Source organism: Symphalangus syndactylus, chromosome 8 (assembly GCF_028878055.3).
Source record: "Symphalangus syndactylus isolate Jambi chromosome 8, NHGRI_mSymSyn1-v2.1_pri, whole genome shotgun sequence".
Taxonomy (NCBI): domain Eukaryota; kingdom Metazoa; phylum Chordata; class Mammalia; order Primates; family Hylobatidae; genus Symphalangus; species Symphalangus syndactylus.
In genome coordinates this window covers 142,032,469-142,156,559 of record NC_072430.2, presented here as the reverse complement: position 1 = coordinate 142,156,559, position 124,091 = coordinate 142,032,469, and the positions used below count along the sequence as shown (strand labels likewise).

General features: G+C 51.5%; 3 protein-coding genes and 1 non-coding gene across 8 annotated transcripts; 1 reads left to right on the top strand and 3 right to left on the bottom strand.

Moving 5' to 3' along the window:
• The first annotated feature begins 10,080 nt into the window (after positions 1 to 10,080).
• Positions 10,081 to 36,129, top strand: RAB17 (RAB17, member RAS oncogene family). The gene is made up of 7 exons (XM_055291116.2): positions 10,081 to 11,544; positions 18,517 to 19,946; positions 24,283 to 24,442; positions 32,288 to 32,439; positions 33,058 to 33,183; positions 34,988 to 35,081; positions 35,340 to 36,129. Exons 3-7 carry the CDS (start codon positions 24,286 to 24,288, stop codon positions 35,447 to 35,449), a joined length of 639 nt encoding a protein of 212 aa, XP_055147091.1. The 5' UTR covers positions 10,081 to 11,544; positions 18,517 to 19,946; positions 24,283 to 24,285; the 3' UTR covers positions 35,450 to 36,129.
• Positions 36,130 to 43,670: 7,541 nt separating this feature from the next.
• PRLH (prolactin releasing hormone) lies at positions 43,671 to 44,274 on the bottom strand. Its single transcript, XM_055291122.1, has 2 exons — positions 44,175 to 44,274; positions 43,671 to 43,834 (listed from the first exon to the last, which is right to left on the bottom strand). The coding sequence occupies exons 1-2, from the start codon at positions 44,272 to 44,274 to the stop codon at positions 43,671 to 43,673; spliced, it is 264 nt and encodes an 87-aa protein (XP_055147097.1).
• A 1,535-nt stretch (positions 44,275 to 45,809) lies between these two features.
• LOC129488954 (U6 spliceosomal RNA) lies at positions 45,810 to 45,912 on the bottom strand. Its single transcript, XR_008659789.1, has one exon. It is a non-coding gene; the product is annotated as a U6 spliceosomal RNA (small nuclear RNA).
• A 9,139-nt stretch (positions 45,913 to 55,051) lies between these two features.
• On the bottom strand, positions 55,052 to 120,538 carry MLPH (melanophilin). 5 transcript variants are annotated; one of them, XM_055291098.1, is made up of 16 exons: positions 120,342 to 120,538; positions 114,320 to 114,453; positions 97,166 to 97,387; positions 96,864 to 96,976; positions 89,565 to 89,668; positions 88,181 to 88,300; positions 83,298 to 83,502; positions 81,573 to 81,712; positions 74,525 to 74,608; positions 68,638 to 68,823; positions 68,210 to 68,365; positions 66,658 to 66,750; positions 61,951 to 62,028; positions 59,871 to 59,928; positions 56,648 to 56,748; positions 55,052 to 55,461 (listed from the first exon to the last, which is right to left on the bottom strand). In XM_055291098.1, the coding sequence occupies exons 2-16, from the start codon at positions 114,427 to 114,429 to the stop codon at positions 55,435 to 55,437; spliced, it is 1,797 nt and encodes a 598-aa protein (XP_055147073.1). In that variant the 5' UTR covers positions 114,430 to 114,453; positions 120,342 to 120,538; the 3' UTR covers positions 55,052 to 55,434. The 5 variants fall into 5 exon arrangements, with proteins under 5 accessions (XP_055147073.1, XP_055147074.1, XP_055147075.1 ...); XM_055291099.1 differs by lacking the exon at positions 74,525 to 74,608; XM_055291100.2 differs by lacking the exon at positions 88,181 to 88,300 and having other exon boundaries at positions 120,342 to 120,494.
• Positions 120,539 to 124,091: the final 3,553 nt, after the last annotated feature.

Below are 124,091 nucleotides of genomic sequence, written 5' to 3'. Positions count from 1 at the left end.
AAAACTTGCTTTAGTCTTTTCCTGCTGGTTGATGAACGGATTTTGGGAAAAGCCATTGAAACAGTATACTCGGATTGTTTCATTTCCTAAAGGGATGTGGCAGTTCCTGCATTCACATAGCCATTGAGTACTGTGCTGGTCCCTGTGTGCTCCAGGTGGGAAGCCTGACCTTTTTGTTTTTGTATTTTTCATTTACCCATTCATTCACTCACTCACTCACAAATTCAACCAATAGTCACGAAGTGACCCTTGGGAATAAGAGAAGTGGTGCCTTCTACTTTGGCTGAACTCAAGGTGAAGGCACGTCGCCTCCATGATACTTGAAAGATCCTCTTTTCTCTTGCCCCATTGTAGCATATCTTGTGGTTATCAGGGCTCCCACAATTGTCATCCTTGGAATAAAAAACCTTCCTCTGTGCGGTCTCACTCCAGCTTGTCCCCCAGTTCTGCCTCCTTGGAAAATGTCTTCTTCTGGACTCTGCTATGTTCTGGGAGCATAATTTTCTACTCAGGCCTCAGTATTTAGGGAGAAGAATCCTCCCCAGTGAACCTGGACAGGAAAAAAGATAAATGGAAGCAGACCAGGTTTCTGCTTCCACTTGCCTGGTTTCTAAATGGATATTTTCTTCCAATGCATCCACAGCATTCCTGGGGGTTGGGGTTGGGTGCTGAGCATTTCCGATGATTCTAGCGGCCCCTTATGTCTTAGGGGCTTACCATATACTGTTATTACAACACTTCTAGTGGCGATGTGAATAATTTAATTTTTATATTGTTATTTAACTTGCGAAGCTCTCTTTGGGTTCCTTGATAGACAAGAAGCTCTCTGAGGACAGGGATTGTTTTCTATTTCTGTGTGGCCCCACAGTTTCTGGCACAGTTCTGGGAGCTTGGGAAGGTTTCTGATAAGTACTTAATGAAGGACGAGATCTCCTATGCAAGAGAAACGGTGCGTTGACTCCATCCTGTGCTGGTCACTTTGCTCCTGGGAGTTTGGTTTAGTCCTGGGAATAAATTTAAATGGGAAATTCAGAGTGTACAGAAGAGCAACTGGGGGTTAGATGCTGTGATGAAGCTGAGCAGAGTGGACTGTCGGGATTACCAAGGGCAGAGGGGGAGGCCCGGGTGAGGTTCCCAATGTAACGGGAGGAGGGCTGCTCTCAGAACACAGCCTGAGGGCGGAATGGGGTTTCTTGGCGGCACAGGGTCTCAGGACAGGAGATGCTGTCAGAGACTGCCCAGAAGAGGTGCTAGTGTCAGGCAGCGCTAGTTCCAGGGCATGATAACAGGTGTTTTATGAAAAATGCATTTCAGCTCCAGTACATTTGGGGAATGCTGCAGTTAACAAAGGTAAACAGGTCTCAGCACTGTGAGACTGCTGGAGGTCTTTGATATGCAATTGTGCATTGACTCTCTAGGAAGGAATGCCAGGAATGGTCATTCCAAACCCACTTGACCCCTTATCTTGGAAACACATCATACAGGTTGAGCATTCACAGAGGCCAGTTTTGGAGATAACGGAATACAGGGTCTGTCTGACAACACGTGGGCCCAGGGCCTTTCCCGTTGTAAGCCTGCAACAGAGTGACCCAACCACTGAGCCGGGCCCCCTCTTTGGTGCTTCCTGTGGCTTTCTGAACAGCCACTGATGTCTTTCCTTCCCCCCTGGAATCAGAATGCATATTGGGTACATTTGTTCTGATAACTTGAAACAGTATATGACCAGGTCAGTCATCATGCTTTGGAGTTTGCGGACAATGCATGGTTTAATGATGATTATTAAAGCGACAGCCATCACGTTGTGGGGTCTCTGTCCTGCTCATGAGAACTCCCCTTTGCTCAGAGCTTCCTCCTTCCACCATGTTTGTTCATGTGCTTCCCGCTCCTCCCCCCACCTCCCCAAGCTTCCCAGCCCTTGATGACCCCATGTGAATTTGGGATGGGGTGGAGTGACTGACAGCCTGGTAGGGCTGGTCCCCTCTCAACACCTGAGCTGTGGACTGCTGTGAGCACAGAGAGGCAGAGCAGCCAGACAAAAGGCACAGAGATTATCCCCATTACAGGGATGACGGCTCTGCCCTTACTGATTCCAGGCCCAGCTGTCCCCAGTTTCCATGATCAACCTCAGCAGACATCTAATAAAATCTCCTTTACTCCAGTTACCTGGAGTTGGTTTGGTAAATTGCAACCAAAGAACTTTTTAAAATACACTGTTGAGACTGGCCACAATGGCTCACACCTATAACCCCAGCACTTTGGGAGGCTGAGGCATGAGGATTGCTTGAGTCCAGGAGTTCAAGACCAGCCTGGGCAACAAAGTGAGACCCCTGTCTTAAAAAAAAAAAAAAAAGTACCCCGTTGAGTTACCATTGCCAAGCTCTGTGCATACCTCATCTCAGGAGGTTCATTTTCATACCCTCCCACAGGTTAGGCCCAGATTTATCTGACTTTTACAGATAGATGAACTGAGCCTCTGAGAGGTTGAGTAAACTGCACCCAGCAGCTTATTCCAGCAAGGAGTGCAGTGAGCTCCAAACCCAAGACCATCAGGACAAGTCTGATGCCTCTCTCTGTGCTTGCCAAACCTACCTCGCTATCTGCAGGTTGGAATGCCAGGTCAGGCTCTACTAGGAGCAGATGCTGGGGGTTCCATCTGCAGAGAGGAGAGGAGAGGGCTCTGTTGTTCTGAGAGCTACCCGGGAGCCCATCCTGTCCACAGGGCTGGGAGACCACGTGGTGGTTGGGGAGTGATCCCCAGGCAAGGGCCCCTGCTTGGAGTCCAAAGCCCACCCATGGGGCTTTGCAGCGTCAGCTCAGCCCCCTTCTGCCCAGCTGCAGCTTCCTCAGCCCCTGCCTTTCTTCAGCTGCAAGGAGTGATGGGGACTTTCATGTTGGGGAATTCCAGCCATAGCCTAGGTCTCATGGGAGCCAGCATGAAGCAATTCAGTTCTAGGTACCAAATTATAATCCACTTCCTCTCTAGAGTGTCACTGCTGTCACAACCCCACTGTCCTGTTCCTTTTCTCTGTCTGTCTTATTGATTTCTGCCGTCATGGCCAAATGCTTAGGCGGAAAATAACGGTGTCTAGTTGGTCACTTGGAGCATAACACCCAACACACAGTGAGCGTGCATTTGTGCTGTGATCATTATCGATGTTGGTTACACTTGGTGCCAGGTACTCTTCAGCTGTGGCTGGTTTCATGAGTGTCCCTGTGAAAAGACCACCAAACAGCCTTTGTGTGAGCAATAAAGCTGTTTATTTCACCTGGGTGCAGGTGGGCTGAGTCTGAAAAAAGAGTCAGCGACGGGAGATAGGGGTGGGGCCGTTTTATAGGATTTGGGTAGGTAAAGGAAAATTACAGTCAAAGGGGGGTTGTTCTCTGGTGGGCAGCAGTGGGGGGGTCACAAGGTGCTCAGTAGGGGAGCTTTTGAGCCAGGATGAGCCAGGAGAAGGAATTTCACAAGACAATGTCATCAGTTAAGGCAGGAACAGGCCATTTTCACTTCTTTTGTGGTGGAATGTCATCAGTTAAGGCAGGAACCGGCCATCTGGATGTGTACGTGGAGGTCACAGGGGATATGATGGCTTAGCTTGGGCTCAGAGGCCTGACAGCTGGGGTGGGGAAGCCTAATGCAGGGCCGGCGGCACAGGCATGTCACCCCTGCATTCCCTCGGGGCCTGTGCACAGAAGGACCCAGGCTGGGTCAGATGCTCTGTGTTAGGCTAATAACCTCCCAAAGGGAGTTAGTTACATTACATTCTGTGTTAGTTTCCTGGGCTGCCATAAGACCTTACCACAAGCTGTGTGGCATAAAACCGAAATGTATTGGCTCAAGTCTTGCAGGCCAGAAGCCTGAATCAAGGTGTCAGCAGATGTGGCTCCTTCTGGAGGCTCTGAGGGTGAATTCATTCCTGGCCTCTCTCTGGCCTCTGGTGCTCCTGGTGGTCCTGGGCGCTGCTTGGCCTGTGGACCATCACCCAATTTCTGCCTCTGCCTTCCCATGGCCTCTTCCGTCTGTGTGCATTTCTCTGTCCAAATCTCCCTTTTTTCATGAGGAAGCCAGTCATTGGATTTAGGGCTCACCTGAATCCAGGATGATCTCATCTTAAGACACATTCTAAGGTGCCAGGTGGACATTAATTTTGCGGGGACACTCTTCAATCCAGCACAAGCTCCTGGAGTATAAAAGCTTCCTATATGGCTTGGGAACTCCCAAAGGACAGGGCCTGGCATAAATGCCCAATTTGCTTCTTTTTTTTTTTTGAGACAGAGTCTCGCCCTGTCGCCCAGGCTGGAGTACAATGGCGTGATCTTGGCTCACTGCAAACTCCACTTCCTGAGTTCAAGTGATTCTCCTGCCTCTGCCTCCCGAGTAGCTGGGATTACAGGCATGTGCCACCACGCCCGGCTAATTTTTGCATTTTTAGTAGAGACGGGGTTTTATCCATGTTGGGAAGGCTGGTCTCAAACCCCTGACCTCGTGATCCACCTGCCTCAGACTCCCAAAGTGCTGGGATTACAGGCCTGAGTCACCGCACCTGGCCCATTTGCTTTTCTTTTAAGAGACAGGGTCTTGCACTAGCACCCAGGCTGGAGTGCAGTGGCATGATCTCGGTTCACTGCAGCCTCGACCTCCCAGGCATAAACAATCTTCCCACCTCAGCCTCCCAAGTAGCTGGGACTACAGGCACACACTACTAATCCCAGCTAATTTTTTTTTTTTTTTTTTTTTTGTAGAGACAAGATCTCTCTCTGTTTCCCAGGCTGGTTTCAAACTCCTGGGCTCATGTGATCTTTCCCCTTGGCCTCCCAAAGTCCTGTGATTACAGACCTGAGCTACTGTGTCTGGCCAACAAATTTGCTTTTCACAGAGACAAATCTCCACAAAAGGCTGACCCTGTCATGAATATTTATGACATCTAAGGCATTATGGGTTGAACTGTCTCTCCCTAGAATTCATATGTCCAAGTCCTAACCTCCGTACCTCAGAATGTAATCTTACCTGGGGAGAAGGTCTCTATGGTGAGGTCACCAGGATAGGCCCTAAACCAATATGACCGTGTCCTTATGAAAAGGGTAAATTTAGACACACAGACACACACACGCCATGTGACATGAAGGCGGCGATAGTGATGCTTCCATAAGCCAAGGAACACCGAGAATTCCCAGCAAAGCACCCGGAGTGTGGAACAGATTCTCCCCAGAGCTTCCAGGAGGAGCTGCCCTGCCGCCCTCTGGCCTCTTCTCGGGCTTCTGGCCTCCAGGACTGCAAGACAATCAATTCCTATTGTTTAGGCCACTCAGGTTGTGGTAGGTGGTTACAGTAGCCCTGGCGAAGTCACACACAGGGCTGGGGGCAGCACTGTTTCTCTGCTTTCTTTCTTTCTTTTTTTCTTTTGAGACGGAGTCTCACTGTCACCCAGGCTGGAGTGCAGTGGCATGATCTTGGCTCACTGCAACCTCTGCCTCCTGGGTTCAAGCGATTCTTCTGCCTCAGCCTCCTGAGTAGCTGGGATTACAGGCACGTGCCACCACGCCCGGCTAATTTTTGTATTTTTAGTAGAGACGGGGTTTCGCCATATTGGCCAGGCTGGTCTCGAACTCCTGACCTCAGGTGATCCACCCGCCTCGGCCTCCCAAAGCTGGGATTACAGGCGTGAGCCACCACACCCGGCTGTTTCTCCATTTTCTATGGGAGATGGGTTTTCCACATGTTTGGACCTTCCTTTGGGGATAACTGTGAGCATCTCACTTGAGAACCTCCCTCACATCCCCCATGTACTTTGCCCATGGTGGGGAGGTGGGGAGGTGGGCCCAGTAGCCTGTGGCCTCGGTGTGCTTGCTCCACATGGAGTGGCCCATGTGGCCCCCTCCAATGAGCCTCCAGGCTTGGGATGGGCCAGGTGCTGGAGCAAGTCCATTCCAGAGCTTGGTTCTTTTTAAAATTACCATAATATATATACATATATTTTATAGACAGAGTCTTGCTCTGTTGCCCAGGCTGGAGTGCAGTGGCATGATCATAGGTCACTGCAACCTTGAACTCCTGGGCTTAAAGGATCCTCCTCCCTTAGCCTGCCAAGTAGCTGGCAGCTAATTTAAAAAAAAAAAAAAAAAGGGTATTTAAAAAAAAAATTGATTGGGGGGATCTCACTATGTTGCCCAGGCTGGTCTCGAGCCCCTGGCCTCAAGCCATCCTCCTGCCTGAGGCTCCCAAAGTGCTGGGCTTACAGACTGAGCCACCATGCTGGCCAGAGCCTGGTTCTTAGTGGGCCAGTCAGGGAATTTCAATGAAAAGTGAGGAGCCAAAGAAAGAGGAAAAGGAAGTTGAAATAGGTCGGGGCTGAGATAATCCTTAGAGATCAACATCTAGGGTCTCAGGTGTTTATCTAAAGCGAGCTGAATTCCAGCCCCCACCTGCACCTCCTGCATCTTCCTGGGGCTCTCAGCTTTGCTTTTTCAGAACGGTTTTCATTGTGTGTGTTGCTGCTGGCTGGATGTGAGGGTGAGTGATTTTACTGTCGCATCAAGTGTAGCCCAGAACGACAGATGAACTCCAGAACACAGTCATTTCCTGGATTCTGCCCTCTAGGTTCTAGATGCTTCCTGAAAGTTCCGTTTCTTGACGTGCAGTTGCCGAGTCGAAGGCCATGTTGTTGAATTCATTGCTACACATCCCAGGTTTGCCCTCCCAGAAAACTGCACTGCCGGACAGTCTCAGCAGTGGTTGGTGGACGGTCTCCACTGTTTTGCCAAAGCCTGGATGTGATGAGGCTTTGCCGATCTGACCTCCGTGCTGACTGGCGCCCGCACGAGCGCTGGTGAGGCTGAACGCTTCTGATAGCACTCCCTGCACACCTGGGACTCACTTTCAGCGAATTGTCCGGCTGTGCCTTTGTCCATTTTTTGCTGATTTATAAAGCAAGGATTTTAAAGCCACATGTTTGTGGCAGTTATTGTCCCAGCATTTTGTTTTATCCATATGCTTTTCTTGATATACAGGTAGCTTTCATTTGCAGTGGTCATTATTTCCTCCCTCTTACTGTTTGGTTTTTGCATTTGCCTCTGTGGGGTAGGTTAAGAAAGATGTGGATTTGAATCCTTGTTCAATAGCTACGTAACTCTGGGGAAGGTACTTAATCTCTCTGAGCCTCAATTTTCTCATCCATAAAATGGGGATAACAATATCCACCTCCCTGGTTTGTTGGTGTGTATGGAAAAACTCTCTCAAACCGCGTTTTTCCTCTTTCACTCCACCACCACCACCGCAATCATCAACACAGAAGACGTCTGTGACCAAAGGCGTGGGGGGGGTTCCCCACACATTAAGCAGTGGGCCCCAGCTGGGTGTTCAATTCTGACACTGTCTACCTGGAGATAGCACCAGATGCCACTGGTTGGGGGGCTCAATCCCCATGACTGCCACCCACCCCAGACACCAGTCATAAGCCTGGGCCTCTCGAACTTCTGACGGATGGCCTTCAAGCTGGGGTTCCCATGACCCCTTCTCTGTGTTGATCAATTTGCTGGAGCAGCTCACTGAACTCAGGGAAATAACTGTGTTTGCTGGCTCATTGTAAAGGATGTTACAAAGGACACAGATGAAGAGATGCGTAGTGCGAAGTATGGGGGAAGGGGCAGGGAGCTTCCAAGCCCTCCTGGGACACATCATCCTCTGGGAACCTCCACAAAGTCAGCTCTCCACAGCTCCCTGAACCCAGTCCTCTTGGGTTTTTATGGAAGCTTCATGTTGACGGCATTCCTTCCCCCATGGTATGAGGCGGGACCCTCCCAGGGGAGGGTGTTAAGACCCACAGTCAGAAAAGTGAGGGAAGGTTAGAGTCCTGCCTTGTGGCAGGAAAAAGGAAGGCACAAGAGGGTCAGAGAGGTTCTGTTATCTGAAGGTGGCCCCCAGGACTAGCAGGCCCAACATTATAACAGAAAACTGTAACAAGGGCTATGGGAGTTATGAGCCAGAAACTGTGGATGAAACATATATGTGAACATCACAGTTGGTCATTTTATAATTTACATAAACACTGGGCAGGGAGTGTAATAAGCACTTAATAAATGATACCTTTCCATATTCCTTGATTTTAAGTCAACAAATGTGATGTGGTTCATCAGCTACTATTTAGGTATCTTGAGAAAGACAGAAGACCTCAAGACGCAGATCCTGTTCTTGAAGGAAAGGAGAAGAGAACCCTTGTCTGGGGAGCGTGCTCTGCACTTAGGCGACCGGCAGGATTGGAGGGGACCGTCAGTGTGGCCCTGGAGGAATCCATCAGTGGAGGCCCGGAGGGGCCGTGAAGGACTTGCCCGTGTAAACTGCAGGGCCTGGTCCGCGCTCCCACCCCCATGCACCTCACCTCCGGTTAAGCCCTGCAGCTTATCACCTCAGTGGAGAGACAAAGCAGTGCTTTGGAATGTGACCCCTTTGATAGCTTGAATGTTCCAGGTTCCGCAGTGGCTTTCATGCTAGTCAGGGGGCAGTGGAGAGTGGCAGCACGTCAGCTGAATGTGGGGCTACCAAGTCTTGGGCCAGGCAGGACTTGAGCAGCTTGGGGAGTGGCCCAGAGGAGGGATCCTGGGGGTAGCTGGCCAAAGCCAAGCTGCTTAAGATAGGTGGCCAGTGATAGCTGCCAAGGCTAGGAGGAACAGGACTGCGCTATGTATTAAGCAAAGGAAGTTATGTCCAGAGTCCAGAAGGGCAGGAAATAGGAACGCGGATTAGAGGACGGTAGTCAGGCCTCAGTCGGTCGGGGAAGGTGAGCCCCAGGTCCAGGGCTCCAGCAACCACGGAGCCCTGTGCAGACTGAAGGTCCTCTGAAATGCTCACTCATTAAACGATGACGATCAACAGTGACTGCAAAAGTTAGGAACACAGTTTATCACACACTCACCTGTCACATGCCAGGCTCTAGCCTCCACGATAACCTTAAAAACCAAGGAATATTATTTCCTCTCTGAAAGGGGGAGACTGAGGTTTAGAGATGAGCTAACATGACCACACTCACTGCCAGTCAGCACTGGACCTTGGGTTTGAACCCAGGACTGCCCGACCTCTTTCCTGGCTCTTTACCATAGACCCGGCGACCTCTGTGCAGCGCGAGAGGATGGCTGGGGGATAGTCTTCAAGGGATAAAAGACAAGCACAAAGCTTGGCTGGATTGGGGGATGAAGAGGCAGAGCAGAGAACAATTCCCGCAAAACATGTTTTTACCTTCTTTTATTTCCAAACTCTTTCCTGGGGCCGGAACCGGTCATGAACTGAAGCCAGAGGGAGGCCATTGGCAATGTGACTCTCTTCTAAATGCTGGTGGTGGAAGAGATGGAGAGAAAAAGACGGTTTCGAGAAATCTTTCAGAGGTACAATTGGGAGGACTCGATAATGGGTTGGATGCAAGGATTGTAGACTAAGATGACTCCAGGTTTTCTGGCCTAAATCACTGGACAGTTCTTTTTCCTGGAAGGAGGGAGCTTAGGGGATGAGCACATTTGGCCGGGAAGAACCAGCGTGTTGTTTGGAGCACACTGAGTTTGGGGCATCTGTGAGATGACCTGGTGGAGATGCTGTGCCCTGGCTGATCTTGGCAAGTTCATGTTATTATTCCACCTGCCTGGAGTCCCCAGGCCTGCCCATGGGCCATGGATTTTCCCACCTCTGCTCATGCTGGGGTTAAACAGAGCCACCAGTACTGCCATCTCTGTCGCCTTTTGTAGGATGAGCTCCAGCCGGCCGACACCCCACGGGACTGTGTTGACTGTCTGCCCAAGGCGGTGAGGCTGAGCTCAGAGCAGAAGGGGACCTGCCCCACAGTCAGCAATCTGTTCTGTTCGCTAGGAGGGCTCCAGAGCTCTGGCTGCCTGCCTTTCAGAGAAAAGGGATCATTCACAGAACTGCAGCTCCTGCTAGAGGCACAGACTAGTCTGCAGCTCAGAGGGCAGTCACTGATTTCCAAAATGGAAGTGAATGTAAGCCCAGTACTTATTTTAGGAGATTTACTAATCAGAGCAGCTGAGTGCATGTGTAAAACGTGCTGTGAAGGAGTCTGCGTATGGAGGCAATCTCCCAACTTCTAAGTCGGCATTTAACCTGGATAAATCCCAGGGCCCCACATGGCCCAGTGGCAGCGTGGTTTCACTTTTAAAGAAGCACGAGCCAACCACTAAAGGTAATGTTAAAAAAACAGGAGAGTTCCAGTTCTAGGAGGAACTGCAGGAGCATGGATTGAACTAATCTCCCACAAAGAACAATGATCAACTCTGGATAAGATGTAAAGCACTGTTGAAGGACACTGGACAGTGGCCAAAGAAGCAAACTGACCAAAGCAGCAAAGAATGGAGAGGACTCGACCTTGAAAGAAAGGAACTGCTCTGGATGAAATTCACACTAAGATGACCTTCCTCTGAGGCCCCTCTCCAGGCTGCTTGGGGCAGGGCGGCTGGAACGCAAGGCCCAGGAAGTCAGGGAACGGCGTTCAGGCTGCCGGAGTGGCTGGAAACTGAGGGTGAAGTCTTAGAAAGAAGGGAGCTTGAAGGAGACAGCCCCAAAATATTGCACATTAATTCTATTTTATTATTTTTGTAGAAACAAGGGCTTGCTGTGTTGCTCAGTCTGGTCTTGAACTCCTGGACTCAAGCGATCCTCCCGCCTTGGCCTCCCAAAGTGCTGGGATTACAGGAGTGAGCTACTGTGCCCGGCCCACATTAATTCTCAAATCATTAGCCTACCCCGCGATACCCAAGTGAGACTCCAAGAAGCCCAGTGGGAAGCAACGCCTGTAAGGCTGAAGGCTGAGCAGAGATTTCAGCTGCTGCCCACTGCAGGGAAGCAGAATTTGGGGTCTAACTCCTGCCAAGTAGGCCCCTCAGGTTTTCCATTAAAACCCCAGAAAGGCCTCCGCTTAGGCTCAAAGACTGTTTACCAGGACTAAGATTCATCCTAGGACTCGGGGTTATAACAGTAAACAGAACACCCCGGCATGACAACAGTAAACAAACAGTTAAAGGCTCTAGTTGGGAAATTTATATTCTAGTTGGGAAAACTGCAGTAAACCAGTAAGTGTTATGCAGAAAAATCAAGCCAGGCTGTGGCTGGGTAGGTTAGTCAGAGAAGAACTTACTGGGTGTGTGTGTGGGGGTCACATTTTCAGCATGGACTTTATAGGGGGATTGAATGGCGACCTTCAAATGGTGGCTCTCAAAAAGATGCGTCTAAGCTCTAACCTCTGGTACCTGTGAATGTGACCTTATTTGAATAAAGAGTCTTTGCAGATGTAATTGATTTAAAGATCTCAAGAGGAGAGTATCCTGGATGAACCAGGTGGGCCCTAAATCCTATGACAAGTGTTTCTGTAAGTAGAGGAGACTCAAGGAAGAAGCCATGTGAAGATGGAGGCAGGGACTGGAGGGTGCATCTGTAAGCCCAGGCACCGGAAGCTCACAGGGAGGCAGGGGTGGCTCCTCCCTCAGAGCCCCAGAAGAACAGCCCTCCCAAGGCCTTGATTTTGGATCTGTGCCCTCCAAAACTGTTAGAAGGTAAGTATGCTTTCTTTTAAGCCACTAACTTGGTGGTTATATGTTCTGGCAGCCACAGGACGCAGTGACAGACCTGCAGTGGGAGACAGGGAAAGTACTTCCCAGGGACCTTCGCAGGGAGAAGGGACAGCAGGTGCAAAGGCCCAGAGTCAGGTCCAAGCATGACCTGCGTGTCGCCAGGGATGCTGGAGGGGACGGAGCAGGGAGAGAGGAGAAGAATGAGGTCAGAAGTCAGAGGTGATGAGGGTGGGGAAGGGGGCAGGTTACAGGGACTTCCAGGCTATGCTAAAAACCGAACTGCTGCTCTGAGTGAAATGGGAAATGCTAGATGCCATTGCCAGAGGAGTGGCTGCATCGGACTCTGATTGTAAACAGAATCACATAGCTGCTGTGTTGAGAAGAACGAGGCAGGCACGGGGAGGCTGATCAGAAGGCTCTGCGTCACCCAGGGAGAGACAGCAGGGGAGTGGGCCAAGATGCAGGCGATGAAGGGGAGAGGAGAGGGAACCAGGATGGGGAAGATGGAGAAGGGGAGAGGGAACCAAGGTGGGATCAATGGAGAAGAGGAGAGGGAGCCAGGATGGAGGCAATAGAGGAGAGGGAGCCAGGATGGAGGCAATAGAGGAGAGGGGACCGAGGTGGGGACAGTGGGGGAGGGGAGAGGGGACCAAGGGGGGGACAGTGGGGGAGGGGAGAGGGGACCGAGGTGGGGACAGTGGGGGAGGGGAGAGGGGACCAAGGTGGGGACAGTGGGGGAGGGGAGAGGGGACCGAGGTGGGGACAGTGGGGGAGGGGCATGGGGACCAACATGGCAGCAGTGAGAAGTGGCTGGTTATGTGTGATGTGTGAATGTAGAGTTGAAAGAACTTCCTGTGGGTTAGACGTGAGACGTGTGAGGAGGAGAGGACACAGGTGACTCTGGGATTTTGGCCTGAGCGCCTGGAAGGATCAAGTTGCCATGAAGTGAGGCAGGGCTGTAAGTGGGGCAGGTTTTGGGCATCAGGAGCGCGAGTGTGGACGTGTGCATCTGAGATGCCTCTTGTGGGAAGGAGGCGGATTTGGGCCTCTGGAGCTGGAGGGTGGCCTGGATGGAGGCCTGTGTCCAAGCATCGTCTGTCGGTCCGTGTTTTTCACCTGTGGATCTCCAAGGGAGGTGGGGAGCAAGAGGAGGGAAGAGGCACAGGCCTGAGAATTTTTGCCCCAGTGTTGAGAGGTTCTGGGAGGAGGAGGAGGGGGGCCAGTGGGACTGGGCCATCAAGACAGGCTGTCGGAAGCCTCTCGGGGTCCTGCTCAAGAGGGTGGCCAGCCAGGCTGTGTGGTGCTCACGGTTACGCCAGCGGGGACTAAGGGTTTGGTAACACAGAGGCTGCGGGTGACTGTCCAGGAGCCTTCTGGGTGAAGTGAAGGAGGCCACAGCCCCAGTGGAGTAGATTCAAGAGAGACCCAGGAGAGACGAAGTGTAGACGGAGGGCGGAGGCCACTCTAAAGGGTGAAATGGTGCTGGGGGTGTGGGGCTGGGAGCCGTGCTTTTAAATTTAATTACAAGAGAAGCTAGAGTGCAGCTGCGTGCCTGTGGGAACCCCCTAATAGAAAGGACAGCGTTGGTTGGGAGAATGTTAGAGCAGCATCCGTCCTAGGGGGCGAGTGGCTGGGGGCTGTGCAGCCCAGGGCAAGAATGGCCGAGCTTATCTGCCCCCTTTCTGGGAGAAGCGCCGAGGCCTCTGCAGGAAGAGCTAAGTTTCCTCCCCGAGGGACAGCAGCAGCGTGGAGCTGTGCACCTCCGCCCAGGCTGATCCAGGTCTGATCAGTTCCTCCCGTTCACTCCTACGGACCACAGGGTTCCTACCCTTGTCCTCCTCCTTGTGGCCTGGAGTGGGTCTGGGCTTCAGACTCCTCACTCATAAAATAGGATAAAAATAAGGGATCCCCCCTCTCACATTTGCAGGGCTTGGGACAGGAGTACAAATGGTAGTCTGTGCACCATGCGAATAAATAAAGTCATGAAAAAAGCCAAGTGAACGCCTTGTTGAACACGATGCCCCACGCGCTACTTTGCTAGAAACATCTTCCTGACAGCCGGGAAGCCTAGGGTTGCACTTTGAACCCTGGGGTTCCTTGGCCAGAATGGGATGTCCCAGCCCCAGCCAGCCTCCTTCCCCAGGTCTGTTTCACACTGGGAGGACCTCAGGATAAGCACGTGGGTGCCTGGCCCACACATCCATCCTCCAGGCATGCTTCCTATTGACAGCTGTACCTTTGCCGTGGGGCCTGCTGTGGTTTGCTCTTGGGGAGTGGACCCGGAGCAGAGGCCACTGCAGGCCTCAGAAGTGGGCCTGGGTGGGGAATTCTGCGCTCCCCGAATCTGGCAGTGTGATCTAGCAGTGTTGTCCCTTGGCCTGGAGGACTGCTCACCTGGAAGCCAGAGCATGGCCAGAGGAAGGCCAGTGTGGGGCCCTCTAGGGTGTGGTCACAGGGTGGGGCTCCTTCGAAGGGTTGCTGTGAGGACTGAATCAGATATTTTAAGCCAAGGACTTAGCACAGTGCCTGGCACATAGTAGGTGCTCAATAAAAGCAGTATCTCTTTTTTTTTTTTTGAGACAAGATCTTGCTATGTTGCCCAGGCTGGAGTGCAGTGGTATGATCATGGCCCACTGCAGTCTCAACCTCCCAGGCTCAAGCAATCCTCGTGCCTCAGCCTCCTTAGTAGCTGGGACCACAGGCATGCACCACAATGCCCAGCTAATTTTTAAATTTTTTTTTGTAGACATGAGGGTCTCATTATGTTGCCCTGGCTGGTCTCAAACTCCTGAGTGTAAGTGATCCTCCCACCTTGGCCTCCCAAAGTGCTGAGATTACAGGTGTGAGCCACTGCACCCGGCCCTTCATTTTTGTTATTTTATTTTATTTTTCAGACAGAGACTTGCTCTGTCGCCCAGGCTGGAGTGCAGTGGCATGGTCTGGGCTCACTGCAACCTCTGCCCCCTGGGTTGAAGCAATTCTCCTGCCTCAACCTCCTTAGTACCTGGGATTAATAGGTGTGTGCCACCATGCCCGGCTAATTTTTGTATTTTTAGTAGAGACGGGGTTTCACCACGTTGGCCAGGTTGGTCTTGAACTCCCAACCTCAGATGATCCACCAGCCTCAGCCTCCCAAAGTGGATTACAGGTGTGAGCCACCGTGCCTAGCCCATTTTTGTTATGTTTCTAATCCTAGTCTTTACAGAATTAGGCAGGGCCTCCCACAACCTGGCTTGGCTGCCTCTCCGCCCTCACCTCTCCCACAGCCTACCCAGACCCTGTGCTCACTGATGGTGTCCCCGGCCCCGTGCCTCCCAGTGCACGTCTGCCCATAGCATTGTGCCTCCGGGGCCTGGGATGCTCTCCCTCCTCTTGGCTGCCACGTGAGCTTCTCGTGCCTCTTCCGGGAGAGGTCCTCTGGATTCTTCCCCTGCCTCTGGGCAGGTAGGTCAGCTTCTCTGGCCTGTGTGAAACTGGGTGGCAGACTCTTGCTCTGCAGGCAACTGTCCCATCCCTGCCAGGCTCTGGGCACCTGGGGGCAGGACTTGGGTTTATTCCCTTGGCTCCCCTCTGCTCTGCCCAGACTGGCGGGCAGTCACGTGCCAAACTGATTGTTGAGTGGAGGAATTTAACTTGGTGTTCAGAAATCCCTGCTGGAATTTTCCACTGAGATAAGCAAGGATAAAGATTTGGAGGCAAGGCAGACACCACAATTCCTGCTTATCTCAAAGGCCTGAGGAGATAAGGACATTCTGGAAGAGCTGACCTCAGATCATTATCACAGCTGAGTTTGAGTCTTCACAGCAGCTCTGCAAGAAAACCCCAAGGAGGAGGGGGGCACGCTTCCCCACAAATCCCCTGAGGACTTCGGCCCATCATTCCCTGGCCAGAGGGGCATCACCTGGTCACTTCTGCAAGAAAGAAGATACGGATACATTAACAACCGGAACCACAGTGGGGATCTCCTCATAAGGAACAAGGGGGGCATGGATCTGGGGCAAGCCGTTAGCAATGCCTGCTTCAAGCCCCGAGAGCTGCTTCAACATCTCTGAAATGTTTATGCAGCAGTAGGCCGGGCTCTCCACGTAATCCCAGGGCAGTAAAGAGTGGAAAGTTACAAAGGACTGACTTGGCTAGAAAGGAACCCACATGCGATAAACTGTCTCAGAGAAAATCCCATCCCTGTTGATATTTGAGCAGAACCCGAGACATCAGGTGGCAGGAAAGTTGCAGAGATTCTTCAGCCACTGGGCAGGCACTCAGGCCACATCCTCCCCAGGGGGCCCTTCCAGCTCCACAATGATATAATTTTACGTGTTTTGGAAGGAGAATGTGTGCATGCCTGCATACCTGGCCTGTGTAAGTGGCATTGTGAATATTCTCCCTGTCAATGGTAACACAGAAAAGTTGATAAAATGCCTAGAGAAAAACTTTAAAATTGGTATGTGTTAAAATAATATTAATTCTGGTCGTGTACGTAAATTGCTTATGTTCCATTTTGTCTAATTTCCACTACAAGCAATGATGATTGTGCATGATAACACATCTATGTGGCATTATGGATACTGTCTGGGTGGTGAGTCCTGACCCACCTTCCACGAGAGGTTTGTGTCTGAGCTTGACATCCCACGTCCCCATGGGAATGCACCTTCTGATTTACACGAGCGCACCACAGGCTTCCTGCTCATGCAGGATGGCCCTTGCTGCATAGAGTGATCCATCACAGAGGCTGGAAGCGGAGGGAGGTTTAGAACCATCCGGCCCAGCCCCCTTACTTTGGAGATGAGTAAACTGGTGTTGGGACAAGGTGACTGGTTCCTGAGGGAGGATCTGGCAGATTGCTCCCAGATGACCTCTGTGCAGGAGGGGAAGCTGTGAGCCCCCAGACCCTCTTGAGTATCTGAGTTCTGGCCTTTCACTGTACCCTTGGGCCTTCATGAGGAGGGTGTCAGGTTGCTTGAGACCAGCACGAGCACCAGGCCCTGCCACACTGGCCAAGCAGGAGGCGGGCTTCGGCAGTGGTTCCCCTGCCACCCACCAGCAGTGTGCCAGTGGGCTGCAAAGTCACCTGGGCTGGGAGGGCCTCCCTTGTGTGAGCTTTGGCTCAGGCACTGTGGACAACGGACCATAGGATGGGCCCCAAGATTCCAAGCCCCTGGTGGACATGTCTCTCCCCTTGAGTGTGTGCAGGGCTGTGACTGTGATGGTGTCACTCCTGAGGTCAGGTTATATTATATGGTAAAGTGAAGGGATTTTGCAGAGGTAATTAGGGTCCCTTGTCAGTTGACTGTGAGTTGAGCAAAAGGGAGATTGTGCTGGGGGTGCCTGCCCCAATCAGGTGAGCCCTTTAAAAGAGGATCTAGAAGTCATACAGCATCTCTTGCTGGCCTTGAGAAAGCAAGCTGCCCTGTGTGAGGGGCCTTGAAGAGCTGAGAGCAGCTGCCCGCTGATGCCAGCAGGAATGGGGACCTCAGCCTACTGAAGGAACTGAATTCTGCCAACAAACATGTGGGCTCAGAAGAGGACCCTGAACTCTAGAAAGACCCCAGCTTGGCCAGTGCCTTGACTGCAGCCTGTGGGAACCTGAGCAGAAGACCCAGCTAGGCTGTGCCCTGACTCCTGGCCGTAGGAGCTGTGAGGCCATAAATGCGTGTTATTGTAAGCCGCCGAGTCAGTGGGTGTGTGTTACACATCCACAGATAACTACACAGGCATTGACCCTGTCCACCCAGGGATGCTAGAGGGGCTCTGCTGGTTTTACCCCAGGCCATGCTGAGAGCGACCGTGAACACAGGGCTCTCTCCTCTGAGCTGCAGAAGCTCCATGCCCTGTCCCCTGCCACAAGTCACAGACTTTCTTCATGTGTTTTACCTCACGTTAATGAAGGAGATCTTCTCCACGGGCTTGATCTAGTGGGAAACAGAGGAGAGGGGGGATTTTAAATTTCAGTCCATCCAACCCTGTAGATTTGCTGTCCTACAGTAACATAAAGGATCACCAGGTAAAACGCTGCTTCTCCCGGACGCCGCCACCTTGCCCCTCTCTCACATGAACGCTGGTGCCTGGGTTGGGAGTATGGCCCGTGACTTTGTGGCAGTGTGGGGAGGGGATATGTGGTCCTTGGATCTGTGAGAAGTCCTCGCTTCCCCGTGGTCTCCGCTGGAAATGTCTGCCTGGACCGCCGGCCTCTGAGGCACCTTGGCCCTGCCTGCACCAGCTCCTGAGCCTGCCTATCTTGGCGTCTCCTTCTGCTGTCCCGTGCCTGGCCCTCAGGGCCTCTCTGCACCCTCACCAGTCACTTCTGAGATCTTACGCATGTGCATTGCTCAAGGGGTGGCTGGGGTGCCACGTGGCACAGCTCTGTGCTGTTTGGGGACTGGCCTGAGGTCTTCGAGGGGTTTTCTCCTTCTAGGGAGTCGGGACCCTCTCTAACATGAGCGATGGGCTGTGACATAATCACAGTTGAGCTTAGCAGATTCCAAAACTCCCTTCTCCACACAAGGCCTGGCTTTCAAACCTGTTGTCTGACTGTAGGCACAAACCTCCCATTTTGGGTGTAAAAAGCTGGTTCTTAACCACTTTGTCTTTTTAATTTTTTTTTTTATTTTTACTTTTGGAGATAGTTTCACTCTGTTGCCCAGGCTGGCATGCAGTGGCACGATCTCAGCTCACTGCGACCTCTGCCTCCCAGGTTCAAGCAATTCTGCCTCAGCTAGGATTATAGGTGCATGCCACCACGCCTGGCTAATTTTTTTGTATTTTTAATAGAGATGAGGTTTCTCCGTGTTGGTCAGGCTGGTCTCGAACTCCTGACCTCAAGTGATCCGCCCAGCTCGGCCTTCCAAAGCACTGGGATTCCAGGCTCGAGCCACTGCGCTGGCCTTTTTTGGCATTCTTGCTATAAAATTGGTATTTATATTTTCCTCCTATTCTGTGCTCCCCCCAACCCTACAGGAAGGTGGATTCTTCAAGGGAATTGGGGAGAAGAGAAGCACATTCATGTATTTCCACATTCTGCCTCCATCTCACGAGTTACACAATTCCCGGCACGTCACCACCCCCAGACCTTTGGTTACCAGACTGGGGGCAGAGGATAAGGACGTCATTGAAAAATAGAGAGATTCTCAAGTCTCCAGAGTGCCAGGGCCCAGCCGAGCATGCTGGCAGCTTCCAGGGAGATGGCCATGCCCCAGAGGAAGTGGTTGCATGGAGGAAGAATCTCAGAGGAGGCTTGGACGTGGCAGAGCAACGCTGGTCCCGTGTTAGGACTGGCTAGTCCATCCTGCAGGGATGAGGGGCAGAGCCTCAGCAGAAGCCCAGGCCAGTGTCCCCCCTCCAGCATAAGAGCCCCCCACTCCCACAGGACGGAGGAACCACTGTGATGGCGGAGTTTATTTCCCAGCAGCCCCATGGGATGGGACCCAGACTAGAAGTTAGGGTGAGTTTGGAGGACATAAAGTGAGCTGGCTTCCCATATACTGGCTGTGTGGAGTGATGTTCACGGCAACAGATTTCCGTCTCAGCCTCAGGCCCAACCCTGCTACCCCAGCCGTACTCAGAGGCTCTGGAACTCTTACCTGGAGGAGACTCTTCTGTTACCACCAAGCCAGGACATTTCGTGACTAGAGTCTCCTGAGGAATTTGGGAAGACGAAGAGGAAGTCCACCTCCCTCTCTCCTGCACCTGGAGTCTCCTATGTCCACGGAGGCCACGCCCACCCCGCCCTCAGGTGGCGTCAGCCCGGGATCTGACCCCGGACTGGCTCACACCGAGTTGCCTCTGGCCAGTGCAGGGCTCAGCCAGGGTTGGCTTCCAGCTGACAGTGGGAGGAATTAATTCATCTGACGGAAATATTCTTTTCTCTTCTGGGCTGTTGGTTTTTCAAGTGCAACAAAGATTCAATACAGCTCCAAGGAAAGAGCCAAGAAAAACATTCCGTGCCAAAGTGAGACCCTGGAAGTGAAACCCCGGAACAAAGCTGAAAAACGGGTTCCAGTTGGGTGCCAGCAAACGCAGGACTGGAATGTAACTTCCGGCAGCACGCAGGTGCTCCCGGGTCACCTGCTTTGTGGTCCAGCCTCCTGCCCTGCCCCAGGTGACCACATGACCACTGTGGACTTTACCCTGACACCTTCTGGGAGGAGAAGAGGCCTGACCTTGGGGCTGGGGTCCAGTGGGCATTGCCCTGGTCCAAGGCTGCTGCTCTTGACCTCTGCTCTGCGGCTGTTTTCCATTGGAGCAGAGGCTCCTCCTGTCCTGCCTGTGGAGGGAAGCAAACCTTCCCCTGGACCAGAGAGAGGAGAGAGTGGAGACAGGTAGCAACGCTGTGGACTGGTGATGGCAGGCTCTTCAGCTCCCTGCAAGTGACCGGGCCTGGGGAACAGGTGAGTCATTGTTTAAACCTCCGTGCACTTTGCGGAGTGTCTGCCTCTGTGTGTGTGTGTCTGCTTCTCTGTGTGTCTCTGTGTGTCTGTGTGTGTGCTTACGTGTTTGTACCCATGTCTGTATTTGTTTGTGTCTGTGCATGTGCCCATGTGTGTATAATCAAAGGACAAAGCTGGGGCGGAGACTTCCTAGTTCAGATTTCTGATGGCTCACCAAGTCGGATTCCCAGAAGGAGATTCTTATTTGAATTTTTCTTCGGGAAAGTTCCAGTTTTAAGGTCTTGGAAAAAAGAAAAAAAAAAACTTCTGGTAATAAGAAGAACTCTTCAAGGAATCCATTTCAAATGACATCAGAATTTCCAATTTAATACCCAGTGATATCTAGGAAGCTTGTCAGGTTTTCTTGTAAACTCCTTTTTACAATCTACGTTGTGTTTTCTGTATCAGATGGCTGCATTCTGGATGCAGTGTACTGGTGTACCTCTCATAATCTCAATATTCTTCACAGGCCCAGGCAAGGGTGACACAGGAGCACAGTTGGCAATAGGTTCATCAACCAGACCCTTCCCTGGAATGGCCCCTTCCCCACAAAAAAAACTAATGTGGGATTTGCTCTCCGTTTTTTTCCTTTAGTGGAAGGGAGGTGCAAGAGATTAAAAAGCCCCAAGTTAAGATTACTGGAGAAGCTCCAATCTTGAATATGGTGTTCCTGAAAACATCTTTGTCTTTAATAACCTAATAACGTCTTTGACTACTAATAACCCCATCTTGATTAAATTCTGGAGGTGGGGGTCAGGTGCCACACTTTTAATTTTCTCTTTGGACAGAAGGCTCCAACCTTTCATTATTGAAAGCTTACAACACTCAATCACACAAAAAGTTATATAAGAAAATGTTTACTGCAGTCTTATTACAGAGAAAAAATTAAAACTAAGTAAAAATCCAGTATTAGGAAAATGGTTCAGCAAGTTGAGACAGTTGTAGAAATGTTATATGTCCATTAAGCATGATTTTGAAGCAATGTGTGAGACTGCCTTTGGTATTATTTTTTACACATAGGATAATAATTTTATGTTAAAACTATGGGTTTTGGTTTGTTTTTAGGAGTCATAGAAAAAAACTAGAAGTAGGCAAAAATACCATTTGTGGTTGTATTGGGGGGTGGAGTTATGGGTAGCTTCTTCTTTTGTATTGACACTTGTACGTTTATAGTAAAATAACTTTTGTTTCATTTTGTTTTTTGGAGACAGAGTCTCGCTCTGTCACCCAGGCTGGAGTGCAATGGTGGGATTTTGATTCACTGCAACCTCTGCCTCCTGGGTTCAAGTGATTTTCCTGCCTCAGCCTCCCGAGTAGCTGGGATTACAAGCGTGCGCCACCACACCCAGCTAATTTTTGTATTTTTAGTAGAGATGGGGTTTCACCGTGTTGGACAGGCTGGTCTCCAACTCCTGACCTCAAGTGATCCACCCGCCTTGGCTTCTCAAAGTGCCTTTACAGGCATGAGCCACTGTGACCAGCCCAAAAATAAAATAACTTTATTAAACAAAGAGACATATCATTGTCAAAGGAATGAGACACTGGCATCCCAGTAGTCACAGTGTATTCCTTCAGAGTCCACCTGTTTCAGTTAATTCAGACATGTTTCAGGCCACAGATTTTTTGACTTAGGAAAGGTTTTATTAACCTGTGCAAATAAATAGCAAAGAGAACTTGAAGGGTTATCTCTGTTTATTTTTAATTATTTTTTATTTCAATAGATTTTAGGGGAACAGGTGGTATTTGGTTACAGGGATATGTTCTTTAGTGATTTCTGAGATTTTGTTGCACCCCTATACCAGAGCAGTGTACACTGTAGCCATTGAGTAGTCTTTTTTCCCTCACCCCGCCCCCGCTACCCTTTCCCCTTCCGCCAAAGAGTGGAAAGTCTGGGCTGTGCCTTGACCTCTGAGAGCCTGTCCCCAGCTGACTTGAGTGGATCATCTGCTGGACTAAGTTCCCACCCCAGGCACTCTCACTTTGCCTCAGATGCTGTCTTAGTCTGTTTGTGCTGCTTTAACAGAATTCCTGAGACAGAAATGTATAAAGAACAAAGATTTGTTTCTTATGGTTCTGGAGGCTGAGAAGTCCAAGGCCAAGGGGTCTACATCTGTTGAGGGCCTTCTTGCTGTGTCATCCCACAGCGGAAGGTGAAAGGGCAAGAGAACACGCAGGCTCGTGGACGTGCAAGACTGCAGCAGTGTTAATCTGTGCTGGGTGTGGATTAACGAGGGCAGAGTCCTCAGGACCCAACCACCTTCCATTAGGCCCCACCTCCCAGCACAGTTGCACTGGGGACTAAGTTTCCAAATCTGCTTTTTGGAGGATCCATGCAAACCATAGCTGGCCCCAAGAAATCATCCTCAATCCAGGTGGAAATTTCAAAGCACAGGTGCTGTGTTATGTGCTCTTCATGCTTGGCCTCATTCATTCATTTCTTAGGAATCTATTGAGTACTTACTACGTGCTAGACACTGTTCCCAGCTCTAAGGAAAACAAAATTCTAGCAGTGATTCCTAGTCTTGGCTGCATACTGAAATCACCTGGAGAGCTTTTCTTTCTTTCTTTCTTTCTTTCTTTCTTTCTTTCTTTCTTTCTTTCTTTCTTTCTTTCTTTCTTTCTAAGAAACACAGATGGAAAACTTAATGTTATGTTTTTTATCCGTCTCTGAAGCCAGCATCATACTTGATGGTGAAACTTGAGTATTTCCATCTAAGATGGGGTTCCAGGCATGTTTGGGATAACCACCCAAGACTACTATGTGGAACCCTTCTTCTCTGACAGGTAGAGAGCCCTAAACCCTCCTGTTCTGGACTCCATGATTCTCAGTCACTTTCTGTCTGGAATGATCTTCTTGGTATCTAGGACTCAGTCCTATTTGTTTCGAGATTGATTCCAAACTTGATTCCCTCCCCTCTTATCCCTGCAGGGCAGACCAGACCAGTCTATGGCCGTGGCTCCTTACTGGGGGCAGTGAGGGCATGTGGGCTGCTTCCAACCACTCCTGCTTTTCTTCTTTCGTTTTCAAAATTCCTCCCCTTCCCCGTTTAGGGAGCCTCCCTCTTGCCCACTGTGGTGAGGAAGGGAGATGAGACTCTGATCCCAGGACCAGCTACCCCTGATGGGTTTCATATTGATTGTGGGGAGCTTCTCTTCCTAGATAATAAACACAAAGTGATAACATTAGAACATTATTAGAATGTTACCATTTTGCAACCCCCTAGTGAAATAGTGGGTCGAAGTAATAGTCTTCAATGACTGCCAACATCACAGAGACAACTGGACATTATTTGCCTTCTGCGGGAAGTGCACACACACTCTCATGGCAATCTTGCCAAAAAATAGCCTGTGTCTAATCAGGTTTATGCCCTGAACCACTGCGGTATCAAAAATACAGAGTTCACAGGACTCTATTCAATAACATAGAGGTGCAATCAGCAACATCCGTACTGGAAATCTACAAGACAACCTGATTTCTTCAACACATGAACCGCAAAGAAAAAAAAAAAATCCTGTATCTATACTGAGATTTGCAGATGATAGGATGCCTGGGATCTGCTTTACACAATACCCTGCTGGGGGGAGGTTTGGGAGTGTGAGTGATACAAATGGCTGAGCTGATTACCGGGTAAGTGGGAGGTGGGTCCATCGGCCCATCAGACCATTCTCTCTATTGTGGTGTGTACATGAAAGTTTCTATGATGAAAAGATACATAGGGGTCACCCACATTTATTTTGATCACAAAGTTGGTTTTCTCTGGGGCATACTACTGTGGGTTCTGAGGCTTTAGACACAATGGGAATGTGTCTACGATGTTTTGAGATCATTGAGACACCAACTTTTTTTAGGTAGATTTTTTCTGAAACACAAACTTTAATCCATGAACAACCACCCAAGAAATGCTCAGATGCTTTTTACCTCTCCTTGCATTAGATACTTTGGGGACAAGTAATAGATTTGTAAAAATTGAAAGTGATGGAAGGAGGACAATAAGCCCTGAGACCGTCACATGTAATCATTGCTTTTCAGGGTCTGCAATGACCTGTGCCTGGAGCTTTCCAAGCAAAGCTCCTTTTGTTCCTTACCCCAGACCTAAAAATGGACCTAAAAATTGCAGATGGGGAGATGGGGCATGGGGTGCAGAGGGGAGCAGGAGTGTGGACCCAGGTGGCCTCTGAGTTGGGAGCTCTGTATCGGGCCATCTGCTCCTGACTGAGAAGCAGCCCCGGGTTGAGCTTGCTGAGATGATGTGGCTCAGATGTTCCACTTGCTTCAGACGGTTGTGATTCTTTGCAGGGCATGGCGCAGGCACACAGGACCCCCCAGCCCAGGGCTGCCCCCAGCCAGCCCCGTGCGTTCAAGCTGGTTCTCCTGGGAAGTGGCTCCGTGGGTAAGTCCAGCTTGGCTCTTCGGTACGTGAAGAATGACTTCAAGAGTATCCTGCCTACAGTGGGCTGTAAGTGAGGGCAGAGCACCCCTTTGTTGGTCTTCGGTGCAGAAGTCTGGGCTGCTGACCCACACCTGGGGCAGATGGGGACGAGGCCCGCCTAGGAATCCCCATGCTGGGACCTTGAGCTGCCTGTGTCCAGTGCGTGAGGGGAGGGGGTGAGGTCCGTGAGGGGAGCCACAGAATCTACAAAGACAGGAAGTGCCCTTGGCTCTGGGTCAGGTTTCAGCTCAGCTGGAGTCTGCAGGGGGTGGGGATTCTGGGGTAGGACCTCTGGCCCCGAAGGGTTGGGCTGGGTGCGAGGGATTGTGCTGGTGGCAGGGAGAGCCCGGAAGAAGCCTCCTGGGCCCTGGGCACTCAGCGGCCTAACCCAGCTGTCCTCTCCCAGCACCCAGGCCGCCCTCCTGCTAACACTGCTCCCTGCTTTACCTACCCCACCAGCATCTTCCTTCCTGCCTGGACTTGGTTTACCAGCCTGGCCTGATTGGGGGTGGGAGGACATTGTTGGGGGTGGGCAGGGAGGGAGACCTTCTCGCTGTGTTTCTTAAAAAGGCTGACCTGTCATGAAGCTCAGGAGTAAATGTATGGGGCATCTGCAGGCTGCTGGCCTCCTTCCCATCCTGCTGTGGGCACAGCCTGCCTAGGCAGCGAAACCCAGTTTTCACCTGACGTAGGGAAAGCCAGCGTGTTCTTTATGCCCATCCGCCCTGGGGGAGCACATGTAGAATCAGGGCCTCGGTTTCAAATTTGGACTCTGACATGGATAAGCTGCGCATCTCCAAATCCACTCATTCATTTACTCATGTAACAGGCATCTGTTGAGCATGAACCCTTTTGCAGGCCTGCGTTAGGTGGGATGGATTCTATAACCGGCTAAACAGATGCACCAAACACAGAAACACAATTGCAAGATGTGGCGCATGACGTTAGCTATTAGGGAGCTCTTCCATTTTCTCAGGGGGGTGGTTCCTGAAGGATCCCCAGGGGATACAGGGGAATTGGCAGGAGTCTGCCTGGCCCGACTCCCAGAGCTAGTGGTGAGAAGGGCCAGAGTGATGGTGAGAGGCTGTCTGCAGAGGGGGATCCTGGGGAGACAGTCAAGGTTAGCCTGGGGTGAGCAGCACAATCCTCTTCTCCATTAGCAAGGAGATCTGTACCCCTCACGCCCCAAGTCCTGATATTGGACTTGGCTCCCTTTACAAATACATCAAAGTGCCAAGGCTGGCCTGAGGGTGGCCTCAGTTGAGAATAGAGAACACAGATGGGGGCCTCACCAGGCCTAGAGGTCGAGAGCTTTGTACCTGGGTGGCTGGTATTCAAGATGCAGAGAGAGGCAGCCGGTGTCAGGCCAGGTGAGCTGGACTGGGGATGGATCTCACTCTGAGATGGAGGTCTGCACACTGTGGCTCTCTGGCTGTTCTGGTTGTTTTGTGAGTAAGGTTCTGTGGAGACACAACTCTACCTTACATTACAGGTTCTTACCCTCTGTAAATGATATTCTTGCTGTTCCTCCTCCTCTATTCACTCTAAAACGGCAGCAGGGTTGAGTGGTTGCAGCAGTGACCCCACGGCCAGTAAAACCTAAAGTATTTGCTACAGGGCCTTTTACAGAAGGACTCAGTGACGCTGCCCTAGCAGAGCCTTCAGGTGCCAGCGCCCAAAGGCACTCACTGGGTGAGCGCAAGCAGGGCTGAGAGATTCCGAGATGCCCGGTTGGAGTGTAGGAGGGTGCTTTGGATTCATTGAGACGTGCTTGGATGTGTTCAGCCCACAGGCAACTGTACCCACAGAGCACCCACCTTCCTTGGGTGGGGGTTGGGGGGGTGATGTGTAGGGTCCGTGGAGCTTCAAGGTGGTGCTGGGCATTCTGTATTTTACAGGTGAGGGGGATGGAGGCCCCGACAGTGAGGGGCGAGGCCCTAGTTCCTCTCATTCCAGCAAGCCAGGGTCCAAGCGTCCCCCTCACACCTGCCCTGCCTGTCCCAATTGCCCGCCCTCTCTTCAGGGGGCCTACCAGAATCAGCGGGGTGAACAAAGCTGGGCTTGCTGGGGAGTCCTAGGCCAGGTTGGGGGTCTTTGCTTGGGGGGCAGGCCTGTATGTCTCACTCTACTCCTGGTCCTCTGCCTGGCCCCTGAGGGGCCATCCCCCTGCCGGCAGCTTTCACATGAAAGCCAGGGCCTCCCTTCCTCCAAGCCCCTCTCTTCCAGGCCCGAGTTTATCTCCTCTCTCCGAGGGGAAGGACCGTTCTACAGGCTGGGCTCTGCCTTTCACCCAGAACTGGTGTGTGGAGTCTTTGTTCCCACTTTGGGTCTCTGTGATGGGGCAGGGGTGGGAGGCTGTGGGCTGTGGCCCATGGCACAATGGGGAGAGGAGGAGAACAGCCGGATTAGGTTAGCCTGTGGCTCACAAGCTGCTTTCATCCCATCAGCCTCCAACCCTGGGGTCCGCACTTTTGTGTTGAGCACCTCTGTGTGTGGGCAGCCGTGCCGGGTTGCGGGGGCAGAAATGTGGAAGCTCCTTCCTTTGCTGTTGGCTGAGTCCCCTGTGGGAATGACGGTCTCCTCTGCTTCCATCCGAGTGTCTGCGTCACACCTTGGGATAATATTACAGCTTTTGGAGGTAGATATTACTATAACTATGGATAGATGTCATGCAATTTATTATTAAAATTATGTTAATTTTTTTGAGACAGAGTCTTGCTCTGTCACCCAGGCTGGAGTGCAGTGGCTCACTGGAACCTCTGCCTCCTGGGCTCAAACCATCCTCCCACCTTAGCCTCCAGAGTAGCTGCGATCACAGGTGCACACCACCATAGCCGGCTAATTTTTATATTTTTTGTAGAGATAGGGTTTTGCCATGGTGTGCATCACCGCACCCAGCGTATGTTAATTATTTTATTTTATTTTATTTTGAGACAGAGTCTCACTCTGTCGCCCAGGCTGGAGTGCAGTGGTGCGACCTTGGCTCACTGCAACCTCCGCCTCTTGGGTTCAAGTGATTCTCCTGCCTCAGCCTCCTGAGTGGCTGGGATTACAGTTGCGTACCACCATGCTGAATTTTGTATTTTTAGTAAAGATGGGGTTTCACCATGTTGGTCAGGCTGGTTTCGAACTCCTGACCTCAAGCAATCCACCAGCCTTGGCCTCCCAAAGTGTATGTTAATTATTAATCATCATCATAATCATTACATGATCATATATTATAAATGTGGGTATCGCCACTTTTAGGATGAAGAGATGGGATGTGCTCATTCCTTTAACTTACGTGCTTTGGGGGAAGAGTGATCTGTGTTGCACGAAAACCCTTTGAGAGCAGACACTCCTGCTTCTTTTGTCACGTGTGGCTTCAGCTTTTATCAAGAACACTGGGCTCCTGCCCAGGGGAGAGGGTGGGCCAGGAGCAGAGCCTCAGAGGAGAATGGGAGTGTTGTCCTCACAGGCAGCCTGGAAATGCAGGAGGCAGCGCGCCCAGTGCTTGGCTGCAGGAACCCCGAGGGAGGGACAGGATGGATGGCCATAGGCATGCCACTCCTTCCCTCCCTCTGGATTTTTTCCCTGTGAAATGGGAGTGTAAACGCCTCCCTGGAGTGGGCTCTCCATGAAAGGTTGCTGTTACCCTGGGTGGCTTAAGGTCACCAAGGCTGGCCCTGTCCGAGGGGTCAGCCTTCAGGAGGACTGCTTCAGGTCCCTGGGGCCCTCCCGAGGGTCTGGTTCAGTTGACAGGTGCGTGGGGTAGGGCCCACAGCAGGACATGACACAGGCGGTGGGCTCAGCTCCTGGCAAGACACCATCCATCCAGAGGAAGCAGGAAGCAGAACCAGAAAGGGACACGGACTCAAGCCCTGAAACTGGAAAACCAACGTGCTGGCTGGTGCCACAAGAGCAGGCAGGAGCAGAGGCAGAGGGGATGGGAGTCCAAGTGAGCGCAGCCTCCCGTCCACCCCCGCCAGGGCCTGTTGCGGAGGTGGCAGCTTCAGGAGCCCCTGCTGTGTCAGGGATGGGGGCTGGCGCTCCCCATGGACTGCCCCCACCGTCCTAACGGGCCACAGCAGGGGAGATTCTGTGTGCTGCTGACTTTCTGCATGACATCTTTTGGAAGGATGGTGACATCTAGTGCTTGCGTGCACATTTGCCAGCTGAAGCCACGACTAACCCCAGACTTGTTGGGCTTTTTGTAGGAAGGGGACGGTGACAAACTGGTACCGAGCACATTCAACTTGGCACCAGCTGACTTCCCTTCTAAACTAAGAACGTGGCTGACGTCCTAGATCCCCTAGAAAATAAGTTTCCATTTCATGTTCCTTTCAATTTGTCATCAGCTCACTATCTTTACAAAAAAACCAAGTGCTACAGAGAGGGCTTCAATGAGCAGAATCGGCTGTTTATTTAAATTAAAAGGTAAAAAAACAAAACCACTTATATGATGTTAACATTTAGTAGAGCAGCTGGGTGCAGTGGCTCATGCCTGTAATCTCAGCACTTCGGGAGGCCGAGGTGGGCAGATTGCCCGAGCTCAGCAGTTTGATACCAGCCTGGGCAACGTAGTGAAACTGCGTCTCTATTAAAAAAAAGATTAAAATTAAAAAAAAATAATTAGTAGAGGAACTTTTTTTTTTTAAAAGATGGGGTGTCATTCTGTTGCCCAGGCTGGAGTGCAGTGGTATGATCACAGCTCACTGTAGCCTCAACCACCCGGGCTCAAGCAATCCTCCACCTCCGTCTCTTTGTAGCTGGGACCACAGGTGTGTGCCACCGTACCCAGCTAATTTTTGCATTTTTTGTAGAGACAAGGTTTCACTACGTTGCCCAGACTGGTCTTGAACTCCTGGGCTAGAGTGATCTTCCCTCCTTTGCCTCCCAAAATGCTGGGATTACAGGCATGAGCCACTGTACCCAGTCAAAACTTTATTTTTTAATTACATTTTGGCTTTAGCCATGGAGATATAGAAAATGTGGTTAGTGGGTTTCTGAAAAAGGATATGGCAATAAATTCATGCTGTCTTCTGGGTCAGGGCCAAGGAGTGCACGAGACTAGGTTGCCTCGGATACCTGTCCAGGGGCCCACCTGAGGGCCTTACATCTCTGCAGGGAAGGGAAGGGTCTGTGTTCTGTAAATAGCCAAACATTGACTATTATTATGTATTATCATTGCTTGGACTAAAACCCATGCCCTCCTTGGAAATTTGCTGGGATTTTACATTAGTGTAAATTCAACCACCAGCCATCATTTTCTTTTCTTTTCCTTCCCCTCCCCTCCCCTCCCCTCCCCATCTGTTCCCTTCCCTCTTCTTTCCTCTTCTTTTTTTGAGGCAGAGTCTCACTCTGTCTCCTGCTGCCCAGGCTGGAGTGCAGTGGCACAATCTCGGCTCGCTGCAACCTCCACCTCCTGGGTTCAAGTGATTCTCCTGCCTCGGCCTCCTGAGTAGCTGGGACTACAGGGGTGCACCAGCACACCTGGCTAATTTTTGTATTTTTCGTAGAGACAGGGTTTCACCATGTTGGTCAGGCTGGTCTCAAACTCGACCTCAAGTGATCCACCCACCTCGGCCTCCCAAAGTGCTGGGATTACAGGCATGAGCCACTGTGCCCGGCCTCCAGCCATCATTTTCAACATGGAAAAGGAAAATATGAGAGGCTAAGATTGGTAAATGGAGGGAGCAAACCTGAGTTTTATGCTCACGTGTCACCCTGCGCCAGCTTTTAACATAAAACCAAATTCAAACTGAGAAATGTGATCTGAAGTGATGGGAAACAGAAAGATGTTGATAAAAGGCCCACATTTTAAGACAAGTCCACAAAGAGCAAAGAGGACAGAAAGAAGAAGCAAAATTAATGTGCCCTTTCTCTCCTTGCCCAGGCGATTTAACAGCCACCCTGGGTGAAGGGCACCATTACCTCCTGCTATGATGAGGAAGCTGAGACTTAAAAGTTTAAGCAAGCTGCCATCAGATCAGCTGATGGGTCTACATTTACGGCCTGGGCACGGTCTTACTTCTGGCACCATTGTCAATCCAGTGGAGCATCTGGTGTGTTCAGAGGTTTATAGCCAGTTCAGTCCTGACAGTTGCCCCATCCAAGCCGGAAATCACTGGTCCTACTGTGTGGATGGAGACTGCAGCTTTGTTTGACCCGGGGAGTTGGTCTGACTTCAAGTTCCTGGACCTGCAGGGAACTGCAGGACGTGTGGGCAGAAGAGCCCAGGCAGTGGCTTCCGTTTCGAAAGAGGTTGTCTCATGAGAGAGAAGCACGGTCTTGCTGCATCATGCTGGAAAGCTCTGTCTAGCCTCCAGTTCTCTATCTAGTGGGTGAAATTGTGTTTTTCCCACCCGTAAAGAGGCGATTAAGTCCTAACCCCTGGAATCCGTGAGTGCGACCTTATTTGGAGCGAGGATCTTTGCAGATGTAATTAATTAAGGCCAACAAGCTGGACCTTACGATGGCCCTTAAGTCCAGTGACCGGCGTCCTTATAAGAAGAGGAGAGGACACAGCTACAGAGGGGCAGCCACATGAAGACAGAGCCAGAGATGGGGGTGATGCAGCCACCAGGAACACCAGGGTTGCCAGCAGCCCCTGAAGCTGGAGGAGGCCTGGAATGGATTCTCCTTCAGTCTCCAGAAGGAATCAACCCAGCCAACGCATCAGTTTCGGACCTCTGGCCTCCAGAACTGCAGGAAGAAATCTGCTAATTTGAGCCACCAGGCTCATGGGACTTTGTTTTGGCAGCTGCAGGACACCCATGTGCTGTCCTTGGAGTGAAATTTTTTATTTTAAACATGTGGCTCCATTTGCCAGAATCTCCCCAACAGACTCCAAACCCAACCCAGGGTCTAGGCAGGGTAGCGGCTTTGACAGGAGCCTGTTGGTGCCAGTGGCTCCTCCATGCCCCAGACACCTTGTCTTCCCCCGCCCCGTCCTCTCCAGTTCTGTGTATAACACATCCCTGGCAAGCCACACACAATGGGACAAAACATTTTGGAGATCTATAAAATAATCATTTTAAAATCATATCACTTTGGAAAGCAAAGCGTAGAAAATCTTTAAATGAACAGTGCATTGCCCAATATGTTAAAGTGCTTGGGGGTACTTTTGTGTGTGTGCATGCATGTGTGTGTTAAGCAGGTACATGCCTGAGTAAGACAAAGCCCCTGCCTTCCTGGGGGAGACAGGCGAACACAGGAGGCCTCGCCTCTGGGTGTGTATGGGGTGCAGGGAGGCTTCCGTGGAGGCAGGGACCCAGCAGCCCTTCCGGGGTTGCCACTGGAAGATCTCAGAGGACGCTGAAGAGTTTTCTAGGTGAAGAAGAGGAGGGACACCACGCAGAGGGGACAGTAGAGAAGGGGGTTGGTGGGGAGCAGCATTGGGAAAGTGGGGAGGTTAGCAGGAGGCGAGGAAGGCCCTGGAGGAGCCTGTGCAATCGTGACTGCCTCTGTGCTAGATGGGTCTGGCAGTTGAGGGGCCAGTGGGCTGGGGGTACCCAGGGCTCTAGGGGTCCCCAGAACCCAGCTGCATCGCTGGAAGCCGGCAGGGACACGTCGGACTCCCGGTAAGTGGAGATCCCTTCCACGGCATATGTAGCCCAGAGCTTTTGTGTTAGGTCCTGGAGAGATTTATCTTCCCATCCAAAGCCTCTCCAAAGGCCCCATAGCAATCACTCCCAACACTTTGCTGGATGTGGAAGGCTCCATCTCCCTGAAGAACTGTTTGCTCAACCTCCCGGCCATGCGGGCACAGGAGATGCGTGGCCAGCTGTCCATCTGAGCCCATTGCTGTGCCTGCGGCTTGCCGTGGCCCCACCTGAGCTGCACATGGCAACCTCGTCCTCTGAGTAAGCCCTCCGGGCCTCCCCGTTTCAGGTGCGTTCTTCACAAAGGTGGTGGATGTGGGCGCCACCTCTCTGAAGCTTGAGATCTGGGACACAGCTGGCCAGGAGAAGTACCACAGTGTCTGCCACCTCTACTTCAGGGGCGCCAATGCTGCGCTTCTGGTGTATGACATCACCAGGAAGGTAGGGCCCACCTTGAGGCACATCCCACCCTCCTTCCCAAGCACCTGCCTTCTGGTTTCTCCAGTGCAATCATGCCATGGCGTAATCACAAGGAACAGAGACCCCATTAGTGAGCACCAGTCACCTCCTCCAGGATGGCCTCCTGACAACCCCCATCCTCCTCCACAGTAGGGTTCTGCTCCTCCATGGTCCACAAAGAACATGCCGCTGCCATCTGCCACTCAGTAGTTCCTAGTGCCGCATTAGGGTCAGGGTTTGGGGTGGTGGCCTGTCCCCCAGACTCTCTAGCACAAAGTGGTCCTTTGAGGACATCGAGGGATGGAAGATTCAGGAGCTCAACGCCTGACCTGAAATACCCCATGGCTGGCAGTCTCTGGGCCTGGTCAGGGTGAAGCATCTGATGTGTGTCCCAGCAGTTTTCTGCCTGGCCGCACAGGTCACCCAGGACAGGACTGTGCCCTCCTCAGAGGAACGGAGCAGCCCTGCAGGTGTGTCCATGGCCAGTTGGAGTCTGTGACATTTTACACCACGTGACCAACAACACTGGCTTCCCCCCCAGAATAGCTAATGACCGCCTGTAAGTTTTGTTTGACGTGACTTTTTTTTCTTATTTTCCAGGATTCCTTCCTCAAGGCTCAGCAGTGGCTGAAGGACCTGGAGAAGGAGCTGCACCCAGGAGAAGTCCTGGTGATGCTGGTGGGCAACAAGACGGACCTCAGCGAGGAGCGGGAGGTGACCTTCCAGGTACCGCCCAGGAGACCCTGCTCTTCTCTTCCACAGGAGGAGAGAGCCCTGCCTGCCTATGTCAAGACCTTCGCACTCACACTTTCACACACGCACACCCACACCCGCACACACTTACACATGTGCACACACACCTCTACACGCCCACATGCATTTGCATACACACACACCCCCCACATTCACTCTCACTTGCACCCACACACATTTACAAGCGAATACACACAGATGCACACACACACACACAACTTTCCACCTGAGTTTCTCTTTTAGTCAAAGATTTCTGGTCTTTCCTGAAAAACTCAGGCCCAGCGCAATGGCAGTTCAAGCCCAGTGGCAGAGGAGCAGGCACAGGGTGGCCGGCAGAGGGAAGGGCAGGGCGGCGGCTGCAGGGTGGGCTCGGCTGGAATGAGAAAAGTGATCTAGTTCCTCAGCAGGGCTCCCTTCCCCACACAGTTTCCAGAAGGGGCTTCTGTGCAAATGTAGCCTCCCTCACCCGAGTTTTGTCAGTCCTCCTTCCAGGCAGAGGCAGCGGTCACCCAGGTGTCGCTGCTGTCTCTCTTCCACGGCATCCCACCTCCCCCACCACATTTAGGATGAAGACCATGTAAACAGCTGCAGACAAGTGGCCGATGGGGAGATCCCACAGACACTAGAGGCTGGCGCAGGGGAAGACCCAACTCAGGGCTTAGACCGACGGGTGCGCCTCCCAAAGAGAAAAGGCCCCAGCTTCAATGGAGCCTGTGCAGAGATGGAGAAGCGGGGTGACGATTTTGGAGAATCTCGGGGGAGAGCAAGGGGAGCAAAGGGAGACAGCGTCAGTCTGAGCCCTCGTTGCAAGCTGGGGTGGGGGAGGAGAGGGTCCTGGCAGCAGAGCTGTGCCCTCTGAGAGTGGCTAGATGGGCTGTGTGCTCAGGCAGGCACAAAAACACGGGCGCGAGGTTACTCAAAGCCTGGAGGGGCAGCGGGCGGCCAGGGTGGGTTTGGAGCTTCTGTCTGGGGAGCTGGCTGAGGAGCTCAGTGGGGACAAATGCAGGGCCGGCCGAGGGATCTCTGGACCAGGACAGGAGGAGTGCATTCATGCTGGTGGATGGTACAAGAGCTGGGGGCATGGCCGGCCACACCTGCTGCCAGCTCCATGTCCCGCTGGAGAGTCAGGAGCCTGAGCTGTGCCCTCTGGGATCCATCACAGGCTCCTTTTCCCGGGAGAGTACCGGAGGCTGGGGGAGGGGCCTGCACAGCAAGGCCCCCAATCCTCGGCCACCTCCGACTCCTGGGCAAGGCTGTGGCCTTCCATGAATGCTTCTCTCCTGGTCACCCGTTGCAAGCCTGCTGTTTTCCAGTTTGCCTTTGCTTTGGGATATCCATTTCTCCCCAGAGGAGAGCTGTGTTGGAAAATGAGGGTTCCGCAGAAGAAGGGCCCATGTGGGTGCCGTCCAGGGGCCTCCCTCTGCCTCTTATGTTTCCTGGGTTCTCAGTTGGTTCTTTGCCCATCATCAAAGCCCGCAGGTGCCAACAGGCATGGTGGGAGGGGAGCCTGGGGGTGGGGACTTGGCTTTCCCGGCCCTGCAGGAGGGGGAAGGCCGCCCCCGGCCAGCTAGAGGAAGGGCCTCTTCCAGGGAGCACACCCGCCTCTCCCCGGTCCTGGCTGCTCAGGACTGCTGAGAAACACAACTTGGACACGAAACGCGGAGGAGTGCGGGCTCCATGGCTGCGGCTTTCTCAGGTCTTACTGTTGGAAGCGAACCAGGTGTCCTTAGGAAACTGCCTTATAAACAACGCTGGATTTTGTGGCTGTTTCCTTCAGGAAGGGAAGGAGTTTGCCGACAGCCAGAAGTTGCTGTTCATGGAAACTTCAGCCAAACTGAACCAGCAGGTGCGGGAGGTGTTCAATACCGTGGGTGAGTGGCGTCCCCGTGGGCCAGACAAGGGGGAGGTGCTTGTCCCTGACCAACTTCTCTGGGTCCCTGTTGCTGGTGATGCGGGATCCCATAGAATGTGTCTAGGGACTGGATGGTGACCAGGAGGGACAGGAGGCCCTTGTTCTATGGTTCTGGGTAAACACAGGAGAGGTGGGTCCCGGGGGGGTTGGTCTGCAGGGCTGTGCTGGGCTGGGTGACTTCCCTCTCTAGCCAGCCCCCTCCTCTTGCTGTTCACAGCCCAAGAGCTACTGCAGAGAGACGACGGGGAGGGCCCAGCCCCGCGGGGGGACGCAGCTGTGGCTCTGAACGAGGGGCCCGTGAGGCAGGCCAAATGCTGTGCCCACTAGGTGCAGCCACTCCAGCGGGCTGTGGGGAGGACGCCCCCTGCCTGGGCCATGGCCAGCTCCAGGTGGATTCTGATTCACTGTCAATGCTGGGTTGCTCCCGAGCCCTAGATGTTCTTGGAAGTTGGCCCCCTTTATAAAAACCACTTCCCATAGCCAGTGGGAACCGCCAGAGGAAGATCTGGCGTCGGATGGCTCCCAGGAAAGTGCTGTGCCCCATCCCCACTGATACCATCTGATTCCCCGATGCCTGTGCCTATCCCACCTGGACGGTGGCCCCCTCAGCCAGGCAGCCTCTGGACAGAGAGGAAGGAAGGATTGCAAAAGTCCCCGGAGCACAGCGACGGTGGGAAGATGCCTTACGCCTGATCTGGGTGGGGCACTGGCCTGGAGCCTGGGCCCACCTGCTTCTGGGGGATTGGGAAGCAGGTCAAGATGGAGGTGGTGGTGCCAGGAAGAAACGGAGCCATGACTGTGGGGTGGGCCCAGGATTTCCGCATCTTGGTGAAGTTACCCCTGGGAAGGGGCAGTGGCGCCAGTTCCCTTCCATGGTTTCCCGGCTGGCAATGTGGTGAAGCTGAGTTTCTGTCCAATGAGTAGGAAGATTCTGAGACATTTCGCCTGAGATGTAAGTTGTACTGCGTATGCATTTTTTTCTCCAAAAATTAAATTGCTTTTGACAATCTGGCTTTTGGAAGTTTCTGAGGACAAGGCAGGGCACTGTGCCTGGTGGATGGTCGTAGGTATTTCTGTATAGATTCTGGGAGGGCTCCTGTTAAGTAAATAAGGAAGCAGGCCCATACGGCAGCCTGTGACTAACGTGGGCCTGGCCCAGCTCTGGATGGGATGCATTCCCAGCTGGCGACACTTCTTCATCCTGCCTGCCTCCCTTTACAGAGAAACCCATGTCTGAGTCTGTTTTTGTGTTGCTGTAAAGGGATACCCGAGGCTGGGTGATTTATGGAGAAAGAGGTTTATTGGGCTCACAGTTCTGCAGGCTGCACAAGATGCACGGGGCCACTAACTGTTTCTGGTGAGGCCCCAGGCTGCTTCCACTCATGGCAGAAGGCAGTGAGAGCTGGCGTGCAGAGGTCACACGGGGAGAGGAAGTAGGAGAGGGGAGGGGGGAGGTCCCACTCCTTTTAACAACCAGCTCTGGGGGAACTCTTACAGGAGCTATGGAGTAAGAGCCCCCTTATTACTGCTAGGATGGCACCAAGCCATTGATGAGGGACCTACCCCCATGACCCAACACCTCCCATTAGGCCCCACCTCTCACACTGGGGGTCAGATTTCTTCTTTTTTTCTTCTTTTTTTTTTTTGGAGATGGAGTGTCACTCTGTCATCCAGTCTGGAGTGCACTGGCACGACCTCAGCTCACTGCAATTTCTGCCTCCCAGGTTCGAGCGATTCTCTTGCCTCAGCCTCCTGAGTAGCTGGGACTACAGGCGTGCGCCACCACACCCATTTAATTTTTGTGTTTTTTAGTAGATATTGGGTGTCATCATGTCGGCCAGGCTGGTCTCCAACTCCTGGCCTCGGGTGATCCGCCCGCCTCCACCTCCCAAAGTGCAGGGATGACAGCCATGAGCCACTGCGTCCGGCCCTGGGGGTCAGATTTCACCATGAGGTTTGGAAGGGACAAATATCCAAACTGCAGCAACCCAGACCCTGTTTTGGGAGGTAAACCCCACGTGATGTTTTCCTGTTTGGTCTCTATCTGGACACCTGATGTGGTTATCTCAAAGGTGGCCACTTTTTGGAAGGTGATACTGGTTTTCATCCTTGGCCCTGGGACTATGATAAGCAGGTGTAAGTTTTAAATAATAAGACATTGTTATCCACCTGGAAAAGGTGGCATCGCTGTATTGGCTGCTGTAAGGATCAAGGAAGGAGAAAGCAGAGTACCTCCCGTTGGACGCTGAGCTTCTCATCACGCAAAAGGGGAAAGGTCTGTGTGCCTGGAGCTTCCCCGGCTCCTCCGGGCTTCCTTCTGCCCTCATTTGCTTTGCGTAGAGATGCCAGGCCTTGACCTTCAGTGGGGCCCAGACCATGGGAAGCCCTGGCATGGGATGGGGGAGGGGCACGGAGGCCAGCCATTGCCTAGGGCCTGTCTGGTGAGGCTGGCTGTGTCCTGGCCAGAAGCCACTGCCCCCGGCCAAGAGGCCTCTTCCTCCTGCAGGTTCTGGTGACTGCTCCCTCCCCTCATCCAGTGGGCCTAGGGTGGGCATAACCCTTCCTTGCCAGCCTGGGTTTCTCAGTGTCCCAACCACAGCTTCTTAATGGCTCCTCCCTCATGATCCCTGGATTCGTTTTCCTAACTGGAGGAGCCACCTGGGTCCACTGGTCCTGTGGCAGATCCAGCTTTCAATCTTGGGGACAAGGAAACATCCTGGATCTTCCTTGGAGTCTGGCTTTCCTGGTGCTAGTGTGACCTGAAATGAACCCCTCACGTGATCTTTACTAGAGAAACGCAGAGCAGATTTCACACACCCCTGTCATGATCTCCAAGAAAAGCTAGACAAAGAAAACAGCTTCCGAGAGGGCCTGTTCCCTTGATTTTCACGAGTACTGTCCTCGTTTCTTAGACAATTTCACTGGTGAAATCTGACACTGTATTATTGCTATGCACACTGCAGTTTCCGGCTGCGAGTAAAGTTGGACCATTTTTCATGCGATGATTCCCCTGTCGATGAAGAACATGAAGTGTGAGTCCCTAGTGTGCTAGGCTGTGTCCTCGCGCCCTGTGCCCCTGCAGCCGGCCCTGAGCCGGGGTGGGGACCCAGCTTGAGGGCGGCAGGAGGCCACCAGATGGCGCTCCAGCATTGTGTAAGGCAAGCCCCACAGTCCTGGCGTCCTGAGTGCTTGCTCTGCTGAAGGGCGAACCAGGAGGCTCTCAGAGGAGCTACAGAGGAGCGGCTTGATGACACAGAAGGGGAGGAACAGGAGGGAAGTTTGTAGGATGCCTGTATGTCTGACTGCCTGCTTCCCCCTCTGTCTTGGCGACCTACTGTGACTATGCTAGCATTTATTATTAAAATGTATCCTTTGACTCCTTCAGGCATCATTTCATGGCCTCCCCAAGAGTGGACAGATCTGTGGTGGTCCTAGAGCCCTGTGTCCCCCATCTCCCGGGACTGTGACTGCCCCTTTCCCCTCCTCCCTCACCACTAGGCAGGCAGGGCTCAACCCTGTGCTGGAGTCACCTGGGGAGCTTCGGAAAGCCCCACACCCAGGCAGGGCACGGTGGCTCATGCCTGTAATCCTGGCACTTTGGGAGGCCGAAGCGGGAGGACCACTTGAGGCCAGGAGTTTGTGACCAGCCTGGGCAACAAAGGGAGACCCTGTTTCTACAAAAAGCAAAACAAAAAATTAGCCGGGTGTGATGGTGCGCACTTGTAGTCCTGGCTACCCTGGAGGCTGAGGTGGGAGGATTGCTTAAACCTTGGGGGTTGAGGCTGCAGTGAGCCATGATCAAGCCACTGCATTCCAGCCTGGGCAACAGAATAAGACCCCATCTCAAAAAAAAAAAAAAAATGGAGCGCCACAGCTGCATATCACCCAGAGGTTCTGATCCCATCAGACTGCACAGGGATTTCTAAATCCTTCCGGGTGAGCATAGGTGAGGCTGAGAACCTCAGTGAGAGCAGGGCCTCTGTCTGCCCTGATTTCTGTGGGATTCCCAGGGTCCCCTACACTGTCTGGTACACACCAGGCACTCAACACATGTGTATCCAACAAAGGGAGGAAAGCGTGTTTTTTTTCCCCAGAGACCTAAAGAACAAGCAGGCTTTCCTGAAAACAGCCCCCGCCGCCCCGGACACCTGCATTTGGAAGGCTCACCTGTGTCAGTGCCCCACCACCTTATCTTCCTGTCCCGAAACGGGGCTGGGGTGGGGCAGCAGGCAGGAAGGCCCCATTTCTGCAGGCACACAGGGAGAGGCCCCAGCAGTGCCGGAGACATTTGTGTCACAGGTGATTCAAGATAAATGGGTCCAGGACCCCACTGGCCCCAGACCCTGGGGGAAGCTGGTCCGTGCGCCCACTGTCCAGGCTGCTGCTGGGGAAGCAGCTCCAGCCCTGCTTAGCCTGAGTTTGGACCTGGGTCTTTTCGTGCGCTGTTGTTTGCCTGTGGGGGGTGGTGGTGGAGGCCGGAGGCATGGCAATGTTGATGAGTGGCCTTGGGAGCCCCTGCCGTCCCAGCGTGTGATGCTAACCTTTTCTTCTCTCTCTCTTTGTTTTTTGTTTTGTTTTGTTTTGAGACAGAGTTTTGCTCTTGGCCCCTAGGCTGGAGTGCAGTGGTGGGATCTCAGCTCACTGCAGCCTCTGCCTCCTAGGTTCAAGTGATTCTCTTGCCTCAGTCCTGAGTAGCTGGGACTATAGGCGCCTGCCACCACGCCTGGCTAATTTTTGCATTTTTAGTAGAGATGGGGCTTCACCAGGCTGGTCTTGAACTCTTGACCTCGGGTGATCCGCCCATCTTGGCATCCCAAAGTCCTGGGATCACAGGCATGAGCCACCGTGCCCAGCCTGTCTTGTTTCCTCTTGAGTATGTTCCCATCCCATTCCTCTGGATGGATCTGCGTTTCCCAGAGGGGCTGACTCACGGAACTATTCTCTTTAATTTTTTAAAAATTTGTTCCCTTTTTAGGACTCCCACTGGCCAAATTTAGTCCAATTTGAGTGTCAAAAATTATAAAGTTCTAGAAAAAAAAGAAATATTTTCTCTGGAAGAATCCAGCTAATGACTGTGGAAGGAATTAGAGAATCACCATGTTGTGGGGGTGACTGGTGGTGCAGCAGCTGAGCCTGGCATGAGTAGTCAGGGGACACTGACATCTCAGGCTGCAAGCTGGCTGGGAAACAGGATACGGCCATGGGGCCCTGGCCCCAGCACAGATTTCACATTCATCACACAGGAAAAAAACCTCTTACAATGAAGAGATCTGTCTCTACCACAGGGTCAAATAGCACTGTGAGGGAGGGAGCCCGGGACCCCATGGTCAGATGTGATGCAGTGGGAAGGACACAGAGTGGGTCCACGGTGCGCGACCTGAATCCAGGCAAGACCCTGGATGCACCTCTCTGATGACAGGAAGTACAGGGAACGGAAGAACGTACATCACCGTGGCGGAACAAATTACAAATCACACAGGTGGAGCATTTTCCAAGACAACTCACCTGGGTGCTTGAAAAAGTCAACACCAGCACACCATAAAAAATTAACTGGTCAGAAATCAAAGAGAAACAACTGACTGTGAATGCAGATTGGAGCCCGGTGGGGGGAAAACGGAGACTGTCTTGCTACTTGTGGGGATTTTTTAGATTGGAGCCTGGTGGGGGAAAAAGGAGACCGTCTTGCTACTTGTGGGGATTTTTTAGATTGGAGCCCCGTGGGGGAAAAAGGAGACCGTCTTGCTACTTGTGGGGATTTTCTAGATTGGAGCCCGGTGGGGGAAAAAGGAGACCGTCTTGCTACTTGTGGGGATTTTTTAGATTGGAGCCCCGTGGGGGAAAAAGGAGACCGTCTTGCTACTTGTGGGGATTTTCTAGATTGGAGCCCGGTGGGGGAAAAAGGAGACCGTCTTGCTACTTGTGGGGATTTTTTACATTGGAGCCCGGTGGGGGAAAAAGGAGACTGTCTTGCTACTTGTGGAGATTTTTTAGATTGGAGCCCGGTGGGGGAAAAAGGAGACCGTCTTGCTACTTGTGGGGATTTTTTAGATTGGAGCCCGGTGGGGGGAAAAGGAGACCATTTTGCTACTTGTGGGGATTTCTGAGTACAGACTAAAAACTAGATGATATTGTGAAATTCTACAACAGTTTGTTCAGGTATGATAATTTTATGGCTATGTAGGAGACTGGCCTTATTCTTGGGAGAAGGATGCTGAAAATATGCTTTTAGTACATTCACTCTGTTCTTCAGCCACCGCCGTGGTCTAGTTCTAAGACATTTCATCACCTCCAAAAGGGAACCCCCGTATCTATTAAGCAGTCATTCCCCACACCCCTCTTCCCTATCCCCTGACAGCCATGAACTACTTCTATAGAATATGCAATGTCATACAATCTTTTTATATAAACAGAATCATACAACATTTGAATTCTTGTGCCTGGCTGCTTTCAACTTAGCATGATGCTTCCAAGGTTCATCCGTGTTGTGGCATGTATCAGTGCTCCATTCCTTTTCATGGCTGAGTAATATTCCATTGCATGGATAGATCACACTGTGTTTTTCTATTCTTCTGTTGATGGGTGTTATGAAATTGTGTCCCCGCCTCCACCGCAAATTTATGTGTTGAAATCCTCCCCCGTTGTGGTGGTATTAGGAGACGGGGTCTTTGGGAGGAGATTAGGTCATGAAGGCAGAGCCCTCATGGATGAAATTAGTGCCCTCATAAGAGGAGGCTAGAGAGCTTGCTTCCTCTTTCCGCTCTCTGCCACGTGAGGACACAACGAGAAGATGGTGTCTGTCAACCAGGAAGATGGTGTCGGATCAGCCAGCACCTTGGTCTTGGACTTCTTGCCCCCGGAACTGTGAGGAATAAGTGTTTACTGGCTAAGCCTCTGTGCCTATGCTATCTTATTAGAGCAGCCCAAACTGACTAAGGCAATGGACATTCAGATCGTGTCCACCCTTTGGCTACTGGGAAGGGTGCCGCTGTAAACGCTGCTGTGATGTGCTGAGCACCTGCCCTCAGTTCTCCAGGGTCTACACCTGGGGTGAATTGTTGGGTCATTTGATAACTCCATGTTTAACTTTTTGAGGGCTGTGGCCTCTTTAAGGCCTGACCCAGCCCCTGCTGGCCTAGTAGCAGGCCTTGCCCCCCTTCCTGTTCCCACAGGCTCACTCTACCCTGGCGAGGTGCTCAGGGCTGGAGGGGCTCCCCTGTAGCTGGGGAGGTGGAGTCACCCCAACTCAGCCCCGTGTCGGTGGTCTGGGCCTTGCCACTGGCCCCTCTGAGCACGGACGGCCAAGAGGGCTGTGGTCAGGGTGGGCTCCTGAGATCAGCATCTGCAGGCAGGGTCCAGCAGAGTCCTCTCAGCCTGTTACATGGCTGGGTGGGGGGTGGGCCTTGGGGAAGGGGCTTGTACTCACAGAGCACCCACCCTGTGCCGGCTGGCGTGCAGGTGCCACGCCCACCGAGCTCAGGAATGAGGTAAGCGTTGCTGTTCTGTGGCACGCAGATGTGGAAACTGAGGCTCAGTGATTCAAGGGATGAACTCAGTCTCCCAGTTGGTGCAAGTGTGCCCCCAATGCTAACCTAAGCTACACCTGAGGCAGGATGTGGAGACATCCCCGTGTGATTTGAAAGGGACGCACGTGGCGTGGCAGCAATCTAGGTTCAAGTCTCCCTGCCATGGGTCAGAAACAATCCATGATGCATCTTCCCTGAGTAAGAGGGAGGCAAGACAGACTGTGATAAGATGACTAGCAGTTGTAGGGGTTGCGGGGGGGCGGGGATGAGTAGGTGGAGCCCAGAGGACTTCTAGGACAGTTAAATGACTCTGCGCGATGCCACATCATGTTGTTGTACATTTGTGCAAATCCGCAGGATACACAGCGTGAAGAGTGGGCTCTGACATACACTGGTTGGGGATGGGGATGGGGATGTGTCAGCGTGGGTTCCTCGACTAGGACAAAGGCACCGTCAGTGGGGGTGTTGATCTTGGGGGAGGCTGTGCGGATGTGGGGGAAGGGGCGGATGGGAACTCTCTGTACCTTCTACTCAATTTTGCTGTGAACCTAAAGCTGCTCTGAAAAATAAAGTCTAAACAAAAAAGGACTGGGGTTGAGGGGCTGCCCAGGGCTCGGGCTGGGGGCCATGCTACCCTCCCATGGGGACAGTGTCCTGCAGAGTATGACCCGTGGCACCGCCTGGCCTTCTGCAGTGGACAGCCTGGGCAGCCACTCAGGGCAGCTTGGGTGTGGGGGTGGCTGTGGGCTGCTGGTGACCAAGGGTGGTCCCAGCTACCCAGCTCAGCGCCAGGTGCCCTCTGCCAAGTCACAGAGCCTTTTCTTCCAAAGAAGTTGCTGGGCTCCGAGGCTCTTTCTAGTCTAACGTCCCAGGAGGGAACAACTTCAGAATCACCACCACACAGTCGTGAATGTGCAACTAAACAAGACCAGAGCTTTTATTAGGATTGAAGGGAAAGGAGCCCGAAGGAGAGGGAAGGGTGGGGTGGGGGAGGTTCCAGAGTAATTTTCTTGACAAGCTGGCTGTCACCCATCCTGGGAGGACATAGCACCGCCTTCCAGGGGGAAGCAGGTCAGCCGGGGTCGCAGGCCAGGCTTGGGGACGTCCCCCAGGGCTGCCCTCCTCCGACCGAAGCGGCCCACAGGCCTGATCCCGCGACTGGCGTACCAGGCAGGATTGATGTCAGGGGCTGGAAAGGAAAGAGCTGGAGCAGACCGTGGGCACGTGTTCCCAGGGTGTGCTGTGTGCTCCCAGAGGCAGCAGGGCAGAGTGCACAGGCAGGGCCTCTCAGCCCAGTCGCCAGGCCATGCTGGGACCCGCCCGAGGAACAGGCACCCAGAGGTTCTGGCGAGGTCATTTCTGGGCGTGGGCTGGCTTTGGGAAGCAGGAGTTCAAAAAAGCACCAGGACTGACTTCCCTTTCCTCCCGCGCACCCCGTTCCTGCCAGGTTCTCGAGTGACCAGGCTGCACCAGGTTCTGGGGTGAGGCAGGGTGGGGTATGGGAGGCTGACAGGGGTCCAGGCACTCACTGCGGATCTCCATGGAGTGCCGATGGGTATGACTTGCAGCTCCCCGCAGGGCGAGGCCCAGCATCAGCAGGCACAGGAGCCAGGCCCTCAGCACCTTCATCCCTTGGCTCCTCCGAGGAGGCCCCGCTGGAGGGGAGATTCAAATGTGGAGGATGCAGCCTGGGGGAGAAGGGGCAGGAGCAGCATTACACAGGCATCAGGGTGCGTGTGCAGAGAGCCGGGACCTTGGGTAGAGTGAGCACTGTGTGTGTTAGAAGTATGTGCATGAGCATGTGAGTGAGTGCACAGGTGTGTGTGTATATGTGTACAAGAGGGTGTGACGTGTGCACATGGGTGCATGTGAGTGTATGTGTGTAGATGTGTGTGTATGTGTAGATGTGTATATGTGTGTAGATGTGTGTGTATGTGTAGATGTGTGTATGTGTGTAGATGTGTGTGTATGTGTGTAGATGTGTGTGTATGTATGTAGATGTGTGTGAGTAGATGTGTGTATGTGTGTAGATGTGTGTATGTGTGTAGATGCACGTGTATATGTGTGTAGATGTGTGTGTGAGATGTGTGTATATGTGTGTAGGTGTGTGTGAGGTGTAGGTGTGTGTGAGATGTGTGTGGGTGTGTGTATGTGTGTAGATGCGTGTGTATGTGTGTAGATGTGTGTGAGAGTGTGTATGTGTAGATGTGTGTGGGTATATGTGTAGATGTGTGTGTAGATGTGTGTGTAGTGTGTATGTGTGTAGATGAGTGTGAGTGTACGTGTGTAGATGTGTGTATGTGTGTAGATGTGGGTATATGTGTGTAGATGTGTGTACGTGTATGTATGTGTGTAGCTGTGTGTGTGTAGATGTGTCTGTAGATGTGTGCATGCATGTGTGTAGATGTGTGTGGATATGTGTAGATGTGTATGAGTGTATGCGTGTAGATGTGTGTGTATGTGTGTAGATGTGTGTGAGTGTATGTGTGTAGATGTGTGTGTATGTGTGTAGATGTGTGTGTATGTGTGTAGATGTGTGTGTATGTGTGTAGATGTGTGTGAGTGTGTAGACAGCAAGGGAAGATTTTACAAAGTAGCAAAGCAGAGGGCCCAAGCTGCAGCGCCTGGATGTGCAACTCACCGTTCTCGAGTGTGGTAGAGGCGCTGTCCTGGCTACCGGCGCAGTGGGGCTGAGGAGGCGGGAGCCTCTGTCCCCCTTTTATAGCCCCCGAGAGGACGAAGCCGGCACCCCCAGGTGCCCTCCCCCAAGCCAGCCTGTCTCCCTCATAGGGCGGCATCAGGAGCGAGCCTGTGTCTTTTCTCGTTCCTTTATTAAAAAAAAAAAAAAAAAAAAAAAAGCTCATCAGCGACGCGATTTGTTCCTTCCTGGGTTATATAATTTCATTTGGACCAAGTGGTTTTAAAACACATTAGCTTCTCTTCTTCGTGCTCGCCTTCGGGCAGATTGCAGAGTCAAGTGTCCGCTGGGGCTCACAGATGGGGCTCCCGGACTCCTTCCAGTCCTCTCTCCCTGCCTTTAAATCACCGCGTTCAAGGGAGAGGTGAGAAGGGACAGTCGCCAAAGCCCAGCACTGCGGCTTTGTATCTTTGCGATCTTCTCGGTCCTCGTTCATTCACCTGCCTGACTGTCCTACCTGCGTTTGTCGTATGCACACCATGTCTTCCTCATTCTGTAACTTCTGCGCAAGGGCCATGCTAATCTCTCTATCGGTCCAATTTTAGTATATGTGCTGCGGAAGCAAGCACTCTAAACTTACAATAGGTGGTTTCTAGACTTTTACAGTCTTTATAATTAATGTTTAACATAAACGAGTTCATTATTCTCATAAGACAAGCTTATTTTTATTATAAAAGAAACAAATACATTTTTATTATTAAAGCAGTTCATATACATTTGGAAAAATATTAGTGCATACAACAACATAGAAAAATAGCACTGATCATGTTAAAGAAGCCTCTCCGCGGCCAGGTGCGGTGGCTCCTGCCTGTAATCCCAGCACATTGGAAGGCCGAGCTGGGCGGATCATGAGGTCAGGACTTCGAGAGCAGCCTAAACAACATGGTGAAACCCCGTTTCTACTAAAAATACAAAAATTAGCTGGGCATGGTGGCGCACGCCTGTAATCCCAGCTACTCAGGAGGCTGAGGCAGCAGAATCACTTGAATCCCTGGGAGGTGGAAGTTGCAGTGAGCTGGGCTCCTGCCACTGAACTCCAGCCTGGGCGACAGAGCGATACTCTGTCTCAAAAAAAAAAAAAAAAAAAAAAGCCTCTTGCTTCTACATTTGATGCATTTTCTTCTAGTGAGCTTCCAACATATTTTCTGGGTAGATTGATCACATTTATACATGTTGAATTTCATTCTTTTCACTTAACACTATAACAATCACGTCCTCAAGTTGCTAAAAAGTCTGTAAGTTTGTGCCATTTTAAGTAACTGTGCAATGTTCTACCATTTAACGTGGATCTAAATCATTCATGTTCTGAATAATTATAGGTTATGCTCATGACCATTTATATGCAGTTGAGTACAATCTTTTTAAGGAAAATTTCTGGAGAGGAAACTTGGCATGTGCTTCCCGTGGATTGGTGGAGATGGTCAATGTGCCGCTTCCATCCTTTAGGAAAAGCTTCTGGGCAACACTTTCCCCTTCAGGGAACAGGACACAGTGGACTTCTTCCTTGCTGCATAGTTGTTTTCCCAGTGACACAGGCTTGTGGCTGGGGGGCTGCCTGGGAGCTCTGGAGCCCAGGGGTAGCTGGTGGCGGGAAGTGGGGTAAGCAGCGCGGGAAGGGTGACAGGGTGGGGTTCGCAGCTCCCAGCTTGGGCTGCTGATTAGAGTCACTTGGGAGCCTTAAGAACTTCCCAATGCCTGGGCTGTACCCGGAATGAATTCCATCAGAATTCCTGGGGGTGGCTCAGGCATCAGTGATGGCGAAAAGCCCCCCACCCATAGTTTTTACCCATAGTTTTTACAAATGTAGGTTGAGTATCCCAAATCCAAAAACCCCAGATCTGAAACGTTTTGAATGCTGAGCTGATGCTCAAAGGAAATGTTCATTGAAGCATTTTGGATTTTAAATTTGGGATGTTCAACTCATGAGTATAGTGCAATTATTTCAAAATCCTCCCCCCCAAAACCCTCAAAATCCAAAACAGTTCTGGTCCCAAGTACTTTGGATAAGGGAACTGGACCTGTAGTGGTGACAGTGATGTTAAGTATCACTGTCTTGGAGGTGGGTTTTCTGTCCAGTGCTAGGCCTGCCTGTAGCAACAGAAACTGAGACCCCAGGACCTGGGGGCAGCTTTCTGGGCATCCACCACTGGAGTGTGTGTGTGTGTGTGTGTGTGTGTGTGTGTGTAAAGCAGCTCTATCAGTGTGGCACTGGCATCTTGCCACTTTGGGAGTCCACCAGTGGGAGGCAGCAGGCGGGCTGGGCAGTAGTAGCACAGGCATCAATCCTGCTTACCCCACCCCCACGTGGAAACTGATGGCGGCCATCAGAGACCTCAGAACTGCTGAGAGGCACTGTGGCTGGCTGGAGATGCTGTGATGGTGAGTGAGGTGTGGGCTGTTCTTGCAGTAACGTCACAGAACTGCAGGCCTGGCCTGGGGCTCTCAGGCTGCACATGGCTTCAGTGTTCTTTGAGAAATGAATCCTACAGATGGGGTTTGACCACAGGCAATCAGGGAGCTTCTCCCCATCCCCTATTTAACTGCATCATGGGCCTCGGGACAGGCAGAGCCAAGCATTCTTGGTCCAGCTTCCGTCGGTCAGTATTTCATCCAGAATGTGATGTGGCCACTTGAGTTGTGGCACATACAAACTAGAACCTGTGCAGGAAAGTCCCCTCCCTGGGGAAAGTACGACTGCCTGCCACGCTACCCTCCTGGAGGCCACGGGGATAATGAGAACAAAGATGCTGACGGAGGCCACGGGGATAATCAGAGCAAAGATGCTGACTGCCACTCCTTCCAGTCCTAATTTTCTAAGCTACTTATTTATTTATTATTTTATTTTATTTTATTTTTTTGAGACAGAGTCTCGCTCTGTCACCTGGGCTGGAGTGCAGTGGCGCGATCTTGGCTCACTGCAACCTCCACTTCCCAGGTTCAAGCGATTCTCCTGTCTCAGCCTCCCGAGTAGCTGAGACTACAGGCATCCACCACGACGCCTGGCTAATTTTTGTATTTTTTAGTAGAGACGGGGTTTCACCATGTTGGCCAGGCTGATCTCCAACTCCTGACCTCAAATGATCCACCCACCTCGGCCTCCCAAGTTGCTGGGACAACAGGTGTGAGCCATCGCGCCTGGCCAGCTACTGATTTATTCTTCTGTGCCTTTCTTCATTGAGTGAAGTGATCACAGTGGTTTTCTCATCTACTCTGTTAACACAGCGGACCACAAGAATATATATATTTTTCTAACATTAAAGAATTCCTGGCTCTCTTGGGATGAACCTTGCCTTGTTAAGATACAGTAGGTTTTCTAATAGATTCTGGGATTTGTTTCATTAATACTTTATTTAGAATAGATCTTGAAGGCTGTGCTCAGTGGTTCACACCTATAATACAAGCACATTTTTGGGAGGCTGAGGTGGGAAAATTGCTTGAAGCCAGGAGATTGAGACCAGCCCAAGCAACATAGCAACGCCCTATCTCTACAAAAAAGAAAATTTATAGAATAAATATGTTAAAATATGTTGCCTTTACTTCTCCTTCCTCACATTGCATTTGGTAGGAAGGTCTTACCAGCCTTATGAATGAGGAGCCACGCTTCCCCTTTTTCCTGTCCTCTGGAAGAGATCTGGTAAAGACAGGAATTCCAGAGCACTCCGGGAGATATATGGGGTAGGGCTTGGGCTGAGGTGAAGGGCAGAAAAGGAGTGAGCTGGGAGGTCATGAGTCGGGGGTTTCCAGACTGAGAGCTGGGGGGCTAAGATGGGAGCCTTGGGGATGGGGAAATGCTGAGGTCAGTCACGGGCAGGTGTTTGAGGAGCCCTAGAGGGTGGCCAGGTGGCTGCTTGCTGGGCCTGGAACGCTTTATTTCTTTATTTGCTTACATTTGAGACCCCAAAGAAGCCCAGAGCTCTTTAATGAGGTCTCAGCCGTAAACCTGAACATGGGTGTGGACAGAGGACAGGTGGCTGTGAACAGCCAGGAAAAGGTGGGTACACCTGAGAGAAGGCACATAGAGGACAGGTGGCAGAGGGTGGAACGAGAAAAACAACTCAGTGAAGGACCCGGAGAAAGTACTAGGGAGGAGGGTCTTGCGGGTAGAAGCGGGGAGGAGTGAAGAAGGCAGAGCAGCCCCGCAGCAAAGAAGGGATCATCCGAGTCAGGGACTGTATCACGGTGTCCACCTGCCGGCTCCTTTGCTTGCCACCTGCGGGCTCCTTTGCTTGCCACCTGCCGGCTCCTTTGCTTGCCACCTGTGGGCTCCTTTGCTTGCCACCTGCCGGCTCCTTTGCTTGCCACCTGCCGGCTCCTTTGCTTGCCACCTGCCGGCTCCTTTGCTTGTGGTCTGTAGGTGACGCTCCAAATCCAATCTTGAACACGGGGCTGGCAAACTTCTTCTGTCATGGGCCAGAGAGTAAACATGTCCAGCTTTGTGGGTCATAGGATCTTGGTGGCAGCTGGCCAAATCTGCTGTTGTAGCAGAAAAGCAGCCATGGGGAAAAGGCAGATGAATGGGTGTGTCAGGGCTCCCATGAAACCTCACTTAGGAAGATAGGCCACAGCTGGCTTTGGCCCAGCGTGCTGTTTGCTGCCCTGGGTCTAGGTCTCCGGCTGGCAAACTGTTGTAACAGGTGTGCACTCGACACCGTGAGAGCCTCATGCTCTTGGGCAGTGACCTGTTTCTGAAACCCATTGTGTAAAGTGGGAGAACAAGAGAATGCACTGTGTGGGAGTGTTGTGCTGTGTGAACGGGTTGAAGTTACCTGCTGCCCTGCTTGTCTGGGCAAGGCGACCTCTCCTCTGGCACGCGCTGTCTCTAGGTTGGCCAGCAACTCGCATGTACATGGCCCTGCCCATCTATCTCTTGGGCATCTGGAAAAATAAGTTGTGGCCACTGGAGGGAACTGTCCTAGAGTTGGGGGTTGGAGAGGCCATTGAGAGAGGCCACCTGCTGAACAGGCCAAGGAGCAGTTCATGGTCAAGGGGGAGGAGAAGGGCACAAGGGGGGCCAAGAAGCCTCGAGGCCGTGGCCACTGCAGAGCCACCCCAGCCCCTGTGGCTGCTGCACTGGATCGCTGGGTTTTCCTGGGTTCCCAAGAGAAGGCTCTGTGTTCTTCTCTCACGCTTGCTATTTCACTTGGGCTGATTTCAGTGGATTTCTGCTCTTTGCAATTAAAGGAACCCCAAGGCCAGGTGCGGTGGCTCACGCCTATAATCCCAGCACTTTGGGAGACCGAGCCAGGTGGATCACAAGAGGCCAGGAGTTCGAGACCAGCCTGGCCAACATGCCAAAACCCTGTCTGTACTAAAAATACAAAAATTAGCCAGGTGTGGTGGTGGGCACCTGTAATCCCAGCTACTTTGGAGGCTGAGACAGGAGAATCACTTAAACCAGGGAAGCAAAGATTGTAGTGAGCCGAGATTGTGCCACTGCACTCCAGCCTGGAAGACAGAGGAGGACTCTGTCTCTAAATAAATAAATAAATATATAAAATAGAGCCCGAAGTTGAGAGCCTCCCTCCCTCCTAGTCTTTCTTCCTGTGCTCAACATGGGGAGAGGACCCTACTCTGGGGTGCATTTCAGTTTTGAGATCTTTGAGCTTTCACCCCCAACATGGTAAATGTGCAGCCTGTAGCAGGCACTTGGTAAGTAGCAACAGCACCATGATGGACGGTTGGTTTGATGGATAACTGGTTTTGGTTTTGGTTCTTGGACCATAATGGTGCTCTGTAGTGGGTTGGAGTCTCCCATCCGGAATCTCAAATATGACCTTATTTGGAAACTAGGATCTTTGCAGATGTAATTAGTTAAGATGAGGTCATCCTGGATTAAGGTGAACCCCAAATCCAATGACTGGTGTCCTGATGAGAAGAGGACAGACGTGCAGAAATGCACAGGGAGAAAGGTATGTGAAGATGGAAGCAGAGACTGGAGGGAGGCAGCTACAAGCCAAAGAGCGCCAAGGATGCCAGCAACCTCACAGCTGGAAGGGGCCAGGAACTGCCCGCCCTCAGGCCCTGCAGATGGAAATGACCCTGCTGATGCTGTGATTTTGGACTCTGGCCTCCTGAACTGTGAGGGAGTAACTTTCTGTTGTAATCTACCAGTTTGTGGGGCTTTGTTATGGCACCCACAGGAAACTCATGCAGGGCTTCAAATGTGTGCCTGAGTGGAGTGATGAAATGTCTCTCCCTTGTGCTTGTTCCCAGAAGAAACTGGACCGTGGCTGTGGCCTGTGTGTTTCTTCTGGCCTCCTAGGAAGACACTACACAGCCTGATGGGAGAGGTAACCTTGGGAATTGGAAGCCATCGAGTTGCAGCTGTGGAACAGCCATGGCAAGAGCAATATTCAGTTACCAGAAAAGCTGTTTCTGATGTAGATGGCTTCTGAAAATCCAGACTCCTGTGAGATTTTAAAACACTCCTCTTTGTAAATTAGAAAGCTGCTTTTGAAGTGTGAGTCATCCAGAAAGTGGCGTCTCTGAGAACTGAGAGAGAAAGTGCTAGTGAGAGTTGAGCAGCAGAGGAAGGCTTCTCCTACCCCACGTGGCCTCGGCTCTGGAACCTTGGCATTGCATTTGTGATAAAAATAAACGGTGTTCCCTGTCCTTGCACATGGCTCCCATCTAACCAGCTTACAAGTTTCAAACACAGACTCAATTGAACATCAGACAAGGCTCTTATATAGGGACTGTGCATTGGTCAAGGCTCTTCAGAGAAGCAGAGCCAATAGGGTGTGTGTGCGTGGAGAAGAGAGAGAGGAGCGAGAACAGAGAGAGAGAGAGGGAGGGAGAGAGAGAGAGAGAGAGAGGGAGGAGAGATTTAGTCTAAGGAATTGGCTCACAAGATTGCAGGGCCTGGGAAGTCTGAATCCTGCAGGACTAGCCATCAGGCTGGAGACCCAGGGAAGAAGTGAAATTGTCACTGGAGTCTGAAGGCTGTCTGGAGGCAGAACTCCTTCCTCCTCAGGGCACGTCAATCTTTTCTCCTAAGGCCTACAACTGGCTGGGTAAGGCCCACCCACTTTATGGCAGGTTATCTGCTTTAAAGTCTACTGATGTAAACCTTAATCACATCTACAGAATACCTTCATAGAAACATCTTAGCTGTTGTTTGATCAGACATCTGGGCACCACAGCTGAGCCAATTTGACCCATAAAATTAACAATCATAGATTGTTACAAGTGTCTGTAGTGATGTAGCAAAATAATTCTTTCCCCAGCATGGCCATTTCCTTGGAATTCTGAGCCCAGATGCCACTGAGCTGCAGGTGTGTTCATTGGAAATAGCTGAGCAGTTTGTTCATTTAGGCACCAGCAAGGCTATCTCTGGGAAGACTTTGCTGTAGATATTTTCAGGGGAACATGGGTAGCATACAGGGGTAAAATACTTATTTCTGGGGCTGGCTCTTTCCTGGGAAGATATAGGCGTGCGGTAATGTTTGGAATGGGCTTTACTCACCTACTAATATACTAGTATATTAACTTGTGGGAGTTCTAATTAAAAGCTAATATGTGAACAAATGTCTGGAAGGACTTAACAGTGGTTGCTAGTGGGTAGATGATTCTTTTTCTTTTATGTATCTTTTTTTTCTTTTGCATATCTATCTTTTCTGTTTTATCCCAATAAAATAAAAAAAATTTCATATGTAATAAATATTCTCTATAAGAATAACTTTGAAGTTATGAGCATTGTGAATATGTGAGGATTACTTGGCTGTCACCAGCATGCTAAAGTGGAGAGCTGGGGTCTCAGAAGCCCAGTGAGTGACAATACCATTACTATTACTCTTTGGGGATGGGTTTTTGGCCCCCAGTAAAGTGGGTTCTTTTGGATAGAGCTGTTGGAAAGTGAAAATCTTTGGAACTTACAGAAACAATGGCTTGATATAAAATCAGTGAAACTGCAACACTGTAGTGCATGGTTGGTTTGATCCCTGAGAGCTGGGAGCTACACCTGTCAAATTGTGTTTCACCCCAATAATCTGCAGTGAGGCAAGGTATCCCTTGGTGATCTGGGTGCTATATTGCAATATGTTGGATACTGGATTATCTGGGGAGTGCAATTTTGCTGCACACTCACAGCTCATTTGTAAGAAGCATCTTTGGGAGATCTGTGCATTCAACTCTTCCTAAAACTTTTTTCCTTTTCCCCTTATAAATAAGACTGTTGGAGGATAAAACTTTGGAGAAATCTTTTAAATGCTTGTCTCTAATCCCCATCTGGAGTCATAGAGAAACCACTGACTTCTGTCAATCTTTAGCTGGAAACAAAGAGCCAGCAGCTGTACTGGTTGGGGTACACCAGCCTCAAGGATCCCTGACCTGCCTGTATGCAGCTTCCACTACATGACTCCAGAATAGCCATCTGCTAGGAAAGGAACTCTGAAGAATTATTTTTATTTATTATTAATTTTTTTAAGAGACAAGGTCTCACTCTGTTGCCCAGGCTCGAGTACAGTGATGTGATCATGGCTCACTGCAGCCTCAACGTCCAGGGTTCAAGTGATCCTCCTGCCTCAGCCTCCTAAGTAGATAGGACTACAGGCATATACCATCATGCTTGGGTAATTTTTTTGTTTTGTTTTTTGTAGAGATGGGATCTCACTATGTTGCCCAGGAGGTCTCGAACTCCTGGCCTCAAACAATTCTCCCACCTTGGCCTCTCAAAGGGCTGGGATTATAGGTATGAGCCACCTTGCCTAGCCTGAATAATTTTTTCGAAGAATAGAATTTATAAGCGATGCTGGGAATTATATGGAAAAACTCCCACATTTTTATCTGACGCCACAAAGAGTCAGAGAAACAGCTGCTAATGTGTGCTCACAGGTCTCCTGAAGATGCAGGAGTATCTGCCTCCCAGCAAAACACTTTGAGATTCAAACCTTAGTTTTAAGTAAGAGATTGGAGAGCTCCTGGAAGTGTCTTATTCAGAGAGGGCAGGAAACACTTAACTTGGTCAACCCTTGAAGACACAAGGTTTGACTCTTGTCTCTACTGTTTGATTCCAAAAGAAGCCACTCCTCTCAGCACCCCCTCTGACAAAGGCAATGCAGCCACTGGGTCCTGTCTAGAGTGAACCTCAGGGAGGGTGAGATGTGATTACTGTTAGGATGTTCAAAGGCAGCTCTGGAGAGTCTCGGAGGGCTCCACTTAAAACTGGATGGGGCACACAGATACTAGGAAATAACTCTGAGTCCCAGGCTGTCTGAGGGGAGATCATCTATGTAACCAGTGGGTGAGTGGCAAGCTGACTCCTGTGGTCTCTGCACCCCCATCCTTGGCAGACATCCCTCATTGGTTGTGACCCTCTGTCCTCTGCCCCACTGGATCCACTGCAGTGAGTGGCAGAGCCAGGCTAGAACCAGGCCTCTTCCCTGCCCATCTGGAGCTCTGCCTGCTGTCTCTCCCTCTCCTAGCAGGCTCTCTGCACTAGCATCTGAGCATCTATCAAATGCTCACTTGCTGTCATGTGCAGGCTCTGCCCTTGACCACAGTGTAATTTCCCCTGGTTTACAGATCACATGGGAACTTGCAGAGCAGGTGCATGTAGGGTGGGGGCCGGGGTGTCTATTCCTCCTTCATTATTCAGCAGATCATTAGTTCAGTCACTTGTCTGGATGCCTAATTTCCAATCACACCCACAAGAAATACGCAAACATCTGCTCACGCCCTGATATAGACCATCAAGAATACACATATGGCTGGTGCCGTAACTGAGTCATCTCTTTTTCCATTCCATTCATGAAAGCAACATAAGAAAGCCAAGAGTGAAAGGGGTAAAAGATCACAGTATAAAGGTCTTCAAAGATTTACACAACATTGTCCTAAAGGGAAGTCACAGAAGCTTAGCTGTTTCTCAGAGATCAGAGAGGCTGGTGGGGCAGCCAGGAGTCATCAGTAAACCCAGGTGAGCAGTGCAGGACTGAATGTTGCTGTCCACTTGCAGATGGGAGTCCACGTGGAGGGCGCTCCTTCTTGTCTCTCACTGGGATGGTGACTGTATACAGTGGAAAGCACAGAGCCAGTGAGGGACAGGATGGCTGTGGTGGAGGGAAAAGAGTGCAGGGCTGCTCTGTCCTGTCCCGTTAGGGCTGGTGGGCCACCACAGGTTTCTGTAAAGTACAAACACACATGCACATATAAGCACACACATACACAGGCATGTAACACAGACACACATGGGCATGCACATACAAATACACAGGTGTGTACATAGATGTGCACATCGGTAGACACAAATTTAGATTATACATTTGTGCACACATGCACGTGAGGCAAGAGAATAGGGTCTGGAGGCAGGGAACCTAAGGCCAATTCGTGCTGACTTCCTAGAACTGAATCAAAATGAAAACCCCACCTCTCCACGCCTGAGGAACAAAAGGTTCAGCAGCTACTCCCTTTGCTACGCCCCCTTTCCACTGCATCTCAGATGAAACTGGAAAGTACCTCGGATTGGTCCCCTTTCACAACCAATCAGACTGGTCATCGGCCAAGTCTTCATGTGTAACTTTGTAACTTCCCTTCAGCCTCTGATTGGTTGTCTCCTGTGACCGATCACACTGGTCGGGGCTACTCCTTCATTTGCATAGGATGTAACCAAGTAACCAATGGGAAACCTCTGGAGGGCACTTAAACTCCAGAAAATGCTGTAACCAGGCCCCTGAGCCACTGGCTCTAGCCCACTCCCACTCTGTGGAGTGCACTTTCTTTTCAATAAATTTGTGCTTTCGTTGTGGTAACACACACACTTGGGTGTGTATGCAGGTACATACACATGGGTGTGCACAAACACACAGACATGCATACAGTACACACAAACGATACACAGGAGTGAACACAGCCACACACATACACACATGGACAAGTTGGTCAAATGACACACAGGAGTGAACACAGCCACACACATACACACATGGACAAGTTAGTCAAACCCTGGGTTTGCTTTCTTCACAATATTAGGTGAACTCTCTTGGGGTTTTTTACTTAACCTCTCTCTGCCTCTGTTTTCTTGGCTATAAATTTGGGTCAGTGACACAGGTCCTCATCCAATGGGGTGTGTGGACAGCAGGTATTTGAAAATTTAAAGCTCTAAAACACTAGAAGATATTATTCTAATTTCAAAGTATTTAGATTTTCAAGCCCTCGTTGGCAAAGATTTTACTTTACTTTTTGCTTTGATTCTCAGGTCTGAATCTTTGTTTTGTTTATCTCCATTTTCTTTGCTCTGAAGACTTAATACATAAACCTGACGGGTCACTGAATTTTAAAAACTCCTCAGAGAATGAGAGAAAACTTTACCGCGAAGGTGTGGCTGGCCATTCCTTTCCTCGCGTTGGGGTTTCTCTGTGTCAGCGAGCCTCGGTACACTGATTTCCGATCAAAAGAATCATCATCTTTGCCTTTGGGGAAAACAGGAAGAGGGATGGTGCTTTATCAATCACATACTTAGCCCAAACAAGTGCCTTGGCCTCCTCAGAAATTCAAAAGGTAGAATAAAAATGGACACATCCCCACATCCCCTTTTAAGAAGTTCCCACATCACATATTTTTAAAAAAGTATTTGCATTTCAGCTGTCATGCAAATAAACAGTTTTGCCAACTTCTTTCTCCTTTGCTTTGGCGCAGGCATTAACATTCTACTTCACTGTGGCCCCAGAAATATTCACACTAATGAAACAGCAGAAAGGCCCGTCGCACTGCACTGGTGTGCGGTCTCTGCATTTCCTTGCCTTTCTTTTCTTTTTTGTTCTTTCTTTTTTGAGACAAAGTCTTGCTCTGTCACCCAGGCTGGAGTGCCGTGGCGCAATCTTGGCTTACTGCAACCTCCGCCTCTGGGGTTCAAGTGATTCTCCTGCCTCAGCCTCCCAAGTAGCTGGGACTACAGGTGCGCACCACCATGCCTGGCTAATTTTTGTATTTTTTAGTAGAGATGGGGTTTCACCATGTTGGCCAGGCTGGTCTCGAACCCCTGACCTCAAGTGATCTGCCCGCCTCGGCCTCCTGAAATGCTGGAATTATAGGTGTGAGCCACCATGCCCGGCTTCCTTGCCTTTCCTTTGTGAGACACAGCAACAGCCCAAGGGGTCTCAGACTCTGACCCTCAGCAGAGGCCCCCCCCGGGGCCGTGGCTATGTAGCTGGGGGCATCTGGCCTCACATCCTAGTTGAGTGTTGGTGTTCAAGTGGCTGGTGCAGGCACCCACCCTTCTTCACTTTTGCATGTCTTCTGTGGCCTGCCTGACTGGAGCCAGTTGTCATGGCTCCTGAGAGCTGACTGTGTGCACATCTTCCTGACCCCACGCTCGGTGACATCACCTGGGAGCTTGCGATCAGCCAGGGTGGGAGCATTTAAGCCACAGAACCTGGCACATGCTACAAGCCAGGACTTTGTCCTTTTCCTTTTTTGAGAGTTAGCTTCTGTTGTGCTATTCTTCTCTCTGCAGCGTGCTCCTGCAGTGGCTCACTGCAAGCTCCACCTCCTGGAGCTGTGCTGTTGTGCTGTTCTTCTCTCTGCAGGGTCCTCTGGCCTGGCCTGCCGACCATCCATCCCTGCTCCAGGACTAACCTCTGTGGAGGGAATCACCTAACTCGAGGGATCACGCCTCCTGAGCAGTGAAGTCGCATGAGGGCCCGCGGACCCAGGACGGAGGACGGAGGACCTGCCAGTGTGCGGGGCTGGCCTCTGTAGACAGTGAAAAGCCCCCTTGGCCACCTTGGCGGAGGCTGGTGACGATGGCGGGGAGAGATGTGAAGGGTCAGGCCTCAACTTTGCCATTCAGACCCCAAAATTCCTGTGAGCTTCAGGGGGCTGGGGGTGAGCTATTCTGGCCTTGGACTGGACGTGAGTGAGGTCTCTGGATAGGACAGAGTCTACCCTTCACAAAACCAGTCATACAGAGGACGCAGGGAATCGCCCTTTGTCCTTCTGCTACAAATATGAATCTCTTGGCTGGGCGCGGTGGCTCACGCCTGTAATCCCAACACTTTGAGAGGCTGAGGTGGATGGATGACCTGACGTCAGGAGTTCAAGACCAGCCTGGCCAACATGGTGAAAACCCCTTTTTTACTAAAGATACAAAATTAGCCTGGCATGGTGGCGGGCACCTGTAATCCAAGCTACTCAGGAGGCAGAGGCAGGAGAATCACTTGAACCCGGGAAGCAGAGGTTGCAGTGAGCTGAGATCATGCCATTGTACTCCAGCTTGGGCGACAGAGTGAGACCCTGTCTCAACAAAACAAAACAAAACAAGAATCTCCACCTGGATTTCGGCCCACGAGATGTGCTGGAAACTCCCCTCAGAGCCAGCACATGGCTCTCCAGGAGCCCCTGCTGGCAGCTCCTTAGCGGGTCATCTCTGGCAAAGTTGCCCTCCTGGCTGGTGACCCTGAATCTGGGATTAGCCCCAAATGGCCCTGGGCACCAGCTCTGTCCCAGGATTGACCAGAACGTGTGCTGGGAGCTCAGGGCGTGCAAAGAGTGAGCTGGCATGGAGGTGGGGTGGCTGACTGACCAAGGAGTGAGCTGGCTGGAAAGAGGGATCGATGTGCCGGGTGTTGCAGGGAGGCGGTGGAGAGCCCTGGGGGAGAGGCTTCATACTTGGCCCTGGAGGACTTCACAGGACAGAGGCGGGCAGGGAGGGGGCACACCCAGGTGTGGAGGCACGTGCCTGCTTGGCGTGCTCGGAAACCAGCGTCCGCTGTGTGTTGTCCTACGCACGGGAAGGAAGTGCATCCTTGGGTGGGTGTAGTAGGGGGCAGGCTGGCTCCAGTGTGTGACAAATGGTCAAAGTCTGCAGGGCTATGCTAAGAAATCTCACTTCATCCTGCAGGCAGTTGGGGGCCAAGGATTGCTTGTGAGCAGAGGAGGGACACACACTGTCTGCTAGGACTGCAGCTGTGGCAGAGTTTGAATGATGGTGTGTGTGAGGACAAAGCTCAGAAAACAGGGACAACAGGAGATCAGTCCAACAATGCTTGGGGGCCTGAAAAAGCTCGACAGCAGAGGGATGGGACTTTGAATGGGGAGAGGAGCTACCAGCCTCTGGTGAGCAGTGGTTGGGTCACAAGGTGAGTGAATGAGATGAGCACACAGACACCCCAAGAGCCCGGCCACATGCTGGAGAGGCCTCACATCCCATTTGTCCAGGACAAAACTAATGTCCTTGTCACCACCCAGCCTTCAAGGAAGGCTAAATGATGACCCATACTTTCTGTAAGAAGGCCAGGAACTGTGTAACCACGTTAGGACAATTTATGTAGAAAAACATGGAAACACCACCACCATCACCGCTGCCACCAGGGCCGCCTTTGCACGCTTAAAGCAGCAAGTTCCAGCTGTCCGGAACACCAACTCGCTGGGTCCTGAAGGTGGCCCGAGTGGCACTGGGAATGTTTTTTGGGAGTCAGGACATGAGATATGTCCCACAGATTATGAAGAAACACACAGAGCTGTGACTGGTCATTTTCCTCCCCGAAGCTCATTTCCTAGGCCCACAGGGGTGCGGGGAGGAGAGGGCTCTTACCTTGACTTTTCAGGGAATTACTGAACTTTCTTCTCAGAAGATAGGGCACAGCCGTTGCCTAGAAGAAACAGAGTGTCGCCTTTATCAAATTGTGACGTTTAGGAATTGTCAACTAATTTTGGATTTCTTATTGTTCTTCCAGCTTCTAATTAACCAGGCCCACTGTTTTCTGCTCTCTAGCAATATATGAACTTTAGCAACATTAGAATGGACATTTTCAATAAATTAAGCACGAAATGCCTGAAATAAGAGATGCTCAGCTTTGGGGAAGCTGCCACATCTGGGTGGTATGGCAGAAAGAGCACACGTTTCTGCCCTGCAGGTCTGGTTCAAATCCCAGCACTACCCCCTTACCACTGTGTGACATGGACAATTAATTCACTTCTTTTTTTTTTTTTGAGACAGAGTCTGGCTCTGTCACCCAGGCTGGAGTGCAGTGGTGCGATCTCGGCTCACTGCAAGCTCCGCCTCCCGGGTTCACGCCATTCTGTCGCCTCAGTCTCCCGAGTAGCTGGGCCTACAGGCGCCCACCACCACACCCGGCTAATTTTGTTTTTTGTATTTTTAGTAGAGACGGGGTTTCACCATGTTAGCCAGGAAGGTCTCGATCTCCTGATCTCGTGATCCGCCCACCTTGGCCTCCCAAAGTGCTGGGGTTACAGGTGTGAGCCACCACGCCCGGCTAATTCACTTCTTACCCTCTCTGAACCTCGGTCTCCTCCTCTGTAAAGTGGGCCTGTAGCTCTCTTTACAGGGATACTGGAAGATCCCTTGTGGCTAATACGATTCCCAGGTCCCCGTGACTGTTGGTCCTCACACCTCTCCTCCTGTCTCTTTTCCAGTTGATTACCTTGCTACCGTGTGATAAGAAATCCATTCTCTGTCTGGCTTTTCAGGGAAGTGAAGAGACAGCCAAATGGCCTAATTCCCCTAGAAATTTCTCCTGGTGTCTGGCACCCTGGGATTTTGCCTGGCTTGGTTTGTGGGCGGCTCCCAGAGGCGCTGCAGAAGCTGTCAGGCTAGGCTTCCGGGGACAAAGGTGGAAGCGCCCCCACCAGAGAAGAGTGTGGGTGTCAGGCATGGCCTGGGCTGAGACCCCGCTGTCACTTCCTGTCTGTGATCCTGATCAAGCTCACCCACTGCCCTGAGCCGGCTGGTTTGTTCATCAGTACAACAGGGTTAACAGCACTGCCTACCCGCTGGGTGCTGTAAACAACATGTGGAAAGATGGACTTTTGGAAACACCATGTGTCACTGGGAGGAGCTGCCAGGGTTGTGAAGAGGAGTGGCTAGATGTTCCTGCAGGCTCCCTGCGGCGCTGGGCTGCAGGTAGGGCCTGAAGCTGAAGCCCATTCCTCCTGGGGTGCTGTCCATGGCACCCCTTACCCTACTGCTAACCACTCCACCTAAACGCAGGGAGCTCCTCCCTCCCAGGCTGGCTCCGCCCTCTGTGCATTGCATCTGTGGGTCCCGCTCACACCCCCCGAGTCCCTGTGCCATTTTCTAGCACACTGGCTCCTGAGTGTTTTCACCTCTGGCAGCCAGCGCCTCTGTCTCCCAGATGGAGGAAGTCCCCAGGCCACGGGCCCTCTGTGCCTGTTCAGGGAAGGGCAGAAGGGCCTGGGAATGTGTGTGGCCCAGGACCTGGCCCTTACTCAGGACTGACGGGTGTGGAAGGGATAAGTGCCGGCAGCCTTGCTCCTACGCGGAATTAACTCTGGGGTGTGATCTGCATGGTCTCCAGAGCCCCCAGGAGAACTGAGCCACAGTCGGCCTGTGTGGGTTTGCTTCATGTCAGATGCTTGCCTCCTTCCTTTCCCATCTCACTTTCCCACTCCCCTACTGGGCTTTCTTGGATTTTCAACAAATGCATCTACACAAACCCAGCTCAGGTGTGTGCCACGGAGGAAGCCAACCCACAGGAGTTGCCACGATGCTGTGGCAGTGGTGTGGGCATTGCTGTGTGGGCAGCTGTTTGGACATTGCAGCTCCGCCACCCGTGGACTTGCCACACTGCTGGGAAGGGGTGCAGTCTTCCACCTTCGTCGGGTGTCTGGGGCTTGGATGGAGTAACATATACCTTGGCCTCACTTGAAGGGTCTGCATTTGGGTCTTCTGGTCTCTTGCCAAGTTTCCCAGCCACTCGAGGGAGAAATATCTGGAGGACAAAGGAGAGACTTTCCGTTATTGTTGAACCTCCAGCCACAGGGAGGAGCACGGGCATGGGTCAGCTGGATGTAAGGATGGATGCTGTCTATACACGCTGGGTTGGGGTTGCTGGGACTGCGCAGCCACACCCAGTATGCCGCTCCCAGACTCTGGGACTAGGGCGCCAAAGTGTGCAAATTAAAATGCAGGATACCCAGGGAACTTTGAATTTCCAATTGTGAAAAGAAAACAAATCTTGGGACTCCACAGTCACCAAGCTAAAGGGAAAAGTCAAGCTGGGAATTGCTTAGGGCAAACCTGCCTCCCATTCTATTCAAAGTCATCCCTCTGAGGCTCACCTGCATAGCTGATTGCTTCCTCTCCCCCATCGCTTATGTAAAAATGCAGACTCACTGAGCCACACTAAATTGTGTGTTCAGTGGAAGGCTGATCAAGAACTCAAAAGAATGCAACCTTTTGTCTCTTACCTACTTACAACCGGAAACCCCCACTTAAGAGTTGTCCCACCTTACTGGACCAAACCAAGGTACATCTTACACCTACTGGTTGACGTCTCATGTCCCCCTAAGATGTATAAAAGCAAACTGTACCCCTAACCACCTTGGGCACAAGTCTTAGGACTTTCTGAGGCTGTGTGATGGGTGTGTCCTTAACATTGGCAAAATAAACTTTCCAAATTGACTGAAACCTGTCTCAGATATTTTGTGTTCACAAGATCAACAGCTAATTTTTTTTAGCGTAAGTCCTAAATGTTGCATGGGGTATACTTATGCTGGATTATTAGTTGTTGATCTGAAATTTAAAGCTAACTGGGCGTCCTGTATTTTCCATCATGACCCTATCTGGGACTCTCCTCAGGACGTCTTTCATTCTTTCGCCAAATGTCCTCATCAGGGCGGTTTTGTCTGAAGATTCCCGAATGGGATCAGGAGAGGAGGATGTTGGCCTGACGCTGATGTGAACCTCCCGCGCCATCCGTTCTAGTCACATCCATCTTCACGTGGCAGCGGACTAAGGCTTTCAACATGAGGCAACATGACTCAGGCGGCTCCTTTTGGATTTTACACTGTGAGTGTGTGAGTGTTTCAGATCCTCAGAGCAGAGGCTCAGAGTCCCCTCATAAAGAGCCTTTTTATGGTAGAAACAACAAATAATAAACAAAAATGAACCCCAACAAAGGCACAATTGGTAACTGGCTATGAGGAAACTCAGGCCGGATGTTCACGGGAAGGGAGGTGAGGGGTCCAGGATCCTGCTATCAGGCCCACGGTGGCATGTGTGCTGTGGGGAGGCCTCGGGGGGCACCAACTCAACTGGGGTTGCTGTGTCCCCCTCGCTCACCACTGTCCCCACTCACCACTGTCCCCCACTCACCACTGTCCCCCCTCACTCACCACTGTGCCCCAACTCACCACTGTCCCCCACTCACCACTGTCCCCCCACTCACCACTGTCCCCCCACTCACCACTGTCCCCACTCACCACCGTCCCCACTCACCACTGTCCCCACTCACCACTGTCCCCCCACTCACCACTGTCCCCCCACTCACCACTGTCCCCCCACTCACCACTGTCCCCCCACTCACCACTGTCCCCACTCACCACTGTCCCCCCACTCACCACTGTCCCCACTCACCACTGTCCCCCCACTCACCACTGTCCCCCCACTCACCACTGTCCCCACTCACCACTCCCCCCACTCACCACTGTCCCCCCACTCACCACTGTCCCCCACTCACCACTGTCCCCACTCACCACTGTCCCCCCCACTCACCACCGTCCCCCCACTCACTACTGTCCCCACTCACCACTCCCCCCACTCACCACTGTCCCCCCACTCACCACTGTCCCCCACTCACGACTGTCCCCCACTCACCACTGTCCCCTACTCACCACTGTCCCCACTCACTACTGTCCCCACTCACCACTCTCCCCACTCACCACTGTGCCCCGAAGCACCACTGTGCCCCCACTCACCACTGTCCCCCACTCACCACTGTCCCCCCACTCACCACTGTCCCCCCCACTCACCACTGTCCCCCACTCACCACTGTGCCCCCACTCACCACCGTCCCCACTCACCACTGTCCCCACTCACCACTGTCCCCCCCACTCACCACTGTCCCCCCACTCACCACTGTCCCCCCCACTCACCACTGTCCCCCCACTCACCACTGTCCCCCCACTCACCACCGTCCCCACTCACCACTGTCCCCCCACTCACCACTGTCCCCCCACTCACCACTGTCCCCCCACTCACCACCGTCCCCACTCACCACTGTCCCCCCACTCACCACTGTCCCCCCACTCACCACTGTCCCCCCCACTCACCACTGTCCCCACTCACCACTGTCCCCCACTCACCACTGTCCCCCCACTCACCACTGTCCCCCCCACTCACCACTGTCCCCCACTCACCACTGTCCCCTACTCACCACTGTCCCCCCCACTCACCACTGTCCCCCCCACTCACCACTGTCCCCCCACTCACCACTGTCCCCCACTCACGACTGTCCCCCACTCACCACTGTCCCCTACTCACCACTGTCCCCCCCACTCACCACTGTCCCCACTCACCACTGTCCCCCCCACTCACCACTGTCCCCACTCACCACTGTCCCCCCCACTCACCACTGTCCCCCCACTCACCACTGTCCCCCACTCACCACTGTCCCCACTCACCACTGTCCCCTACTCACCACTGTCCCCACTCACTACTGTCCCCACTCACCACTCTCCCCACTCACCACTGTGCCCCGAAGCACCACTGTGCCCCCACTCACCACTGTCCCCCACTCACCACTGTCCCCACTCACCACTGTCCCCACTCACCACTGTCCCCCCCACTCACCACTGTCCCCCACTCACCACTGTGCCCCCACTCACCACCGTCCCCACTCACCACTGTCCCCACTCACCACTGTCCCCCCCACTCACCACTGTCCCCCACTCACCACTGTCCCCCACTCACCACTGTCCCCCCACTCACCACCGTCCCCACTCACCACTGTCCCCACTCACCACTGTCCCCCCCACTCACCACTGTCCCCCACTCACCACTGTGCCCCCACTCACCACCGTCCCCACTCACCACTGTCCCCACTCACCACTGTCCCCCCACTCACCACTGTCCCCCCACTCACCACCGTCCCCACTCACCACTGTCCCCCCCACTCACCACTGTCCCCCCACTCACCACTGTCCCCACTCACCACTGTCCCCCCCACTCACCACTGTCCCCCCACTCACCACTGTCCCCCACTCACCACTGTCCCCACTCACCACTGTCCCCTACTCACCACTGTCCCCACTCACTACTGTCCCCACTCACCACTCTCCCCACTCACCACTGTGCCCCGAAGCACCACTGTGCCCCCACTCACCACTGTCCCCCACTCACCACTGTCCCCACTCACCACTGTCCCCACTCACCACTGTCCCCCCCACTCACCACTGTCCCCCACTCACCACTGTGCCCCCACTCACCACCGTCCCCACTCACCACTGTCCCCACTCACCACTGTCCCCCCCACTCACCACTGTCCCCCACTCACCACTGTCCCCCACTCACCACTGTCCCCCCACTCACCACCGTCCCCACTCACCACTGTCCCCACTCACCACTGTCCCCCCCACTCACCACTGTCCCCCACTCACCACTGTGCCCCCACTCACCACCGTCCCCACTCACCACTGTCCCCACTCACCACTGTCCCCCCACTCACCACTGTCCCCCCACTCACCACCGTCCCCACTCACCACTGTCCCCCCCACTCACCACTGTCCCCCCACTCACCACTGTCCCCACTCACCACTGTCCCCCACTCACCACTGTCCCCCCACTCACCACTGTCCCCCCCACTCACCACTGTCCCCCACTCACCACTGTCCCCTACTCACCACTGTCCCCACTCACTACTGTCCCCACTCACCACTCTCCCCACTCACCACTGTGCCCCGAAGCACCACTGTGCCCCCACTCACCACTGTCCCCCACTCACCACTGTCCCCACTCACCACTGTCCCCACTCACCACTGTCCCCCACTCACCACTGTCCCCACTCACTCACCACTGTCCCCGACGCACCACTGTCCCCACTCACCACTGTCCCCCCACTCACCACTGTCCCCACTCACCACTGTCCCCCCACTCACCACTGTCCCCCACTCACCACTGTCCCCCACTCACCACTGTCCCCTACTCACCACTGTCCCCACTCACTACTGTCCCCACTCACCACTCTCCCCACTCACCACTGTGCCCCGAAGCACCACTGTGCCCCCACTCACCACTGTCCCCCACTCACCACTGTCCCCCCACTCACCACTGTCCCCCCACTCACCACTGTCCCCCCACTCACCACCGTCCCCACTCACCACCGTCCCCCCACTCACCACTCTCCCCCCACTCACCACTGTCCCCACTCACCACTGTGCCCCAGTCACCACTGTCCCCACTCACCGCTGTCCCCCCCACTCACCACTGTCCCTACTCACCACTGTGCCCCACTCACCACCGTCCCACCACTCACCACTGTGCCCCACTCACCGCTGTCCCCCCCACTCACCACTGTGCCCACTCACCACTGTCCCCCACTCACCACTGTCCTCCCACTCACCGGGAGGTTTGACTTCCTCCGGGGCTTTCCCGAGGGCTTCACTGTGAGCCCTGCGGCCCTCAGCGCTGCAATCCTGCATTCGATGTCTGAAACCTGCGAGAGGACAGAGACAGAAGACTCATCAGACAGACGCCCGAGGTCCCGCCTCAGAGTCATGGACAGAAAGAGCAGCTGCCCCCAGCTCACTCCTGGAGCCAATTTTACTTGTGTTTTCCCTTAAGATTGGCATCCCAGCCCCATGCCCGTCTTGGTGGTCTCCTTGGCATTTATCTTCCATGGTTGTTGAGAAGGGGGGGTGTTTCTTGTGGGTCACCCCAGGCGGAGGAAGGCAGGACGGGTGCATTTTCTAGAGTCTCAGGGAGTCTGGCTCCCATGAGGGGCTGGAGGAGGGGCCGTGACTGGCAAGGACAGTAGTGGCTACTCTTCACCTAGCAGTCAGCCACCACCACTGGTGTCATCCTTGCCTGGCCCCCCTTCCACCCCTCTCTCCTTAGGCCCCTCCTCCCACAGCAGCTGGGGGCAGCTTCTGGAAATTAGAAGCAGGCCCCATCACCCCCTACTCAGATCCTTCCAGTGGCCCCCAGGGGCCTTTGCTGTCCACCCTCCTCACACTCTCCCCTCATCACTCTGACCTGGTGTCAGGGTTTCACGGCTAATCCCTGCAGGCGCCAAGCTCACTGCCACCCCAGGGCCTTGGCACACGCTGCTCCCTCCACCCGGACTCCTGCCCCCTGGATTTGCCAGGCTGCCTTACTTTCCTAGTATCCCTCCTGACTGCCTTATCTCAATCGCCCTGCCCTGAGCACTCTAGGGGCTCGTCTTCACTGATTGTCTTAATCGCACTTTTCATGAACCCAAATGATCTTGTTTGTTTGCTGTTTATCTCCTTCCACTAAAAACAAGCTCCAGGAAGGCAGGGGCTTTGTCGAAGACATTCGCGCCGGATCTTTCATGACCTACACAATGTGGGCTACATTCTAGGCATTTAAAGCTTATTTGCAAAGCAAGAAGGAATACATGAAGGTAAAGTCCAGAGCCTGACTTGCTCCCCTTGAACAGCTCTAGGGGACGTGCCCTTCTTCCTCAGGGAGTGACAGGCACCTGCTGATGAGAAGGGAAGTGGAGGAGGGCCGTGGGGCCTGGCTGTCCCCACAGTCTGAGAGGCAGACCCTCTCCTCTCTGTAGGTCTCCAGGGAGGACAGAGTCCAGTGCTGAGGTCTGGGGCTGTCCTAAATTCCAGGCCTGCTTCTAGGCCCCCATCCTGGGTCAGGGATTGTGTGTTTAGCACCTTTTTCTTGGTGAAAACCCTGTCTGTCCCTCACCAAGTTGAACAGGAAAAAGGGAAGGGGTGGAGGGCTCAGGGGGTGGCGGACCAGGTGAGTCCCCCAGAAACGCCCAGGTTCATGCCTGGCCTTCAGAGCCGTGCGTGCTGGGCCAGTGGGGAGGGTCGGTGTGAGCTGGCAGATGTCAGAGCTGGCAGATATTCAATGCCTGGGTGTGGTCACCGTCTGTGTTTGCGGAACCCAGTGCTCCCCTGTGCCTTCCGGGCTACCTCGCTCTCTGCCTGCTGGACTTCTGAGGCTGTCACTGCCACTCTGTCCTCCAGCTCCGACAGCTCCTCATCTGTGGTCCTGTTGTGCTGGACAGGTTCCCCAGGGCCCTGGGGGCTCTCTTCCTGTCTGTTGGTTTGATGCGCAGCCGTGTCCACCTAGGAAAGAGAAGGACAGAGGCTGACCGGCAGCAGGAGGGGGTGTGGGGTCTCACCCAGATGGGGACTCGCCAGAGAGGACGTTGCTGTCCTCTCTGAACCCCGGGAGCTGGTTGGCCAGGAGCCGGCCACCAACTGCAGACCCCATCAAGGGCTCTTGGTGTGCCCCTGCCCGTGCTGCCTCCCTGGGGAGGGTGGCGGCCAGCTGGGACTGTCCATCCCTGCCCCTACCTCTGCATGGTCCTTCTGAGACCTCTAGGGGGTAGTCTCACCTCTGGGTCTGCCTGGGGGAGAGCCCCAACTGATTTGCCCCTGTTAGGCTCTGCCTTTTCATCCTTGGCTTCCTCCTCCTCGGACGAGGTCCCCTGGTCACTGACGTTGCTGGTCAGCTCCTCCAGCTTCCTCCTCAGTGTCTCCTCCTCTACATCGGCCTCCGTGCGCACTCCAGCACCTAGACCCTGACAGAACAGGCCAGTGGATTTGGATTCGGCTAGTCATCTGGAGCCGTGGAGCTCCAGGGCTGACTCTGGGAGATGGGCCAGTGCCCCGCACACCTGGGGTTCCGGCTGAGCTCAGCTGCCTCCCTTCTCCATGCCAGCTTGTCTAACATGCCCCACTGGGGCCCAGTCCCAGACTCCAGAAGCAGGCTCTGCAGAGCTGGGGGTTCCCAGGGAAAGCTGACCACCACCCCTGGCTATCTAAGACCCACCTTTTTTTTTTCCTCCCTTCTCATCCCTTTCATTTAAGGGTGCCATTTATTTATTCCAGGCTGATGTCCTTACTCTAGGGATGGGGAGAGACGGGTGTGGAGTCATGGATCTCTGCCCACTCTCTCTCAGGGAAACACACAGACAGCCTTGGTCGGGTCCAGCTTCAGGGGCTGGGCTCTCCCCATGCTATGGCCAAGGATTCATTTAGCAGCTGCTGTGGGACACCCTCTGTGGCACACTGCTCCTGATCACATAAAACCAGCCACTGTACTGCGAGTTCACTTGTGGCTCCCCATCAGCCCTGTGACCTTTGGCAGGTCACTCAACCCCTCTGCATCTCAGTTTCCCTCAGCTTTAAAGTCGTGGTGATAGCAGTATCTAACCTACAAGTTATCATAAGAACTCAGTTCAATAGTCTATGTAAAGTCCTTAAAGGGTCTAGTTCCACTGGCCGCCTTGTCTGTGGGCAGGAGGCAGGGAGGTTAAGGGCAGGCTTTGTTGTGAACGCCGGCCTTTCATGAAGGGTTTTAGGTGCCAGCTCCGAGAAGGTAACAGAGTTATACGATAAAAACACAAAATTATCCCAATTGCCTCTTACAGCCAACATAGTGCTAAGGTAGGTGATGAGATTTAAGTGTCACTCACACTTTAAAACTCACATTTTTAAAGGCAGCTCCACCCTTTAAAGCTTGCTTAGGCCAAGAAACTTGCAGACACCATGACCCCTCTTTTTCTCTCGTCCCAAATATCCATTCCTGTTGGCTCTGCCTACGTGAGGCCCCTGGGATCGGTCTGCCTCGAACCACCTTCACTGCTCTCCGGTTCGACCACCGCCTTCTCCCAGCCGGCTCTGCTGTCTCACTCCCACCTTCACAGCCTGTTCTCAGGAGGGCAGCCCCAGAGCAACCCCTGTGCCCTCAGCCAGCTGTCTTCTGCTCAAGCCTCCCCATCCCTCCCACAGTAAAAGGCAGAGCCTGGACCATGGCCTGGGAGGCTCCGTTCTGTCTGACTCTGCCACTACATCCAGCTCCAGCCTCTGCTCCCCCACCCGCCCCTGCCTCGCCCGTCTCGGCTAGGCTGTCTCCTGCAGCAGCTCCCTCCTTGGGACCTTAGGAGGGGCTGCAACACTTGATCTTAGACAGCCACACAGCGGCCCCGGCACCTCTGCCAGCTCTTTGGGCAAATCTCATGCTCAGTGGGGTGCCCTGACTGTCCTGTTGGAAATGGCACCCTCACCCCAGGGACCTTCTGCCTTGATTTATTTTTCTCTACCTTCCTCCACCTCCTGACCTGTGTTCCACTTGTTGGGTTGTGAAGGAAACCAAAATACACCACCCCAGAATAGACTTCTGGGATGTATTTCCAGCTGTTTATTCAGGGAAGCTGCAGACGGGATCGCTCTGAAAACCTGTCTTTTTGTGTGTGTGTTGGGGGCGGATTTCGTCTGTGGAGGAAAGCTATAGGGGTGAGCTGAACACCAGGCAGACGGGCTTTCTCTGAGACCCCCTCAGAGGCCTTAAAAGGACACTGATGCCTGACACTGACACATCGGACAGAGATGCCGCCAGCATGGGCTGCTGCTGATGCTTCGAGGGCAGCTCCTGGTTACCCGAGAGATTTTTATCTGCATAACCAGACGCCTTTCCTCCCCTGGCCCTCCTGTGATCTTGTCACCCCTGTAACCCCTCAGGAAGCCCCAAGCCCCATCTGTCCTGTCGCCTTGGGTGTAAACCTCAGTCGTCTGTCCCTGCTTGGAGTCCCACCTTTGCGGGACCCCCGTGTTCATGTGCACGGTAACACATCGTTGGCCTTTTCCCTGTGACCCTGTCTACGCTGAGTTCCCGTCAGCAGATGCAGGCCCCGCCCTGCCGGGGGAAAGCTTGATGTTCCTGCAGTTGCGTGTTTCCTGCCTCTCCCAAATGCAGTGCAAACCCCACGAGGCCCGCGTTTTTGTCGACTTTGTTCACGGCCACCTCCCCACCGTCAGGAGCCGGCACTGGGAGCAGAGTGGCTCCCTGTGTCTCCTGACTCTTCCCAGGTGACGAAGTCACACAAGTTAGCAACGTGGCCAGGAAGACGACGCCCATTCACTTGTCTGCCCGTGCACCTGTTCGCTCACTCATCCATCCCACATTCCGAGGGCTTTCCCCTGGCCCCATGAAGTCGACTTTGAAGTGTGAGGCGAGGGCCGTGCAGAGATGCCGCCTGGGGAACTTCAGTGCCGCCCTTCGTCCCTTCCTCTGGGAGCCATCACCTCCACTGACACTGGAGGGCTGCGGGGGAGGGAGGGCAGGCGCCTCCACCAGGAAGTTACTCACAGCTCACGGCGCCCCTGGGCTGCATCGATCCCTCCCTCACCCATCAAGCCGAGGATATTGCGCCCCATCATTTAATTTTCTATCTGGACGAAGCCTATTGAGACAGATGGACAGGGATGGCTGCCTGGGGTCTCAAAGAGGAACACCAAGGGATGATTAGATTGAGTTGATGAAGAAGCCGCATGTTTTAGCCAGGATGCTTTTCCATGAGGCTCCACTTTCCTGACAAAGCCTCCAAATCACAGAGGCCCTCGGTGGAAAGATCGGGAGTGACATTCAGCCTGTAAACGCCACTGGGCCTGATATGAGCTGAACTTCGTCCCAGAGTGCATGGGGCTGAGAAACTGCAGGATCCCCACGAGAAACGGAAGCCCAGCGCCCATCAGGCAGGACGCAGCAGAGCGACGGGGTGTGGGGGTGGAAGCCGGTGGATGCCTGGGAGAGGCAGGGATTGTCTTCGCTTTGTAAGCCAGTAAATAAATTCACACACACACACACAAACCTACACACACAACACATGCACACATATACACATGTACATATGGAAAACACATGACAACATACGTGTGTGACAGGGACCTGAATCAGCATGACAGGACACAGCCAGGGTGACTAACTCGTCCTTGTTTGCCAGGGATTTCCAGGTGCAAAAGCCCTGAGAGCCCCTGACAGGACACTGGCCGCCCCAGATCCAGCCCCTCAAGGTGGAGGGCCCGGCTGCTTCTCAGGCCCAGCTCCTTGACGGCCCAGAGGGCCATTCCTGCAAGCAGTGTCCCCGCGTGGGGAGTGTGTGGGCAGTGCAGGTCTCATGTGGAATCTGTTACTTCTGACTTAATAGTCCCTGGGCTGAGATTTGTATGAGCAAAAGGCCAAAGCCAGGAGGTACCAGCAAGAGCCAGAGTGAGTGTGGCCGCCCTTTCCCTCTGCAAGGGTAACCCGTTTCTGGGTGGGCTGGAGCCAGGGCCGGGCAGACTACAGGACAGCGGGTCCTGAGTGCTGCTGAGGGGTCAGCAGGGTGGGGAAGGAGTTGGGCAGGAAGGCGGTAAAGGAGGTGAGTGACAGATCTCCAGTGTCCACCTGAGAGGCAGAGCCAAGGCCAGAGTGGGACCTGGGTCAATGTTCAGCAGGGGCCTGGGGGCTGGATGGCCGGATATGGACGTGGGGTGCAATGGGGCGCTGGAGCTTGTGTTGGGGCCACTCTGACTCCAGTGCAGGCAAGGGCCCTTCCAGAGGCATCCCGTGGGAAGCAACGCTCTCCCTAACCTCCCTGTGCCTTCAGCCAGTGCTCTCCGGCCAGTGATGGGCTGAGTCTCACTCATGAGAGCCTGGGCCTCAGTTTCCTCGTCTATAAACGAGGGAAAGAAATGTCTACCTTGCAGGGGCACTGCAGGATTAAATAAAATTATGGCACATGGTCAGCCTGGCTCTAGTGACCCATAAAGCATAGAGCACAGTAACCCATCCCCTTATAGATAAAGGCAGCTGTGGTCCCTGCTGGACACATGGCATGTGGGCTGGGCCTCAGTCTCCCTCCACTCCGGCTGGGGTCAGAGCCTGTGCAGGGGTAGCTCTTGGGGTCTAACTTGGGGCCTGTGTGCTCTGCTTCCCACTTGGTCTCATGCCCCCAGCCTGAGCTTCACCCACTTCTGTTTCTCCGGAGCCCTGGCCCCAAGAAAAATGAGCAGCTGCAAACCTAGGATGCTGCAAGGAGCATCCTGTGGAGTGAAATCATTCAAACTTAAAGCTGCTGGAACTTTAAATGATTGGGAGCCTCGAGAGGAATGTGGCTATGTGGCTTGAGTCAAGTGGCATGCAACTTCAGTTTCTGCTTTTCTCTGTAGATGATTAGGAAAGACCAAGTGGCGCCAGAGATGAGACCCCTCTCAAGATCATTTCCCCTACTCATGGAGTGTTAAAGCAATCTTCCTCAGAATTAGTAAGCTGTAACCTAGTGAATTGCTACAATGTAATTACAGGCCTTGTATGGAAAATGCTGTAACACTGAGAAACTTCTCTGTTTCTGCCTATATAAGTGAAACTTTAAATTCTCCACTTTGGAGCACTGACCCCATTCCTTTGGAGTCTGTGTGGCCCAGAAGGCTATCCTCAAACTTTGTGCTCAAAGAAACTCAATACTTAATCATATTTGCTGAATCTCCTTATCTCAGTGCCCAGGTGCTAGATATGTGGCTGTGACTCAGCTAGAATGGAGGACTGGGTCCCCACTCCCTCTGCACCCCGGCTGTCTCTCTGCCTATCTCTCAGACACAAAAGCACACACACACACATGCACACACACACTCCTGCAGCAGGCCATGGTTTGTTTTATTTACTCCCCATCAGGTTGTCTTGGTGTGCTGTTGTGGTTTGAATGTGTCCCCTAAAGTTCATGTGTTGGGAACTCAATCCCCAGTGCAATAGTGTTGAGAGGTGGGACCTTCAAGAGGTGATTAGGTCATGAGGGCTCTGCCTTCATGAATGGATTAATATCATTATTGAAGGAATGAATTTGTTATTAATTCCAGGGTTGTTATTATAAAAGCAAGTTCAGCTCTGTCTTGCTTTCTGTCTCTCCTGCCCTCTGTCACCATGTACCATGTGGTGACACAGCAAGAAGGCCCTCACCAGATGCCACCCCTTGATCCTAGACTTCCCAGTCTCGAGAACCATGAGAAAAATACATTTCTGCTCATTATAAATTACCCAGTCTGTGGTATTTTGTTATAGCAGCATATAGCAGACTAGGCTGTGCTGATGATACATTCACAAACATGGTGCGGAAGGAGACGCTACGCTGGTTTGGTGCCTAGACCTCAGAGGCTGTAGGGCCAAGCAAGTTTCCTCCCATCTCCAGTTATGTCCCCTGGGAAGGCTGTTACACCCGTGTGCCCTCCAAACATTCTCTCCTTCAAGCTCCAGGCATGAGAGGTGGTGGCAGGCCTGGATGGGACAGACGACTTCACTCAGGCTATGTGGTGGGAACCGCCTGGCTCTCTGAGAACTGCACACAGAACTTAAGCTTACAAACAGCAAAATCTCAAGAAACTCTTCCCCCAAAAGCTCATGTCACGCCTCAGCCTCCTTTAAGGAGCTGTGGGGGCCCTTTCTCTTTGCCCAGCCCCCGGTGTTACCTTGGCCAAGGGAGGCACAACTGTGTTCTCCAGGTAGGTCAGCAGGCATTCCACAGCTGAAATACACTTATTCAGCTCAAAGATCTGTAGCAGAAGGAGAGAAACAGTGGGCAGAGGACCCAGCGCACTCCCACCAGCGAGACACTGGCACCCACCACCTCAGAAGCACCAAATTCCCAAGAAGTGGAAGGAGCGCTAAGGCTACCACCCATGACATGACCTGGGAAGGTTAACTGTGAAACCCATTTCGGACACCAAGAATTCTGGAACACCAAGCAAAATCTTAGAGCAGAACCAAGAGCGGGGAGAGTGGGGAGGGTGAAAACGGCAGGAGAGGAGCCGAGTCCAGTAGGACAAGGAGCTGAATCTGGAAGGCTGTGATGGTGTCATTACTGTGGACAGCCACTGTCACTGCCGGTACTGAGCAGCACAGGAAGACATCAGTTAATTATGCCACAGTGATCAAACTCACAGTCATTAGCTAGCAAAAGCCTGGGGTCACTAGTGGGCTAGGAGGCAAGGCACTTCAGGGGACAACCTAAAGGGACCTGAAGTACAACTTCCTCATCCCTTGAGTCACCAGACCCTTGAGTCACCCAAAGTCTATTAGCTCCCGGACTGAGACATGATAAATCAATTTTCTAGTTTTCTTCCTCACCCAGCAGATGCATCTTTCCTGCCATGATCTCATCTACGGCTCACCTGGCTTTAAAAGAGGGAAGTGGTGCTGTGGAGTGTTAAGATGCTTTTGTATTGTTTTGTTAGTAATTAGTTGAATCATCACAGCACCAACGGCTTTGAGTGGGCAAATCTGCCCAAAGAACATGATTGGCTGAGAAATGTCAACACCAGGATTTCGGTTAGACCTCGGCCCACGCCTTCAGTGGCCACTAGTAACTGAGTCACCCTCTGGTCCTGTTGAGCATCTGCAGAGGCAGAGATCAATACCCTGAGGAGGCAGCACTCAGCACACAGCCTCTGTCTCCCGGAAGCAGTGGGCTTGGGGACTCAGGAGAGGGCAACAGCCCCCCAGCCAGTGCCTGACACCATCACTGGGAAATGTCACATCCAGAGTGGAAGAGAGGGGAAAATGCCCACGAAGAGAAACTGGAAGCTGGGTGGAGGAGGCTGGGATTGTGGGAAGTGGGTAGGAGCTATAGGTGGGTGGGGGCGGCAGGGAGCCAGGGAAAGGCCAGCAGGGAAGAGTGGGAAGTGAACTCAGGGCGACTGAACGCTGCTTTGCTACAAGGCCCTGGCTGTGTCCAGGCTCCCTCACTGAGGAGGTGACCAGAACGGACACAATGAGTATGACGCAACCCCGGCTTTGGGAGCTCCGGGCCCCTTTTAGGCAAGCCCACATGCAGATACAGCAACTCCTTGGCTGCTCCTGAGTGCACAAGTGGTGTGGGGGCAAACGCAAACACACTGGAAAAATCAGGCGCTCACCCTGCCTGCTGAAAATAGGGAAGAGCCCGGGCGCGGTGGCTCACACCTATAATCCCAGCACTTTGGGAGGCTGAGGCTGGCAGATCACCTGAGGTCAGGAGTTTGAGACTAGCCTGGCCAACATGGCGAAACGCTAAAATACAAAAATTAGCCAGGGGTGGTGGCTCATGCCTGTAATCCCAGCTACTTGGGAGGCTGAGGCAGGAGAATCGCTTGAACCTGGGAGGTGGAGGTTGCAGTGAGCTGACATCATGCCATTGCACTCCAGCCTGGGCATCAAGAGCAAGACACTGACAAAAAAAAAAAAGAAAGAAAATAGAGAAGAGACTTCCCACTGCCCCCTTGTCTTTCAGAGCTTCTTCCTCTGCTTTTTCCAAATACATATAAATCTTTAAAATGGCTAAAAAGCCTCTCTGCAGTCTCAAAACTCCACCTAGGAACTGTGTTTTTGAAATGGATACATCCTTGGCGATAACCCTAGCTCCCACTCCCCAAGAGAGGGTGAGGAGGCTGATGTGGGTGGGTGCCTTTCTCCAGTTTGCAAAACTAGCTCCCATCTTAAAGATGTGTGAGAAGATTGCTTTTCTTCGGGTTAAAGCCAACACAAGTGGTCTCCCGATTATGATGCTAGAGTGAGGACGTACACTGCGATCAAAGGCGCCATCAGGTCCTCTCACTCGTGAGGACTGGTGATGGTTTGTGCTGAGAACTGTGTGGAATGGGCTGGGCCTGCTGGGCTGCAGAAGGGCTGAGAGGCCTTCCCGTCTTTGCAATCTCTCAGCAGATTGCCTGGGGCACGGGCCATATTCTGGTTTGATGCTTGTTCAAGAATAAAACTGTCTTCTTTCTCTGCTACCCTTATGGAGAGATTTTCTGGGTAATGAAAAGATTTCGGGTTTTTTAAAAAATTATATTTCTCCAACAGTAGCAGCTGCTCTGGTGAGAGTAGCCTCACTCAGACGTGGGTGTCTGACCCTGTGTGGGCAGCAGTCATCAGGATTATCACGTTACTTAGATACATATGGACGGAATACTAGGTATGAACCCCTCGAGCTTTCAACTCGCAGCAATACCAAAGTTTAAAATTCACAAATGCAATACAGACACTGGCCAGGGATTAAAACAAACCAACAAAATATGTCACTGGTGACACTTTTATGGGAAACCGTCAGTGTCTGTAGCCTGAGCACACGTGAATGGTCCCAGGGCCGGCCCTTGGGAGTGAGGGGGTGGAGGGTGCGTGCCAGGGCCGTTCTCTCCCATCTCCCATCTCGGCCCTGTGGAAACTTCCTTCCTACCACATGCTTGTGCCATCTTGGGCCTCGTCTGGGCTTGCACAATATCTACAGTGAGTCTTTTCTGATTACCCCTCATCTGGAAAGCTGTGACTATACATACAAATGCAAAGGCAGGCAATGCACAGCTGCCTGACCCCTCAGATGAGCTGTGGTAAAATACGACTCCTGAGAAAGCTCAGGCCCTGAGGGCATGGCTGGGAGTCTTGGGGTTGATGGGCAGATTGAGAGGGCTTCCTCCTGGGGTCCCACGGCAGCCACTTCACAAAGGCCCCTCTAAGAGTCTGCCTGGGTTTTCTGTGAAGTACAGGATTGCTGCTGCATTTGGAGCTTCTTTCTGCTGCTTAATTTCCTCCATGTAAAGATGCATGGGAAACAATCTGGGTGAAATATTAGTTGAGGTTGTGACATTAAATAATTCAAACAAAGCTGCTGGAACTTTAAATTCTGAGTCTTGAGAGGACATGTTTCACAGCTGAAACTTCTACCTTTTTTTTTTTCCCTGTAAATAATTAAGACCAAACAGGATTGGAGATAAGGGCCCCAGGTCACGGTTCCTCCGCAAGGTTGTGATCCTGCTAAAATTCCTACATAGGTGAAACCTTCACTAGTAACTTTGGGCCCCATTTGTTTGAAGTCTGTGTTTCTGGGTGGCCACTGTCAAGCTTTTGTTCTGATAAACTCGATATACTAATACTTATTTATATTTTCTGAATCTCATTATTTAGGGTTGACAAAGTAAATACAAGTTAATAGAAATAAATAAAGAGAAACAATTCCAGAGGCAGGATGTACAAACATGAACTAGAGAATAATTCCAAGCAGGTATAAAGGATAATTGGTTTCAGCGGGGCTGGATACCACGCTATGTATTTTACTAAAGGCTACTAAAGTTGCTAGTCTAAAGGTTTACTGAAAATAGACAACTTGATTCTCCTCTTCATCCCATTGTCTTCAGGCTAGGAAACTAGGAGATGCTCAGCCAGCCAAGGATCTGCCATGGGTCTCTACCTGGCCACCCTGGGAGGTCTCTATGCTGGCCTCACCCAAGAGGTCTCTATCCTGGCCACACCGGGGAGGTCTCTATCCTGACCACACCGGGGAGGTCTCTATCCTGGCCACACCGGGGAGGTCTCTATGCTGGCCACACTGGGGAGGTCTCTATCCTGGCCACACTGGGGAGGTCTCTTCTCTGGCCACACTGGGGAGGTCTCTATCCTGGCCACACCAGAGATGTCTCTATCCTGGCCACCCTAGTCCTCCACTGTCCTCTACAGCCACAGGTCCCCGGACAGACTTGGCTGAGTCGGCTCTTCCCCTCTTCTCAGAATAACTGTAGAATGTGTCAAGAAAGCCACTTCCTGATGTAAGGAAGAACTGTCTGGACTGTCTAGAGCCTGGGCTCTAGAACTGGATATCCTTTGGCCCAGCGATCCCAGTTTCCCAGGGTATAAGACTCAGAGAGGAGTGCTTTCTGGGATCCCCCAGCTGCCGCATGATATAGGACACCTGCAGCTGAGACTCCACTGCTGCCTGACTGTAAGTAATGAAGTGGCTCTGCTCGACTTGTGTGTGTTCCGTGTTGCAGAACTAGACCTGCGAATGCAGGTGGTGGAAGCTTGACTGCTGCGGCACCGGGTCTACTCTGAGTCCCTGCCAGAGCTCAGCACACCTGCAGCTTCCAAGTCCTCTCGGGACACAGAAACTGCAGGGGCCGAGCCAGTCACCCCCTAGTCTGAATTAAAGGACACTTCCTTGCACTAGGGTCTTGCTTGCTGTTACATAAAAGGAGTTCTATGCCTCAGGAATTGTGGGCCCCAGTGGGTGAAGTGGCCATGAGTAGTCTTCATGCGGGCCTTCTCAGGGCCTTTCATGCCTGGCTATGCTCAGGGGCAAGGGTGCTTCTTTGAGACTAAGTGGGCCCTCAAGGAAGTTGGTGCAGGAGAAACTTCCACCTAGGGTTAAGGAAGCTTCCAGATGACGCTACAGTAAAAAAGTCAGCTGAGGACACTGACTCAGGAGAGATGCTGAATTCAGAAACTGCACGCTTCTGCCCCGTGGACACTAGCCCAATTTTAGAACCCAAACCCCTATGATTCCCCATACTGCCATGCTAAGAAAGGCTCTTTTTGAAATTCAGGTGCTCATTTTCGGCAGATCATTTCTCTCGGTGCAGAAGCAAAGTGACAGGATGTTGGAGGAGCCCCTCACCTATCATGCACATGAAGGTTTGGCCCCGTGAGAACAGCCACGGGACAGATTTCCTGCTGAATGAGGGCCAGAAAAGCCCGGGGCCCACTGCGCACTTCTACTTGTTGCCCACTCGTGAGCCAGTGCTGGTCTAGTGACTGCCACAGTGTAGGCCAACGCCTTGGGAGAGGAATCTGCAGCCCTGTGGCTGAAGAGCTGGGTGATGCCCCATCTCAGGTCATCCTGTGCACCGAAGGGCCAGGGCGCTGGAGAAGCCCTAGACCCTGAACAGCAGCTTCCGCATGTCCCGCCCACCTCGCCTGCCCCTTGAGAACCCCAGCCGTGCACCACCTGCGTCCTCGCTGCTTCCAGGCCTTTCCTGACAAGGCTCAGCTTTTGCTTAGCCTCCCTCCCGACAGCCCAGAGCCACAGGCCCAAAGGGAAGCTCCGCAGGGCATTCCCTTCCCCAGCTCTCCCAGGAGGAGGGAGGAGGGGCTCTGTACCAGGCATCACCATGCCCAAGGAGCTGGACCTACATTCATCCAGGCTCCAGAAGATGTGCCTGAGACCAGCCTTGGCGAAACTGCGGTTCCGGTCTCCATTCAGAGCAGCCCCACTTCCCCTTCTCTGGGTTTCGTGCCTCAAGAGCCATCAGTTACAGAACAGCCCCCCATCCTGTGATTCCATTGCTGGAGTCAAGGCTCTATCAGAGACATTAATAGCCTGTGTCTTTCACTGCCTTAAAGAACCTAGTGGTCATGATGTTCTCAGAAGAAACAATATTGCCTTTCTCCTGGTGACATGAACTTGCTCAAATTGAAATCAGCTGACTCAACAGACTCATCATTTAAATGCAGCGAGCGGAACTTAAATCTTGTGATGAATTATTTCATAAGTTAATGTCTACAATGTGAGTGATTCTACTAATTTAACAGGTGTTAAGTATTATGAGCAGAGTTTCTTAATGCCTATATAAAGCCTGCTAAGGGGCTGGGGGTAGTGGCTCACACCTGTAATCCTAACACTTTGGGAGGCCAAGGCAGGAGGATTACTTGAGGTCAAGAGTTCGAGACCAGACTGGTCAGCATGGCGAAACCCCATCTCTACTGAAAGTACAAAAATTAGCTGGGCGTGGTGACGGGCGCCTGTGATCCCAGCTACTCAGGAGGGAGAATCACTTGAAGCTGGGAGGCGGAGGTTGCAGTGAGCCGAGATTGTGCCATTACACTCCAGCCTGGGCCACAAAGGGAGACTCCATCTCAAAAAAATAAAAAAAAAATAAATAAAACAAATTTTTTGAAAGACTAAAGATTATTTTCTCCTAAATTCCATAAAATATTACTTTTTTCAATTATAAAATACATACAAAAATTTACCCTTTTATCCATTTTTAAGGTATTAAGTATATTCACATTGTTGTATAACTGTCACCACTGTCCATCTCCAGAGCTCCTTTCATCATGCAAATCAGAGACTGTGTGCCCATTCAACACTAATTCCCCATCCCCCTGACCCCAGCCCCTGGTGACTACTATTCTAGTTTCTGTCTCTATGAATTTGACTAAGAACCTCAGATTAAGTGGAACCATACAGTATCTGTCCAGAGTGACTGGTTTATTTCACTTAGCACAATGTTCTTAAGGTTCATCCATGGTCTAGCATGTGTCAGCATTTCTTTCCTTTTTAGGGGTGAATAATATTCCATGTTGTGAACATGCTGCATTTTTTTAATCCATTCATCTGTCGATGGACGCTTGGGTTACTTCCACCTTTTGGTTATTACAAATAACGCTGCTGTGGATACGGGGATGCAAATATCTTTTTCAGTCCTTGTTTTCAATTTTTTGGGGTGTATACCAAGAAGTGGAATTGCTAGATCATATGGAAACTCTATTTTTAATTTTTGGGGAATGGCCATACTAAGACAGTTAATTTTCTGTTATGTGAATTCACTTCCACAAAACATATGTGATGACGTATCTCCATTAAGTAGGCTTGTGCAATTTCGTAGTTTGAAAGTATTAGAAGCTGTAATTTCTCTAAAGTGACTTGGTGTGGAGGTAAAAAGACTCCACCTGAAGAAACGACAAGACGGAAGTCTGTCCAGCCCCCCTTACCTGACTCTCAGAGGACGCCCGGCCTCTCCGCTTGGAATGATGGGAGGCCATCACGTGAGCCTGGATGCTGTCTTCATCAGAGGTGTCCACATCAGCCAAGTACTGCAGGGGCAGCTGCTCGTTCCTGATGACATTCGACCCTTCAGAGCGAGAGTGGGTTTGAATTACTTGGAGTGAAAAGCTGAAAGCTGATGGACGTGTTTAGTCCAATGAAGAAAAATGAGACTCAAAGAAAATGAAGACATAAGGATGTTCATGTTACAGGGCTGAGGTTCCAAAGTCACGGTAAGAATGGGGCAGATTCCACAGCCACACACAAAGATCTTCAGGAAAAAAGAGGACCCTGCCTGGCATTGTGGGTGGGGGTTAAGAGTGGACATACTTTGCATGTTTGCAAAGTAAATGTAATATGATTCCCAATTTCAGATTGCAAATAACACCAGATTCCATGATGAGATCATAGACATGTTGTTTCCAGCCACATTTGAGGTTTGTGATAATTTGCTATGCAGTCAACAGGTTCAGCCATCTCATTTAATCCCTGTGACAATGGGATGAGTTAGACCTGGTTAACCCCTTTTGTACCATGAGGTTAAGCAATTTGTTCTAACAGCACAGCATATCTCATTGAATCTCAGACTTTGCAGATTGGATGTTGCACTACTGAGAGACAGTGCTGCCAGTGAGTCTCAAGCACACCCCTTTCTTACCACATTCACTAAGACTTTCTTCCCGCATTCACTGTAAGACACTCCCCGTTTGAGAGGTTGATGTGTAAAAAGAATGTGTGTAAGAATCAGTGAAACAGACTGGCAGAGTGAGGCTCCAAACTCTGAACTGCCTGACTCTGAGGCAGCTCTCCCAGCACGATGCAGTCTCTCCTGGCCTCCCCTCTAGACTGCCTCCTGTCCACGTGCTCAGGGGACTTGAGATCACAGAGGAAATAAAACTGCTGTCCAGGTCTGCATCCTGTGGCTTGGCCAAAGTAGATTCATTTATTCATTGTTTTTTGGGGAAAGTAGAGTCCTGCCTTCCTCCCAAAGCCTCCAGGATCCCCGTCAGCATGAGATTACGGCACCTTCAATACAATGAAGAGGGAAGCTGGAGAGTAGACAGTTTTCCCGCACGCAGCCACTCGCCGTGGCTGGGGAAGCTGGCTGCTGCTGTGATCTTACTTGCTCCTGCTCTGATGGGACATCTGAACTCCTGGACCCACGGTACATACACCCTCGGGGTACCAGAAAAGACAGAGCTTTGGGGATTTCATTTCAAAGCAAAACTGACGACAGTTAAGCCGAACAGATTTAGGTTCTCAGTGCTTAAAGATCTCCTGATCAACAGCCTTGAACCGACGGTGGGCCAGCAGCGGCAATGCCCAGATGCCCATCCTGCCCAGACCAGGATGGTTGGCCGGTTGACCAGTGGTTCTAGTCATTTCAGGGAGGCCTGCATGTCCCCACCCGAGGCCGGGAGCAGGGAGCTGTGGGCTGGCCACCTCCTGTGCTGGAAGTTCCAAGAGTTACAGGGAAGCACACATCCCGGTCCCGGGGAGGGCAGGTGTCCACGGCGTTTGCTGGGACTGCACATCCTGGACAATCACGCCAAAGGAAGGGGCCTTTCAAATCAGCCCGTGTGTCGGCATAGGTCAGGGTGGTGGGGTTGTTCCTCAGTGTCCCATTGCCCCATGCCGAGCCCATCAGGAAGACCCTGGCCAAGGGCACCTACCGAGTGCAGCAGCGGTCCCCAGGGCCATCCCGTGGGAGCCTCCAGGCGGGCAGAGCTCAGCCAGGGCGCCGTGTCCGGAAGGCGAGATGCTGGTCCGCTGCTCTTCCGGATGGGAGTGGCACCCAGAGGCCCCAGTGTCAGTCTCCTCCAGGCCCTCAGCCCTGTGGGGGGCTGCCTTCTCCGAGCAGGACTCATCTGTGAGGGACTAAGCACATGGGGCTGTCAGCCACCTCTGCAGGGTTTACTAGGAGAGGCCGCTGCCTGGAATGTGGGTCTTTCAATCTAAGCCCTGAGGCTTTCCAGGCACTTGACTGACCCAGCACCAGACACCCATCTGCGCTGGCCCCTGCTACCTGGTTCTCTTTAATTTCAAAGACTGTACCTAAAGCATGTATTGCCTATTTGTTGCCTACTGACTGCCTGTTGCATGTGTCTGTGCAATGTTGGGGCTCCCAATGACACCCTGGGCCAGGCATGACACAAGGGGACCAAAACTCTCCTGACACAGCCTCAGGGGCTCAGACTCACCCAGAGACCAAAGCCCTGAGGATGTGGGCAGGGAAGTTATTTTTGGGAGAAGGGTGCACTGTTACTAACTACGTACACCTCAATCTTTGAAGATCAGAACAGTGGGTTGGGGCTTCCTGGCAGCTCCTTGGCTGTAATCCAGACATCCCTCCAGCAGAGGGCTCTCTGTGTTATGTCATTGTCCCCAAGGAAAGGAGATGCTGAGGGCTTCAAGAAGCAATATGCCACAGCGCCCTTCCAGTTTGACTGTGAGTGGGGGGTGGAGGCCAGAGGAAATGCACACTCAGGTCAGCCTCCAGTAGGAGCAGGACCTGTGGCCCAGAAACCAATTGGCTGCTGGCTTCCAGGACCCACCCTGCTTCCCCCTCCTCCTGGAGGGGTCTTCAGACTGGCCTGGGTGGACCCAGCCCCACCCCAGCTCTGGCTCAGCACTGCCTGTGCCCAGGGGATGCTGGGAATGGAGTTCAGGAGTTCACTATGAAGCCGGCCTTGGGCCTGGTCCTGGCTCTGTGCCCATAGTTACCTTCACTGCCTGCCTGTGAGTCTCATGCCTTCCAGGTATAGCATCTATGATGATTAGTAATGAGTGTCAACTTGATTGGATTGAGGGATGCAATATTGATCCCGGCTGTGTCTGTGAGGGTGTTGCCAAAGGAGATTAACATTTGAGTCAGTGGGCTGGGGAAGGTACACCCCGCCTTAATCAAGTGGGCACCATCTAATCAGCTGCCAGTGAATATAAAGCAGACAGAAAAACGTGAAGCGACAAGACAGGCCTAGCCTCCCAGCCTACATCTTTCTTCTGTGCTGGATGTTTCCTGCCCTCAAACATCGGTCTCCAAGTTCTTCAGTTTTAGAACTCCGACTGGCTCTCCTTGCTCCTCAGCTTGAAGACAGCCTATTGTGGGACCTCGTGATCATGTAAGTTAATACTTAATAAACTCCCCTTTATATATATATTCTATTAGTTCTGTCCCTCTAAGAAAACCCTAATATAGCATCCTTGAAATGATCCTGTAGAGAGGAAATAATCAACTTGACACTAGCCCTAGTAGCCGACACCTTACTAGCCCTATTACTACTAATAACCGCATTTCAGCTCCCACAACTTAATATTTATATAGAAAAATCCAGCCCCTATGAATGAGGATTTGACCCAATAGCCTCTGCCTGCATCCCCTTTTCCATAAAATTCTTCCTAGTATCCATCACATTCCTCCTGTTTGACTTACAGACCGCTCTACTACTACCCCTGCCATGAGCTAGTCAAGCAACCCACCTGACACTAATAATTAGCACAGCCCTTATACTAGTTACTATTTTAATCCTAGGCCGAACCCTATTACTTACCCGAGGCCTTCAAACACTGCTCCCAGTAATAGCCTCGTGATGACTTCTAGCAAATCTTACTAATCTTCCTTTACCCGCTATCAGTAATCTAGCAGGATAACTCTTTGTGACTATGGCCTCGTTCTCCTGATCAAATATCACTATTATGCTTATAGGACTTAATATACTAATTACAGCCCTTTACTCCCTATATATGCTAATCATGACACAACGAGGGACACTTGTATATTAACGGTATAAACTGTCTTTACACGAGAAAATACATTAATACTTATACATCCTGCACCCATCTTTCTATTATCCTTAAACCCTAAAATTATTATGGGGTTTGCATGCTGTAGCTATAGTTTAACCAAAACATTAGATTGTGGACTTAACAATAGAAGCCTGCAACTTCTTATCTACCAAGAAAGTATGCAAGAACTTCTAACTCATGACCCTATGTCTAACAACATGGCTTTCTCAGCTTTTAAAGGACTAGAGTTATACGTTGGTCTTAGGAACCAAACACATTGGTGCAACTCCAAATAAAAATAACAAACATGAATTATTCTGCTGCTATAACAGCCCTAATCCCCTTAATCTTACCAATTACTGTTACCTTAGCCAACCCCTGCAAAAAAGGTTCATACCCAAATTACGTAAAAACATCTATCGCATGTGCCTTCATCATTAGGGTCATCCCTACAACAATGTTTATATACACAGACCAAGAAGCCGTTGTCTCACACTGACAATCCAGACTCTCAAACCCTCACTAAGCTTCCAACTAGACCACCTCTCCACAATATTTATCCCAGCAGCACTATTCATTATCCGATCTATTGTAGAATTCTCAATATGATATATAAACTCAGACCCTAACATTAATCAATTTTTCAAATACTTACTTTCCTCATCACAATATTAATTCTGGTTACTGCCTCTTTCAGCTCTTTATTGGATGAGAAGGTGTAGGAATCATGTCTCTCTTACTAATCGGCTGATTGTACGGCTGAGCAGATGCAAATACAGCAGCCCTCAAGCAGTCCAGTACAACCGCATCAGTGATATTGGCTTTATTTTAGCTATAGCATGGTTCCTCCTGTCCTCAACACTGAGAATGTCAACACATATTTATTCTAGAACCCACCTCCAACCCCTTCCGTTAATTAGCTTTCTCTTAGCAGCAGCAGGAAAGTCAGCTCAATTTGGCCTCCATCCCTGACTCCCATTCATAGAAGGCCCAAGCACTATAGTTGTAGCAGGTGTTTGAAGGCCTAACCCCAGTCTCAGCCCTGCTCCACCCCAGCACTATAGTTGTAGCCGGAGTTTTCCTGCTCATCTGCTTCTACCCTTCAATAGAAAATAATCTATCAATCCAAACCTTTACATTATGTCTGGTGGCTGTTACTACCCTATTCACAGCAACCTATGCTCTAACACAAAATGAGATCAGAAAAATCGTAGCATTCTCTAACTCAAGTCAGCTGGGCCTTATAATAGTCATGATTGGCATTAATCAGCCACACCTAGCATTCCTTCACATCTGCACCCACGACTTTTTTAAAGCTATATTATTTATAGGTTCAGGGTCCATCCATAACATCAACGATGGATGGATGAACAAGACACCTGAAAAATAGGAGGGCTATTTAAGACTCTACCCCTCACCTCGTCCTCTTTGTTATCGGCAGCCTCGCACTTACAGGCGTGCCTTTCCCTCATAGGCTTTCACTCCAAAGACCTCATCATCGATACTGCAAGTCCGTCATACACCAACGCCTGAGCCCTTTCTATTACTCTTAGTGCCACCTCCTTAACAGCTGTCTATAGTACCCATATTATTTTCTCCGCTCTAATAGGACAACCTCGATTCACAACTCTGGTTACTATTAACAAAAATAACCCCTTCCTAATTAACTCAATTAAGCGTCTAACAATCGGCAGCATATTTGCCAGATTCCTCATCACCAACAGTGTCATTCCTGCTTCATTCCCCCAAGCAACCATACCACTCCGCCTGAAGCTCACAGCCCTGAGTGTAAACACCTTAGGCTTCTTGCTAGCAATGGAGCTTAATCTCATAACTAATCACCTTAAACTAAAATACCCATTACAGATCTTTAACTTCTCCAACATACTAGGATTTTATTCAGCCACAATTCACCATACAACCCCCAACTCAAGCCTATTCACAAGCCAAAATCTGGCTTCACTTCCAGACCTAATTTAACTAGAAAATTCTATACCAAAGACCTTTACACAAACCCGAATTTCAGCCTCCATTACCGTATGTACTCAGAAAGGCCTAATGAAACTCTACTTTCTCTCTTTTTTTATCCCATCCCTTCTAATCCTACTCCTAATTATCTAATCTATTATCTTGAGTAATTTCAATTGCAACAAATACTAACAAATAATAATCAACCAGCAACTACCACTAATCAGCACCTCGAAGAGGTTCCAGGGACAAAGGCCACACAGCTAATGAGTAAGGTGACCACATGTCCTGTTCTCCTGGACGGCCCCTGCGCATGCCCTGTGTTTAGGTGTGATTATTAATAGCTGCCAGTATCACAGGACTGTCCTAGTTTGGGCAATAAAGTGTATGTTCCCCTCCCAGTAAGATGGAGATGCAGGCATCACAGCAGGCTCTGCCTGACTCCACCTCAGATGCCCTTCTCTGTCCTGCCCTCCTGAGTCTCAGGGGTTCTGCCTTATTTCTGTGCCAAGCACTGATCCCGGGGCCCCAACTCATCTGTCCAGCCTCAGGGCCCTGCATTGCCCCCTGCTTCTCCAAGCTGCCTGCTCAGTATTTCCAGACATGCTAATCTTGGGGGAGTGTGAGGTCTCTGGATCCTGTCTTCCCACAACGGTCCCCTTCCCTGTCATGCCTTGGGAGCCGGGTGGGACTGTGCGGCCATCAGACACTACTTCCAGAGTGCTGTCCCTCACCTGGGGCCTGAGCACCTGCCACCTAGGTTTCTGGGAGTGGCAGAGGAAAGACATGGGGACCCACTGACCTGTGGGCTGTCCCTGGCCTCACGGACTGAGGACAGGTGCAGGGAGTGACCTTGAGGCTGAGTGGAGTCATCTGAGTCTCCCTCGAAGTCGAAGTCGTGGACGGAGAGGAGGTGCTTTTTCTTAGCAGGCACAAGACAGGGCGAGACTCAAGTCAGGGCTAGCTTGAGGGAGAGGACCAAACACCCTGCACCTCCCCAACCCCACACTCAGCCCCCAGGGTGGCGGGGCAGGCTCCTCTCCCAGCACATCCACCTCCTCCACTAGGAACGAACCTGACTGAGCCAGGAGGGGGAGCTGATTGGGGGACTGGTTGGTGCTCATGGTGCCCATCCCACCCAGGACACGGGATCTGCATCTCCAGAAACTTGGCTGAGCAGAAGGAACACTGAGCTGAAGCCCTGCCCTTGCCCCAGGGGCCCCACCTGGGGGGCAGACAAGCCGTTCCAGGGCTGGGAGAGGGGAGGGTCCCTGGGGCCTCGGATAAGGGGGGTGTGATGGCTGAGTGAGGCAGAGGTGGGCAAGCTCCTGATAGTTCCTTGTTCTTTAGATGTAAGAGCCTGAATTTAGTTCGAAACCCCTGTTTCCTTATAATTCTTTTGATCCTTTAAACTGCTCTATCATGTAGGGAATATTCCAGGCACTGGAGAGCATTCTGAGAACTTCATAAATAGCATGAATCAAATGTTCTCAGACGAAAGGTGATGATGTTCCCCTCACAGCAGCCGCAAAGACCTGGTTCATGTCGAATGTCACTGGCCCGTTTCTCTCCAAGCATCTAAGTCTGAACCCCTGCTCACCTACTCAGCCCCTTCTTTCAGCTGCTTCCCCTTCTTGCATCCCACCCCAAAACCCAGGGGTTACCTTGTTTGTCTTGCCCACCCAAAATAAGTTGAACAATACGTGAAAACAGAAACACAAGGCTCATGGTTGGCAAAACAAAACAAAACAAAACAAACAAACAAAACCCAGGAGGAGAAAAGGTCTCAGAGGACAGCCTGAGGGTCTACTTTTCTGAAAGTTGCAAAGGCAGCTGCTCTCAGGACCCTTGAGAGCCCTCCAGGACCCCTGCCTGTCCTACAGCAGCCCCCTGCACTCACTGCACCTGTGTGCCCCCAGACTCTGGCCACACACGCAGCAGGCTTTGCCCATCCCACAGATTGCTTTTGAGGTTTCTGATGGTGGAAGCACTGCTCCTGCCTGGTGCCCAGTGATCTCAGAGACTACTGAGGCCTGGGAAAGGGCAGCAGATTCTTGGTGCTCATGCAGCAGGAACTAGTGGAGTTGTGGAGGGGCCATCAAGGTTTTTAGGAAATCAGAACCTGACGTTCCAGCTGCGGGCTGGAATTGAGGTGGCTGAGGAGGGGGTGACTGGAGATGACTTACTTTGCTGCCAAAGGGCTGGGCCTGGGCCTCTGAGTCCCGTTCTCCGTCCTCATCTGTCTGGTCGCTGTCTCCACTTCTCTCTTCAGAGATTGGTTCAGGCCCAGCTGCAATAGATACCTGCATGACTCCACCCAAGGACAAACAGTCTGGGAGCAAGCCATTTGTCAGCGCATCCACCCATCCATCCACTAATCCATCCATCTACCTCCTCCATCCATTCACCCACCTATCCACACAGCAATGTATCCCTCCATCTACCCATCTACCAATCTACCCATACCCCTGTCTATTTATCAATCTATTCATCTATTCACCTACCCGCCCACCCATTTATCCACTCATCCACCCACTCAATAGGCAGCCCATCCATCCATGCATCCATCCATGCATCAATCCATCCACCCACCCACACACCCACCTATCTATCCTCCACCCATCTATTTATCCACCCATCCACCCACTCAATCAGTGGCCCATCCATCCATGTATTCACCTATCCACCTATCCATCCATCCATCCATCCCTCCATCCCTCCTTCATCCACCCACTCATCATCAATCCATCTATACATCCATCTACCCAATCAATCAGTGGCTCATCCACTCACCCACCCAGCCACCCCTCCCTCCTTCATCCACGCACCCACCCATCAATCGATTTATCCATCCATCCACTCAATCAATCAGTGGCCCATCTATCCATCTACCCATCCAGCTACCTATCCATTTATTCATCCATCGATCCACCTACAACCCATCCCTCTCTCCTTCATTCACCTACCCATCCATTCAGCTGCCCACTCATCCACCCACAAATGCGCCCATCCACCCAGACATGTATGTATCCATCCATTCATCATCTATCCATCCATCTACCCATCCACTTACTTATCCATCCATCCACTTACTTATCCATCCATCCACGCATTCACCCATCTACCCACTCATTCATCTACCCATCTACCCCTCCACCTGCCTATCCATCCATTCATCTATCCATCCACCCACCACTCATCCCTCCCTCCTTCATCCATCTACCTATCCACCCAGCTGCCTACCCGTCCACCCACCAATGCATTAATCCACTCAGATATCTATTTAACCATCCACTCAGACATCTATCCATCTATCCACCCATCCACTTATCCATCCATCCATCTACCTATCCACTCACCCACCCATCCATCCATTGACCCACCTACCACCTTATCTGCCCATCCATCTACCTATCCACCCATCCACTTACTTATCCATCCATCCATCCATCTGTCCATGCATGCACCCACCCATCTATCCACTCATTCACCTACCCATCCACCCCTCCTCCTACCTATCCATCCATTCATCTATCCATCCACCCACCACTCATCCCTTTCTCCTTCATCCATCTACCCATCTACCCAGCTGCCTACCCATCCACCCACCAATGCATTCATCTACTCAGACATCTATTTATCCATCCACTCAGACATCTATCCATCTATCCACCCATCCACTTACCCATCCATCCATCCATTCATCCATCCACTCACCTACCACCTTAGCTGTCCATCCATCCACCTATCCATCCACCTATCCATCCATCCAACCATCCACCTATCCATCCATCCATCCATCCTACCATCCATCCATTTATCTCTCCCTCTTCCACAATCCATCTACTCACTGAGAAACATTCAGGGAAGGCTCTCTGCTGGCCTTTCATATACCTATCCAAACATCACATACAGCTGGTCTGAATAAAAACCAGTACTCTGCATCAATGTTACCAATCAGTTGTCAATGTTACCAATCAGTGTTACCAACAGGTCTGACCATGTCTGCAGGATCGTGCTTATTGGGCAGTAGGAAGACCCTGGAGCTGTGGAGTGTGAATGAGGCCTAGAGCTAAGTCATGTTCTCCCAAACACATGGCTTCACCTGCAGGCTCATAGCATTTGCTGGTCAGCAGGCCTGACCCCATCACTGCAGGAAGGGAGGTGAGGCTGAGCCCTCACGCCCCCTCTCCTTTTTCTGCCCCCCAGGGCTCCTTCCTCACACTGAGCTCCTGGGCCTGGCCTCCCTAGCACAGCCCCACCATCTCTCCCTCCTTTCTCCTACTCACCTTGGCTTGGCCTGTGCTGTGGCTGTGGCAAGTGATTTAGGAAAGGGACCCCAGGGTTTAGAGCTAGCAGGCCCCGTGGACCATCCACATTTCTACTCCAGGGGCTGCTGAGGGCACAGCTGGCACTGTGGAGGTCAGATCCTCTGGGCCCAGCCAGACCTTGCTGCCCCCGGACACCCTTGCCCTGGGGCCTGCCCCTTGCTCTCTGTGCCTCAGGGGTCACAGGTGTGAACAAGCAGGCATTGGTGCATTGGAGTGTGCAGTGTCAACTGCAAAGGGGAGTAGGACTGCAGGTGCAGGGCCCGGGGTGGCCTCAGAGCCACCTTCACTCTCTGCTCTGTGACGTGGGAGCTGGCCCTGCACACCGCACCTCTGCCTTGCCTGCTGCTCTGTGAGGGCTCAGCCCGCAGTGAGTGGGAGTGGGAAAAGGAAGGAGAAGGAATGTTCCCCTTCCTGTGGCTTCCAGCACCACGCCCTTGACCCTGACAGCTGGTCCAGCTTCCTCACGGTCCCTGAGACATGGGCACCAGCGGGCGGCACCCTTGCCTTGGAGGGCTGGGTCCCACCCCTGGGTGGCCTCCTTGGAGCTGCCTGTTTCTATTAATCCCAGCCTCTGTCTTTTGCTTGCACCCCTGGTGGTTGTGGGGGATGCAGGCACTGCCGCAGTTATGACCTCTGATACCTCAGTATCTCCTTTTCCCATTCTCGGTTGACAGCATTTGAACCAGTTCCTTCTGTGAAATGACCCTGTGGTTTCTGTTCTAGACATTTCCCTGACTGGCCCACCTGTGATCCCCGCAGCTCCTATCTTCATCTCTCGGGCCTGGGGCCCCTTTGCAGGAAGCTCCTCCCTTGTGGTTTTCAGTCCCAGAGGCACAAGTGTCCCTATTCACTGGACCGGCTGTGCTGACTGTCCCCAAGTGGGGACAGCAGGGCCTGGCTCTTCCACAGCCCTACCCTCAGGACAGCCCAGGACCCGGCACCTGGCGAGCATTCGGTGGATGTATTGAATCAATCACCGACACATCTTCCGAAGCCTCCTGCGAGATGGAGACCTCACTGTGCACCTCCCTTCATCCACCCCCGAGTGCCGTACACCCTCCTTCGTGATGTCCGCACCAGCTTACAGTTCTACCATCCACTGGGCTTTGGGTGGCTCTGGGTTCTCAGGGTCTGTCCTGAGCCAGCAGTGATCTTTTACACGCGTTGGAAAATTAAGTCTCATCGTCCAGTTTTCCATTTATAATACAGAGACAGAAACAGTCAACCAATTGGCAACACTGGAAATCTGAGCGAAGGACTTTATAACAAACAGCTGAGATCAGGTGACAAGCACACGCTGTCCCTGCCTGTCCTGCCTGAAGCTGCCACTGCCATTCACCGCTTTGCTGCCTATTTAGGAATGTCTGGGAAGATGCTGGGGTGAGTCCAGGGGACCGGCCGCCTGCTTGGGCTCAGAGGGCCTCAGTTTCCCCGGCGGAAGGAAAGATGGCGGAGGCAGCCTGGTACATTTTTTACTTAAATCTTTCTCTTAAAGATAAAAGCTGTCAAGGGTTTTAAAGGGCCTGCAAGTGCCCATGTCTGAGCTCTGACAGGTCTGTTTTTATACACTCAGTGGATGCCTGCCTGGCTGGCAGTGCTGTAGGGGCTCAGAAAACAATACCCCCAAATGAGGGTCTCAGCCTCAGAAGCAAAGTTTCCCTCTGACCTTCTCCTGCCCTCTTGTCTCTCAGGCCCATTCTTCCCCAAGGCCAGCCACAGAAACTAGAATCCTTCTTCCCCAAAGCAGGACATAGAAACCAGTATCCCTTTCTCCCAAAGCCAGCCATAAAACATACAAATATCACTCTTTCTCTCTACTTTTCTGTGTAAAAACTAGCCATAAAGAAATTATCTGGCTGGGCATGCGTGGCTTATGCTTGCAATCCCAGCACTTTGGGAGGTCGAAGCGGGAGGACTGCTTGAGCCCAGGAGTTCAAAACCAGCCTGGGCAACATAGTGAAACCCCATCTCTAAAAAAACATTAAAAATAAAAAAAGAAATTATCTGACCTTCCTTGCTTGACTTTAGGTCATAAGACCCCCATTCCAGAGAGTGTCCCACCCCATTCTCGGAGGAAGAAAGGCCAAGAAGAATCCAGGCAGACAGACCTTGCTAGGTTCCCTACTCAGCCTATCAGCAGCAGGTCCGGCCTTGTTATATAATCCTCTTTCTACACGCTGTCCACCCTTTCTTGAACCTAAGCATAAAAATGGACAATTTCCCTGCATCTGTGGGTCTGCATTCTGAAGGCTCCCACGTATACAAGCTAAACACATATATCTTTTGTCCAATGAATCTGCCTTTTACGTGATGATTTTTCAGTGAACTTTCAGAAGGTCAAGGCTTTTGGCTCCAAACGTGCCCAGATGACAGAGCCAGAGAGCAGACCTGGTTTTATTTTTGTTTTCTCTGGACAGTGAGTGCCTTGAGGAGACGCATCCCAAACCAACAGGCAGAGACCCCGAGACGTGAACTCCCCCTGCACCCAGGGATGCGGAAATGGGCTTTCTGGGGCCTGGGGACCCACCTGGCAGGGTGATGTCCCTGGCCCCCACGATGAACATGAAGAGGAAGTACCCCGGGATCTCAGGGATCCTTTTAGTATTGGTCCCTTTTGTCACTCTGCACTTGGGCCAAGGGTTTGGGTAACATTATCCTACTTATCTGATCAAGTCATGCTAAAAAAAAAAAAAAGATTCCAAAAGATTTTCTGTGTTCCTGACACGGAACAGAGATTTTCTGACCACTCTTAATAGGAGAAAACAAAAATAAGACCACATGAGCATAAAGAACCTAGTGTTGACGTCAGGCGAGGTCTGCACTTTCAGGCAAAGCTAACACCGAGGGAAAGGGGGAAAGGCACTGGGAGGGAAGGCATGGGGATGGGGGGACCATGTGCCCAGCGAACAGTTCAGGGGTTTTCCCTTCCTTTCCTGGCCATCCACCATCAAGGCTGCTTCCTGCAGAGCCTGCCGGGTTCTCTATGGAAGGCCTTGGTGATACAGCAGCACTCTGAAGGTTCACTCAATGAAGACCCTCAGCAGCCCACTTACTAGCTAGACAAGGTCTGCATTAGGCCCTGGCTGGGTCAGGTTTCAAAACATTAACCTTAAGGTTTTTTACTCTCCTTTTTTTTTTTTTTTTTTTTAAAGGCACAGCTTTCCCAGTTTTTGTGTTCCTTGCTTGCACCCTGTTTTAATGTTGTAGTTACAGGTGTCCAGCAGGGAGGAATGCAGCCCCTGTGGGTGCTGGGGGGAGCTGCTGGGAATCCAAGTTCAACGAGCAGCTGTTTTCTGTTTTCTGTTGCCCCACAGCGCCACCTCCTGGCCCTTGGTGGTGATGATTTTGAAGTCGGCAGGTTCTGGCGGGCCCTGTGAACTCCAGCAGCTCTGGGCTGAGCTGTGGAAACACTGCATCCTTTGAAATAATACAGCTTCCCGAGCCCACCCCAGTCCCTAAAGACTGCCTCTGGGGTTGAGATTCTCAGATGCTTGACAGCATGGCTTTTTCCGGTGTTACGCGTCGTTTCCATCCCTAAGCCTGGTAGGGGTGGACCAGAGGCTGGACCAAGTTCCATCGGCTGCAAGAGGACCCTTCTGTGGGCTCCAGGCTGGCCGTGTGCATGTGGGGAGGTGGGATTTGCTGCTGGGCTTCATGATCACTGTGAAGAAGCGCCCCCAAGAATAGGGTGATAGGCTCTCCCCATGTCACCGGCCATTCCTAGTCACATCTGTTGTTGCAGCATGTTATCAGTAGAGCCTCCTTTTATGCTTAAAAATGCCCTGGTTTGGATGATTGATCATACCTGACTCCACCCCACCCCCACCACCCAAGAAGTGCAGCCACCCTGTGGTGTGCGGTGTGCTGCTCCAGCGGTGCCTCTCCTCGGCCTCTGTCCTAAATTAAACTATGTGCTAAGATGCCTTGAAATGCCTGCAGCAGGCCCAGCGAGGGCTTGAATGCTCAAAGGTGTCTATGCCAACTTCTGCTTCTCCAATCAAACTTGAGGCTTTAAGGGACAGGCACGAATAAGGTGTCTCTCCAGAAGGAAGGCCTGGGGGAGATGCCTGGGCTGGGGCATGGTGAGGACGCCCCAATCCAGAAGCACGGCCTCTGCCCTGGATGTGCCCAGCTGCCGGAGCCAGGCAGCTGCTTCGTGGCCCTGGAGAAACTCACCTTGGTCTTGCAGATGGAGTCATCCAGGACACTGAGACCCCAGACACCTGGCTTGGTGGGGGCTGTCCCACCCGAATGCTTGGCCAGGCTTAGTGGCAGAAGCCTTGGACTCCAGGTAACAGGGACAAGGTGAGCTTTCTCAAAAACACTGTTGGGTTAGCTCCCTTCAAACTCAAACACAAAAGACCCCCCAGCATCCTCCCGCCCTCCCCGTGAAAAGATCTCTTCCAAATGCCTTATGGGGGATCTTACAGGCAAACACATTTTTTAGTTTAAGACTACTGCCCGGATTTCAAATTCATCAGGAAATAAATACTTGGATTCAAAAGATGAAAACAACTGAATTACAACAGATTTCTCCAAATCTTGATAATCACCAGATTCATGTGAAATGTTTGTTGAAAAGAGAGAGCCTAGGCCCCAAACCAGATGTCCCAGGGAAGAAGGGCTTGGAAAACACGTAGTATTAACAGGCACCCTGGTGATTCAGTCAGCAGCTGGATTTCAGAAACTTGGCTTTGAGTTCTCAGCTTGCTTTGAAGATTTGAAAACAATATAATTTCAAATACTGGCAACTTCAACAGCACCCAGGACTTCTGAGGTGCTCAGTCCAGGCCAGTGGGATGCAGAAGTTTGCACCTCACATAAAAAGGAGCCAATTTCACAGGGCACAGTGGCTCGTGCCTATAACCCCAGCACTTCGGGAGGCTGAGGTGGGTGGATTGCTTGAGCCCAGGAGTTCGAGGCCAGCCTGGGCAACACGGTGAGATGCCTGTCTCTACAAAAATAATAAAAAAAAAAAGCAGCCAGAAGCAGGAATTGACAGAGAGGCATGTGCACGCGCACACATGTGCACACACACATGCACACACACACATGCACACACGTACACACACACATGCACACTCCGAAGGAACCTGCTTTAATATTCCTAAAATGCCTGGGAACAAAAAGCCCTTCTTACTCTCCACTCCTTACCTCCACCCTGCAGCCGCCCGTGGAGGGACCGGATGACCTTGGCACTTCCGAACCTCTTGAAGCGGGCTTTCACGTGCTCATAGTACCACTCCAGTGAGCCGATCTTCACAACTCTGCAGAGACAAGCACAGGCCCACGGCACTGCGTGAGTGCTATACACAGGCCTGCATAAATCACACACACACACACACACACACGAGTGTGTGCGTGTGTGCGTCCACCCTTCTTCAGCTAGCCCCATGGAAGGGACGTGCCAGATCCAGAAACTATCAAGGTCATTTTACCTCAAGGCCTGGGCTCACCTGGCCAGATGGCAGGGGTCACAGAGCCAGCCCTGCTCCTCCAGGTGGACGTGGCCACAGCTTTTGCAGGTGAAGAGGCCACATTCCAGGCACTGCCTTTTGCTATTCACAAGCATCCGGTAGGGCTGCAGGCAGTGGGCACAGTGGGTCTCGTTCAGATGGGCAGTGTCTGAAAGCAGTTCCCTCTTGGAGCTTTCCTTCTTAATCTTGCCCTTCAACCCCCTTGGAAAAATATCAGAAACAAGAAATATATTGGGCATCTTGTTTTTGCAACAGGCTTTAAGTGTGTACATGTACACACACACACACACAGACACAGACACATACACACACACAGTAACTGTCTCCTGTGCAGGAAACAGTGACCCAAAGTTGGGCAAAGGCACACAGGCATCTTTGAGTTGAGGGCTGAGCTCAAACAGGCAATTTTGGTGGCTGGAATGGAATGGAAACATGTTAATTTCATAGAAATGACATTGCATTTAAGCATTTCTGTGGCTGTTTACAATTGTACCAATTTTGGTTGGCAGGTCACTGCACCCTCCCCAGGGCGGTCACAGAGTCCTGAGGGCAAAGCCAGTTGGTGTTTCCCGATCAAGCATTTTTTGGTCTCCTCCAGCAGTGGGGCAAGAGTTGAGCTAATGCCCCAGGTTTGCTCCTCTAGAGCACAGCTGAGATGGCTCAGTGAGTTTCCAGAGCAGGAATCATCCAGGACCCGGAAGTCTACAGTTCTCCTAGACCATCCGAGTTTAAATAACACAGCTTCCTGGTGAAACTGCCAAGTTGAACTGATTGGAAAATGCACCCTTAGATGATAATGAACACATTTCTTTTGTTCTAGATTTCAGAGAATGTCTGCCAAACGTAATATTTTCAGTTTCAGATGAGATAAAATTAATCCATTCCTAGTGACAAAAACAAGAAGGACACTGGGTGCCATTGTCTTCTGAGAACTCTGAAGTGCACTGATTTGGAGAGGGACACCCAGAGTGCAGCAAAGGTGAAAAGAGTGGAGGAATCCCACAAGGCAGTGGGAGGCCACCTCCGGTTTCAAGTGCAATTGGCTGAACTTCACTGATTTTCCTCTCTCCACTATTTACAAAAATGTTCACTGAGATGGACACAGAATCAGGCTCTTGTCATAGCTTCAAAAACCAAGAGAAAAAGGGTCAAGCAGTAGTAGGAATCTAGGGGGATACCGCCATCCGCAGACTACAGTTCAGATAAAGCCACATTGACAAGGTAAAGTCTTTGCCCCAAACAGAGGAGCACCAGACCCCTGGAGCCAGATGGGAAGGGCCTCACTCCCTCCATTTCCACCCTTTCCAGCTCTGCATCAACCAGAAAACCTGGAGGCCACCCCTTCACCGGACAGGGCTTGTTCGCCTCTGTCCCAGGGAGTACCTCTTCTTCTGTATCCAGGCAGAACAATACCCCGAGGCCCAGCACAGCAGGAAGAAAGACAAGGACATGTGCACTGTCCTGCATCCCAGGCTGGAGGAGTGCTCTTAAATAAGAGCCCAGAAGTGTCCTGGGGCAGCAGCAGCTGCAGTTGATATATTTCAGGGGCTGACATTGGGGGAAAGGAGAACTGTACTGTGCTTTAGATTCTTTAAAACATAACTCCCCTTCTTCATAGCCAGAGATCAGGAAGGGAGGGCAGAGAAGACTCCATTTGGGAAGACCAAATGACACCTGCCAGCCACTCCAGGACATATCAACCAGACCCGGAGCTTCAGCTCCTGAGGGGTGAATGGGGCCAGAGCACTCCACACACTCTGCTTATTGGGTTGACCAGAAGCCACTCCTCAACAGGCAAAAGCCAGGCACGTGGCTCCAAGTTAAAGTTAGCTTCAGGAATAAAAGACCCTCCTGAATATGACTTACCATCAGAAACAGACTCGAAACAAGTCAGCTTGGTGTGCTGAATGGGGCATAAACAAATACGTGTAGTCTCAACGAGAGAGACAGAAGAGACACGGGAGGAAACCAGGCTGAGATGGGAGCACCACTGGCTGTGCTGGTGGAGTGGAGAAGAACTGGTTAAGACAGAGATGGTGAGGAATCACAGCTCACAATGGAGGGGGAAATGGGCACGACTTCTACCGTGGAATATTAGATCCAATGATTTCAAAGAGTGATCTTCAAAGTGTGGTCCAGGGACCTCTCCTCTGGAGGTTCCTAAGATCCTTTAGGGGGTGGGTCACAAGGCCAAAGCTATTTATGTAATAATGCTAAGATGTCATTTGCCTCTTTTTGCTCTTTGACGCCTGCACCGAAGGTGTAAAAACAATGGTGGGTAAACCACTGGGGCTTTGGCAGGAGTCAGGGCAGTGGGCCCAACTGCACTGGCAGTCACTGTATCCTTCATCGAAAAAGAAATGGGCCGGATGCAGTGGCTCTGGCTCATGCCTCTAATCCTAGCACGTGGGGAGGCTGAGGCAGGTGGATCACCTGAGTTAAGAAGTTCAAGACTAGCCTGGCCAACATGGTGAAACTCCGTCTCTACTAAAAATACAAAAATTAGCCAGGCACAGTGGTGCACCTGTAATCCCTGCTACTCGGGAGGCTGAGGCAGGAGAGTTGCTTGAACCAGGGAAGCAGAGGTTGAAGTGAGCCGAGATTATGTCACTGCACTCCAGTGTGGGTGACAGAGCAAGATTCTGTCTCAAAAAAAAGAAAAAGAAATGAGAAGAAAAAACAGTTTCATTTAAGAATCACCTTGATGAAACACTAAAAGTTATGAGTCTTTTCGAACCGTGGCCCCCAGTCCATGTCTTTTGAGTATTCTGCATGATGAGCTTGGAGGAGGACAGGAAGCTCTTCTGCCGCATGTTGAAGGTGACAGATATTTCTATTAAAAGGATTGGGCAATTGTTCAGATTGCAACCTGAGCTAGAAACTTTTCTCATGAAATACCATTTTCATTTGGGAGAAGAACGGACAGATGAACTGTTTCGATTTGGGTACTTGGCAGATATCTTCTCAAAAATGAACAAAATGCGACTCTCACTTCAAGGAAAAGAAGTGACAGTATTTATTGCCAGTAATAAAACAGAAGCTTTCAAGCACAAAGTAGAATTTTGGAAAACATATACCGCCTGCTGTGAGCTTGACAGTTTGCAACCCTGGGAGACTTTTGATGAGCGTTTCCAACATGGGGAGACTTTTGATGAGATCGCTGGTGAGAGTAACAGAAGTGGTTCTCCTTTGGTGTGCATATGACATGTGTCAACATTTGAGAAGTCTGCATCACTCAGTGAGCCAGTGTCTTCCAAACGATTAATGCACAGTGTTACAAAAATCACACAGGGGTAGAAAATCCACTTCAAGTGCAAGAGAGACCAATGGATTTTAACAAACAGAAAAGGAAAGGTTCATTAATATGGTGTCAGATTCCACATCACAACTAACCTTTAAGTAACTACCAACTGCCCGGGCGCGGTGGCTCACGCCTGTAATTCCAGCAGTTTGGGAGGCAGAGGCAGGTGGATCACCTGAGGTCAGGAGTTTGAGACTAGCTTGGCCAACATGGTGAAACCATGTCTCTACTAAAAATGCAAAAACTAGCCAGGCATGGTGGCACGCACCTGTAGTCACAGCTACTCAGGAGGCTGAGGCAGGGGAATCACGTGAACCCGGGAGGTGGAGGTTGCAGTGAACCAAGATTGCACCACTACACTCCATCCTGGGTGGCAGAGCGAGACTTTGTCTCAAAAAAAAAAAAAAAAAAATAGAAAAAAGAAAAAAACGACCAACTCCAACTGCCGGGTTTTCATGTTGTAACAACACACAGTGTTCATTATTGTCTACAAAAGCTGTTCAAGTACTCCTTGTTTCAATTATGTATCTGTATGAGCCTAGATTTTCTTCAAATAGTACAGCCCAGAAAACATGTTATGACCCACTGAATGCAGAAGCAAGTGGAGAATTCACCCATCTTCTATTGTTCCAGATAAGGGAGGAGACCACCCCTCATATTGTCTTATGCCCAATTTCTGCCTCCAAAGAAAAAAGAAGTAAAAATTAAAAGGCAGAAATGAAATCCACGGGCAGACAGCCCAGTGCCACTCCCTGGGCCTGGTTAAAGATCCACCCCTGACCTAACCACTTCTGTTACCTATAGATTACAGACATTGCATGGAAAAGCACTGTGAAAATCCCTGTCCTGTTCTGTTCTGTTCTAATTACTGGCGCAGGTGCATGCAGCCCCCAGTCACGCACCCCCTGCTTGCTCAATCGATCACGACCCTCTCACATGAACCCCCTTAGAGTTGTAAGCCCTTAAAAGGGACAGGAATAGCTCACTCGAGGAACTTGGTTTTTGGAGACATGAGTCTGCTGATGCTCCCAGCCGAATAAAGCCTTTTCCTTCTACAGTTCGGTGTCCCAGGGGTTCTTGTCTGTGGCTTTTCCCGCTACACAGACATTAAAGGGATTTGCAAAAGCAGAACAACACCAATCGCCTTACTCATGCTCTTATTTTGGGAAAATCTCATTTTTTATAAAAACTGTATTTATGTTAACATGTAGGGGGTTTACTGGTATTTTTAAATGAGTGAATAAATACATATTTTAACTCCCAGTTTTAATTTCTGATGTGGTAAATATTAATAGATATGACCCATATGAATAAAACTCTTTGGGGTTCTCAGTAATTTAGGAAATGCGAAGGGGTCCTGAGGTGCAAAGGTTTGAGAACAACTGATTTCAAAGTCAAGTTTGCTCTCCCTCCCAGAACGTGGAGAAAAGGGACTAAGCGATGGGAGAGAGCGGGAAGATGACGGCAAAGGCCGAGAAAGTGAGCCCCCAAGGGGCACAGAGCCCTGGAGATGGGGATGCGCGGGGTGGAAGGGAAGTGCTGTCCTCATCCTCGGGGCAGGGGACCCACATGACTGTCCTCTGCAGTCCCACCTCCAGAGGGCCCTGGGACATGCATGCCAGAACTGTGACTGGTGGGGCAGAACAGAGACAAGGGGAGACTCCTCTCCTCAAGGGAGGCCCAGCAGCCTCTGAGGAAAGGGCGCATACCAGGGAAGCAAACGCTTCCAGGACGGGAGCAGGAAGGAAAGGCCACTCTTACGATAGGGTCTGGACAGGAGAGGTGAGCCATGCAGGGTGAAGGGGTCAGACCTGTGCCCTGCTCTGCCCCTCTTGGGGTGGAATCTAGACAGGGGTGTGGTGGTAACATGCAGGAATACTGGGGAGAGCCCAGGATGGCGGGGCTGGTGGCCACCTCTGCAGGCACAGCAGGGGGAAGCTCCCACTGTGGCCGTCCCCAAGGTCCAGCACACAGGCGGGGGAAGAGACTGCATGAGGGGTCCTGTGGGCCTCCACTTGCGTTGGGTGCTGGGGTGGTGGGGAACCCACATCCCTGTGATCCTCAGACCACGGTCCAGCAGGACTGCATGCGACGAGGAGCAACCAGGGGACTGGCAGAGGCTTGGGGTTTGTGGAAGAGGCCACAGCATGTGGGTATGTGGCTGGGATCAGGGTCTCAGTGGTGGGTGCCATCTGCATCTCAGTGCCCGGCCAGTACCCTTCATGTACCAGCCAGTGGTTCCCCATCCTGCAAGCTGACCTGCCCTCCACTCTGCATCAGGACCAGCAAGGAGGTGGGGACAGTGTGTGGAGTCAAGACCCCATCAACCTGGCCAGCGGGAGGGTCATGAGCCCTTCTCCCAAGGCCCAGCTGCTGGCCTGTCCAAAAGCAGGGGTTGGGGAGCAGAGGTGGGGTTGTGGGGAGCTCTGGAAGAGAAGCTCAGCCAGGAACAGAGACCCGGTAAGTGAGCAGAGTCGGGAGATCTGAAGCCCTGAAGCCTGCACTGTCTTGCTGCTCAAGGGGTGGGGTCTCACAAGCAGGAGCAGACGGGAAATAAAAGGCCTGTGTTTCCTTCGCACAGCTTGGTTGAGCATGAGTGAGTTTTTGACCATGCCACCGAGGCAGCCGTCACCCTAACAACACAGGAAAACTCTCCTAACCAGAGAGAAGAAACAAAGAAAGAGCTGAGTCTTCAGATTAGAGGGGTCGCTGGATGGTAGGAGATGCCTACACAGACTGACAAGACCACTCGGTTATAGGGTGGGCAAAACCCCTACCAGCATGGCGGACAGAACTGGTGGCCTCTAATGGAGCGGAGCTCATGCAGGGGTCCCTTCTGCAGTGCTGAGGGCTGGCTGTGGGGCAGTGGCTCCCGTCCTACTGCTGCCGTTTCAGAGCTCCACCAACTCCATGGCTTAAAACAATGCAAATGCTGGCCAGGTGCGGTGGCTCACACCTGTAATCCCAGCACTTTTGGAGGCCAAGGTGGGTGGATCACCTGAGGTCAGGAGTTCAAGACTGGCCTGGCCAACACGGTGAATCCCCGTCTCTACTAAAAATACAAAAAATCAGCCCGGTGTGGTGGCGGGCACCTGTAATCCCAGCTACTTGGGAGGCTGAGACAGGAGAATCGCTTAAACCCAGGAGGTAGAGGTTGCAGTGAGCTGAGATCGCACCACTGCACTCCAGCCTGGGCAATAAGAGCAAAACTCCACCTCAAAAAGCAAAATAAAATAAAATAAACACTATAAAAAACAATGCAAATTCATTACCTGACAGCTCTGGAGGGCAGAAGTTTGACTCAGGATTTACTGAGCTAACATCAAGGTGTTGGCAGGAGCCCCCGGGGGAGAATCTGCTCTCTGGCAGGTCAGCTTCTTGAGGGCTTCAGGTGTGTGGGCTCCTGGTCCCTTTCTCCATCTTCAAAACCAGCCATCCCTTCTGCTTCCAAGGCCCCTGTGATGATATTGGGCCGACCCAGGGAACCCGGGATCATCTCCCAGGTCCAGGCCAGCAGGTGGGCAGCCTAAAATGCATAATCCCTTTGCTGTATAGCCTCACGAATTCACAGGTTCTGGGGATTGGGAAGTGGACATCTTTTTGGGGGGCATTATTCTGCTTACCACCGGTAGCAGCATCCCCACAGCCTGTAGGGGAAAGCGTGTGAGCTCAGATTGTACTCCCAGCCAAGTGGGACAGATCCTCAAAGACAAAATCCACACTCCATGCCATGCCTGAGAAAACAGCCTGAGGACAGACCCCAGGTGATGGAGAAATGATTCCCGAGGGTGACCCTGAGTTGGGGGCTGGAGCACAAAAGACCCAGTGAGTCACGGGATGGAGGGGCCAAATGACTGAAAGCACGGCAACCAGAGTAAACCTCACGTCAGGGCTAACGGCTGGCAGAGGACGGAAAGACGGCAGCGTTGCTGAGGAGCAGCGCCGGGGACCCAGGCTCCCCATCCTGGGAACGTGTGTCGGGAATTACCACGAGGGAGCTGGAAACTCACTCAAGTTCCTGGAGATCCTCTAAAGGGGAAGACCAAGATGAGGATAAAAATGATGAAGAGGAAGTGAGTGGTGATGTGAGAATGGCAGGTGCTGAGACATGGAGCCTCAGAGAATCTCATAAAACATCTCAAACCAACATTCCCCTCCAGGCCCTGCCTTGGCAGATGATTCCCTGTTTTAGCCCCTGTTTTTTTATCTCTAGGGTTGCCTGTGTCAGTGATTCCAACTAGTCTGGCTAAGGGTGATTTCAAATTCCTTATGATCAAAAAATGGATTTTTATTATTTATTTATGTATTTATTTTTGAGATGAAATTTCGCTCTGCCGCCCAGGCTGGACTGAAGTGGTGTGATCTTGGCTCACTGCAACCTTTGCCCCCAGGGTTCGGGCGATTCTCCTGCCTCAGCCTCCTGAGTAGCTGAGACGACAGGCGCCTGCCATATGGCTGGCTAATTTTCGTATTTTTAGTGGAGATGGGGTTTCGCCATGCTGACCAGGCTGGTCTCAAACTCCTGCTCTCAGGTGATCCACCTGCTTCGGCCTCCCAAAGTGCTAGGGTTACAGGCGTCAGTCACCGAGCCTGGCCAAAATAAATTTTTTTTTAAAGCAAGCTACGGTTTGCCCATGTCTCATACCTTCACAGACCCTTCACAGATTCTCTCAGGAACCTCCTCTGTTTGCAGAGATCACAAATCCACGTCACTACCTATTTGCCTTTCCAGGGCAGGTTGGCAGGCCTAATATTTGATTTGTAGGCTGTGTCCTTTAAAACAGGGTGTTCCGTTTGGGCTTCAGCCTTTCCCCCAGGGCATGAGTCACCCAAGTCCGGCTATGCATGGTCTCCTAGTTCTTCCTGGGTTTGGAGAATATCCATTAATTTCTACCATAACCACAGCTGAGGGGCTACCCCAACAAATGCAGAAAGCAGTTACTGGAAGAACTTGACACAAGCATGACATAAATCAGCACCAACGCAAGCTCAAGGGTGCTCAGGAGGAGGCCCGCTCCTTTTGTGTACAGCTCCAGGTCCCTTGGGTCCAGGACAGGTATGGATGCCCAAGAAGTTCTGGGCTCTTCTGGGGACAGAGGGAGTTAAAAAGCTGTGACTATTAACCAATGTTCCCTTCAAGAAGGTTTACTTTGGCCCTACTTTGTATTTGTAAAACATTAAAAAATAATAATGTGATAATCTTTTCTGTACTTAAAACCTTCTTAATACTCAAGTGATATGAATGAATCTAAAACACTCAAGACACGAGCACTCTGAGGTCCACTTCTATGGAACTCACCACCAGATTACAGGAAAACAGGGACAATGGAGCTTTGGTGCAAACATCACGAGGGTAACCTCAGCTAACTCCAGACCGTGAAAAATTCCACAAAAAGTAAACAGCTAGCTTTCTTCTACACATAAGCTTCAAATTAAAAAAAAACAGAGAGCTGAAAAGAGATCTTACAGATTCAAAGAGACTTAAAAGATACAGCAAGCAAGTGTAAGGTCTGGACTTTATTTGGAGATGAGCAGAAAAGTTTTCACACACATTAGATATTTAAGGAATTAGAGCTAATTATTTTATCTATTATTATTTTTTTTTTTTGAGGAGTGCAGTGGTGCCATCTCAGCTCATGCAACCTCCACCTCCCAGGTTCAAGCACTTTTCTTGCCTCAGCCTACTGAGTAGCTAGGATTACAGGCACCTGCCACCATGCCTGGCTGATTTTTTTGTATTTTTTGTATTTTTTTTTTTTTTTTTTTTAGTAGAGACGTGGTTTCACTATGCTAGCCAGGCTGGCCTCGAACTCCTGACCTCAGGTGATCCACCCTCTTCGGCCTCTCAAAGTGCTGGGATTACAGGTGTGAGCCACTGTGTCTCGCCTAGAGTGAATTATTTTAGATGTAATATATATTTATGGGGGAAATAGGAGATGAGAGGAACAATAATACAAGACAATACACCAATACACAGCAAGCTCTCACTCACTGCAGACAGATCTGCAAATGCTAAAAGTAAACATTTACCAGATATTCATCACAGCTGGGTAACCCGCCCCAGACTCAGTTTCTCACCTGTGCATGGGGACAGTAAAAGTAACCACATCACAGGTTAACATCTGAGGGTTAAAGGAGACAACAGAGATGAAGCTGAAAGAGGTCGTCATCCAACGTGAGCCCAGAGGGCTGTGGAGTCGTTCCATGGTCAGTACCGTGCTGGGGGCTGGTGACGCAGCAGCCAAAGCAATAGAACCCTCGTGGGGCTTAGATGCCGGCAGGGATAAGACACTAACAAGGAAATGACTCACTGGGCATTGGAGAAGCGCTAAGGAGGAAATGGAGGAGGGAGTAAGGGCCCATGGTGAGCAGGGGTGAGGAGGGCGAATTTCATCATAAATGCGATGGAAGCTCTGTGGGAGTTATGAGCTGGGGGATGACCTGATCCACATTTTTAAGGCATGAGTCTGGGGGACGTGAGGAGAATGGACAACAAGACAGTGAGGGTGGAGGGAGAGAAGAGTGAGTGTGTGTGTGGGGTGGATTCCTGTGGTGTCCACAAGAAAGACAGTGTGGCGTGACCTGAGGCCGGCATTGAGGGTGGTGAGCAGTGGCTGTATTGGTTGAGCCACGGGACTGGCTGAGTGTGGGGTGTGGGGTGACAGGGAAGGAGCAGAGACAGCCACGAGTCCTGGGAACTTAACTTTGGCAACCAGCCTGCGTCCAAGATGGGGATGGGGTGCTTGGAGGTAGAGGAGAAATCACAACTTCTGTTTTGGACATGCTGGGACAGAGATGCCAGTGGAACACCCTGGCCACAGTGTCGTGCAGGCCTTTGCCTACGAAAGTTAGAGTCCAGAGGATGCGTCTCTGCTGTGGGTGTAAACTCGGGACTCATTGTTTAGATGTGTTGTCTAGCTGCTATAGTAGCTCCTAGCTGCTAGGGCACATGCAGCTGCTTAAGTTTAAATTAATTAAAATTGAATACGATTAAAACTTTTGTTCCCCAGTTGCATCAGCCACACTTCTGGGGCTCCATAGTCTTGGGTGGCTAGTGGCTGCCACATGGGGCATGCAGATACGAACATTTCCATCACTGCAGAAAATTCCATCCGGTAGTGCTGGTCTAGAACTCATCTAAAACCTTGGGGCTGGACAAGGTCACTGGAGAAGTGAGTGACACAGAGCAGAGAAGAGAGTTGAGGCCAGGGCCCTCGACCCTGCACAAGAGAATATTTAAAGAGTCCAAGAAGTTCCAGCAGAGGAGACAAAGAAAGGGCTAGACTCCAACACACAATGTAGAGCCACATCCAGAGAGGGCTCAATGAGTGTTGAGCTTCTGCTACCATTATTGGATTTTTCTCCATATTTTTTAAGAAAGTAAAATGTGGCTAAGTGTAGGGGATCACATCTGTAATCCCAGCATTTTGGGAGGTTGAAGTGGGAAGATCACTTGAGCCCAGGAGTTCAAGACAAGCCTGGACAACATAGAGAGACCCCATCTCTATAAAAAATTTAAAAAATTAGCTAGATGTGGTGATGCACGCCTGTAGTCTCAGCTACTCGGAAGACTGAGGTGGGAGGGTTACTTAAGCCTGGGAGGTCGAGGCTGCAGTGAGCCATGATCACACCACTGCACTCCAGCCTGGGTAACAGAGCGAGACCCTGTCTCAAAAAAACAAACAAAAAAGTAAAATCGGATAAAATTACATTTTTGCAACTTGCTTTTTCTACTGGACAATGTCTTGTGAACTATTAATGTCAATTTATTTCTATAGCATTATTTTTATTGGGTGCTGAGCAACCCATTGTTAAATCCGTTGTTAAATTTTGTATTTAACCAAAGCCTGAACATATGGACATTAGGGTCTTTCTAGTTCTTCTCTCCTATAACCCTTGTCTGATTCTCTCCTTATGATGACTTTCAGCAGAGGACCTGCTGGCTCAATGGGTGAGCATACTTTTAAGACTTTTGCTACCTTGTTCCAAATGGTCCTCTGCAAAGATCTGATGTGGTGGCCACTACTCACATGTGGCCATCAAAAACCTGCAATGTGACTAATAAGACTGAAGAGCTAAATTTTATTTAATTATAATTTTTTTATTTTATTATAATTAATTTTAATGGCCACTAGTGGCTAGTACCTTCTGTCCTGGACAGTGCAGGCTTAGGTCTATTTATATGATGATTTAACTGGGCTATATATATATTTTTTCTTTATCTTCATCAATATGAGGTGTCAGCGTGAGGCCAGTGAACACTCTGGTATGAAGCAGTTTAAATCACACAGGATTTATTTGTTCTTTGACTATATGAAAGATCCGTCCATAAAAGCATATGGACCCAAACCCTCCGGGAAGATCTGTCATTGGCAATTTATTCCAATAATGGGCCAGCAGGAAAAAGAGGAGGCTTGAAACTAACCACAGAGAAAGGTCAAGCGAGTGTGGGGAAAGGAACACCCAGGACAAGCAGAGGGTCAGGAGGGGCAAAGGCTGAGAAGGGGCTGCTGATCGGGCAGCTCCTGGGATAGGACGTGGGTGTTAAGTTAAATCTACCCTAAAACTCCTGTCTGATGCCAATGGTGCTAACTTCCGAATTTTGTACATCTTCAAGTTTTTGATTCTATGGTGCACAGCACTGTGTCCTCGTGGGAGGCAGGAACAGCTCTCCCACTCTATATAGCAAACAGCCCATTCCCAAATCCCTAGTGGCACAGACGACTTCAGGGAGAGATTATGCCTGCCTGTTCCCCTTCCTTCTCACCGATCCCTCCTAAGGGCCAGCAAGGAGAGCCTTGTCAGGGGTGTGCGTCACTGAATGTCCACAGCACAGCCTGGAGGGAGGGGCAGGCCTGGCCAAGGGAGCAGCGGCTTCCGTGGCTTGGGGACAGTACGCTGCTCAAGGGGGTCTCAGGGTCACATGCCCTCCTTCCTCCAGCATATCAGGAATCTGGACCAGCTTGTTTGTCCCTGCTTTGACAGAGGAGAAATCAAAGTTGTGTTGTTCTGACGCTGTGGGAAAGGGTACAGGCGTCACCTCCAGACCCTGCCCAGCGTCCTTCAACATGATTGATGCTCACATCTGCGGAGAAATACTGAGCAGGAATCCATCTGACACACATCTGCTAATTTTAAGAATGTTAAAAGACATGCATTTTCTTTGGTTTGATAATTGGTGCATTAAGTGAATCAGATCTTAAGCAAATCAACCCCCCAGCAAACTTGTTTCTGGGGCACTGGCCTTGAGTCTGCACGCTGTGTTCCCCGATGCATATTCTGGGTAGTAAAGCTCTTTCCAAGAAATGACGGTGTGTTTCTTGGTTTCACAATTCCCCCACCCCTGTCCTCTCCTCTCTCCTATCATTGGCCTTGAGTTTCCTCGGGCTGGGTAGCGCCCACGGGCATCCCTCTCAGAGTATGTGAGACACACTGGAAACTGCTGGGTGGTTCCCGAATTGCTACATTTGTTACTGCCACCTACTTAGTGGTCCCTTGAGCACCAGTTTCTTCATCCAGCCTCTTGCTGATTCAGATATTTAAGACTTGGTGACCGGGAGCAGACATGAGGACCCCGAGGATGTCACCCAGAGAGACGCTACAGAGAACGGGATTCTGTGGCGGGAGCACACAGATGCTGTTCATGTTGAAATTGGTTAAACGCACAGACTAACAATGATGAAAGACGGGGAAGAGAGAGGTTCATTATTGTAAAAGTTATCTTCCGTTTCATCACGGATTTCTGGTATTTTCGCCAGCTCCTCTGCAGAACCAATTTTGGTGCCAAGAACCAGAGCCTTTATTCTACGCTTGTTTCCTCTGTGGCCTTGCAGAGCGTCCACACCGCCCCGTTTGAGCAGAGCACACTGCGAGGTGTGTTTCGACCTTGCGGTGCTCACGGCACCTGCACGTGACACGTGCCCACACGCCAGGGCCCTGCCACTCCCCAGGGCTCATGAGGCACCTGTGAAAAGGCTTCTCACAGGTAGAGGCAGCTCTCCTTTTAGTGACATATTTAACCAATAGGGCAGTCAACAAAAGACAATCACAAATGAAACGATAAGAAACTCAAAAACCTCTTAACTACTTCTGCCCCCACACTGTTTACATCAGGGGTCCCCAAGCCCCGGCCGTGGCCCAGTAAGTGTCCCTGGCCTGTGAGGAACCGAACTGCATGGCAGGAGGTGAGTGGCAGGTAAGAGCATTTCCCGCCTGAGCTCCGCCTCCTGCCAGGTCAGCGGCAGCGGTAGATTCTCATAGAGCTCCCATAGTTCTCTGCTGTGAACTGTGCCCGTGAGGGATCGTGTGCTCCTCATGAGAATGAGAACGAGGTGGAACAGCTTCATCCTGAAACCATCCCCAACCCCGCCCCGGCCCGCTCCCCCCACCCCTCACATCTGTGGAAAAATTGTCTTCTATGAAACCAGTCTCTGGTGCCAAAAAGGTTGGGGACCACTGGTTTACACGATTCTTTGCCTCCCAAATGTGTCACCTGCTGAAATTTACTCTCATAGTAAGACCCATCACAGCAATGCCACTTGGGGCTTCAGTATTCTGGACCTAACACTACCTTGACACAGGCTTTTCACAGCACTGCCTCTCTGCACACTGACGTTTTCAACACGGTACTCTACGCTCATGTGGCCCCTCCCCATCGGAAGGCATTTGGGGATTTAACAAGCCCACCCCCTAATCACATAGCAGGCCGAGAAGACGTAGCAGAGTGGGCCAATTAACGTCCCCACCACTGGCTCATTCTGAGCAAACAGCCTCAGGCACAGAATGAACAATGCACAGAACGAACAATGTGACCTCGGCTGTAACCAAGTGGCCATCAGCGGCCCACCAGGCAGGGTCATCAGAACCCATATTCTTACAAAAGTCCTTTCCTAAGAGTACTGAGAGGCGACCTGGGTGCGTCCTTTCCTAAGAGTTCTGGGAGGTGACCTGGATGCGTCCCTTCTTTGCAATGTGGAATGATGAAAAGAGCATGAAATAAGGAAAGACAGGTGTCAGAAGGGGGTGAGCCACAGACAGGAAACACATGGGAGTTTCTGCTAAACCCGCTTCAGATAAGCCTGGACTGGAGCAGGGCGGACCACTCAGCAGTCCCCTGGAAGACAGTGCCTGCCCGGGACCCCCAGGCCCCACTGGCTCCCTCCCTCTGCTCCTTGGAAAACATCGTTCTCCCCGCTTTTCCTTTTCTCTCCATTCGTCTATACTCAGGCAATGAGAAGTTACAAGTTGCCATTTGAAATAAGGGCTGACAATAGCCAGGGCTGCCTTGGAGACAGGGCAGGATGCACCTGGGAAGGATCCACCCAGAAGGGGGTTCTGCTAATGAGAACGATGCTCTGCCCTTGGCACAGCCTGGACGCCAAAGCTGATGCAGGGAGAGCTGCTCTGGTGAAAACAGTGAGAGAACATTTGAGTTTACCTAGAGAGAATGGGAAAGAGAGGGTGAGGGACTTCAGAATGTGGAAATGGGGGATCTGAGATTCAAGAGAGAAGGGATGAGGACAGGGCCCTTGAGACCGCATTTTCCTGCCAGCGTAAAGGGGACAGGGTGGCAGCCCTGGGGTCAGCTGTGTGCCGGTCAGCAGCCTCTGCTCAGGCTTTAAGTTGGTCACGGCCGGCCATGGCCACCAGGCTGGTACTGGCTGTACCAGGGCCAGAAGGATGGGCCCTCTCCCGAGACCAGCAGTGAAATCTGGGCTATAATGAAATCCAAGGGTGACTGGTGGTCCAGGGCCGAGGGAGAGTGGGAGATCGCACGGCGGGGAGGCTCTGACCCCAGCCCCTTGCCATCAACACGGGCGCCTCCTGCTCCACGTGGGGCTGAACTGCTCTTGCTTCACCTAATGGTTTGTTGCGGACGCTGTTCAGCATGGGGACCCAAAGTCCCCCTTCTGCTGCTCCTTCTGTCTCCTTTCTTGGTGCTTTGTCTCCTCAACATGTTGAGCTGACGTTCCCTGGGCTGGTCCCTATCCGGATTCCCTTCCAGTGTGGTCTCCTACAGCCCTGCAGCTTTAAATGCTGAGGTCAGCTGAACAATGCTGCCACCCCCCACCCCTAGGCGTTCATGTTCTAGTCCCAAGAACCTGTGAAAATGTCACCTCACATAGCAAAAGGGACTTTGCCGATGGAATGACATTAAGGATCCTGAGATGGGAAGAGGGTCCTGGATGATGCGGGCAGTCCCTAAATGTAACCATATTTCTCCTCATAGGGGAGAGAGGAAGGCAGGAAAGTCAAAGAGAGAGATGTGAGCATGGAGGCACAGGTGAGAGAGGGAGAGGGTGAGAGAGAGGCAGTGGCAGAGGGAGACGTTAGACGTTGTGCTGATGGCTTTGGAGGTGGAGGAGGGGCCAGGAGCTAAAGAATCCAGGAAGCCTCTAGAACCTGGAAAAGGCCGAGAGATGGGTCCTCCCTCAAGCCTTCAGCTGGAATGTAGCTCTGAGGACACCTTGATTTTAGGACCTCTGACCTGCAGAACTGCAGGAGAGCTGTGTGCTTTAAACACTAAATCTGTATTGTACAAGTCACATATGCAGCAGTCCCAGAAACGAATACAAATACCTTTCATCTGTTTCACCATATGAAGCTTCACCATTACAAAGCTCTCATAACGCATCTCCTCTGAGCTCCAGACTAGTGTATGTGTCCAACACCCGCTCAACACACCTGCGTGATGTCACTTCAACATGCCTGAAACATTTCCCCCAAACCTCTCCATCTGTGGCCTCCCCAGCAGAGCTGACCTCAACTCTGTCCTTGAAGTTGCTCAGGCCACAACCTTGAAGTTGCCCTTGACCCCTCTCACCCTGGAGACCCCCCACCTGATCTCTGGACAAGCTTGCTGGCTCTGCCTGCAAAGTGCATCTGGCCACTTCACAGAGCCCACCGCTGTGAAACAGAAACCAGGACTTGCTGTTGCTCCACTTGAAGGCCTGTGGTGACTCAGGGGAAGGCTGAGGCCCTGTGAAGCTCTACAGGACCCCCGTGACTGGCAACAGATCCCATGCTCCCCACCTGTTACGTCTCCAACTGCCTCTCTTCCTGGCCCCCTCATCCTCTCCAGCCTATGCTCTCCCTGGGGCACACCAGGCTCCCTCCTGCCATCTTCAGTGGGGCCCTCTGCCCTCCACCCTCTGCCCTCTGTCCTCTGCTCTCTGCCCTCTGCCCTCCGCCGGGAGCATCCTCTCAGCTTTTGCTTAACTACTTCCCTCATATGCTTCCTTCTCATAGGGTGACCCAATCCACTAAAGACATCAAGACAGGATAAGGGGGCCCAGATGATAGAGGGGGGAGGAAGATGTGCAGTGGATGGAGGAGTGAACAAGGATCGGTGGGTTTTAGCCCAGTCACTGGGAAGAGTGGTACAAAACTGTGCTGGGGTCACCCATGGTGAGGACGGGATGCCGCCTGGCATTGCTGAAAAGAGAAGTGGAAGGGCAGTCTGTATCCTAAAGACTTGATTCCGACATCTAGGTGTTTCAGAATGGCATGGAGACTTTCCCCATGCATCACCTTTTGCTCTGTTCTTCAAAGATGTGGCCTAAGTGTCATCTGGCTTAGCAGATATCACCCTGGAAGCTGGGTCAAGTTGAAATAAAACTATTCAGAGAAAAAGTTAATGTCAGTTTGGCAAGTCAGATCTTCTCACTGAGAAAACCAAGGCCAGAAAGAAGAGCTGTGTCCCAGACCCGGCTTCCTGTCCATCACTCTTCACCCTGCACGTGGCCGTCGACCCACCCAGACAGCACCCATATGATGGCCCTGGGGGTAGATCAGGGACCCCGGGCTCCTTGGGCTCAGCACGGCACACTCACTCTAGTCGTTCCTCTTCTTTCCTTCGGAGGTCAAAATCTCGTTGAACAACTTTCAAGACATGCTGGGCCTCTTCATCAGTGAGCTTGGAAAGATCCAGTTTCTTCCCCATTTCTGCTTCTTGTCGGGGTCACACCTGGAATGTCACAGGATCACAAGTCATCAGTCCCAGAAGCCTACTGATGCCAACCAAGTCACAGAGTAAGAGACAACACAGAACGCCGCTGACTTCTCAGGACATCTGTCTGTACTTGGGTTAAATGGTTTTCTAATGCTCATCTGGAAACTTGTGTAGTTTAAGGAATTTAAGTGAATCTATGCAAAATTCTCACATTCGAATTTTAAAAGGGATATACTTCCTACTCTCCCAAACACACTCAGCCATGGGTCCCTCCTTCTCTTTCCACTGTGGAATAAACGTCAGTGTTCTCCCCATCCAGGGGCATGGCTCCTCTCCCTCACCTAGGGTTGAGCTTTGCAACAGAAAACCCTGGGAGAAATGCTCCATTCCTGAGGCTTCTCGCCTTAAGTTTCTTGGGAGAGGGAACAGCACAGAAAAGAGGAAACTTCACAGCAAATTCATAGTCAGCTCAGAGTCTCCTGTTCATCTCCTAGACCTCCTAGAATGATGCTGCAGGCTCCGTGTGGGCAGGGATGCCTGGATGACTGACCCACTAGGTGGAAAAGTTGGGACACTCCACAACACTTGGAAGGTTTCACCATCCTCCGGGCATGGGGGGCTGTTCAGGTTTGCCATGTGTGTGTTTGGGGGTGGTTCCAGGGGGAGGTCATATAAGCCTGATGCCTGTGAGGGCGATGTGCTTGTGCTGGGAATATCCACATAATTTCCATGGGGAGGCAAAAGTGATGCAACTTGGGAGAACAAAACATCTGGGCAGGATGAGCAGTGGGTGCTGAGCCTTATTTACTTGAGAGGTCAGCTATGGGGCTGCCCAGCAGGGATTCTCAAGCCTGGGGTGTATTAGGACCACCTAACACTACTGGTGGCTAGGCCCCACCCTCAGCAAATCTAATTAAATTTTTTAAAATTTTACTTAAATTTTTTTTTAGAGACAACTTCTCACTATGCAGCCCGGGCTGGTCTTGAACTCTTGGCTCCTGGGCTTGAGTACGCCTTCTGCCTTGGCCTCCCAAAGAGCCACAGTGCCTGTCTGAGAATCTGTTGTGACTCAGCTGCTCAGCAGAGCAGCAGCCCCACCTAATGCACTATGTGATGCTGTGTTTGTAGGTAACCTGATGACCAAGAAGCCAAACCTCAGATGATCTTATGCCCTTTTTGAAGATCATCAGACCTGATCCCAATCAATGTCCAAAGGACAGAGGAAGGAAAATCCAAATGTCAAAAGCCAAGATAAGCAGAACCTTAGAATCTTGCTTGCTACTCAAAATGTGGTTGGTGGACTGGCAGCATCCCCTGGGAACTTGTTAGAAGTACAGACTCTCAGGCTTCACCCCAGACCTACTCGTTCAGAATCTGCCTTTGAACAAGATCTCCAGGCAGCTCGAGTGCATGAGTTGGCCCATGCTGCTGTCCCCAGAGCCCTCTGAGTAGCAAAGCTCTAGCGGAGACTCATTCACTTGGGTAGTGGGTGAGTCGCCGGGGACCTTGGCCTGTACATCCTGTCAGGTGGTTGATGGGTGTGAGGCAGGGGAGTGATGCAGTGGTGGTGGCTGAGCAGAGAATGACAAATCCACTTGCTGGCTTTTCTATGGCAATATCACACAGGCCTCACAGCTTATATTGATGTGGACATTACTGCTGGGTATAAAATTGGAGGAACAATTATACCAGGGAGAACCTCACCACCAACGCATGCACACTGGACACTGCAAAACCGTGTGTGCTCCCCACAGAGGACTTCCCTGATCATCCTGTGGTTTTTACTCCTTCACCTGTCCCCATCCCTTTAACGTTTCTTTATACCCCTTAACAGTTGGTGATGTCCCATTAGTTATTGTTAAGCTCCACAAGAATGGCACCTCTGTCTGTTCCCAGCACATGGCAGGTGCTTTTGTGTGCTTGCAGCTCCCTGGTGTGCAGCAGGCTGTGCCAGGGAAGCCCTCGGCCCTCAGATGCTGCAGCTACAGACAGACCAGCTCTGCTCTGGGCACTGAGGCTTTGGGGAATGGATGACTGGGAGTTCTGTTGTGAGTAACTGAAAGTTTAAAAACCACCTCGTGATTTCAATAAGTTTTCCTTGAGGACTTGAGCCTATTTTCTCAGGAACATTAGAGAAGGGGTCCAATCTGTGTGCTTTCAGGGGGAAGTCTCAAAACCACCAAAAAGACTCAATTTTGCTTCTGAATTCTGAGAAGCATCTCCCATCAGTGCTGCTGACCATTTGGAAGTGTTTATCAAAAAATACTAACAAAACTCCCCCTGTGCTAGAGATGTACTTCGATTTTGTTGCACAAGAGGTTAATTACAAAAAGGGACATTTTCTGGGCAGATACCATTTAAAATAAAAATGTCTACAGAGCTCTCATGGAAGTCAGCCAAAATAGTCCCTGGCTTATGCCATAAAAATGGGGAAGGATAATTCATTGAATTTTTTTACACCCATTCCTCAATGTTTTCACTCTCAAACGTAAAGATGAGTGTTTGCAATACAAGAAGAGATTGCCCCAATGCCCTGGGAGCATTCAAACTCTGTTCCTTTACAGTCGGATTTAGGTTCTGATCAAGAAACCCTTACTACAGAACTCATTTTTGATGCTCCCACAGAGCACACACTTTCTGGTTTCTAAAGAATTGGAACAAAAAGTTATTATTTGATGCATGACTGGAGTTCATTCACTTTTATTTTTCATGAGTTCTGAAAAAAAAGGATCATAATAAGAGCATTCACCGAAGTTCTATTTTCAGAATGGATGGACAGTGTGACCATCAGCTGAGGCATTATCATTCCCTCTCTTCTCCTAGCATAGAAGCCAAAATTCCAGGCCTCAGTTTGAGAAACTTGAATCATGATGTGTGAGGAAGAAAAGCAAAACAAAAGGAAAAATCTGCTTTTCTTATCTTGCAAGCTTCACATTCTTAGAGCACAGTCAGTCACCAGTAAGTGAACGGATAAAAAGATCACAAAGCATCACAGCCAATGTCCTAGAGGCTGCCTGGATATCTGTCCCTCCCCCATTCTATCCCCTTTCAGATGGTTTTGTTTCTTATTTTTTGAGATGAGGTCCTGGTCTGTCGCCCACGCTGGAGTGCGATAGTGCAATCATGGCTCACTGCAGCCTCAACCTCCATGGGCTCAGGGAGGTGAGGGCAGAGAACATGCTGGACCCATGAGGAGTGCAGGGCTGCGCTGTGCCTGCCTTAGCTGGGTGGGGCGGGGGCTTCCAGAGTGCATGTGTTGAGGGAGGGCAGACGCCACCCTGCTCTATCTGCTCCTTGTTCCATTTCTGTTTAGATAACGCCTGCTCACGAGGTTCCTAAACAAAACACTTCCACTTAGTGCCTGTTCCACTGCTCAGATTCGATCATATTTTAAACACTGGAGACAGCCAGCCTTCCCCAGTGGTTGAATAGCCATAGTGGGGCAGAGGGAGGGGACACAGGGATTGATAGGCAGGGAGGAAAGGGTGGAGCTGGTTTTATAAGATGGGCATCCCAGGCCCAGACTGCTGAATTCCAGTGGTGTGTCATCTTTATTCACTAAAGAGTTGAATTCATTTTTTGGCCAAATTGAAGGGAAATCGGGTGGGGGTTCCTCCTGGATGAAGAACTGGCTTAACTAGCTCTTGGCTGGCTGTTCTCGGAGCCTTGGAGCAATGGTGATTGTGGGTGATCACTTGCCTGGGCAAACACACTGGCAAGCTAACAACAGCAGGAACGCTCTCTCTGACTCAGAGCCAAGGCGTGTCGTGTGGTGTTATTCTTGCTGATAAAGGGGAGGTGGCAGCAACGACAACTGTGGTGCCCTCTGCCTTAATCCTTTGTGGCTGTTTCCCGAATGCTGCCGTCCAGGTCGGCCTGTGTGGTTATTTCTGTAGGCGGGGCCCATCAGTAGGCACTGACCCCCAGCTCTCATCAGTGGCTAAATGAGCACATTTCCACCCAGAAGGGCCACTCCCTTCCCTACAGGTGAACCAGGCACATCTGTGCTGTATGTAGCCACAAGGGTCTGGAATGGCTCCAGCAGCAACAGCACTGGGAGGGTGTTCTGCCCCTCAGCCACCTGCCCGCCAACCTGCCATCCCCTCTGCTCTCCCAGCTCTCCGGGGAGTTGGTGGTAAACCTCGTTTATAAATGGACATGAGTTCTGCATTTGCACCTAAAGCCTCAGTGCTAGTCTCTACAGCAAGGATGGGTCCCAGGTGAGGCTGCAGAAGGAGGAAGGGGCTGAGAGGTGGGAGCTGGGTTCCCATCCCAGTTCAGGCACAGCCAGCCCGGCCGCCTGGGACAGATGCCCCTCCTCTCAGGGTCTTAGTTTCCCCATCTGTACCAGGGACAATGCTGAGCTCCAGGACCTCTCTGGCCCTCTCCAGCCCTGGATGATGCCAGGATGTTGAGATTAAGAGAGGGAGTGATGGCGTGGGCGTAGTGGGGAGGAGTAGGGGCAAGGGCTGTTCCTCCAGAGGTTGCTTCTGAAAAGAACACGACGGCTGGCCCTAGAAGGCTGCTCCAACCCCTGAGACTGGGGCTCATTTGAGCCATTATTGCATAGTGGTTGAAAGGCACCAATTTCACTCTTCCCATTAGCCCACAGGGCTCTGGGACACTTCCACCACCTCCAGCCCCTCACTGCGCACACATTCAGCTGGTTTGTTTGAATTTTTTCCGAGTCACTCATGTCGTACTCAGTAAGACCGACTGACTCCCCATGTGTGTGCCAGGCACCATCCCATGTTCTCTAAATGTGTCCTCAGTCAATCCTCTGAGGCACCTGCTACTGTTCTCAGAGGCTGAGTGAGGGTCAGGAGCACAGTGACCCGTGCCTGGTACTTAGATACTAAGGAGCATGGCTCTGGGAAGGGAGGGGGCTGGGCCCAGGAAGGCTGAGGCCTTGCTGAGGTCAACTGAGTCCTGCCAATGAGCAGGTGGAGGGATGGGTTTCCTAGGACAGATGCAGGCCAGCTGAACCCGAGGTGTCAATGTCACTGCTCAGCAGCACGGTCTGCAAGTCCAGGAGCCTTTTCCTGAGACTTCACAGCCCCCAGCCATGCTGGCCTTTGCACCTGTTGGGAGCCTTGCTCTCCCCCGACTGTCATTTCACTCCCTCAGAAAGAAATATGTGAACAAGATACCAGACACACCACCTAAAAAAGGACCTGTCCCAAGTTCCGTGTGGAGGTGAGGTGGAGTTTCCGGTGCCAGTTAATGTCAGTGGGACGCAGTGTCCAAGCCTTTGGAATCTTCAGGGATTTACAAGTGAGATTCCGTTCCTGTAGGGACTTGGGGCCAGTGCAGACAAAGCCCACAGGTGCTCACAGCTCACAGACCCTTCCCACATCTCTACTTCCCACATCCATCTCCCTGGTGGGCCCAAGGAGTCTGTCTGCAAACAAAAGGTGATTCCAGTAAAACAGACTTTTAGACGCCCAGAGGAAGCCGGGTGCCTCCTCCCACACCAAGCTCATCCGGCCTCTTCCTCACCCCAAGACCAGCTCCTGGGCCGGGAGGAAGCCTTTCCCCTGGGACCAGCCTGCTTGGATCAGCAGCCTTGGCCCAGTCTGCATGGCAGATTCGCGATGGAGGCAATGGAGCTTCTGATTAAAACCAACCGTTTTGCCCAAAATGGGGATCCCCCGCCACCCCACTCCCACCCGTGCCCGCACCCAGACCAGTCTGCTTAAAGAATCCAGGTGAAGCCTGGGGACTAAGGCTGGGTGGCTGGGAACGCGCTGTCCTCACCAACCTGGACCGAGGGCGGGAGGCTGGCGGCTGGGGGCGTTTTCACACCAGTGGGTCTGCACGCGACACCGCGCACCCCCAAAGCCTAAGCCCCGAGTCCTGGGCGCCACCCTGGCCCCGCTGTTCCCTCTTTTCTGTGCACTCACCGGACCCTCTCCGGGGGACGCTGAGTCCCTGGTCCAGCACCTGGGAGAGAAAGGAGGCAACGGGAGGCAACGAAGCAGGGCGTCAGGCCAGGGCGTCAGGTGAGGGCGCTGGGGCAAGGCTGGATAATGGGGGCAAGCAGGGCGCGGGGCGCAGAGCGGCTGGCTAGCGCCTGGCTGTCCGGGGCAGGTGGGCAGCTGGCCAGGTCCTGGCGCCTCCCGCCCGAACCACGTGGGCTGCGCCACGCTCCGCCCAGCTCCGGAAGCGCGGACACCTCTGGATGCCCTGCCAGGCCAAGGGCGGGATTGACACCTGGGGCGCCCGCGCGGGAAGCGCCAGTGCGGGGGAGAGCCCCGGATACCCGCCCCCAAGCCAGTTTGGGGAGAAAGACGCCGGCGGGGAGGGGAAAGTTGAGCACACAGCTGAGATTCTCGTGAGTTGCGGCGACTTTGCATGGGTGACATCGCGCCGCGGTCCTGCCTTGGGCACGGTGGGACCCGCTTGCTGAGCGCGCTCTAGAGCGCGCGGCGCATCATCGAAATTTCTAACTCTGCAGGGAGAGCGCTATGTACTTCGGCTTTACAGATGGTGAAACTGAGGCTCAGAAACGCGCCCTACCAAAGTCACCGACCAGTAAGTGGCAACGCCAAATAACAAGTAGGACTTTAAGCCCAGGGCTTTCTGCTGCAGAGCGCGTACCCTCACCCCTTCGATTCTGCCAGGCATCAGGACCAGGAGGGTCCCGCAGCCGCGGGCAGCCCTGCTGCGGGGAGGAGACCGAGGCCTTGCCCGCCAAGAAAAAGTCAAGATCCGCGGGCAACTGGGGCAGATGTGGAAGCCAGGACGTGCGGCGCGGCGGTTCCAGGACCGAAGACGCGCTGCGGGGAACGCCTGGGAGCTCCACGCCGCTGCGCTCTCCTCCTGGACTCTAGGGCCGGCCTTTGGGTGCTCAGCGGGGCCGGCAAGCTCAGAGGGTCCCAGGGCGAGCCGCCGTCTCCAGTCCGCCCGGCCTGCCTGTCCTTCCGAATTCCAATGGACGTTAGGGAATTGCCCTCCTCCCTCATCCTCCAAGACTGGGCGCTTCAGAACTTTCTCTCCCTCCCCCTCCCTCTCCCTTGTCATTTAAAAACTCACATTCTCTCCTCCAGGAACTGCTTTTGCAATTCAGTTTTCGTGTCTGTAAAATGATAGGAATAAAGCCATTAGGTGAATAGATACTACTATCTCCCTTTAACAGAAGAGGAAACGAAACCTTATAGGATTGTTGTGATATCACATTAGATTATTTGTAAACAGCTTTCAAAAGGCTGCAAAGCAACAAAAAAGAATGGTGTTGCCTGCTGAGCCCAGGGGAACACTGTAGGTGAATCAGGGTATCTCAGGCCCCCGGGGCTGCCTTGGGACAGGCGCTCTCACCAAACACCATCAATTGTTGAGTGTGAACCCTGGAATGGGGTGAAGCTTACACTGAAGCCAGCATTTCCGCATCCCATATGATCTGGTGCTTATGTTTTTCATTTCCTTACCTCCTTGCCATATACTTTACTGTTGCTTGTAAGATTAATAAATCCCTTAAGAGTTGATGTAGGGACTTAAGTTCCTTAAGGGCAGAAGTTTTTAAAAATGTTTTTAATACTTTAGTGCTTATTTATTTGAACTAGTGGTTCTAAAAAATATACAACTGACACATGCTGAATATAAGGTATATAGTAAAGAATATAAGGAGTATAAAATGAAAAGCCAAATTCTCTCTTATTCCATTACTAACCTCCATGACCTGAAAGCAATCATTATTAATGGTGTCTTTTATATTCTTTCTGAATTGTGTGTGTGTGTGTGTGTGTGTGTGGTTAAGCATGTGGGTTCAAACCAACTGTAAGAGTCGGAATTCCAACTAGGAGTGTGGCCCACAAGCTGTGTCATCTTGGACCTGTTACTGAATTTTTTACTGACTTTTTCCTCTCTTCTCCATGACGAGAATAGTAATGAGAGTTACACATAAGGGTGTTGTGAATCAATATCCCTGCAGCTTGGGTGAGACACCATGTGGTGAGTGCTTGGTAAATATTAATTACTATTGCTGTTGATCCACTTCATCCTTTTTTGGTTGCAGAGTATCCATTGTGTGAGTTACCATAACTACTTAACAGTCTTCTATTGATGGACAGTTAATTTTTGATTTTTTGCTATTTAAATGATTCTGCCGTAAATATCATCCTAGATAATTCTTATTGACACCTATCATACATAGGATGACACATAAATACCATTGTACATACATACTGATATATCTGTAGACTAAAAGCCTACAGAATTGGATTTTCTGAGTCAAAGGATGTATACAATTTTAAGAGAAAATTCTAGAATTATAAACTTTTTTTTTTTAATGGAGATGGAATCTTGCTCTGTTGCCAGGCTGGAGTGCAGTGGCTTGATCTCGGCTCATTGCAACCTCCGCCTCCCGGGTTCAAACAATTCTCCTGCCTGAGCCTCCCCAGTAGCTGGAACTACAGACACATGCCACCACGCCCAGCTAATTTTTGTATTTTTAGTAGGGACGGGGTTTCACCATGTTGGCCAGGATGGTCTCGATCTCTTGACCTCGTGATCCACCCTCCTCTGCCTCCCAAAGTGCTGGGATTACAGGTGTGAGCTACCACACCTGGCCCTAGAATTATAAACATTTAAAATGGTTAAACAATCCCCAAATTACAGAACGTTTCAAGTATAACACAAAGAACCCTCCCTTCCCCTAGCCATTTGTGAAGTTTCTGACATGAGAGTTTCGTGTATTTTATACAAACAAGGACAACCTTCTATTAAACTGCAATCCAACCATCAACATCTGTAAATGATACGTTGCTATCATCTAATCATCGGAGTCCTTTCAGATGTTGCCAGTTGTCTCTGTAATGTTTTGTTGCCAAAGGATCCAGTTCAGAATCTCATGTTGTGTTTAGCTGTCATTTCTAAGTCTCCTTCAAATCAGATCAGTTCCTCTGTCTTTGACTTTCACGGCTTTGCTATCTAAATATTAAGCCACTTATTTTTTAGGCTGTCCCTAAATTTGGGTTGGTCTGCTGTTTCCCATGATTACACTCAGGTTTTGCATAGTTGGGAGAGTCTTGCGGAAGTGAGGCTGGGTCCTCTCCCTGTGTCCTGTCAGTTGGTGCATGGCTGCAGTATGTCTCCTTACTGCTGCTGGGATCCCCGGACTAAGGTGCTATCTTCCAGCCTTCTCCACAGGCAAGTTACTCCCTTCCCCTCTGTAATTAATATGTGTTTTTGGAGGAGGGGTGTACACATTTAAAATTTCCTAAGGCCGGGCGCAGTGGCTCATGTCTGTAATCCCAGCATTTTGGGCCGGGGTGGGTGGGTCACTTGAGGTCAGGAGTTCGAGACCAGCCTGGTCAACACGGTGAAACCCCGTCTCTACTAAAAATACAAAAATTAGCCGGATGTGGTGGCGCGCGCCAGTAATCCCAGCTACTCGAGGGGCTGAGGCAGGAGAATCGCTTGAGCCAGGGAGGCAGAGGTTGCAGTGAGCCGAGATTGCGCCACTGCACTCCAGCCTGGGCGACAGAGCAAGACTCTGTCTCAAAAAAAATTAAATAAAGAATAAAATTTCATAAACAATGACAAATGGTAGCAGAGAATAGATTTTATGTCTTTGTATTTCTGCCTCCCCAGCTTCTCCTCAGGGCTTCCCAGAGTGCCCATCGGTGGTACCCTCTACCTCCCTGACGTTTTAC

What these genes read in the sequence shown, in the direction of transcription:
- PRLH (XM_055291122.1), bottom strand. Translation starts at nt 44,274, where the DNA reads ATGAAGGTGCTGAGGGCCTGGCTCCTGTGCCTGCTGATGCTGGGCCTC. An exon ending in GCACTCCATGGAGATCCGCA is followed by an intron (nt 43,835 to 44,174) that starts GTGAGTGCCTGG and finishes TTTCCTTTCCAG; the next exon opens with CCCCTGACATCAATCCTGCC.
- RAB17 (XM_055291116.2), top strand. Translation starts at nt 24,286, where the DNA reads ATGGCGCAGGCACACAGGACCCCCCAGCCCAGGGCTGCCCCCAGCCAG. An exon ending in TATCCTGCCTACAGTGGGCT is followed by an intron (nt 24,443 to 32,287) that starts GTAAGTGAGGGC and finishes TCCCCGTTTCAG; the next exon opens with GTGCGTTCTTCACAAAGGTG. An exon ending in GGAGGTGTTCAATACCGTGG is followed by an intron (nt 35,082 to 35,339) that starts GTGAGTGGCGTC and finishes TGCTGTTCACAG; the next exon opens with CCCAAGAGCTACTGCAGAGA.
- MLPH (XM_055291098.1), bottom strand. Translation starts at nt 114,429, where the DNA reads ATGGGGAAGAAACTGGATCTTTCCAAGCTCACTGATGAAGAGGCCCAG. An exon ending in CGGGCGGCTGCAGGGTGGAG is followed by an intron (nt 89,669 to 96,863) that starts GTAAGGAGTGGA and finishes TATCTATTGCAG; the next exon opens with CTGGGCCTGAACCAATCTCT. An exon ending in TTGTGCCTCCCTTGGCCAAG is followed by an intron (nt 68,824 to 74,524) that starts GTAACACCGGGG and finishes CTGTTCTGTCAG; the next exon opens with GGTCTAGGTGCTGGAGTGCG.